We start from the raw sequence: 136,159 nt of genomic DNA, 5'->3' as shown, positions 1-136,159 counted from the left end.
AGAGCCAATAATTTCAATAAGAAGTTTGGGTTCTGGTCACACCCCAGAGCAGAGGAGGAAGGGAAGCCTCGTCAGGAGTTCGGGGGTTCGAACAATACAAGCTCTGGCCCCTTCGTGACTTGAGAAAGAGCGAACACGAGCAGGAGGAACCTCTAGAGGGGTCAGGGCTGGGGTCGAGGACTGCAGACCGTCACGGGGTAGCTAACCAGAGGCACACACGGTGCTTCTCAAGAGCCCGCAAAGAATAACGGGGCTGGTGCGGGTGGATCGCTACATGGACCCGGTTCCGCGCCCCCACCGCCCGCGCCCGAGGGTGGCTCCTCCCGCCGGGGGCGGGGCCTAGCTCCACGCCCCTTGAAGCAGGGCTGGTCTCGTGACCTGCGTTGGCCAATCAGAGGCGCGGACGTGCCAGAGCCGGTCTGCGTGCGGACCTCGAGGGACGCTGTGTCCGGGGCGTCTGCGGGCGTCGCTGCTGTCGCGTGACCAGTGCCCGTGCGGAGGGAGGGACGAGGACCGGAGAGAGCCCTGTCGTCCCCCCGGGCCACCCCAGACCCGCCCGCAGCCAGCCGCGCCCCACACCTGGGGAACAGGCGTGCCCCCCAGCCCGCCGCTGACCGCAGGCTCGTGAATGAGCCGCGGCCGGAGCTGCCCCGCGGCCCCGCAGACCGCGGAGCGTGGTCACCGCTGCGTGTCTGAGCCCCTGGACTGGGGGTTGTTTGTTATGCAGCGTAGTGGGCAAGAGGTGACTGACACGGGTCACCTGTGCATGGGGCACAGCTGGCGCTCCCTATGGAAGAACTGGGCTGAATCCTGGGGGCACAGAGTTGACTCCCGTCTCCCTCCCGCGCTCGTGAATTCTTCCCGTTCCTCCATTTCCTGCTAGCGCTCTGATGGCTCCCCTGCACTCCCTCCCTCCCGCCCTTCTGTCCAGCCGCACCAGCCCCCCGGCTGATCCTCACACTCTCCAAGCTTGTCCCCGCTCGGGCCTTTGCACCTGCTGTTCCCCCTGCCTGGAACCCTCTTCCCCCAGATCTCCACGGCGGGTCCCTCCCTCCCTCCTCAGGGCTCTGCTCAGTGTCCACTCCTCCGAGAGGCCCTCCCTAGCTCTGACAGGTGTGCCGCCCTCCAGAACCTCACTAACCCCTGCCTTTAATGTTTACTGTTCCTCACGGTGCTCACCGCTACCGGAAATCGTCTCCTTCTCCGTGCCCCTCCCGGTGCTTCCTGGGGTCACCTCCCAAATAAACTACTTGCCCTCAAACCTTTGTCTCAGGGTCAGCCTCTGCAAGAACCCGACCTAAGACACCTAGAGAAGATTCTAGATCTGGGGCAAGGACACCCAGTGGTGCTGGGTACCGTGGCTCCCACCAGGAGCCACGTCACGTCCAGCTAGGCCACACTGAGGGATGCTCAGGGCCCCCAGGGCCTCCTGTGGGGACAAGCATCCCCCACGGAGGCGCTCCTCTGCCCGTTCCCTGACGACTTCACCAGCCGAGGACGCTCCATCACCAGCTGCAAGACAGCGCTGTTCCCAGCCTCGCACTGCATCTTCCCACTTATGCATCTGTCTTCTCCAGCAGGCTGGGGACCTCATGATGCCGGGGACAGAGCCGGCGGGTACTGGAAACGTCTGCTAAAAGAATTCGAATTCAGGAGATGGAGTCCATTGGAAAAAATCAAACAGGTATTTGTTGTTCAGGGCAAAGAAACGTGGCCCCGCTCCTCCCGCTTCTGGATCAAAGGCTGCCCAGCTCAGCCTCCTGTGGACCTCAGGCTTCGCCGGGAGTCCCGGGCCGCGGCTGGCCCTCATCCCATGGCCCCCGGGATCGATGGTGGCTTCGGGGAGAAGAAAGATCGTCTGTCTATAGGTATCAACATCGCTTTCCTTTTTAAAAAATTTTTTATTCAAACCTCCCCACAATTCAAACGTTTCTCTTATTATCTTCTGCCGAGGGAAAAAATTAATAACACGGCGCAATATAAAATACTAAATTAAAGTCATCTTGGAACCAGCAATTATTTCATAAGCTTCTCTTTTATTGCCGCGCTAATGTGCCTAATTGCTGTCTTAATGAGGACATTAATTTCTAGCTAATGTGATGTTATTATAGAAATTGCAGTCAATCTCTTAAAAAGGGGAAAGTGCTGGAAAGCTGTCCCACAAGGCAGGGGTTCTGGTCACCCTGGGGCTGAGGGGCAAACGAGAGGGGAGGAGAAGGCGCTGGAGCCCGGGCTGGGGGCAGGGGCGGCCCAGAGCCCGGGAGGGGCAAGGCGGGAAGTCCGCGGTGGTGGGCAGCCTGCGGAGGCCCCGGTCAGAGAGCCAGCTGTTGCCTCCTGGGGACCTAGGAGCTGACACCAGGCAGGAGAAGTGCTAGGAGCAGTGGTGAAATCTAACATCAGTGGCAGGCCCTGTTGGAGCATCTTATGTCTTAATCCTTGCAATCGCCCCATGAGACAGAAAGCATCATCATTTCCATTTTATGGATGGGGCAACAGGGGCACAGAGAGGTGGAGTAACTTACCTCAGGCCACACAGCCAGTAAGTGGTGGAGATGGGGTTTGAACCCAGCCCGTCTGGCTTCACCACTGAGCTGTGCTGTTCCGGGCCAGGGCTCCCCCCCTCAGTGCCCCCCCCACCATCATCTCAAACATTTGTGGAGTTTATTCTGCACCAGCACCGCGTCACTCCCCTCACACGTCATCTTCAAGTGGGCTCCTCTTAGAAGAAGAGCAGGCAGTCAAGCCAACCCGAGCACTCCTTGATGCAACGAGGAGGACAAACCGAGGCTCAAGGCTGGGGCTGCACCGCCACCGCCACCCCCACCGCCACCACCGTGGGAACAGGACATGCACCGCGGGGAGACCTCAGCGCGGGGAGGGGAGGCATCTTTGCTCTGAGGTGTACCGTCCGCAGGTCGCTATGGGGGGCAGAGCAGGCTCTGAGGGCAGCTGGTCTGGGGTAGAAGTCTGGCCTTCTCATTCCTGTGTGACCTCGGGTGTGTGCTGACCCTCTCTGTCCTCGGTTTCTCGTCTGTACACCGGGGATGATGATGGAACCCACCGCAGAGGACTGTTGTGAGGATTAAGCACGTCCATATATGATATTAGCGAGAGGAGGTGCATCTGGCGGCTGTCACAAATGCCCCCACGTCCCAGAGATTAAACACACTGCAGGCTTAGTTCTCGTTCACACGTGGGCGGCCTGCTCCACGCGCGAACCCGGCCTGGCTCCGCGCTGGGCCGCCTCCTCCCAGGACCGGGCGCCCCCGCGAGCCTCTCTGCCCGCCCGCAGGTGAGAGGCCGAAGGAGCCAGCAGAGAGAGGAGGGTGGGCGTGCCGGAGGCCTGACCGGAGCGTTAGAGACCCCTTCCACCCGCGCGCCGGGGGCAGATGGGGATGAAGAATGGGCGGGAGGGCGGAGCAGCCAGCCGGCACCCCAGTGCCCCCGAGTTCGGTTACTCGCCTCCATCCTCTGCACGCCACCTTGTCAAGCTCACAGCAGGCACGGCCCGACGGATTCGCCCCAAAAAAACACAACGAGACCCCCCACTTCTTTTTTTTAGCTTAGAGCAAACTTTTTTTATTTAATTATTTTGTTGGGGTAATATTGGTGTATAACATTGTGCAGTTTCAGGTGTGCATGATGACACATCAGTTTCTGTGTAGACTGCATTGTGCTCACCCCAGTAGTCTAGTTTCCATCCCTCACTGTACAGGTGACCTTACCCCTTCACCCTCCCCCACCTTCCCCTCTGGTCACCGCTAATCTGGTCTCCTCATCCACCAACAAGCCACTTTTAAATCCCGACAGTTCGTTACTTTCACGAACAGCGAAAGGCGGAGAAGCCCCCACCCCGCCACGCGGCCCTTATCCCACACTCCAAAAAAAAGACAGCAATGAAACAAAAGGGCCAGATTCTGTTCAAGCCTTTGGCGAGGCAGCTTGTGGGGACAGCTGCAGAGTCGCCCGGGCACCACGGTGGCTACGCTCCCCTTCACTATTTTTTACTCTCTTTACAAAATTGACTTTACTTAAACCAATTCACTCACGAAGGGAACTTTCTCTCAGGGCCAGGAATGGAAAACACCATGAGTGGCCACAAATAAGAAATAAGTGTAAAATAAACAATAAAAAACTGAAGAGTGTTGTCAAGCTCTCCCTCGGGACTGGAAGCATCCCGGGCCTCCAGGGGCCCTGGGCACTCGTTCCCCAATCTGGGCCTCAGTTTGATCATCCGTAAAATGGGGGCGAGGGATAGATGCAGACTAGAGAGACAAGTTATAAAGTTCCGCTGTGTTAGTCAGGGTTCCCCAGAGAAACAGAACCAACAGGAGAGAGCGAGCGAGCGAGAGTTAAGGAATTGGCTCAGGCGCTGGTGGAGCGGGCAAGTCCCGTATCTGCAGAGTAGGCCGGCAGGCTGGGGACCCAGGGAAGAGTTCACGTCTGACGGCAGTCTGCCCGCGGAACTCCTTCTTGCTCATGGAATATCAGTCTTTGTTCTCTTAAGCCTTCAACTGATTGGATGAGGCCCACCCACATTATGGAGAGTAATCTGCTTTCCTCATAGTCCGCTGATTTAAATGTTACTTTCCTCCAAAAAACACCTTCACAGAAACATCCCAATAATGTTTGACCAAATGTCTGAGCACCATGGCCCAGCCAAGTTGACACATAAAATCAACCATCACATCTGCTCTGCTCCAAACTCTGTTTTCTAGTATGGTGTAGCCATTGTGTTTGGTGCTAGTTCTGCATCTCTGTGGCCCATACACCCCTGGGTCTCCCTGCCTGAGGCTTTTATGCAAGCCCGTGGGGCCTGCAGGCAGGAAGAGCTGGGATCTCCCATTCTCAGGAGTGGCCGTCATCGTCAAGAGACAGAATTCTAGAGGATAAATACCCCAGCTCCCTCCCAGGAAGTGGGATGACTCTGAAGTCTGTGCTCTCTGCTGCCTCCCGGAGGTCCCCGGTAGAACCGCACCCCAGTGGCCACAGTGGAAACCTGCTCAATAACAACCGGGTGCTGGCTGGCTTCCCTTCCCTGCCTCACTCCCCTCTCCCCTACCCGTGTTTCTTGGAATCACCTGGGAGATTAAACTTCTTGCACTTAAATCCCTGTCTCAGGGTGTTTGGGAGACCCCAACCTAAGACCCATGGGAGTCCCACTTTAACCTCCTTCCCACCCCTATAGCTACAAAGTACGCGGAGGTGGGAATGAGAATGTCTTTTCTCAGAAAAGCAATACACACTTCTGATAAAATGAAAGGAATTCGAACCCTGTGGAAGGGGGGCGTGTTGAGCTGAGCCTCCCTCTCTGCCCCTCCCTTCCCCATGATGTACCCCGCTCAGACCTGCCCGGTGCATCCACCGGGACGTGTGTGTTCGCACACCAGCGTCTGCATGAACAGCCTCTCTCTTCCTTCCACCAACGCGGATGGGAGCGGAGGCACTGCTGCACACTTGCCTTTTCTCCAATTAATTCTACACCTCGGACACCCTCCTCAAACGGGCACAGCAGACCGGCCTCACGGCTGCTTAATGACTGCAGAGCTTTGCGAGTCATGCTTCAGGAGAAAGAGGACACGCCTGGAATGTTCCGCCGGGGAGTCTAGAGCCTGGGCTGAGACGGAAGGCAGCACCCCAATTCCTCCCCCATCTCTCCCGGCTCCTCCGCGTCTGGGAGCCACCTGGACCTAGTCTCCGGCCAGCCGCATCTGGGCGGGGCAGACAGGCGGGTCCGGGGCAGAGTGGAGGGTCTCGGGGTCCCGCTGCCGCCATCAGCAGCGCTGCGGAGGAGCCCAACAAGCCCCCGCAGCCACGCGCCAGCTCTGCGCCGGGCACCTGGCGTCTCTTCCGGGCCTTGCCCGCCAGAATCTAGCAGTGCAGCCAATCCGTTCCATCGTGAGTGGTCATGTGCTCAGAGGGTGGGCCCTGATTGGTCCACATGCTCCTGGCCGTCCCTCCCCCTGCCTGGTGATTGGCTCACGCACGGCATCTGCGGCTGCGGGCGCCCTGCTGTATCCAATCAGCACCCGCTGTTTCAGCAGGGCGGGCAGTGTGGGCCACCTGTCTTTGTAAATAAAGTTTTATTGGCACACAGCTGGGCTCCTTTGTTTGCATCCCGGCGCTGGCCGCTTTTGCGCTGCGACAGCAGAGGTGAATGGTTGCAACAGAGGCTGTCCAGCGTGAAAAGCCAAAACTATTTACATCTGGACCTTCACCGAGTTCGCTGACCCCCGCGCACGTGCGTGCCGACAGCATCTCGATGACCTGCACCTGCCCCCCGGGGCTTTCTCTGGCCCGCACGTGGGGCCCAGGAGCACCCTCGGCTGATGCCGGACGGGGCCCGGAGGGCGCGGCCCCAGCTCCTCTCCGCGTGCGGCCGTCCCCGAGGCCGTGTCCACCGGCCCCGCCCCCCTCGGCAGCGCCTGCTTACTGCTTGGTCCGATGCCTGCCTTTCCTAACTCGCTTCCCCCCGGCAGTGTTCCCTGGAATCACTGCCCAGGTCACCTGCTTGCGTCGGATCCCACCTCCCAGTCAGGGAGAAGCAGGAGCAGGTTCCTTCCTCTTGAAAAGACACACGTGTGGGATGGTCTCTCCTGCCCCTAGAATCTGCTGTTTCCGCATGCGACGCCCGGAGTTATGGGCGCTGTGTTGGGACCACGAGGAGAGCCAGCCTTGGGGTAAAGCCGAGATGCGGGGAAGGCAGACAGCTGAGGCGGTGAGGTTAGCGGGCCACTGGATTAACCACGCAGGAGCTGCCCCACCTGGAACCTCCTGGTCTGTAAGACGGTGACCATTACTACTGTTTGGGTTAGCGTGAGGGGCGGTTTTCGTCTTCCCTTCTGACAGAGGGGGAGACCTGGGGCGGGAGGGGTTGATCGGTCTAATGGAGTAAACACGGGGCATCGCCCTCCGGTTGGGAGAGGGCAGAGGCGAAGTCTCCGCAGCAGCCGGAACATTTTTGGTCTGAGCTCACTGAGATTGGGAGGGAGGTCAGGACAAGGCGTCCTCAATGCATGGCATCTGAGCTGAGTTGAGGGGACACAGTTAGCTGGTGAAGAATGGAGGGCATAGCCGTCCAGGGAGCAGGAACAGTGAGTGGAAGGCCCAAGACGGGCAAATGTGTGGCGCGTTCAAGGAATGTGGTCTGAAGGCCCCAAGAGGGTGAGCGGTAGGGAGCGGGGTCGGGGTTGGGGGGGTGGGGTGCAGCAGAGGCCAAAGGGCACGTGAGTTAGTTTGGACTTGATTCTAAAAGCCACAGGCAGTCGTTAAAAGCTTTTGGTCTGATTTACATTTTAAGAAGATGGCTTTGCCACCAAAATCCCACACACTGGCAGAGGGAGGGGATATGATAAACCACTTCGAAAAACTGTTCCATTGCATCTACAAAAGCTGAATATTTGCTCCTCCATGACTGAGCAGTTCCACTCCTGGGTCAATAGCCCCAATCAGAAAGTACCCAAGTGCCCATGAGAGTAGAAGGGACAGATTAATTGTGGTAGAGGCAGATCACGAAATACTATGCAGCAATGAAAAAGAGAAAACCATTGCTACCTGCAGCAACGTGGATGCATCTTGCAAACTTAATATTGGAGAAAAGAAGCAAATACAGAAGAAGATGTATTGTCTGATTCCATTTATATGAAGTCATAGAACAGGCAAAACTATTCTGTGATGATAGAAATTGTGATAATGGTTATCCTTGGGCAAGGGGTTAGTGGCTGGAAGGGAACATGGAGGGGGTCTCTGGGGGCTGGGAATGTTCTGTTCTTGATCTGGTGCTGGTAACAGGAGTATTCATTTCATGAAAATTCGTGGAGCTGTCTGCTTATGATATGCACGCTTTGTGGTATGTTTGTTATGCTCCAACAGAAAAGAATTTTAAAAGTTAAAAAACCAAAGATGGCTCTGGCCACTCTGAAGAGAAAGGATGCAGAGGGGCTTCTATTTTCTCACGGAAGCATGAGAGGAAGCTACGGCCAGGTGGGAGGTGGAGACACAGGTAGTGCTGTGCTGGGGTCGGCTCACACCGCACACGTCTCACCCAGCTCTGTGTTCATGACATCACGCTGGGAGATTGAAGTCAGCTGTGGAGCGTTTACACCAGGGAAATTGGCAGATGCTACGAATCAGGCTCTTTTTGATTTTTAATTAAGAGCCACTTTACACACCACTCACTACACCACTGGATGTCGATAACAGGATGGGTGTGGCAAGGGCACGATTTCAACCACTTCTAGTTGTGCTCTGTCGGGCCAGCCCCTGGACTGGAACCTGAGGACACAGAGCTGCACAAGACTCACAGAGCTGGTCCCCACGGAGCTCACAGACTGTGGGGAAGAGGCAGATAAATCTACTCAACAAGAGAAGAAAATGCCCAGTAGGAGTTCCAGGGGAGTTCTGCTTTGAGTAATTTCCGAGTAGAGTTTTGAATAGGAGTTTTCTAGAAGAGTGGGATGGTAGACCAGGCAGATGGAAAAGCACGTGCAAAGGCTTGGAGTCTTTAAAGGAGATGTCAGGTTCTTGGAACTGTATCTTGCTTGATAAGGGTAGTGCAGAGCCTGAGTACCGGTCAAAACCAGCCCACAGGTGTGCTTTGTTTTGAGAAATATTTGGACTGATCACCGAGATTTAAATAGTGAGTGATTTTGTATAAAAATCCAGACTTCTGGCCTTTCAAGAAAACCCAGAGAATCTGGTAACCCTGGGCCTGCGTTCCCACGAGGCAGTAATTGACCAGAGCATAATGGAAACGTGCTCTCCAGTTCTCCGCAGTCCCTGCCACTCCCTATCGTCTCCCAACACTGTGGCCGAGGGCCCGTGACCATTTCACCATCTTGCTCACAGTGTCTGCTGCTTTCTTTATGATACAGCAAGATCTAGCCATACTCATACCTCTATTTGAAAAGGAGGCCCAGGAGGGCTGCACGTTTCTCATCCTCTACCGGCTTTGCCCTTTGTCCTTCCTGCCCGGTGGCCTCTGTGCATGTTTGAGCTTGTCATCCCTGATGTAGCATTGGGACATAAAGCTGGGTCCCAGTGGTTTTGTGTGCTAGCTCAGAAGTGTGGCTTTTGTCCTCTGGGCTATGGGGAACTATTGAAACATTTTTATTCAATTATTCAACTAATAGTTTGTAGCGGAAGCTGCGGATGCCCAGTTCCTGTCCCTCCAGCCTCCCCGTTGCAGCAGGCTCCCTCTGAAGAGCTGTCTGCGGTGGCTCTTGGCCGGGGGGCTTTCTCCCAAGCTGTCGAGGCTGCTCCGCCCGAGCACGGCAGGCCACAAGTCCCCGCAGCCATCCCCGACCCCAGGAGCGGCGTCAGCCTGCCAGGAGCTGGGGGACTGATGGGCCGCCCGCCTCGCCTCCCAGAGGCTCCAGCATGACGGAGCCTGAGTTGCCCACAGTGTAACTGGCTCGATGACACGGCCATCACCAGCTGCCCTCCCGTCCCTGTCTCCCTTCTCTGCTCCCCTGTGGCGTTTCCGGGGGGCACCTCCTGGGTAAACGACTGGCCTTCAATCCTTCCCTCAGGCTCCGCTTCTGAGAAACCCAATCTAAACGCAGTCGTGAAGCAGCCGCCCTGTGCGGGGAACAAAGAAGACGCATCCTGCTCTCAGGGACCTTCCATCCCAGCAGGAGAGGAGAGCCACAGAGGAGGAAACGAGTGACACACATGACATCAGGTGCCACAGGAGAAGAGAAGACAAACACGGGGGGGGGGGGGCTTAAAATACGTCCACCCCACCGTTTCCCCCGGGTGAGGGGTCGGGAGGTACAGACTTGCGGTTGTGAGAGAAACGAGTCCTCGGATGCACTGTCCGGCTCGGTGGCTGGAGTCAACAATACCGTGTCCTGTATTTGAAAGTCGCTAAGAAGAGTAGATCTTAAAAGTTCTCATCACAGGAAAAAATTTGTAACTATATGTGGTGAGGGATGTTAACTAAACTTACTGTAGTGATCATTTATACACATACATAGGGAGAGAGAGATTTATGTACGTAATCATGTTGTACACCTAAAACTAATACGTTATATGTCAATTATATTGCAATAAATATTTTTTAAATAAATATGTCCACAGATTCTTTGATACTCTTCCTTTCAAGAGGTGGAGCCCCATTCACCGCCTCTGGAGCGTGGGCTGGGCTGAGTGACCATCTTCTGAAGGACAGGGTGACACGAGTGACAGACTGGCAGAGCTTCAGCCTCTCAGGTCACTCGCTCTGGGGAGAGCCGGCCGCCGTGTTGTGAGGACACTCAGGCAGCCCTTTGGAGAGGCCCACGAGGTAAGGACTGAGGCCTCCCGCCAACCGTCAGGTGAGGGTGCCATCTTGGAAGAGGCTTCTCCACCCTAGTCCAGGCTTCAGGTGACTGTGCCCCCCCAACATCCTGATGGCAACCTCAGAGAAAGGCTGAGCAGAACCACTCAGCTGAGCCACTCTCGGAGTCCTGGTCCTCAGAAACTGTGGGATAATAAATGTTTGTTGGGGCCGTCCCCGTGGCTTAGCGGTTAAGTGCTCGCGCTCCGCTGCTGGCGGCCCGGGTTCGGATCCCGGGCGCGCACCGACACACCACTTCTCCGGCTATGCTGAGGCCGTGTCCCACATACAGCAACTAGAAGGATGTGCAGCTGTGACATACAACTATCTACTGGGGCTTTGGGGGGAAAAAATAAATAAATAAAATCTTTAAAAAAAATAAATAAATGTTTGTTGTTTTCAGCACTAAGTTTTGGAGTAATTTGTCACAGTAGCAATAGATAATGATGAGTGAGGGAGAGTTTATTTAAATGCATGGTCAATGAAGCCCTCTCTCAAGTGGTGACATCTGAGCAAAGATCAGAAAGAAGTGACCCATGTGAGTGCCTAAGGAAGAGAGTTCCAAGGAGCGGGAATGGCCTGTGCAAAGGCCCTGAGGTAGGAGCATGCCTGGGGTGTTCAAAGAACAGGGGAGGTGGGGTCAGAGAGAGGTTGGAAGGGGCTACAGTAGTTCTCAAGGAGTGGCAATACCCCCCTGGGGTGGGGGTTTGGAAATGTGCCAGAGTTTGGTGGTGTCACACGCCTGGGGTGCCCCCATTTGGATATGGGGGCGGGGACACATAACACCTGTACTGTGACAACCAGTCACACATTATGAAGAACTGCTCCACCCAAGATGCCAAGATCAAGGCTCAGGAGAATTTTGAGCAGGGGAGGCCCATGATCCTACTTATTCTTTCAAAAGATTTCCCTGTCTAGAATAGAATGTAGAAAGTCTGCTACTTTTGCTGTAAAAAGGGAGCAGGAAAAATAGAAAAATATATTGATATTTGCCTGTATTTGCATAAGACACTGCAGAAAGAGACATCTGACTTCTCTTTTGAGGGTTTACGAACCGGGCCAGTGGGGGCCTGGGGCAAGAAGGGAGACCTTTCCAGGAACACCTCTTTGTATATTAAACATTTTTTGAACATGCGAATATATTCCTGATCAGACAAATAATTAGAAATCAGAAAGGGTCATCTTGGCCGTAGAGGGCAAGGGGGAATTCAGAGATGGGAGGAGGGGGAACAGGAGTGTGATGTGATTGGAACCAGGAGCTGGAATGGGGGGTGGAGGGAGGTTGGTCTGGAGCTTGTGGGGGTGGGATTCCGTTCTCAGGGCTGCACTGGAGCTGGTGTGTGAGTGGCTGTCTTTGCACACTGTGACGGTGACCCTCTTAGGAGGACAGGTTCCCACCCTCTTCGTCAGCACGGGCCGCTGGAACAAAACACCCCAGATGTTGATTTCTCACAGTTCTGGGGGCTGCAGGTCCAAGATCGAGGGCCTGGGGATTCAGTCATGGTGAGGACTCTCCTTCCGGCTTGTGGACGGCCGCCTCCTCGCTGTCTCCCCACATGATGGAGAGAGCGAGTTCTGGGCTCCTCCTCTTCCTATAAGGGCACTAATCCCAGCATGGAGCCCATCCTCATGACCTCCTGTGCCCTAATCACTCCCAAAGGTGCCACCTCTTCATACCGTCACGTGTGAGGGCTTCCACGTGTGAATTTGGAGGAGGGACACAGGCTTCAGTACAGCGTGTCTATAGAAGCAGAACCTAGGTGGGGACTCGGGTGCTTGTGAGTATTGAGGGGACTCTCAGGAGAGGGAGTGAGGGGCAGGATGGGGCAGAGGAGGGGGTGTGGAGGACTGTCAGGAGAGAGGGAGTGAGGGGCAGGATGGGGCAGAGGAGGGGGTGTGGAGGACTGTCAGGAGAGAGGGAACGAGGGCAGGATGGGGCACAGGAGGGGGTGTGGGAGGACTGTCGGGAGAGGATGGGGAGTTCTGCCGCACGTGGGTTCAGCTGGGTCCAGCCCAGACTGACCCCGCGGGAGCCCTGGAGTGTGAATTGGGTCACACAGGTGCTCCACCGTGAGGCCAGGGGGCTGGCCTTTAGCACCCCCTATCAGACAGCCGCTGGCTGTGGGCTGCACCTTGGGGGAGGGCGCAGCCCCCCCACCTGCCGCATCTCCAGAGAAGGGGGCTGCCCCGAGCACCTTCTCCAGAGAAGGGGCAGGTGCCGGGCACTGGCAGCCAACACCCGAAGCAGGCAGAAATGGGCACTGGCCCAGAAAGGGATCTCGTCCGGGCGGGGCCATCAGCCGTGTACAGCTGGGGGCCTAGCCCCGTCCTTCTCTTCTTGTTACGTATCCAACACTTACCACCGTCATCAGCGCGCGGCCCTGCTCTAAGAGCCGTCCACACTGAAATCCTCACAGCAACGCATCAAACCTCTAAAACGGACTGCAGTCTCAGGAAGCCTCCCCCTCACCCCCGCACCCCGCCCCGTGAGTCCCCCGCCCCTGCCAGTCACCCCCATCCATCTTGCGGCCCAGCGCCCCCAGCTCTCGCCGCCTCCGCCTGGCAAATCCTTCTTCCCGCTCCTAATTGATTCTTAATCTGCAGCCTTGGGGCAGCGCTGCTGAGAAGGCAGGTGGAAATCGTTTCCTCCAGCGCCAGCCGGCTCGGCCTCGGCCTCAGAGGGGGGCCCCTCCCCCGTTTCTTGCAGTGCTGGGCCCGCAGCCCCACCCGCCCCGTCCCGCATCCCCTCTGCTGCCTCACTTCCTCTCCTGCCCCCGAGGCTTTGGGGAGAAAGTGGCAAAAAGAAAGCCCCCCTCCAAGGGCTCTCTGGGGGCCCCCTCCGAGGCCCACTTGTCCCCCCAGCCCAGAGGTTCTCACGGGGCGACTCTGCCCCGGGGCAATTTGGCGATGTCTGGAGACGTATTTGGCTGTCACAACTCCGGTGCGGGTGCTACCGGCATCTGGTGGGCGGAGGCTAGGGATGCTGCCCCGCACCCTACAGTGCCCAGGACGCCCCACAGAGAAGGACCCGGCCCCAAACGCCCCCGGTGCGGAGGCTGGGAACCCTGCTCTGGGCTCTGCCCGGGACCCTGTGCTTCCAGCTGCTGCCAGCTGGGGGTGCCGCCAGGCTGGGTGGGGCGCGCCCACGTGATTCTAGTGTGCAGCCCGGCTGGGAACCACCGCGGCCCAGGGCCGGTGTTCAGTCCCCTCCCCTCCTCCGGGGGCGTCTGTCAGCACCATACAGCCTGTGGGCACACACACACTCACACCACACAGTCAATGGGCACACACACACCATACAGTCAGTGGGCACACACACTCATGCACACACACACCATACAGTCAATGGGCACACACACTCATACACCACACACATGTTCTCACACACACTCACATGCATTCTCATATCCACACCCCACCCCCCCAGATTCGCACAGTCACACATTCTCACAGCTACACACTCACACACTGTCACACATTCTCACACAATCACAAACTCTGTTACACACTCTCACACAGTCATCCTCAGATTCTCACACAATCACATCCTCTCACACTCACGCAATCACACACTCTCACACCCTCACACTTATCGTGACTTCACACACACACCCAGGGTGGAACGCCGGGAGGCACTCATCAAACATGCAAACCCCACACATCTCAAACTCTCACAATCACACTCTCACACATTCTCACAGTTACACATCCGCACACTCACACATAGTCACAGTGGTCTCTCACTCGCACATGCATGCACGCACACAGGATCTGCAAACACTCGCGGTTCCCCTGCCGGCGCTCCCTCCCTTGCAAAGCTGCCCTAAGACTCTGTAAATGTCACAGCGCTCTGGCCCAGGCAGGGGGTGGGAGGATGCAGGGCGGGGTGTGGGGGGCAGAGGCTGGGCCCTGGACTCCCCGCCCCCCACAGCCTGAAGACGCTGGACTCCTCTGCTTTAGGGCTGGGAGGATTTAGACACAGGGCCACCCTGCTGAGACCAGAGCCCCCAATCTCAGCACCCCACGGCCCCCAGGGGTGAGGGCAGCTGGCCGGGCCGGAGGCAGGACGCGCCCCAGGCCTGGAGTGATGAGGGCGACTGGTTCCTTCGTGCACTGCCTCCCGTGGGTCCTGCCCTGCTCCGGGCACAGGGGTGAACGAGAGAAAACTCCCTGCCCACGTGGGGCTGAGTCCTGGACAGACAGACACTACACAAACGCGTGCATGTGTCTGTGCGCGCACGCGAGCGTGTGGTTGCAATGAGGGATGTAAAGAAAAGTACAGCCAGGATGGAGAGTGATGGGGGTAGGCCTGGTCTGCAGGCTGAGGCTCCCCCGACAAGCCGGGAAGAGCTGCAGCCGCGTGGAACAGCACAGGCAAAGGCCGGGAGGTGGCTGTTCAACTGGCGGCGGGCAACCGTGGGTCTGGAGCGGGAAGCCAGCGGGAGAGGTGTGGGGAGGAGGCCAAGGGGAGGCAGAGCCGCAGCCAGGAGTCAGCATTGCATTCCAGGAGAGCCGTCCTCGTCCTCGGGGGTGGAGGGCATTAGAGGCAGGGCTTCCTGTGGCTGCTGTAACAAACCCCACAACGGGGTGGCGGGGGGGCTTAAAACAATGGAAATGTGTCCTCTCCCAGTCCTGGAGGCCAGAGGTCAGAGACCAAGGTGTGGGCAGGGCCACGCTCCCTCCGAGGGTCCTTCCCGGCCTCTTCCAGCTCCTGGTGGCACCACCGCAATCTCTGCCTCCGTCCCCACATGGCTCTCTGTGCGTCTGTGTCCAGACTCCCTTTGCTCCTGTAAAGACCCCAATCCTTGGATTAAGGGCCCACCACTCAGAGCATCTCATCCTGAGATCCTTAACTGATTTCATCTGGAAGGACCCTAGCTCCAAATAAGGTCACATTCTGAGGCTTTTGGTGGACAGGAATTTTGGGGTGTAGGGGGACACTATTCAACCTGCTACACTGGGGTTTAAATAGTGGGGTCCGTCAGCCTCTCAGGCTGTGTGCACCCCTGGGGGTCTCCCTCTCTGATAGTCTCCTTGCCTTTTGAGCCCAGTCCTCCCCGCCTGGGGAACGTGTCCCCTGAGTCCCCACCCCTGGCTGCATCAGGCCTGGCGGGATCCAGCCCTCGGCTCCTCTCTTCAGCCCGGGCTGCCTTCTGAGTGGGCTGTGCCCATCCTGCAGCCCCCTCTGGAGAGGACCGTGGGCATTTCAATCTGTTCACCACCCCAGAGACTTTGCTGGAAAACAGCTAATTACATGCCCTCCAAGCCAGTCCGGTGGGGTTTGGGTGGCTTTGGGTGGGCGTGCCCTGCGTTCACAGCCAGCGGCGCGCGTCGACACTCGGAGATTTCTATATATTTTTAATTCCACAGCAATACTTTGATTAGAGAGCCGATGTGTTGTGGACGACCTCGGGGACCTCATTATTTCTCTAACTCAAATAAATACAGCGTTTGGAAGGCAGGGAGGGGCGGAGGGGGTGGAGGAAAGGAAAGACATGGAAAACCTCATCTATAAAAAGAATTCAGACCTTAATGAGCTTTTAAAACTTGCCAACCCCCCGCCCCTGCTAATCTGTAAACAGAAGACCTCCGGCTTCAACTCTGGGATTTGGGGGGGTGGGCACAGTAAGGGAGGGGGCTCAGCTGGGTGTCTAAGATTTTGGGGTGTTCTCAGCCACTGGGGCCCAGCTTGACTCAAGTGTTGGTCTGAGAAAGATCTAGAATTTCCTGATCCCCCAGGCCCACTCGTGCTGGGCCCACTCAGGCGTGAGGGAGAACTGGCCTCATCTCATTCCTGTGTGTCTGGAAATTCTTCCCCGGAGTCTCCTCCGGGAGAGTGTGGGGTGAGCAGATGGGGAAACTGAGGCAGGGCAGAGTGAGGGTGTGTGCTTGGTGCCCTCTCCAGCCCGCTCTCATGCTGGGGCTTGGGTCTGCCCCGTGGCTGGGGTGGGGTGCTGCCACCAGCCTGAGGAGCCCCCTTAGTGGCTGTGAGGTTGGGGTGGCTGTGGACCGAGGGAGGTGGTCACTGTGGAGCCCTCGAAAGGCAGGGTGACCTCCACGTCCCCGCCCAGGAGCATCCACTGGGACAGGAGCACAGAGGCTCAGCGGAGCAGGCGGCAAGGCCCGTTTTGGGGGAAAGATGAGGTCAGTGGGCAGAAACAAGCACGGACTGAAAGATTTCTACACGACAAACATTCCGGGGAGCAGGGCAGACCCAGGGCAGCTGGGTAAGGACCTTAAGAAGGACTCCGGGGGGTGGGAAGGGAGGCAAGGGGTGAGAAAAAGGATTCATGGCACCAAAGACGTGGCGGGTACTCAAGTGGCTGATGGGGGAGGGGCGGGGGCAGGAAGGGGGGCTGTAGTTTTCTTCATGACACTTCTCTTGTCACCCTCCGACGTGGTTTGTCATCTGCCTCCTCCACCAGACTGGCCTCCTGCCTTGCGCCACCTGAGGGCAAGGGGTATCTCGGTCTTCAAATGCGGGCGGGAAGAAGTGGAGGGGCTGCCCTCAGGGTGTCAGCAATGGTGTGCTGGTAAATCAGCCGGAATTGGCAGTGTTTGCCAATTTCCATGGTGTCAGTTCCCCAACCTGGGCTGTGAACGTGGTGTCTCTGAGCCCCGGGCAGGAAGAGATGCGCATAACCCTCTCCTATGGGCCAGTGTGGTCCACCTCATACACCCCAGGGGTCATCTCCCAGCCTGGAGCTGACTTTTCCAATTGTGTCAGGAAAAAGGGGGAGAAGGAGAGTGAGGCAGGCCTCCCGCCTTCCTTCCACTCCAGGGCATTGCACCGGCTGTTCCCTTGGCCTCACGCTCTTCCCCCAGATGACAACCGAGTCTTCCCCACCCCTCCCTCCTGCTGGCCCTGCCTGGGTCTCCCTGTCCACCTGTAGACAAGGGCAGGAGGGTGGAGTGGGGCCTGCGGGGCCCACCGCGGCTGATCCATCTGTGGACAGGGAATGGGGGGACGGCCGTTGGAGGCCCCTCCAAAGTGTGGCTCATGCAGGACCGTGTCCTCAGAGCTGATGGCCCCCAGAATGGGTTCCCAGACCCTCTGCCCATTGAGGCCGCCCAGAGGCAGCTGCAGGAGGGATGAGGGAGCCCCGGTGGACGGGCCCATGCCCAGTGCTCCAGCTCTCCTAGTCCACGCTCCGTAGACACAGGTGAGGGCTTCTTGGTTCCATATCTGGGCAGGAAGGGGTTTCTTGTCCCTGAAAACTTCCTGAGATGCTAAGAAGATGTGAAAGGCCTGCAGATCTGACGGGGCGGGGGCAGGAATGGTATGCAGACAGCTCGGCTCAACAGCGGGAGGGGGGACACCCCAGACCCCTACTCACGACCTCTGACTGCAAACTCTGAAGCTGGAAGCCAGGCCCCACCCCTGGGGGACAGGATCACACAGTAAGTGTATCTTTTTTTCCTTTTTTTTTTACCCCAAAGCCCCAGTGCATAGTTGTATATTCTAGTTGCAAGCCCTTGTCGTTCTTCTATGTGAGCCGCCGCCACAGCATGGCTACTGACAGATGGGTGCTGTGGTTCTGCAACTGGGAACCGAACCCAGGCTACAGAAGCAGAGCACGCCAAACTTTAACCACTAGGCCACAGGCCGGCCCCCACATATCTAGTTTCTGAGGGGAGAAAGAACCGTAGGGGAGGCAGGGCATGTTCAAGGCAGAGGTGACTGCAGTGGTCCAGGCTACAAGCCACCAACGTGGCCAACATTAGAAGCTGACAATACCAGGTGTCGGCAAGACCTGGAGGAGCTGGGACTCTCACGCCCTGCTGGTGTGCACACAATAGTTTGCCAGTTTTTAAATTTATTTATCGTCACACATCTGCTACAGCAATTCCATTAGGCATTTACCCAAGAGAAATGAAAATATATGTCTGCGCAAACCTCTCTTGGCAAATGTTCACAGCAGCTTTATTCCTTATCTCCAAAAGTCCGGAAACGACCCACGTGTCCACCGACAAGGGAGCAGACCAACAGACGGAGGTCCGTTCATAGCGCGGATTCTCCCCGCAACAAACACGGACGAGCCCACCCCCGGCCTGGAGCCGGCGGTGACTCTCAGGACCCCGACGCCGGGCAGAGGGGTCGCCTCCGCGGTCCTGTGCGCGCAAGTCCCCAAAGGCGGGGCCAGCCGCGTGATGGGAATCCGAACAGCCGCGGGGGATGCGGGGGGCGCCTTCTGGGTGGAAAGGCTCCTCCTCGGTGGGGGCACAGGACCACAGCGGATGTAAACGCCCTCAGAGCTCCGGGAACGTGGTCCCAGCCCGGCCTAACCACAGGGGACAACCGGAGTGGGGGCCCAGACCCGCCCGAGGGCGGGATGTGGGGGGACAGGAGCCCCGCGGCCCCCCCGGTAGGGGAGCGGCGCCCGACAGTCCCCCCGGGGGCGCGCCGGCGGGCCTGAGCGCTTCCCCGCGCGCCCGCGGTCGATGGCAGACACCCCGGCTCCGGCCCTTCCCGCCAGCCCGGCCCCGGGAGGGAGGGACGGGTGGAGCCTGCCCCCAGCCCAGGCCCGGCCCTGGGCCCCTCCCCGTGCGCCCCTCCTGCTCCGTCTCCGGAAATCCCAGCCACTGAGACCCGACCTGGAGGGCCCCGGGCACCTGCGACCTGCGCCGGGACCGCCTGTCTGCGCCCGCCTTCTCCCGTTCCAGGGCCCGGGAGCCCCGAGGGCTCCGCGAAAGGCGGCAGCTGAGGTCTTCACGCCGGAGCCGCGAATGAATCTTGACTTAGAGCCGCCTCTTCGGTGCCATGCAGGCTTGGGTTCATTCATTCATTCATTCATTCGTTCAACAAACATTTATTGAGCGTCTAAGACCCCCAAAGAGCAAACCAAACCCCGCCTCCTGGAGCAACGTCCTAGACCATGACTGGCCAACGGAAATATGACAGAGCCCCAATGCGGGCACATGTGCGATTTTAAATTTTCCAAGCCAGGTTTTAAAAAGTCGAGAAGTTGTGGCCGGCCCGCGGCATAGAGGTTAAGTGCGCGCGCTCCGCTGCTGGCGGCCCAGGCCCGGATCCCGGGCGCTGACCGATGCACCACTTGTCAGGCCATGCTGTGGCGGCGTCCCACATAAACTGGAGGAAGATGGGCACAGATGTTAGCCCAGGGCCAGTCTTCCTCAGCAAAAAGAGGAGCATTGGCATGGATGTTAGCTCAGGGCTGGTCTTCCTCACAAAAAAATAAATAAATGAAAAATAAAAAGTAGAAAAGACATAGATGCAATCAATTATAATCATATATTTTATTTAACCCAATATAGCCAAAATATTATCCTTTCAACCTGTCATCAATATAAAAAATGGTTAATGAGATATTTTACACCCCATCAGCACTAAGTCTTCGAAATCCAGTGTGTTGTCACTTGGAGCATATCTCAGTTGACACTGGTCACTTTCAAGGGCTCGGTGGGCACACGGGACCAGTGGTGACGGTGTGGGCCAACATAGGACAGGAGGGTGGTGGGGACAGGTGAGAGGGCTCAAGGGGTGTGGGGGCGCAGTGAGGCCTCTGTGGTCCCTCCAGTGGGACAGGGATGGGGGAGGTTTGGAGCAGAGCAGGGGCCTCGTCTGACCGTGAAGAGACCCTTTGGGCTGCTGTGTAAAGTAAATGGGGAGGAGACAGGGACACACCTTGAAATGGACAAAAAAAGAGGTGGCCGTCTTTCAGCAGGAGTGCCGCCGCCAGACAACGGGGCGGTCTTCAGCGCCGGACGGAAATGGGCTCTGGAGCCATGAACAGATGTAGAGGAGCCTTAAATGCATGTTCCTCAGTGAAAGATGCCAATCTGAGAAGACGACGGCCTGTGTGATGGCAACTGGATGACACTCTGGAAAAGGCAGAACTACAGAGACAATAAAAAGATGAGGTGTTGGGGGGGAGAGATGAATGGATGGGGCACAGAGGACTTGAGGGCAGTGGAAGTACCCGGTGTGACACTGTAATGGTGGATACGTGACATCATACATTTGTCCAAACCCAGAGTGCACAGCACCCAGAGCGAGCCCTCATGTCAGCCACGGACTGTGGGTGATAATGACGTCACTGCAGGCTCATCCACTGTAACAAATGCCCCACTCTGGGGGGGATGCTGATAGTGGGGGAGGCTGTGCATGGGGGTGGGGGGTATATGGGCAATCTCTGCACCTTCCGCTCAGTTTGGCTGTGAACCTAAAACTGCTCTTAGAAAATAAAGTTTTAATTTAAAAGAAATTGTTGAATGAGGTGGGTGGACAGATGGACAGAAGGGCAGACCACGGGGAATAGAGCCATGTCGGCTGTCGGCTCCAGGTGGTGGGCAGACATGGGGTATTCACTGGAAATTTCTTTCCATTCTTCTGTACATTTGACAACACTGATGCTAAAATGTACAATAGACTGTGTCTGTTTCCTGTGGCTGCTGGGACAAATGACCACAGACTGGGTGACCTGAAGCAGCAGGAACTTGTTCCCTCACAGGCTGGAGGCCGGAAGTCTGAAGTCAAGGAGCCACAGGGCCGAGCTCCCCCCAGGCTCCTGGGGCACATCCTTCCTGCCTCTCCCAGCTTCTGGGGGCTCCAGGCATCCTCGGCTAGTGGCCGCGTCACCCCCACCTCTGCCTCCATCTCCACACGGCCTCTTTCTCCTCTTGTGTCCTCTCCTCTTCTGGCTCTTATGAGAACACTTGTCAATGGACTGGGGCCACCTGTATGATCCAGGATGCTCTCATCTTGAGATCCTTAACTTTGTCACATCTGCAAAGACCCTGTTTCCAAATAAAGCCACACTCACACGTTCCAGGGGTTAGGATTTGGACGTATTTTTGGGGGGTGCACACAATTCAACCCACAACCTGGGCCACGTCTCACGTATTAGCTGTGGAACGCAAGCACAGGGCATAGCCCCTCTGAGCCCCTCGCAGAGGCACACAGTCGGTGCCCAATGGACCAACGCTATGGCTTCCATCATCCCCGGGCCTCTCAGGGTGGCTGGTCCCCTTGCAAGAGGACTAGGGACCCAGATGACACAGCGGAGCCTCAGGCCCAGGGCCTGAGGGGGAGAGGGCAGCGTGCTGGGTGGTGGCACACACGCTGGCATCAGAAAAACAAGGGTTCAAGTCCTGGTTGGACCACCTGAAAACACAGTGACCTTGGGCAGTGACTTTGAACCTCTGAGCTTCAATTTCCTCATTCTTTAATGGGACAGGGATGTCATTCATTTATTCAGGAAATATTTATTTCGTACCTACTGTGTGCCAGGCGCTGAGTGCACGGGGTGGTGAGTAAGAGAGGTGAGGTCAGCCCTCAGCGGGGAGGTGAGCGATAAAAACAAGAAATGTGCTATTTAGAGAATTAAACTGGGCTGGCGGTTGGCGTAAACAGGACAGTAGAGAGGGCTTCCTGGAGGAGGGGACGTTAACTGGAGTCTGAATGACGAGAAGGAGCCGAACCTGTGAGGACCATGGGGAAGGGCGTTCCAGGCAGAGGGAAAAGCAAAGGCCGAGCCAGAGGTCCTGGCTCCCAGGGTCGGATGATCTCGTCATTCACTTACTCATTCACTCATTCAGCAAACATCTGTTCAGCCCCGTGTCCCTGCCACAGATACAGCCATGAACAAACAGACAAGAGAAGTTGAAAACATCCGGCACAGTCCTGGCCCGCGGTGAGGTGCTCAATGAGCGTCAGCCATTACTGATGGTCGGTAAATTTGGGGGGTCTCTCTGATTCCCTCCGTCTTGGCGGGCTTCCCCGAGGGAGGCACCAGTGCCCTGCTTTCCGTAGTGAAAACGGTGTTCTTGTTTTTATTCTGGTCGTAGACGACACATGGGGGGAGGGGAACCCAGGCAAGTATGGAGAGGAAAATACCTGAATTCTCACCTCCTGGAAGGAAGGACGGTCAACACTCGGAGGGCGTCTTTCTGAACGTTTCTCCGTGCGTGCAGGCGTGCCCATGCACACAGGTCTGCACACCTGCATGCACACGTGCCTACAAATGCCAATGTGTGCACACGTGCTTGCACTCATGCATGCACCACGCACACACCGCACGCACAGCGCACAGAAGCACACAAACGTGTGTGTTCACACCCACGGGCACCTACGGATGCATGCATGCGTGCCTGCAAACACACGTGCAAACACACACCTGGACACAGGACCAGGATAAGGGTGAGGGGAAGGAGGTGGAGGCTTAAATCAGGGTCAGATCCTCCCTGTATTCAAAACTTCCGTGCTTTGTTCATATGGATTTTTCCATCATTTTTATTTTTTAAATATTGCATTAAAATATTTATCTTGACAACTAAGGTTTTTGACACTCCCTTAAACTTTCCCCCACAAGGCAGCTGCCTCCCCCACCTCCCTGTCCTCCCAGCCTGGCACGTACACGCACACACACACACATGCACACACACATGAGCACGTGTACACGTGAGTTCACACGCACACACTGAAACCCACTAATGGGGGCGAAATCGAACTGGTGGACTGAAACCACTGCTTTCCTCTGTCCCCTCCCACCACCCTTTCTCTTAGTCGCTGGGGGTCCGGGTGACATCAGCCTGAACCTTGAAAAGAAAAATACCATTCCTGTGAAAACGGCCTGCCTTCCAAAATGGAAGAGAAGAGAGTAGAAAATACCAGCACCCACGGCACAGAGAAAGGATAAAGACACCGCATGAAACCCGTGTTTCTGTTCTGCACCTGGGTAGACTCCATCGCAATGGGAAAATTAATGCTTTGATTCATGATCAAAATGCTTGAAACGTGGCTATTTGTGATGTTTGAAATCTGTTTTCTTTTCGTCTGTCAATTAACGTATGGCAGAGGCCTCACGGGGTCAATGGACGCAGCTGACTGCTTTCATTTCTCTACGATGCGTGTAGCTCCCCCTGGGCCAGACTCTTCCAGAGTTTCCAGCTTTCCTTAAAGATTTTCACAGCGAGCATCACCACAGCCAGCCCCTGTGATGTGCCTGGCGGAGGCTGCCTGAGCCTTTCACACCTAGCGCCTCATGGAGTCCTCGAGACACGCCCATTGCACGGGGGAGAAAATGGAGGCTCCGTGACATCCGGTCACGTGCCCATGTCACAGCTCAGGTGGTGGAGCCAGGATTTGAACCACGGCTGTCTGACTCCGGGGCTCTTAACCACCCCACCTTACTCTCTTCGCATATTCATGGAGGTGGACTTGCTGGGTCACAGGGTTCACACACTTAAATGTTCGATATAAATACCTACATTGCCCTCCAGGAAGGTTGGATCAGTTTACACTCCCATGACAGTGCATGAATATGTGTCCCCAAAACTTCACACACGGATAACCCTGACAAGTAAAAGCGATTCTTTAGCTGATGAATGGTCAGATTGGGCATTTTTGCAGAGGTTTGTTGACTTTTTATCATTCTTTTGTGAGACCGCAGTCATGCCCTGTGCCAATTTCACCCTTGGGATGGTTCTTTTTCTTATTGACTTATCAGTGCTCTTTGTATATTAAGGCTCTTAATGCTTTGTCTGCCATACATGTGGCAAACAATCTAATCTCTCTCGATCTGGGACCACTTTGAAAGGCCAGACAGGTCTGCTTTTATGGCCCACCTGGCCCCAATGAATGTTTCTGTTCTGACAAGTCCTCACAGCAGGCTGTATTTTATTGGTGGTACCTTCAGAAGTAAAAGTAGAGACTCTGAGATCTTATAAACCTCAGTCTTACCCAGACCAACACTGGAAGAACCCCTCAGCTTTCCACAGCAAGAAAGCTCAGGCCTGGGAGTCAGGGGCCCCAGCTTTGTGTTCCAGTTCTGCAGCCCCGTCAATGTCTCAGCTTCTGCTCCCTCGGGGTTCAGAGGTGCTGATGAATCCAGCCACGCCCACCTCCCATCAAGCCACACCCCTCTGCCCTAAAGCCACACCATCTCCATGTCCAGCCACGCCCACCTCCCATCTAGCCACACCCCCTCTGCCCCAAAGCCACGCCCACCTCCCTATCCAGCCACACCCGCCTCCCATCCAGCCACACCCCCTCTGCCCTAAAGCCACGCCCACCTCCCTATCCAGCCACACCCGCCTCCCATCCAGCCACACCCCCTCTGCCCTAAAGCCACGCTGTCTCCCTGTCCAGCCACGTCCACCTCCTCCGGGAGAGCAGAAGGAGCAGATAGAGAGGAGGGTTGCACCTCATGCACAGGCCGGGAAACCGGGATGGGGAGGCAGGCAGGAGGGATCCCCTGGCCTCCATGGCTGGCGACCCCTTGGTGCTGCCAGCACCCACCTAGCTAAGGAAAGGAGGAGGCCCCTGGCCGCTTGAGCCTACCTCTGTTTAGTACATCCCTATCACGGCCCACGGTTTCTCTGTCCTCACTTTGGCCGCCTGTAAAATGGGGATGATTTTAAGGATCCCGCGAGTTAGCGCTGTAAAGGAGTTGGAATGGCGCCTGGCACACAGTGCGTGCTCAGTAAACAATATCCCTGTTTCGGTTCCCCTGTTTGCTGTGTTGTCACTGAGGACAAGGTGTGGGTGGAAAGGCAGGGCCCCGGCACCTGGAAGCAGCCCGAGGGCGGGTGGGGCTCTGCACCGCATCTTTACTCTGTGCCATCCGGGAGGACCCTCTGGGGGGGAAACTGAGGCTCGACAATGCCCCTCCCCAGGCCCCCAGTCCTCCCCACCCACGCCCCTGTCCCAGCCCCTCAGAGACTCAGAAGGGGCCCCCTGGGAAAGGGGCACTGTGGGGACGGCGCTGCCCGGCACAATTACCGTTTTCATCCTCATTAAACCACACTTCCATTCTAATTAGAGTTTTGCCGCCTCCCAGAGAGAAGGACCGACTACTCGTCAGCATCATTAGCAGCCTCTCCCTCCCTCCCGCCCCTGCCGCCCCTCCCGGTGCCTAGTCCACACGGGCTCTCTGCGCACGCGCGGGTCTCTCCCGGGACTGGAGAGGAGCACGATCGTTTATTAGCCGCCCCCCGGGTGCCGGGCTCGGTGTTGGGGGCCTTCACCCACAGCGTCGCTGTCGCCTCGCCTTTGCCCCGCTCTCATTGTCCTTCTCCTCCAACACGCGCCCTTCCGAACACGCTCTGACTGACTCGTTGTTTGTTGTGTGTTTCGCTTCCGCAGAAAGTCCTCGCCCACGCATATCCCCCGGGCACTCCCGGGCACGCCGACCCCTCGGCTTCCAGCGACCACCCCTGGCTGCTGGGCCAGCCTGGGGGCGGGCAGAAAGTGCTGGAGAGCAAACCCCCGGCTGCAGCAGCCCTTGCCCAGTGACTGCTGGGGGAGGTGGATCAATACCCCAGCTCCCGCGCCCCTGGGGGAAAACGCTGAGGGGTGTGTTCTACACATTCCCCGGGGGCTGAGCCCCAGGTGCCCGCAGTGCAGTCTCGCTCATGAACACACCTTCATCAGCCACCCTCCCTTCCCTTCCTCACTCCCCCTCCCCTCCCCGTGCTTCCTGAGGTCACCTCCCAGATCAATCACATCCTAGATCTCCCAGCTCCCTCTGGGTTCAGGGAAAACTGATCCCAAAGAGAGTCACTTCAGTGATTCACCACCCAAGGGATGGGTTAAGACAGCTTCTGCAGCTCTCTCTGGAACAGAAGTACCGTTTCAACTAGAATGCAGCATCACTGGGCAGCTCTGACTCACCTTTGAAATAAACTCTTGGGGCCCTCCCGTTCCGGGAAGGGGTAAACTGCCCAGCACTTTTGGGGAGCAGCTTGGCAGTATGTGTTGAAGTGTGGAGTGCACAAACCCTCCACCATCAGTTCACTTTATGGGTGGCCGGCCCCAGGAACGACTGCTCTCGGGCATGTAGGCGGGAACCAGGAAGACATCGGCAGGCCTGTTTGTGACCATGCGAAACAGGAAACAACACATGTGTCCTTCAGTAAGGGATGGGGAGATGAGCTATGCAACCTGAAACAGTGGAATACTATGCAACCCGGAAAAGGGGGAGATGCCAGCATTAGTTTCCTAGCTGACAAAACAAAGTGCCACAAACTGGGTGGCTGAAAACAACAGGAATTTACTCTCCTACAGTTCTGGAGGCCAGAAGTCTGAAACCAAGGTGCGGGCAGGGTTGGCTCCTTCTGGAGGCTCTGAGGGAGAGTCTGTCCCAGGCCTCTCTCCCGGCTCCTGGGGGCTGCCGGCCATCCTCGGGGCTCCTTGGCTTGTAGCTGCGGCACTCCCATCCCTGCCTCTGTCTTCAGGTGGTCTGTTTGTGTCTTCGTGCTTTATCTTTGCTTCTAACAAGGACACCAGTCACAGTGGTTTAGGCCCACCCTGATCCAGGACGACCTCACTGTAACTGAACTAATTGCATCTATTAATAAAGACCCTATTTCCAAACAAGGTCACACCCGCAGGTACCAGGGGTGAGGATGGGAACATATCTCTCGAGGGGTCACAGTTAGGCCCACAGCAATGCCCAAGAGACCCATCCTGAGTACGTGTGATCCTTCATGTGATAAAAGCTACCCTTTCTTGGGCGACGTTCTCCTGCCTCGACCCCCACACCTCCGAGCTTCAGCCCCATCACAGCTCTGTCTTCTCTCCTTTGATTGAGTCGATTTTCATCACACACTCCTAACACGTTCTGGATCGTCCTAGGCACTTTAGGGGCATTATTTTATGTAATTTTTGCAACAATCCCAGGAAGCTCCATTTTACAGATGGGAAAACTGATACCCAGGTACACTGAATCCCTATTTTCAGGTCACGCAGCTGGTAACCGGCAGAGCTGGCCCCAGTGGCCCTTTGTCACAACCGTGGCTCCTGGTTACTGACTTCCATGGTGACAGTGTACCTGCCGTGAAATACATATGGTCGTTTATTTCTTCCAACAGCCTTGCAAGGCGGAAATTACCCTTAGGTCTAGAGGAGGAAACAGTCAAGGAGAGGGTAAGCAACTTGCCTAAGGTCACACAGCAGGTGCCAGAGTGGGGATGTGACCCCAGCATGTGACGTTTGGGAGGACCACAAACTTCATCTCCCAAATGCGGCTCTGCAGCCCCAGGAAGACACAGGGCCCGGGACTTGCCCTCCCGCTGGGCCAGGGAGTGGCCCCACCTGGTTAAGGCCAGCCATGCTTGTGGTGCATGCCGGGACCCAGCAGCCCTTGCCCACCCTGGTCCCAGACCACCACACACCAGGGACCCAGGTCAGCCTCTAGCTGTTCAGGGCTTGGGGATCCACAGGCACCACCATCACCCTGCAGGGGGTTATTAATTGATGCTAATTAATATCTGTGTTCACAGAGCCAGCCAGGCCCCTGGGCCAGAGCATCCAGGAAGGAAAGTATGAGAGAGCTGGCACCCTGCCAGGCAACATGGATCATTCTGACTGCCACGGGCTGGCTAGCAAGGAAGGGCTCCCAGTGACCAGAGGGGAAACTGAGGCACAGATGAGGTACAGGCAGCCCTGGAAAGCTTCAAAAGTGGTTGCGATTCAAAGAACAAGGAGACGAGCCTTGGAGACCTGAGCACCTCGGGTCTTACAGGACCTCTGGGTCCCCCCCAGCCTCAGTTTCCTCATCTGTAAATGGGCACCATAATTCCTCTTCTTACACGTGCGAGGGGATTCATCAAGCTTTTATGAATGTAAAACGCTTTGCACAGAAAACTCCCTTTCCCTGGCTGCCAACCAGGAGGCCTCCTGCAGCCACGTGCCTCAGTTTCCCTCTTGGGCACACAAGGAGCGGGTGGGGCACCTCCAGCGACCTCAGGGAAGGCTCCAAAGATCATTTCCAACCGGCCTGATTAATAACGCTGTCGCTAATGTGGCGACGAGATGGTTCCCCGGCCCCTGATTAAAAACAGAAATTTCTCCCACTTCTCGGAACGTAGCAGAAGGGAAAACAAAGACGCGGACACCCGCGCCACATAAATACAGACGCAAACACATGCGCGCAGATAAACACACGCTGGCACACCAGTACACACACGGCCCGCGGCGGAGATCGGGGCGGGCCGGCGCAGACAGCCAGACCCCCCAGCAGCGCCACAAGGAGGGTAGGGGACCCCCAGATGCTGCCGCGCCCACCACACCACCCCTGACCGCGCAGTGCACGCGGCCCGGAGCCAGAGCGCAGGGATGAACGGCCTAGGAGGGAAGGGGCTTGGTGGACAAATACCCCTGCTCCCTTTCTGGGCTGGTGCGTGCTCCACGGGGTCTCCCAGAGGCCCCCAAAGGGACCGAGCCCTGTCTCCCCTTCCTCTCCACTGCCCCCCCCCCCCCCCCCCCGATCGTCTCCTGTCTTAGTGTGTTCCGGCTGCCATGATAGGTGGCTCATAAACAACAGACATCTATTTCCCACAGTTCTGGAGGCTGGAGTCCAAGACCATGGTGGGGTTCTGGGGAGGAATCTCCTCCGGGTTCATAGACGGCATCTTCTCGCTGTGTCCTCACACGGCGGAAGGAGGGCAAGGGAGCTCTCCGGGGTCCCCTTTATAAGGGCACTGATCCCACGCGCCGGGCTCCACCCTCGTGACCTCATCACCTCCCAAGCCCCCTTCTCCTAACACCATCACACTGGGGGCAGGCCTCAGCATATGACCTTTAGGGGACACACATTCCGTTGCATCTCCCGAATAAACTCCGTGTCCTGCATCCTGGCGTCAGGGTCGGCCTCTGGGGGAAGCCAAGCCCAGGCGCCCACAGAGAAGCAGGAACGCAGGCGCACACAGCGACCAGTGGGTGTACCCACCAGCGGGTATAGCGGTGGCTCTCAAAGGGGGCGATTCTGCCCCCAGGGGACATTTGGCAACGTCCGCAAACATTTTTGTTGTCACACTTGAGGATGGGGAGAGCTATAGGCATCCAGTGGGGGAGGCCGGGGACGTGGCTCAATGCCCCACAGTGCCCAGGACACGCCACACAGAGGATGGTCGGCCCCAACGTCGAGAGGGCCGAGGGTGAGAAGCCCCGGCCTACAGAAACCAGCTGCCTGGCGCCCCCAGCACAGCCGCTGACCCCGGGGGACAGCTAGGCGCTGGCATCACACACTGACACTCAGGAGTCACCGGCAGCCTGCCACCACAGAGATGCGCTGTGCCCCATGTCCTCGTACCAAGGAAAGAGCAGGCACACTGAAGCTGGGTGTTTTCCACCGGGACGTGTAGACCACCAGAGGGGACCCGCGCCAGGCTCTGCTCCAAGAGTTCTCATGGAAGTAACTCATTCAATCCTCACAGCCACCGGGGAGATGGGACAATGACCATTAAGGCCATTGTACAGACGAGGAGACTGAGGCCCAGAGGGGGAAGCTCCCCCCCAGGTATGTATAGACACATGTGTGGGGGCAGAGAAAGCAGGCTGGAGGGGCTCTTCCCACCAAAGTACCCCCGCCCCACTAAAGTAGTTACCGTTAGAGTAACGAAGTCCATTTAAAAATGTTTTTTAAACCGGCTGACCCTGGAGTTGGACACACCTGGGGCTCGAACCACTTTCTGGCTCTCTGACCCTGGGCAGGATGCTGCCTCCCTGAGCCTCGGTTTCCCCATCTGTGAAATGGCGATTCGTCCATTCATCATCCCACAGGTGTGCTCCGAGGCCCCACTAAGGCACTGTGCCCGGTTCTGGGCTGTCTAGGGTTAAAGCAGGCATGCGCACAGTAAGCGCTCCCCCACCCCCACGCCGGTCCCCCTGCCCCGGGCACCCGGCTGCTCAGCTAGTTCAGCCCGAGCAGGAGCCTGCGAGGGGCGGGCCCTCAGCTCGCCGCCCTCAGCCCCCGGTGCCCACGCCTCTCAGACCGCCGGGAGCGGGGATCCGAGGCAGGGCCGCGGGGCTTGGCGTCCCAGTTCGGGCCCGGGGCTGCCCCAGGAGGCGGCCAGAGGCAGGCTCAGTCTGCAGGTGCCTCCCCCACCGAACGCGCGGGTTTTCCCTCCGCCGCTTGCGCGGGGAGCGCGCGCCACCTGTGGGCCGCCGGGGGAGGCGCGCGACTCCGGGAAAGTGGGTCGCCCCTCCCGTTTCCCCCCTCCCAGGGCCCCGGAGCCCCCAGCAGTACCGGATACAGCCGCACCTGCGAAATTCTCCTCCACGGTCCCAGCGCTGTCCCAGGCGCTGTTTCCACGCTAACCTTGTCCGTCTATTCACCACCACCACCATTTATTGAGCGCCCACTGTGTACCGGGCTCTGTTCTGGGTTCAGAGGACACAGGACAGGTAAACCTCCCTGCCTTCTGGGGCTTAGGGTCTGGAGGAGGACAGACGAGGAAGGGGTCAACAGCCCACGAGATCATTGCTGGTTGAGAAAAGTGTTCTGAAGGAGGAAGGAATCAGAGGGTGTCACAGGAGGGGAGCCTGCTCTGGGCAAGGTGAGTGGGGAGGGCTCTCCAAGGACTGAAGCCGGAGAGGGATAAGGCCCAGCCATGGCCAGACTGAGGCAAGGCGGTCCAGTGGAGGGCAAGCCAGTGCAAAGGCCCTGGGGCCGAAAGAAGCTCAGGTGTCAGACAAGAAGAAAGGTCAGGGCGGCCAGAGCAGAGAGGGAGGGAGAGGCGGGGTGGGATGTCAGGGCCCCTTTTGGAGACAAATCCGACCCCACACTCCCGGGAGGGAAGAGTAAACCTCCCTCTGAGTGGAAGCGCTCCATCACCGCCCAGCCCCACGCAGGTGCCCTTCTACTCACACCCTCCCCTGCCACGCAGACGCGGGGCCCGGCATGCCCATAGAGAGATCCCCAGCCCTGCGCCCTGTCTCACCCTCCCGGGCCTTTGCCCCTGACGAGATTGACTCCCATTAAGCAGCCAAGGGGCACATGCAGTGGAGAGGAAACGGCCTGGTGACAGTGGGGGCGTAGGGCTGGGGGACCCGGAGCTGGCTGCAAATGGCCTCTCAGGGATTGCTGGGTGCTGGGTACACGGGGCAGGGGCAGAGCAGGGGTCTGTGTGGGCCTGTCCCAGGGTTCCTTGTGTGCCAGGCATGCAGTGGGCACTGGGGCGGGGGGCTCTGCTGGCAAAGCCCTCTCCCTGCCCCCGGCCCCTCCCTGGGCCCACACAGCCAGTCTGGCTCCTGGGACCAATGCCTCTTGGCTGTGATGAACGCCCCACCAGAGGGCACCCTTGTCCTCTCTGAGCCCCCTCAGACTGCCCCCATCCTCCTGTGTCCCTGGTGTCCTCACCCCCTTGTGAGGCTGGGGTCTCTGCTTCAGCTCCCCTCCGCCAGAGAGACGAGCCCTCAAGGGCTGTCACCAGCCCTACACCCCAGCCCCTGCGCAGCCCCATCCGCCTTCCTTCACGGCCCCCAAGAGCAAAGTCCCCTTGTGTGGCCTCACAACCCCCACAGGGACGGTGCAGGGACACACTCGGGATCCGGGCGTGCTGTTCCGCAGTCCATGCCTGGCGGCCACGAGGAACACTGGGGTCTCAGCCCGGGAGGGGGACGGGGAACAAGCCCTGTCCCCAGTCACCACTGGCCTCGGCTTTGGGGACTGCCTGGCTCTTGGGGAGGGGGCGGAGCCTCCGAGAGCTTCTAATCACGGTTTCAGAAGCACAGACTTAATTACTGCCTTACGAAGGGTTAATTACCCCTAATCGGTTGGGAATCAGGCAATTCTCTTGCCTTCTGAGAACCAAAATATTTTCCCTCCCAGAAGGCCCCCCTCCCCAGCTCTTCCCAACTTCCCTGCACAGAGGTGTGTGGTGAGGCGAAGACCCCAAAACCACCAGACTGCCCCAAGAGAACCCACTTTCTGGGCCTGACACAGGCAAGGGCTGAATGCCGAGGAGGGAGGGCCCCAGCTGGAGAAAGCCAGGAGGACTTCCCAGGAGAGGTGGCAGAGGGCTGGTTTTGAGGACCCCAAGTCCCCACCTCCGTGGGCCCAGGACTCCTAAGATCCTGTCCCAGCTGGGGGGCAGCAGGGCCTAGAGAAGCTGGGCTGATGGTTTCGGGGCTGGGGGGCCGGTTTGGAGCCTCGATTTCCTCCTCTGTTAAATGGGGGCAAAGCTGCAGGGGCCCAGGCACTGAGAGGGAGCAGATGAAGTGGACCAGGAGTGGCTGCCCTGGTAGAGAGGAAACCCCAGTGGGCGCCAAGTTGACAGCCTCAACAAGAGCCCACCCAGCCCCTCGGGCCACCCCATCCCTCCTGGCACCCTCTGCCTCCTCTTGTAGCAGCGTGAGTATTAGGCCCGCCCACCGCCCTGCTTTCCTCCAGCCCCTTTGCGGGGCCCTAAACACACCACACTGGTTCCCACCTTGGGCCCTTTGCCCTTGTGGGTCCCCCTGCCTCACTTAGTCCCCCCTGATGGTGCTGTGTCTGGGAAGCTCTGGCCCTAAAATGCCATCTCCTCCAAGGAGCCCTCCTTGACCACTCCCTTCTGGAGATTCTCCCATCATGCTTTTACCTTCTGAGAAGTTGCCTTGTTTATACCCTTTCTCCATGACCCGGGGCTCAGTTTCACCCCCAGAGAACCCACTTTCTGGGCCTGACACAGGCAAGGGGGTGGTGTGAGCAGTCCCCTCAGAGTCCTGGGTCCTGACTGTGGTGGCCCCAGGGGCTAGGGCGAGTTGAGACCGTCTTCTGCAGGTCTCGGGATGGACTCACAGGATTCTGAGCAGAGCCCAAGGATGGTGAGTCAGAGCAGGGCAGGCAAGAGTGCAGCTCAGGTAACCAGACGTTCAGAAGAGGCCAGAGAGGAGGCAGGCCTGGGAACAGTGGTCAGCCTGTCATGCCCCCATTTTACAGATGGGGAAACTGGGGCCTAGAGAGGTGAAGTCACTGACTGAGGGCACACAGCCCTCTAGTGGGAGAGCCGGGATTCACGCCCACATTTAGCAGAGTCCTACAGGCTCGGGAGGGGGGTGGGCAGGCCTAGGGAGGCAGCGATGGCAGGAGGGTTGGAGGGTTGTTTGGAGGGAAGGTGAAGAGTACAGTTTTGACTCCACTGTGTGTGTGTGTGGGAGGGGGTGATTTAGGCCAGGATGGGGTAAGGATTAAATTAGAGATAGAAGGAAAGAAGGGAGGGAGGGAAGGAGGAGAGATGGAGGGGGGGAGAGAGAGAGAGAGAGAAAGGGAAGGAGGGAGGAAGGAAGAGAATGAGGAAGCGAGGAAGAAATGAGGAAAGGAAAGAAAAAAAAAAAGGAAGGAAGGAGGGAGGGTAGGAAGGAAGAATTGGTTGGGACTATTTCAGTTGCAAGTAAAAATCCAAACCCAAACTGACTTAAGAACAACAAAAAGAATTTATTGGTTCATGTAACTGAAAAGTATGTTGGCTTCAGACACAGCTGGATCTGGGGGCTCACACAAAGTAATCTCCCCCTCTCAACTAAGCTTTCCTCTGTGGAGCTTCACTCTCAGGTAGCCATTTCCCACAGAGATAAAGTGGCCTCAGCAATCCCTGGCTTATGTGTTATCAGCCTAGAACCTCCAGAGAAAAATGAGAAAGCCACCTTGCCAATGGCTCTAGCAAAAATCCCAAGGCTATCTCTCATTGGGCAGACTGGGGTCACATGTCATTTAGGAACAAATCACCATGGCCAAAAATGATGGAATGCGCCCACTGGCTGGGCCTGGGTCATGTGACCACTCCTGGTGATAGGGCTGGGGCTGGCCCCACCAGACCTAAGTGGACAAAAGGGGAAAGAGGAGAAAATTCATTCCACAAACATTTATTGAGCACCTACTGTGTGCCTGGCCGTGTGCTAGGCGCTGGGGATACAGCAATGACCAAGACAGAAAGCCCCCTGCCCTCGGGGGTCCACACTCTAGGTAAAGACGTGAATTACAGTGACATCAGCAGACGACTGAGCTACAGAGAAAATTAAAGCTGGGAAAAGGATATAGGCGGCTGGGAGAGGGAGTGGAGGTTTTTAAGTAAGAGGTGGTACCTGAGCAAAGACTTGAGGCGGAAGGAGGGAAAATACGGGAGAAAGGGCCTTCCAGGCAGAGGGAACAGCCCGTGCAAAGGCCCTGAGGCTGGAGCGGGGCTGGTGCGTTGGGGGCGCGCGAGGAGGCCTGTGAGGCTGGAGGGAGCGAGGGAGGAAAGAGTGGGAGGTGAGGCGGGGAGGTGACGGGACACGTGCAGGGCCTTGCGAGCCTCGGGCGGACTTTGGATTTCAACCCGGATGAGGTGGGAGGCACGGAGGGCTCTGAGCAGAGGAGGGACGGGTCCTGACCTGACTCAGGTGCGCCCAGGAGCACTAGATGGTCAGGCCAACAGAGAGAGAGGTCGTATAACCGAGCGGATTTGGCCCCCCGGGCTGGGCCCCCATCCCCCAGGGACTCCGCAGGTGTGCCCGCTGCCGTCCTCCCCCCGCGCCCCGCTGCGGTTGGTTTGTTGCCTTTTCCCACCACCCGTGGGGCGAGCACAGCTGGCGCGGGCTGGGAGGACGGGCCGCCCCGGGGTTCCCCTCGGCGCGGCGAGGAGCCCCCGCCCGCCCCATCCAGGGCCCCCCGGGCGGGGTGCTCGGAACGTTTGCTTGTCGCTGGGGGCACAGGGAGGCTCGACTGGCTTGGGGGGGGGGAGGCAAGCTGGGTCACCCGGAGGCCGCACCGGGGCGCGCTGCTCACAGGGGCTGCCTCCGCCCGGAAGGCGCAGCGGCCGGGGGGGCTCGCGGGCACCTGCTCCGCTGGGTATGGAAGCCCCTGCCCCAGCCGACGGCGCAGGAGTGGGCAGGGGGGTCGGGGGCCTGTGGTCGGCTCGCTCAGCTGTCTATGGAAGGGCGCTAAGGACCCGTGGGGTTGGGTTTCAGCCCCGAGAGGGTTGGACAACATCCTGTTTGGGCAGGCTCTTACGGCTTCTCTCCTGCCCCCGCCCCCGCCCTGCTGGGGGAATTACAGGGGGGCAGGAGCCAGCTGCTAACCGCCAGAAACACACACAACCCCCTTCAGAGCTTCCTAGGAATAGGATATACACGCGCAAAAGCAAACAAAGAATGGTTTGCATCCACTTCACATCCTACAGAAAAAATAACTCTAAATGGGTTGCAGACCTCAGGGTAAAACCTAAAACTATAAAACTCCTAGGAGAAAATATACGAGGAAATCTTTGTGAGCTCAGCTTAGGCAAAGGTTTCTTAGATATGTCTCCAAAAGCGTGATCCATAAAAGAAAACATTAATAAACTGACTTCAGCAAAATGAAAACTTGTGCTCTTCGAAGGACATCAGGAAAATGAAAACACCAGCCACAGGCTAGGGGAAAATATGTGCAATTATATATCTGATAAAGGACTTGTATCCAGCATATATAAAAAGCTCTCAAAATTCAATAATAAGACTCAATATCCATTCGTGTTTAAAACTTTAAGCAAGGTAGAAATAGAAGGGAACGTCTCAGCTCGGATACAAGGCAGCTACAAAAAAAACCCACAGCAAATATCAAACTAAATTGTGAAATAGTGGAAGATTCCCCCTGAGAGTAGACCATAAAACAACAGCCCCTATCCTGCTTCTCTTCAACATTGCACTAGAGGACCTAGCCAGGGCCACAAAGAAAGAAAATAGCAGATTTAAAGACTGAAATGCAATAAATAAAACCTTCACCATTTGTGAATAACACAATTATGTACTTGGCAGATATAATAAAATCTACCAATACAATAATAGATCTGAGTGAATTTAGCAAAGTCCCTGGATACGAGGTCAATATATAAAAATAAATTCTGTTCCTATCTAGAGGCATCAAGTAGTTGAAAAATAATTTTTTTTCTTTTTTTGTGAGGAAGACTGGCCCTGAACTAACATCCATGCCAATCCTCCTCTTTTTGCTGAGGAAGACTGTCCCTGAGCTGACATCCGTGCCCATCTTCCTCTACTCTATATGGGACACCGCCACAGCATGGCTCGACAAGCGGTGCATCAGTGTGCACCCGGGATCCAAACCTGTGAACCCCGGGCCGCTGAAGCGAAGTGCACGCACTTAACCACTACACCACCGGTCCGGCCGCCCAAAAATAATTTTTTAAAAAATTGAATAATAAGAAAATTAAAGACAGGCAAAGGATTTGAACAGACACTTCAGCAAAGAGGATGTCTGGATGGCAAATAAGGAGAAAAAGATACTCTATGTCATCAGCGGTTAGAGAAATGCAAGTCAAAACCACAACGAGGGAGCATGGCACACCCTCCAGAAGAGCTGAAATTACACAGACCGACAGCGAGGATCTGGAGGGGCTGCAATGCTCAGCCACGCCTGGCGGGGTGTAAGGGCAGCCTGGCAGTTTCTTAAAAAATTAAATGGATAATTACCATGTGATCCAGAAATGAGAGCATACACCCCCACAAAAACTTGTCCCTGAGTGTTCACAGCAGCATTATTCACAATAGCCAAAAGGTGACGACAACTCAAATATCCACCAACAGGTGACTGGATACACAGAATGTGGTACAGCCATACAGGGGAATACTACTCACCAGTGAAAAAGAACAAACATTGATAAACACAGCAATGTGGATGAACCTCAAAAATATTATACTCAATATTCAGAAACTGAAATATAATAACAGACACCTGAAATTTACACAATGTTATAAGCCAATATGACCTCAGTAAAATAATTTTTAAAAAAGAAAAAAAATATATTATACTGAATAAAAGAAGCCAGACACAAAATACTATACTTTGTATGATTTCATTTTTGTGAAATGTCTACAAAAGGCAAAGCTATAAAGACGAAAAGCAAAGCAGTGTTGCCTGGGCGGGACAGGAGAGCAAGATGGCGGAGAACAAAGGAGAACACGAGAGCTCTGGGGGTGGGGAAAGTCTTCTCGAACACCGGCTGGCGGTGATGCTTGCACAACTTGGTAAATTTACTAAAAATCGTCTAACTGCACGCACACAAGAGGCAAATTACATGCCCTGTAAATTACGCCTCAATAAAGCTATTGAAAAAGTGGTCCCCACAATCCACAGATGGGCTTATCACCATTCAGTGGATTAAATCAGCAAGTGCTGCGGTGGCAGCTCCTGCTCTGAGCCCTGGGCCCACAGCAGGGAGCCTAGCAGAGACGAAGCCCTGCCCTCGTGGGGCCGACATTCTCACGGGGAGACAGGCAGGCAGCAAGACCAAGAAGGAAAATCGACAGAGCATCGATGGTGATGTGTTATGAAACATTAAGTAGGCACGGGGAGAGTGCAATTTTAAGTCGGAGGTCAGAGGTGACATTTGAGTAAAGACCTGAAGGAGGCGAGGAGGGCGCCGTGTAGAGATCGAGGGGAGGAGGGTACCAGGCAGAGGGAACTGTAAGTGCAAAGGCCCTGGTGTAGGAGCTTGCCAGGAACAGTGAGGAGGCCAGTGGGGCTGGAGGGAATAACGCGGGGGAGAGCAGGAGGAGGTGAGGGCAGGGAGGGGACGGGGCAGAGCGTGCAGAGCCTTGTGGGTCACAGGGAGGACTTTGGCTTTTGCTCTGAGTGAGATGGGAGCCACGGAGGGTTCTTGAGCCGAGGAGGGTTGGGACCTGACTCACGGGTTCAAGGGCCCCTCTGGCCGCTGTTGGGGGCCAGCCTGTAGGGGGGCGAGAGCGGGAGCAGGAAGACCAGAGTAGAGGTGACTGCACTAGTCCCAGTGGGAGGCGACAGAGCTGGTCCAGGGTGGGGCCATGGAGGAAGTGAAAAGTGAGTGGATTCTGGTAAGATGTTGAAAGTAGTGCCCTCAGGGTTTGCTGACTCGGGGAGGGGACTCGGAGGACAGAGACAGAGAGAGACATGGACGACTCCAAGTATTTTGACCCGAGTGTCGGGGCCACTAGGAATGAAACAGAGGCCCAGAGCGGTGGAGGGAGGTGCCCGGTTGCAAGGCGTCCGCAGTGGCCCTCACCGCCGAGCATGGCCCTGACTTGAGAGCTCTGGCGGTGGGCGCCGCTGGGGCCGAGGCTGCGCGGAGCCAGGCACTCCTCCCGCGGCCCCCTCTGGCTCTGTTCCCTTCCTTTCAGCCTCGATTCCAACACATCTCCTCCCTGGGGAAGCCAGCCCCTGTGCCTCTGAGTCCTTTGTCCTGAGCTCACATAGCATGAGCACCCCGAAAGCCTTGTGTGGGAAAGCCTAGAGGCCGGGGGTGGGGAGGGGAGCACATTCCCCCCGGGGGGAGCAGGGCTGTGTCCCAGCGGCCTCTGCAGGCATCCTCCAGCCGGGCCAGACCGGCTGCCGCCTGCCCCCTCACAGCCCCGGCTCCCTGCGCTGACCCCAGGCCGCCCACACATTTCCTCCTAGGAGCCCTGACCGCAGGATCTGGCCTCCCCCGCCCTCGCCCTCCCTGCCTGGCTCTGCCCCTCCAGACCTCCTCCCTGGTAGCCACTGTGGGCTGGCTCCTAAAGAGCCCCGGCAGGGCCTGTGTGTGACCAGAGCCACACGGCCCTCCCTGGGCCCCCTCTCGTCCTCTGACCTCTGTGCTCCCTCCTTCTCCCGCCGTCTGGGCGTCGCTGGTCCCCTCCTGCCTCTCCGTGTCAAAGGCTACAGAGGAGTCTCCTTAATTCAACTGCTCTTCGCTGACCACTGGCCCTCCAGACCCTGCTCTAGCTCCGGGGGCGACAGTGACCGAGGTGAACTCGCAGAGGCCTTTCTGGGCATTAGTAAATCAGCCCTCCCTCTCCCCACGGCCCCGTGAAAGGGGAACGGGCGCTCCCGTTCCCGTCTTACAGACGGGGGACTGGCCACAGCGAGGGGTGCTGCTGCTCAGGCCCACACCGGCAGAAAGTGGCAGAGCCGGGGCCGGACCCCTGACCACTCTGCTCTCCGGCCTCTCATGAGAACGACAGACGAGTCCTGGCCTTCGGAGCCCTCCATCAGCAGAGAGACAGGAAATAGGAAACAGCAAATGAGCAAGAACATACCATTCAGCAACAAGGGCGATGAAGATCTTAAAGAGGGTGGCTGGGGGGTGGGGCTTGGGCTGGGGGTCCCCAAGACCACCCTCGGGGTGGAGGATTCACCAGGACTCACGGGACTCAGAAAAGCTGTTATACTCACGGTCACAGTTTATTACGGGGAAGGATACAGATTAAAGTCAGTGAAGAACAGAGCAGGACCAGAAGGGACCCGGCGCCAGCTCCCAGCGTCCCCTCCCAGTGGAGTCATCGGACAGCTTTTAGTTCTCCACACAGAGCACCGCCAACCAGGGAAACCCACCTGAGCCTGGGCGCCCAGGGCTTCCACTGGGAGCCGGTCACACAGGCTCCGCGGACCACCCGTGTGGCTGACCTCAGGCTCCAGCCCCTCCAGAGGTCAGGCCCCAGGCCCCCACCCTAAATCTCACTGTGAGCACAGGCCGTCTGGCCTGGTGGAGGTCCTAGGTATACAGACACTCACAGGCGGACACTCCAGGGGTTAAAGACGACCTCCCAGGAGCAGGCCTTTCTTTGGAATGTGCAGGATCGGAGACCCCAGGCCCCCTGAGCTAACTCTGCTGTGCAGGGCTAAATGTCGTGGTGGACCGGGCATGCATCTTTAAGGAGCTCATGTTGAAGCTAAGGCTAGAAGGAAGTGTTTCCTTCCCTGATGGAGCCTTTTGATGAGACTGCAGCCCCAGCTGATGCCTGGGGGGAGACCCTGAAGGAGGGGCCGTGTGGATATCTGGGGGCAGAGAATTCCAGGCAGAGGGACTGGCAGGTGCAAAGGCCCTAAGGTGGGACTGGGCTTCCAAGAAGAGAAGGAAAGCCAACAGGGCCAGCCCAGGATGAGAGACAGAGGTGAGATCAGAAGGGCCATCTGGAGCCAGCATAGAGGGCCTCATGGACAGGACGGCAGACAGAGGGTCCAGGAGGGCACCCCCTTCTGGGGCCTGAACCACTGAGCTGGTGGTGGGGCCATACACTACGAGGGGGAAAATCAGTGGACAAACTCCAAGACAGCCCCTGGGGTCCCTAGCTCCTGGGGTCCACACCCTGTATCCACCCCTTCTCCTTGAGTGTGGGCGGGACCTCGGGGCTCGCTCCTAAGAAGAGAACAAGACAAGGCTGATGGCACCTCACTTCCTAGATTAGGCCATAAAAGACTGGAGCATCCACCTTGCTCCCGCCGTCTCTCTCTCTGGCTCTGATGAAGCTGCCGTCCCGGGAGCTGCCGCAGGCAGAGGCCCGCTCGGCAAGGAGCTGAGGGCCACCTCCTCAATAGCCATCAGGGAACCGGGTCCTGCCAGCAGCACGGGCGCGAGCTTGGGAGTGGATCCTTCCCTTCCCTTGTCCAGCCTTCCGAGGACACGGCAGCCCCGGCCGACAGCTGCACCTAGCCCGTGAGAGACCCTGATGCAGAGAGCCCAGTGAAGCCCCACCACTTCCTGTTCCCCAGACACGGTCATAACTGTTCGCTGTTTTAAGCCCCTCCGTTTGGGGTAATTTGTTACACACAGTAGATCACTAAGGCAGTGGGTCTGGTCAGAGGTGAGGAGGGGAAGGAGGAGCTACAGCGTTTGCCATGTTGAAAACAATCATAGTAGACATGTGCCGTGGGCGGTCTTCCTCCACCTGCGGAGCCTGAGACAAGGATTTGGGGGCAGGTACTTCGTTACAAGAGGATTCTAGAAAGCATTTGTGGTGAAGACGGGAAGCGAGCTGCACACGGGTGGGCAGCAAACATAGAGTTCGCAGGAGCGCATCCCTGCTGCGGGCACGGGGCTCGCACGGCAGACCCCCGCCCTGCACCCCCGGAACAGGTGCAGCACCCGGAGCACCAGCGCGCTGCAGAAGTGACATGTGGGGCCTCGCCCCCGGCGGCCAGCGGGTCACGTGGCAGCGATGGGCGGGGGGGGGGGGGGGGGCGGTGACCGGCGGCGACATGGGGGGGCGGCCCGGGGAGGCTTTGGGGGATAAGCGGCAGACCCCCTGGAGCGTGCGTCTCGGGTTCCTGCGCCCTGGGCCGGCGTCCGGCGCGGTCCTGTCTCCACGCCCCGCCCCGGGGTTTTTTTGTTTTAAATGTGGTGAAATGCACACATCATAAAATTCACCATCTTAACCATTTTCGGGTGTGCGGTTCAGTGGCATTAAGTACATTCCCATGGTTGTGCAACCTTCCCCACCACCCCTCTCCAGAACTTTCTCCGCTTCCCACACTGACGTCTGTCCCCCGAAGGCTGCCTGCGTCCCCTCCCCCGGCCGTGGGAGCCGCGCGCCCCTCTCTGTGGGGGGCCCGCGCGTGGACTCAGCAGCATTAGGCCTTCCTGGCTGGCTTGTCCGCTCAGCATCGTGTCCTCGGGGTTCATCCACGTTGTAGCAGGTGTAGCAGAATATCCCTCCTTTTTTAAAAAAAAATTTAAGTGGTAAACAACGTGTAACAAAATTTACCGTCTGAACCATGTTGAAGTGCACAGTTCAGTAGTGTTCAGTGTATTTACGTTGTTGCGCAACCAACTCCAGGACGTTTTCATCTTGCAAAACTGAAACTGCCCACGAAACTACAGCTCCCCTCCCCCCAGACCCTGGCAAGGCCCGTCGTACTTTCTGTTTCCACAGATGAGACTGCTGCATTACCTCACTTGAGTGGGGTCACGCAGCACTCGCCCTTTGGGGACTGGCTGATTTCACCAGGCACAATGTCGCCAAGGTTCATCCACATTGCAGCAGGTGTCAGAATTTCCTTCCTTTTTAAGGCTGAGTAATATTCCACTGTGTGGATGGACCACATTTTGTCTATTCATTCGTCTGTCAATGGAAACTTGAGTCGCTTCTACTTTTTGGTGGCTGTGGACATGGGTGTACAGATATCTCTTTGAGACTCTGCTGTCCTTCTTTTGGGGATACACCCAGAAGTGGGACTGCTGGGTCATGTGGTAATTCTGTGTGTAATCTTACAAGGAACTGCCATGCTGGTTTCCACGGTGGCTGCGCCGTTTTACGTTCCCGCCAGCAGTGCACAAGGGTTCCGATTTCTCCACGTGCCCGCCAACACGTTATTGTCCGTTGTCTTCTTTTTATAGCAGCCATGCTGGTAAACGTGAGGTGGTGTCTCATTGGCTTGTGATTTGCGTTTCCCTGATGATTAGTGATGTTGAGCATCTCATGCGCTTATTGACCGTCTGTCTGGGGATCTTAATGACTGTTTTGAAGAAAGCTCAGGGCGTGGATGCCAGCCTCCTTGCCAACGCCAGGGCCGCCTGGCCTCCTGTGAGGTCCCCAGGGCTGGCTCCTCGAGCCAGGCAGAAGCTGGGGGCGAGAGGCAGGCGTGGTGGCGGCAGATCCCGTATCCGCGAAGGGGCTGCCACTGCGCTTCGTCACTCAGCACCAAGACCCACGCCAGGGGCCCAGGAAAACCCCGGTGACGCCCTCGCCCCCAGATGTGGGGGCACCGACAGGAAATGCTCTCAAAGTCCTTCTTCAGAGCACTCAGAAAAGACGGAGCTGCCTGCCCAGAGGCGCCCCTGGCCCCTAGCGGCATCACTGGAGGACACTGGGCCCAGGCAGCGTGGCGCCTGCACCCGGGACCCAGGGCGCCACCCCGCCTCGCCTCCTCCAGCGCGGAGCTGGCGGGCGGCTCACAAACGCCACCCACCCCTCTCTCCTCCGCCCGCAGATTCTTCCTTCAACCGACTTGCTTTTCCTTTTTAAAATTCTTAGATGAATTTGTTTTGAAAGGAACCTTTATGCCACTGCCACAAGAGGAAGCCAGGGCCATTTCCACCAGTGGAGGCAGCAGACACAGCACCCCGCTGGCGGGGGCGGGGGCGGGGAAGGTCGGCTGGGTTAATGCGGCCGCCTGCGGAAGGCTCAGGGTGGGCGAGGAGAGTGAGGCACGAGGAGCAGAGGGTACAGGGGGGCACCCCTCAGCCCTGCGCCCGCTCTCCCGGGACCCCCAGAGCCCGGCCGCACCCTCGAGTCCAGCCGCAGAGCAAAGAGACTGCTCTTTTCGTTAAAAAAGAAAGAAAAAAAGGGAAAGAGGAAAACAGATAAAAACGGAAAGAGATTACCGAGGTGTTTAAAGGTGTTAAAAGACACAGCCGCAATAACCTCCCACTCTGACATTCCCGTAGGCAGCGCTTATGGAGCACCGGCTGTGTGCCAGGCACCACTGGAAGTGCGGGGTCACAGCCGTGCCCGCGGCAGGCGCGCCCGGGGGAGGCGGGGGCCAACAGTGGAAATGGCACTGACTTGGAAGGAGGTCAGTGCTTGGGAAAAAAGGAAAACACAGCAGGTAACAGGGACGGAGGATGCTTGCGATTTTAAAGAGGGGGACAGAGAAGGTCTCAGTGAGGAGGTGACGTTTGAGCAAAGACCTGAAGGAGGTGAGAGGGGCATTGTGTGAGTGTCTAGGGGAGGAAGGGTGATGCACGCAGAGGGAACAGCCTGTGCAAAGGCCCTGAGGCGGGAATGTGCCTGGAGTGTTTGAGGAGCACCAAGGAGGCCTATGTGGCTGGAGGGGGTCGAGTGAGAGGAGAGTGGGAGGTGAGGGCCGGGAGGGGACAGGGCAGAGCGAGCAGGGCCTGTGGGCCGCGGGGAGGAGTTGAGACTTTTGCTCTGAGCAAGGTGGGAGCCATGGAGCGTTCTGAGCAGAGGAGGGGCAGGGCCTGACTTGGTGCTCACAGGTGCCCTCTGGCTGCTGTGGGGGGAACAGATTGTGGAGGGCGAGGCTGAGTGCCAGGGGACCAGGACAGAGGTGACTGCACTGGGCTAGTGAGTGATGGCGGAGGCTGGACCCCGGGAGTCACCCAGAGTCCTCGTCCCCGCCCAGTGTCGTTGAGAGAGCCAGGCCCCCAGCTCTGCCTGTATTCCTGTGACCCTGGGTGATCTCTCCCTCCTCCAGCCTCGGTCCCCACCTGCAACATGACACTTGGGCCTTCCCGGTCCCTGGTTCTGAGCATCCGGCTTCAGGCTCCATCGATGCAGCGAGGTCTCTCCGCCCCTGGTTGGGGGAGCTGCTGGGGAGGGTCTGGGCCCAGTCGCTCCTGGAGGCTGTCGGATATGAGGGGACAGGAGGAAGCCACATGGGCTGAGGATACCGTTCTAGCTCTCTGGCTTTCACGCCTCACTGGGTGTTAAACATTGTGAATATCACCTCTGACTTCCTCGCTTGCTGCACACAGTCTCGCCGTTATCTCTGTGGCCTTGCCTCCCCCTGCTCACCCCTCGCTCACTTGGCTGCAGCCACACGAGCCTCCTTGCTGTCCACACCAGGCGCGCTCCAGCCTCAGGGCCTTTGCATAGGCTGTTCCCTCAGGCTGGAATGCTCTTCCTCAGATATCTTCGTGACTCCTCCCTCCTCACCTCCTCAGGTCTTTCCTCAAATGTCACCTTCTAAGTGAGGCCTTCCCCCTCCACCCTATTTAGTTCAGCAACCTCCCAGTACCCCCCTCCTCCTTCGTCAACCTGCTTAATCTTCCCATCCTAACGTCCTCCTTCAGGTTCTCATTTATCACGTTCATGGTCGTCTCCCAGCGGGAAGTCAACCTCGCTGGGCACACGGTTTGGTCTGGCTTGTTCACACCTGCACCCCCGTGCCTAGAGCAGCACCCGGCATGCAGTGTTTGCTAAGTGAATGCGTGGCGATCAGGTCTGGAAAAGGAGGAGAGTAATGTCCACATCATCTCAGGGCAGTGGAAAGATTAACTGAGAGGTGGCCTACGAGCCACAGAGGACAGGCTGTGATGGGACAGACACCCAGGGCGGGGTGGGGCACGCTGCCAGGACTGCTGAGGGTTTCTTAAAATTGGAGTGCGATTCACATGACATAAATCAACCATTTGAAAGGGAACAATCCAGTGGCATTTAGCACATTCACAGGGCTGTGCAACCACCACTCCATCCACCTTGTGGCCTGTGTCAGAGCTTCATTCCTTTCTGGGCTGAATAATACTCCACTGATGGACGGACCACGTTTTGTGCATCCATCCGTCCGTTGATGGATGCTTGGGCTGTGTCCACGTTTTGGCTGTTGTGAGTCACGCTGCTGTGAACGTGGGTGCACAAGTATTTGTTGAGTCCCTGCTTTCAATTCTTCTGGGTCCCCACCTAAAAGTGGAACTGCTTGGTCGTGGGGTAACACTGTAACTTTCTGAGGAACCCCCAAACTGGGGGTTTTTCCAGAGCTGATGAAGGGAGGCCCTGCTCTGACAGAGAGCCGGGGGTGCGTGTATTCTCACCGAAGCCCCTGGAATTCGTCACTTCTTTCTGGGACTGGTCATGATCAGCAGCAGGGCCCGGGACCCCAGAAACCAGTGACGTGGGGCCCAGGTGGAGAAACTGAGGCACGGGGAGAGGTTGACCTGGCGCCCAGCCTAAACTCCACTCCTTCCCCAGGACCCCCTGGCAGGGCCTGGAGGCGTGAGCCCACCCTCACTGGGCATTGTCAGCCCCCCGCCAGCCCGCCGCTCCCAGAAGCCCTTGCAGAATGGGGAAGAGGCTGAGAGCTGAATGTCGTGGCGTTCCCAGCCCAGGACTGCACTGCTTCCTGTGGCGCTGCCACCCCGCCGCCCCGTCCCCAACTGGGCCTCCCCCGCCATCAGCCAGCACTCTTTCCACCTCTTTCCTTTGCTTCCTCTAACTGCTTCTCCCTAGAGCCTTGAAACGTTTTTAAACTTCAAAAAAAGTCTTACAGGCCCTCGGGTTCGCAGAATCGATTAAACACAATTCTCACGACCGCCAGTCTATCTACGACCCGCTGTAATTGACTTGATTCCTTCATCCTGTAAAATTCCGTACGGCCCCCACCGGGCTCTGGGGCGTGACCCCACTCCCTCCCTCCAGCGCCCCGCATTCTGCCGCTTACTCCCGTGCTCACTGATCTTTTTAAAGTTCTCTTGCATCTGTTTGTATCCCAAAACCTTATCTAGTTTCCTTTTCTCTGTGTCTGAGTTTTATGAGGAGGCGGCCTTTCTATGGGGTTTGGGGACGTCTTTTTTGTTTCCAGATTTTACTACCATCAAATCATCATGTCATACGCTTTAAATATATTACAATTTTATTCTTCAATTATATCTCAGTGAAGCTAGGAAATAAAATTCTACTACGAGATTTTTCAAGCAAATTAAGATTTTTGCACTTCACTCACTTTTTAAAATGAAGAAAGGAGTGTGTTGCTAACACCCAGCCGTCTCGTTGCATGCCCATGGGGTTCTTTTTTTTTTTTAATTTTTTCCCCCAAAGCCCCAGTAGATAGTTGTATGTCATAGCTGCACATCCTTCTAGTTGCTGTATGTGGGACGCGGCCTCAGCATGGCTGGAGAAGCGGTGCGTTGGTGCGCGCCCGAGATCTGAACCCGGGCCGCCCGCAGCGGAGCGCGCGCACTCAACCGCTAAGCCACGGGGCCGGCCCTCCACTAGAGTCTTAACAGCCATCTTGTCAATGTGCTGCCTTAAGGAATGATTGGCGTTGCTCCCTTTAAGGAACTGGCCCCTCTGTTCCCTCGACACCCCCAAGTCTTGGGGATCGCTGGGAGGAGGTGAAGCTGGGGACACTTTGGGTTCCAGCTGCCCGTGAGGAGCTCTCTGCTCCGGGGCCACCCCCTGCCCAGCTGTCCTCACAGCTGCTTATAAACTGGCTATTTATAGCCCCACCCCACCCCCGCCCGCGTCACCTGCCCCCGCCCAAGGGCCACCAGCAACCTCAGTGCTGGTGGGGAAGGGGAAGTGGGTTGCTAGGAGCTGGGTTGTTTAGGGTTCGGAGTTGCCCCTGCTGCTTCCTGAAGATCTTCATTTCCTAGAAGCTGAGAACACCGGGGTGACAGTTCAACCCCCTTTTCCCACCGCAGTTAGTCATGGGGTGAAGGAGATGGAGGAACGGAGTGCTGGGGCCCTGGGGCACAAACTCGTACCCTGCTCCTCCTCCCCGGCGTAGAACGTGCCCTCTGAGGCATGCCCCTCTTGCTTTGCCTCTCGCCAGCTTCGGGCTCCTCCTCCACATCTGTTTTCTGTACCCCCTTCAAGCAGACATACTGCCCCCAAGACCCCCCCAGCCCCAGCCCCAGCCCCAGGAAACGGAGAGGCCCGGGCAGTCTTGAGGGCCCAGGCCAGAGAGGCACACGTATGTCCCCTCCCTACTCTGCCCCCGGGCTGAGGCCCCAAATAGCTCGATTCTATATTTAGGACTTTGCTCAGCAATGCCAGGGAACTATAAATACGGCCCAGCTCAGCGCTGCTCCCAACTCCCCAGCTGGGCTGGCGGGAGGCAGGGCTGGAGGATGCCAGCCAGGGCTGGCCGGGTGGGACCAGGAGCCGGGGTCCCAGCCTGAGGGGAAACCAGGTGTTCAGCCTGCAGGAGGAGACAAAGGGCCCATTGTGGGGCCTGCCCTGGGGTTGGGAGTCAGGGCGGCCAGGCCTCCCCCCTCTCCTGGGGCTTCCTGGCGGGGACAGCTGTCTGGACTCACAATAGCCGGCCGCCCTCCTGGAGCCTGCAGCTGGGCTCATCCGCGTGGGGCAGCCCGGCCCCTTCCTCTGCCATTGTCTCCCAGGCAGGGGCCTTCCTGTTCTGCCCCCTCCACTGGAGACCCCAGCTGACCCCCACCTCAGCTGGGGCTTGTGCAGGTTCTGGGCACGGGGTGGGGGCACAGGGAGTGGGGGGCAGGACGTGGGGGCCCCTCACATGTCCTCTGTGAGCTGCGCCCCTGCAGTTCATCACCCCATGATCTCACCTGCACTCGCCAGATGGGGACACTGAGGCCCAGAGGGGTCACATCACCCGCCCGAGACCACACGGTCCAGAAGGGGAAAGACCGGGTTTGCCCAGGCCTCTGATATGAGATGGGAGCACCCTGTGACTCTGTGCGAGTCGTTTCATGGTGCTGTGCCTCAGTTTCCCCATCTGTCAAATGGAAATCACAGCGCCTTCCTCTGAGGGCTGCTGGGAAGATGAGTTCAGTCCTGTGAGGTGCTTAGAAGAGGCCCAGGCATACAGTAGGCGCCCAATGAGCAATACCATCCATTGGGATGATGTGTTACTGTTGCAGCTACAGTAATAACGATCATCCTGTGATATAATAAATAATACTGTTACTATTATTGGGTAGTAATCCTGGCTCAGCCACTTCCTAGCTGAGGAATCTCGGGCCTGTGGCCCCGCCGCCCAGGTGCCAGTTTCCCGTCTGGCAAGTAGGGACCCATGTCCCTGCCTCACCTTGTGGGGCAGAGGTCACGAGGTCGTCCAGGACCGCCAAAGCGGTCAGTGGGGCTGGAACTTCAGGGCCAAGGGGGGGAGGAGGAGCAGTGACACCCCAGCCTGGCCGGCTCAGGAAGGGGGTTCCTGCAGCGGGGGCAGCGACAGGGGTCGGGGTGAGGGGTGTAGTACTAACTGCAGGAGCCCTACCGGGTGAGGCTTGGTGCCAGGAACACAAACAGACCGAAGTCCTGCCCTCTGGATGACGGTCTAGTGGGGTGGGGGGCAGACAGTGGGCAAGGAAGTAGGTGAATTCCATGAGGCTACCGGGAATCGAGAAGGTAGGGAGCAGTTGGGGTGCTGAGGATGGGAGAGGATTACATTGTGGATGTGGAGGGTAGGTCAGGGAATGTTTGAGCCAAAACATGAAGGAGGGGAGGGAGGGAACCAGGGGGTTATCTGGGGAGAGTGCTCCAGGCAGAGGCCACAGCCCGTGCAAAGGCCCTGAGATCAGACCATGCCTGCTGTTTTCCAGAGGAAAGCTGTAGCCAAGTGACCAAGGGGGAGAGAGGAAGGAGGTAAGGGCAGGGCGGTGACAGGGCAGAACGTGCGGGGCCTTATGCACCGGAGGAGGACTTGGAGTTTTCCTCTGAGTGTGGTGGGAGCCACGGAGGGTTCTTGAGCAGAGGAGGGATGGGACCTGACTCAGACTTTCCCAGGAGCCCTTGGGCCACTATGAGGGGAACAGAGTGTGGGTGCCGGAGAGGGTGGGGTCAGACCAGGGTGGGCACGAATGAGGAGAAGTGGGAGGATCCTGGGTCTATCTGAAGGCAGAGCCACAGGACTTGCTGACAGGCCTGATTATGGTGGCGGTGGGGGTGGGGACGTCCCTCTTCATGCCTCCCCCAAGCTCGCAGTGGACATCTTGAAGCCTTATCTCCCGGGTTATCCTGTTCCTTCCTCCCCCTGTTCTGCAAGGCCACTGGGCAGGGGTTTTAATCCCACTCACCAGACAGAAAAACTGAGTCCAGGGGAGTTAGACTGGCTCCAGGGGCCCCATCACATCCCCAGGGAGGAGGAGGAGGCAAAAGAACTGATGATCGCGAGGACGAGGCCTCCCCAGGCTGGAACCCCCGCCCCCAGCTTCCCCAGGCACCGGTTCCTGACCTGTGGGCCTGTGGGGAGGGGACCTCCAGCCCTGGGGTTTCCAGCTTTCTGGGAAAAAAGTCAAAATCCACTGGGGATCTGGTCTGGCCCGCTGCCCTCCCAGCCTCCCCCGTGTCCACTCCCCTCCCCAGGCCCTCGGGTGCCCTGGTGGGACCCCTTCCCATGTCCTGTCCCGCGCAAGGGGACGGCAGTGGGCAGGAAGGGGTTAATTCCTGGAGTGGGCGGGCTCACCATCCCTGGGATAATGCTGCTCTGCCTTCAGCCACTGGTGACCTTTTTTTTCCATGACCACAATCTTTCCCCTTCGAACTATTATGTACCTAATTTTTTTTTTTAATTTTCTACACTTATGCATCCTTGAATCCATTCATTTAAAAGGAAAGCTTTACATTGATGTCCTAACTGGAAAACCCTTCTCGTTGCCCCAAATAGTCTGTAAACTTAAAAATAATTAATAACACAGAGAACACAAAACTATGGATTTTAGCTGGATAAACCTGGGGCCACCAAGGTGTTAAAGACACATTAGCTCCCTGTAGAGATGTTCTCCAGACCCCAGGCTCTCGCAGGCCTGGGGACGGGGCTGGGTGCCTGGGGACGTCTGCTCAGCCGCTGGTTAGCTGTGCCTCACTTTCCCCCTCTGTAAGGTGCCTGCCTGGCGGGGGATTTGCAGAGTAAATGGGTTAAAATAGATAAATAGATAATTCTAGAAGAATCGGGCCTGGCTCAGATTAAGCACTGCATAAATACCAGTGTTTTCGAAAATTATTCGATGGCCAGTCATGTGACTTCTTTGAAAAGGAAACAGCTCTGCTCTCATATGATTCTCCGTTGATTTATGAAGTGTCCACGGGCTCCTGAAATATGTTTCCCACCCAGGGAACGCGGGACCAGAGGGACCAGCTCTGGGGCACAGCGGCCGCGGCCCTGCGGTCTCTCCCCGGCGCCGGGGCGGCGTCCATGAAGGGCCCCGCTCTCCCTCGGCTCCTGTTTGGACTCTGGCCTCTCTGTGCCTCAGTTTCCTCGTCTGAACGAGGAACGGGGGCGGGGAGGTACCGTCAGCTCACGAGCTGGCGCTGGAGACGGGCATGCCAGGCAGAGAGCGCAGGGTGGTCCCCAACGTGGGAGCCCTGGGCTGTTTCTGACTGACGCGGTCCCCCCATCTAAACACCCCCACAGAAGAGCCAAGCGGGCCCTGGGCAAGACTCCCCCAGCCGGCCGTCACGGCCCCACCTTCCCCTGGACACGCCCCTGCGCCCAGGGCCAGACGGATTTTCAGACGCGCAAACGGTGGGACCGCGCGCAGAGGATTTGAGAGCAGGTTGCACTTTGGTGCTGCGTGTGTGTGCGCGTGTGCGCGCAGCGCCCCTGGGTCTGTGTTTTTATTGCACTTTCCTGTTGGCTCCCAGCTGCCCCGCCAGTTCCGGGGAGGGCCCTGGGCCGCGCCTGTCCCCCCTCCCTCCATAAAGGCCCGCGGCCTCGGGGCGCCGCACAGCCGCCCAGCCGGGAGACGGGACGCCCTGCCCAGCCTCCGCTGCCCCGCCCGCCGCTCCGGCCATGGCGCGCCCGCGCCGCGGCGCCCTGCGCGTCCCGCACGGTGAGAACTCTGGGGGCCCCCGGGCAGCAGCCCTCGGCACGGCTGCCCCTCTTCGCTGGAGAAACGGGAGGTCGGCTGGCGGCTCCGGGGCGCGGTGGGGGAGGCACATGGCCGGGCGGGCCCCCCACGCCCCGGCGCGCACCCCGGGCGCTCTAAGAGCCTGCGCTCCCTCCCAGAGGGTCCCTGAGCTCCCCACTGGAGGGCTGCTCCGAAAGAGGGGAAACTGAGGCACGGGGAGGCGGGGGGCAAAAGTGAGCGCCCGTCCCGCAGGCAGCTGCTCTTCACCTGGACGCGGTGCCGGGACCCTCCCGCGGGGCGCACCCCGCGCGGCCGCCGGCTCGCCGGCAGGGGCGGCCCCCAGACCCAGCGGGGCCTCGGCCCTGCGCTGAAGGGACTCACGGCCTCGCCCTTGAACCTGACTTTTGCCGACTTCCCCGGGCCTCCTCCCCGCCCCGCCCAGGGCGGCCCTAACGGTTCTCGGGCGCCTGTTGCTGGAGCAACCGGGCAACAAAGAGTGAAGAAATGACGTTTGGGGAGCTTCCCCGGCCACGGGCACGGGTCCCTGTGCCGCCCCGGTGGGGCCCGAGCCCAGCGCCCCCCAACCCTACCCCAGGGGGCGAGAGACGGGAGGAGGCCGGTGGGGCACACCTGATGGGGGGGCGTGTCCCGGGCCAGGCCTCTGGGCCTCTGAGCCTCACCTTCCACACCTGCGAAATGGGGCCAGACCCACTTTCTAGGATGGTGTTAACGGTTGAGTGAGTTTGTACACAAACCATTTCTGGTTCACAGTAAGAATTAAGTGAACAGCGTTGTTGTTATTATTATTCTTTCCCTGGCGGGTCTGAGGGATGGGCTGGGGGGTCCTTAGCAGGAGGAGGAAGGAGAACGTGGCCGCCCCGCCCTGCCGCAGGGTCCCTCACTGCCCAGGCTTGGCTGGAGGATGTGACCAGATGGACCCGGAGCGCAGAGCAGCAGCTCCCTGCCAGCTCCTGTTTGGCCTACTTCCTGGCCCTGGATGAGAAGGCCCGGCCCGCGGCCGCGGCCGGGGGGGAAAGGAGTGCCCAGCCCAGGCGGAGGGGACAGGGTGCAAAGGAGGCCCCTCCCGTGCGGGGTCTGGGGACCGGTCAGCCCAGGCCCATCCTGCCAGGGAAGGTCATTCTGTGGTCTGTCCCACAAAGAGGAAGTGGGTCTTGGCCAAGGGGGGAACTGGCCAAGCCCTGCGGCCGGAGAGGAGGAAGAGAGGACTCCTCAGATGAGGGAGGGCCAGGGCATTCCAGCCTCAGTTTACCAGTGGGGAGGGCCTCTGGGAGGGAGGGGCTCTCTGCCCTCCAGCAGCCTGTGGGATGTCAAGTTTGGACATAGGCGCCGAGAGGTCAGGGCACCCTCCAGTCTGCACCCCCACAGCCCCTCGGGCCAGGCTCACAATGACCGCCGACCTCAGAATTCCCCTGGGAGTCCCTCCAGGGGCGGCGGGCCTGAGTCATCCTCCCCTGGCCCAGGAAGTGACTCCTGCCCGCTGCCCACGGCCCCTGTTTGGGTCTCCCCGGATTCTTAGGGTCTGCGCTGCCTCCCCAGATGCCCAGATGGGCAGGGACTGACGGGACGCCTCCCTAAGCCCTCCCCACAGCCGGCCCCCACCTGCTGCCGAAGCCCCTCCCTCCGCCCTCCCCCTCTGTCTCCATCCACCCTTCTGTCTGTTTCTCTCTCATCTCCCTCTCTGTCTCTCTGTCCCCTCTCTGCCGTCTGGCTCCCTCTCTCTATGGGTTCCCTATGTCTCTGCCCATCTCTCTCTCTCGCTGTCTTAGCTTCTCTCTCTCTCTGTCTCTCTCTCCATCTCTCTGTGGTTCTGTCTCTCATGTCTCTTTGTTCTCTCTCCACCTCTGTCTCCTTCTCTGTCTCTCTCTGGTGAGCGGCAGGAAGACCTCTAAAGCCCCTGGGACTTGAGGAGGACCCCCAGACATGCCCGGGAGTGGGGTGCCCCAGAGTGGCAGGAACAGCAGGGGAGGAGGGCCCGTTCGGCATCACCCCAAGAGCCCACAGTGTCTTCCTGTGCGGGGAGCCCGGAGTGAAGTGTCACCGCTGGGCCCCAGGCCAGTCGTCGGGGCTGACACGTGGGTGCGGTGTGCATGCACCTGTGTCCCCCAGGCAGGGTTTGGGGCTGGAATGTCGTAGCTTCACGGGGATCCGGGAGAAGCCCTGGTCCCAGCCCTCCGTCTGTACGCAGAGATGACGATGGAGGTGCACACCGCCACGCCCGGGCGTATCTGCTTGCTTCGCTCACACTCAGCTCTAGGAGGTGGTTTCCTCCACTCTCCAGAAGGGGAAAGTGAGGCCCTGCGGGGTGGGGTGACCTGACCAAGGCCGGGGTTGACCGGGCCGCCACACTCCAGTCCGTTTACCGAGCTGCTGCCCGCAGGCCAGCAGGAGCCCAGGCCCCCGCCGGCCGGGCCCCTTCCCCATCCTCAGTTCCTGAAACTGGCCCCCAGGCGATGGGGGCTGACCCTCTGGCCGTGGGCGTCAGAGCCCAGGAAGGTACCCCCTGCTCACTCTCTCCCTGAGCAACGGACAGAGCCCAAGCCTGGGAGGGGTCAGCAGCCCCCTTCCCTCAGAGCGTCGCCCTCAGGCCTCCGACAACCTGTCCCTGCTCTGGGGTCCACCCTGACCCTCCGTCTCTGTTCCAGTGCTGTGTGTCTTGCTGACTCTGTGGGAAGCTGGATTCCAGACCTGCACAGGTAAGTCTGCTGGGACCAACTGAGTCCACAGCCAGAGCCTGGGGAAGGGGCCCTGAACCCCCACCCGCACCCCTCAGCCCAGGCAGGAGAGAGGCCTGTTGCAGGGGGACGCTCAGGGCCGCCCCTCCCCAGCACCCCTCCCCCGGAGATGACCCTGCCCCGCTCCCCAGCGCCTGGCTCAGCCCTCACCCTCTGACCGTGGTCTCCGTGCCCACAGCCTCTGCCCCCACAGCCTGTGCTCGCTGGTGCCCTCGGAACTCCACGTGCGTCAGTGCCACCACCTGTCGCTGCGATCCGGGATTCAGTTCCTTGTCTGGGGAGATCATCACCAGCCCCGCGGAGAGCTGCGACGGTACAGAGGGTGGGGGTGGAGGGGGCACGTGCAGATTGTCGGGCACAGCCCAGTGCCCGTGGGGGACGTGGCTGGGGGCCGGGGCCTCAGCCTTTGTCCTGGGGACCATCGTCAAGGGCAGAGAAGAGAAAGGGAAAGAGATGAGGGTGAAAAGAAGATGTGGGTCAACATGGCTTCCTGGAGAGAGGAGGCGCCCCACGTGCCCTTCCAGACCGGGGTGGGGGGCAGACCTTCCGCCGCCCCCCACGCCCGCACTTCCCACTCTGTCCAAATCCGGGGACTCCCCAGCCCAACAAGCAACCTGCGGGGCACCAGCTGGGTGTCGCACGATTCAACTTAGTTCTGACACCGTCTACGTGGAGAGAGCGTCCGATCCCACAGGTGGAGGTTCGGTCCTACGAGACCTCCCCCCAGCGTCAGCCAGGTTGTCACCTGGACTGCTGACCGGCTGGCTATAGATCAGAGGTTCCCAAGACCCCTCCTCGGGTTCCATTAATCTGCTAGAGTGGCTCACAGAACTCGGAGAAACATTTTGCTCACCAGATGCCCGGTCTGTTGTGAAAGGATAGAAGTCAGGCACAGCGAGACGGCAGAGATGCGGAGGGCAAGGTGTGGGGAACAGACGAGGAGCTCCCGTGTCCTCTCCCGGCGCGCCGCTCTCCGGCACCCCCACGTGTTCACCAGCCTGGAGACTCTCTGGTCACCATCCTTTAGGGTTTTTATGGGGGCTTCACGACATAGGCATGATTGATTAAATCATTGGCCATTGGCAATTGATTCAACCTCAGCCCCTCTCCCTCCCTCGAGATGCGTGTGGAGGGTCTGAAAGTTCCAACCCTCTAATCTCGTTGCTCCACTGGCAACCAGCCCCCATCCTTAGGTGCTTTCCAGAAGTTACCTCATTAACATAACAGAAGTCAATGTTATCACTCTCAACACTTAGGAAATTCCAAGGGTTTTGGGAACTGTGAGCCAGGAACTGTGGATGAACACCAAATATATATAAGAAATATATTTTGGTCTTCTGAATGACCAAATACATATTTCTTATAAATCACAATATCGCAGTGGGCTTCAGGAATGGTTTGCTCCAGCCATGGCCCAGCCTCAGCAGTGTTGCCTGAGAGTCTAATGTTTTCCAAAAAGACACTGATTAAGCATCAGGCCCCACGCTGGGGAGTCAGGTAGGGGACCAGGGTCTCTGCCCTGAGGGAACTCACACCTTTTGGAGGTGACCCTTTTTCCTGTTGTGTTCCAGACATCAACGAGTGTGGACCACCCTCGGCAGTGTCCTGTGGGAAATTCGCAGACTGCCAGAACACGGAAGGGAGCTACTACTGCACATGCAGCCCAGGATACGAGCTTGTTTCTGGAGGAAGAATGTTCAGGAACGAGAGTGAGAACACGTGTCAAGGTAAGAACCACCCCTCGTGTTCCAAGTCCTCGTGCATGAGGCTTGGGGCCCCCTGAGCCTCTCCTGCAGCGTCCGGGGCAGCCCGGGGTACAGGTGCAGCCCAGGTCTGAGTGGGGACAGGTGTCCCTGCGCCTGCCCCACCCGCACAGAGAGGCAGTGCAGCATGAGACCCAAGGGCCTGGGTCCTGGCTTTGCCACCCCACAGCTGAGGGGACACTCGCCAGGTGCTTATTCAGAAATCACTGTTGACGTGTGAGATGTGATAATCTTATTGTGATTTTGTGTTTTCTTAAAAAAAAAGAGCTCCTGTCTTTCACAGATAAAAGTCGCTCTGCCTTTTGTTAACTGTGTGCCTTGGGCACGTCACCTCGCCCCTCTGTGCCTCAGTCTACCCACCTGTAAACGGGAGGGCACAGTGGTGGGGACCTCGTGGAAGTGCTGGGAAGGTCTGTGAGGTCGCACAGCACTCAACAGCGATGGTTGCTGGGTTTACAATTATAGTCATCATGATCTGACGCCCCCTCTCCAGGATGGGGATCCAGGGCCGTGCCCCGGGGGGCGCTCGGAGAGCAGCTGCCCCGTCCAGCCCCCACTGCAGTCACGTCCCACCGCTCAGGCCCATGAGGGGCCGCGCCTCCACGCATCACCAGCTCTGCTCCTATTCTGGGGGAAGGGGCCTCGGGCATCCACAGGGGCGGGTGGGGCCCGCAGTGGGGGGCGGGAGCCGGGACCCATCCAGAGAGAGGGGATTAGAGCAGAACCAGAGAGTGGGGAGGGGGGGGAGTGAAGGTGGGAGGTGAGGAGGAGGCAAGGGCTCTGAGGAGGGTCCAGAGGCCCGCCCTGCTGCGGAGAGAAGGGAGCCCACGGCCTCGTCCTAGTCCCTTCCCTCCTGCCCTGTGTGCCCTGTGCAGGCAGAGGGCAGAGAGCCTCCCCGGTGGGAGGGAAGGGGGACCTGCACCTTCGTGCAGCCCAGCAGCCCACGGCGCTGTGGGTCCAGAGAGGCCCCCTTGTGGGTGGATGTTGTGCCCCATCCATGTAGCCTGGCCAGCGGACAGTCTTCACATGAATTGGAAAAAGGCCCCTTGTCTCCAGGTGAACGCAGTGTGCTTGGGAAACAGAAAGAGAGCTGGTTTTCAGCCCCCACTTACCCCCTGGCCAGATATCCTTGTGCAGTGAGCAACCTGCACAACTGCACATGGTGGTCATGGATCCCACTCACTGTGCCTGGGCTGGGGGTGCCGCCCGCCCACTATGTTGAGCCCTCAGCACAGGCAGCGGTGGTTGTGGTTATTGAGGTGCTGTGTTGTGTGTTAGAAACAGGCCAGGGCTGAGAGAAGAGGACTCTGCCGCTGGGCAGAGACATGGATGGACAGGCGTAAGGACAGACCTCACGGTGGGCGACAGGGAGAGAGCAACCTGCTGGTTTGGACCAGGGCCGGCCACCTGCAGACGCGGCTCTGTGACGGGCTCAGCTGGGCAGTCTATGCACCCCCACCTCATTCCAGCCTTTCCCGCACCCAGGACACATCCACCTGCGTCAGGGCAGCGAGTCCGCTACAGGCAGGAGCCCCCGGCCGCTCCCTGGCCCCTCGCCCCACTTTCTCCAGGCACCTGAGGCTGCTCTAGGCACCCACTGGTCTCCCGACCCTCTGATCCCTCCAGAGGTCGCCTCCAGATCTTTGGATGGTCCCCTGCCCACCTGGCATCTTATTTGCATAAGACAAGGAGGGGTGGCATTCAGATACCAGCTCAGCGGGTGTGTGCAGTCAATACCATCCTCTCCACCATCGTCAGTTACCACCGAGCTGAGACCTGCCCCCAGCGGGCCCACATGGGCGAGGCCACCCCCGGAGCCCTCTCACACCCTCAAGCCACGATGGACCCAGGGACCCCATCCAGAAACTTGAGAGGGGGAGACTCGAGGGCGGGCCCACCTTCCCCGGCCAGCCTGTCCCTGGTCAACAACCACACCTGGTGTAGACGCCTCCGGGCCGTGAGTTGGCTTCTTGGCTGCTCAACCTCCATGTAATCTCTGAACAAATCTCTGCCCTGACCCTCCACAATAATTTCAGTTCGTGGGCCTGTGGACAACTCGGATGACCGGGACCCGGGAGGAAGCTGTGTTGACAGGGGTTGACAGGGTGACATGGACCCCATGCACTCACACTCAGAGAGGCAGGGGAACAGAAGAGGCTCCCGTCTGGACCAAATGGCAAGAGAAGGCGCCATCAGGAACCATTGCCCGAGGCCGACCCTCTCCTGAGGAGGTCAACCCGGGCCCCATGTGGATCTGTACCCCTTGTCGAGAGAAAATGGAGGCTGGGCCCCACTCCACGGGGCCCACAGGTCTGCGTCCCTGGTGGCAGGCCAAGGGCTGAGAAAATGAAACATCTGCCACCCCTCGCCCATCAGCAGCTGCTCCCCTCTCTGGCCACCCAGCCCTCGCCCACCACGGGCCTTGCTCAGATGTGATTCTCTCCGCTTCCTGCCAGTCCAGAGGGTGTCTTCATGGGGATCAGAAAAAGGCACCTTCACCACCCCAAGGCCACCTGGCTGGACCTCAGCCTCCACTGGCCACGCAGCCTGGTGCCCTCTCTCTGGGTGGCCCTGGACGTCAAGCATCATCTTCATTCTCCCTTCTGCTGCCGAAAGCCTCCTTCTTGAGAGGCCATTCAGGGGTGGGTCTTGGTCCGCCTCTATGGAGTTGGATTCTCAGAGTTAGTGTGGATGGGACAGCACTGTCCCGTCAGAACAACCGAGATTCTGAGGAGAACTCAGCGGGCGAGCAGCCATCCTGGGAAATGAGGACAAAGGCCATCCCTGGGAGCCAAGCTGGTCCTGCTCGGGGAATGCAGCATTTCCCCTGCACTCAGGCCCCAGGAAGGCCCAGCCTGGCTGTTGTCCAAATGCGCAGGCTGGGACACAGGTGGCCATGATGTGCCCACCCCAGCTGGGAGCTGCCCAGGGAGGCTGAGGGAGCCGGAGCTGGCAGACAGGGAAGACTCAGGCCGTTTCCAGCCACATCTGGACAACAGAGCGTCTAGGCCACCACATGCACCCACAGGCCTCCATGTGAATAAGAAAAGGCACCCACTCACCCGGGAAGAGACAGTGGCCCCTTCCAGATGCTTCTCTGCTAGGAAACATGCCAGACTCTCAGCCCCGAAGGCTGCCCGCAGCTGCAGGCGTCCGTCACCCTCTCTTCCCCTTGCAGACGTGGACGAATGTCAGCAGAAACCCAGAATCTGTAAAGGCCGCAGCATCTGCATCAACACCCAGGGCAGCTACACCTGCAGGTGCCCGCCCGGCTTGGAGCTCAACCTGACGGATCCGAAGCTGTGCACAGGTAGAGGCCCCGGGAAGACACAGCCTGGACCGGAGCCAAGGCTGGTCCTGCAGCCCGAGGAGGAGGGAGAGGATCCTCAGGTTCCTGGAACAGCAAGGGCCTGCCGAGACCCTGCCCAGGGCTCGCCTCCCAGAAAGGTCCCACCACAGAGCAGGGAGGTGGCAGGGCCTCTGGGCCTGGGGATCCCTTGTGGTGGCCCTCCCCCTGTGAGCAGCCCCCAGACCTCGCCCTTTCCTCATCTGTCACGTGGGAGCAGAGGGAGGTGTAACTTCCACTTTCCAGAAGGGGAACCTGGACCGTGGCCGGGGAGGGAGCAGGCAAGAGTCCACAGTCAGGAAGTCCAGCCCCCATGACTCAGTTTCTCTCGTGGTTTTGTCTCCTGTAAACTGGGACCATGGTCCTGGCCACACCGATGCTGTGGGGAGGCCACCATAAAGTGCTTTGAGGGTGCAGCTGAAGGTCGCCAGGTGGTGGCACGTGTAATACCGTGTGGTCCTTAGTGCCGGGCAGCGAGAGGAGGGCAGAGGAGGGGCAGGGAGAGGAGGGCAGCGAGAGGAGGGCAGCGAGAGAGAGGGGGGCAGCGAGAGGAGGGGCAGCGACAGGAGGGCAGAGGAGGGGCAGTGAGAGGAGGGGCAGCGAGAGGAGGGCAGAGGAGGGGCAGCGAAAGGAGGGGCAGCGAGGGGGCAGCGAGGGGGCAGCGAGAGGAGGGCAGAGGAGGGGCAGCGAGAGGAGGGGCAGCGAGAGGAGGGCAGAGGAGGGGCAGCGAGAGGAGGGGCAGCGAGAGGAGGGCAGAAGTGGGGCAGCGAGAGGGGGCAGCGAGAGGAGGGGCAGCGAGAGAGAGGGGGACAGCGAGAGAGAGGAGGACAGTGAGAGGAGGGGCTGTGAGAGGAGGGGCAGCGAGAGGAGGGCAGCGAGAGGGGGGGCAGCGAGGGGGGGGCAGCGAGAGGGGGACAGCGAGAGGGGGGCAGCGAGAGGCGGGCAGAGCTGACCCTCCAGCTTTGTCCTCAGACGTGAATGAATGTACCTCGGGGCACAGTCCATGCCACAATTCCACCCACTGCCTCAACGTCGTGGGTGGCTACGAGTGCCGCTGCCGCCCTGGCTGGAAGCCGGTTCCTGGGTCCCCTGATGGCCCCAACACCACCGTCTGTGAAGGTCCGGAGCTCAGACGCTGCCCTCCTGGAGACCCACACTCAGAGCATCTGATCACATCAGTGGCACCCACACAAACCTAGCAGACTGAGCAGGGGGGTGCCCTGCTGTGCCAGGCGTTAAGCCTTTGGAGACTAGATGTGAACAGATCTGGGGGTCCCGGGGAAGGAGCTGGGGTACCAAGGGGAAGGCTCCCGGGGCCCCCAGGCAGCATTAATCACTGAGTGGGGTGAAGGTGTCTCACTGTTTCACAACCTGTACGTCTGACCCGGCTCACCTGCTGCTGCGTCACCTCTGCACCTCCCATAACCTCAGGTCCCCCACTCAGGGGTGTGCCCTCACCAGGTGGCATCACCTCCCGCCAAGGGGGCGAGGGGACACAAACACGGAGAAAGGGGTGGGGCGTGGAGAGGAGAGGGGCCTGATCCAGGCTGTGACCTGGCCTGACCCCATCTTCATGTCCCCAGATGAGGACGAGTGCAGCTCCAGGCGGCATCAGTGTCACAACTCCACTGTCTGCATCAACACCGTGGGCTCCTACGGGTGCCACTGCCGCCCTGGGTGGACACCGGTTCCTGGGTCCCCCAATGGCACCAACAACACCGTCTGCCAAGGTACCTGTCCTGACCCGACCCCAGACTCTACCCCCAGCACACACAGACACGCTCACACCTAGTGACCCGCTGTTCTGTCCCCTGCAGAGATCTTCCCCCCCTGGACTCCACCCTCTGGAATCGAGAGCCAGGTGAGTGGCCCCAGCAGGGACCAGGGGCAGGAATCCCTCTGTGCAGCCCACTCTGCCCCCCCCTTTTCCCCAAACTCCCCACCCACCCTCGAGCTTCCCTGACCCTCTCATCTCCCCTCTCCTCAGCGTCTCTCCCGCTTCTTTGCGAGAGTCGAGGATCTGCGCAGAGACTTCATGTCTCTTCAAGCCTCAGCCCAGGACACCATCCAGGTGAGGGCAGGACCTGGGGCCCCAGGACAGTCCCCTGGGAGGTGTGGGGGATGCTGCAGTGTGAGTGGAGACAGCCCGAGCAGGGGCCTCTGCTCAGGGAAACACGTGTCCGTCTGCACAATATACACACACCGTACCTACAGCCATTCCTCAACACAGACGTAAACACGCACCGTAAACACGCACCCGAAACGCGCATGCACGTGCACACACACGAGGGACAGAAGGGAGCACGTAAGAATTTTGCGTCTGGAGCCGGGCCACAAGCGTTCAGATCCCCCCCACCACACCCCACTCACTGCCACTTCCCGCTGCGTGACTTCAGGCAGGTGACGCCCCCTTTCTGGGCCTCAGTGTCCTCCCTTCATAAATGGCGCCTGCTCCATACAGACGGGGTGGAGATTTAAGTGAACTAACAGAAGCCAGGCTCAAAGATCAGTGCCCAGCACACCGTGCCCGTTAGACCTAAGTTCCAGTACACGCGCTTCGCCGGCAGAAGTACGTGCGCCCCTTACGTCACTTTAAATTTTCCAGTAGCTATGTTAAAAAAAGTAAAAGTAAACAAGTGAAATTAATGTGAAAGTGGCCTTTAACCCAATAGATCCAAAGTGACACCATTTCAACACAGCATCGTAAAACCATCACTGAGATAGTCCACATTCTTCTCACCTACGTGTTTGAAATCCGGCGTGTATTGCACGCTGCGAGCACAGCTTGATGCGGAGCAGCTGCACTCCAGGGGCCCGGTGGCCACGCGGCCTGCGGCGCCTGTTCTGGACGTGCAGACTCAGAGCAGAGCCCGGCAGACGTTAGCGCCATTGTTGCAGTCCCTGCCCACAGGCGAACGCTCCAGCCTCCCATGTCCTCCGGCTACTGTGGCGTCTCGAACATTCCCGTGTGCTCCTCAGCAGCTGGGGGGTTCTCCTGTGTTCCCTGCAGGGGGTGACATCAGGGTCAGGCAGCCTCTGTGCTGCCATGACCCAGCAACTGTCACCCATTGCCCCCAGAACCTCATCCAGTCAGTGGACAAGCTGGTCACCCCCAGGGACCTGGAGACCCTGGCCCTGTGTGACCGCCACCACACGGTCACCCACCTGCTCTCGGGCCTTGAAGACGTCCTGAGGACCCTGGCCAAGGCCATGCCTGCGGGCTCCTTCACCTACTGTTCCCCTGATGGCACCGGTGAGGCCTCGCCCTGCCCCACCCCAGCCCCAGGCCCATCCGGGAGCCCCCAGTCACCGCCCATCTCCCCTCAGAGCTGTCCCTGGTCATCGGGGACCAGGGGAATGGAAACGTCACCATAGGCCAGAGCCACGCAAGGATGCTGCTGAACTGGGCCGTGACCGCTGGACCTGAGGAGTCGGGTAAAGGCAGGGGTGCAGAGGGGGCGCCCCTGGGAGAGGGAGCGGGGCTGGGACGTGTCTAGGGGTGGGGTTCAGAGTATGTGACACCTGGAAACCGATCCCTTGCGAGGGCCTCCAGGCATCAGAGTGGACAGGCGAGCCTGCATTAGACCTCTCAGGGAGGACGGAGGGCAGACGGCAGCCAGTGTGTCTGTCCCCCCAGGCCCCACCATGGCGGGCCTCCTCTCCAACCCGAACATGCAGAAACTGCTGGCCGATGCCTCCCTGGAGCTGGACCCCGAGAAGAAAGCTGAGCTGGAAGAGACCTATGAACGTCCGGTCAAGGGCGCCCAGCTCAGGCTCCTCTCGGCCGTGAACTCAGCCTTTCTGAGCAACACCAACACGACGGCACTCGACACCCCCGTCACCTTTGCCTTCTCCCACCCTGTGAGTCCTTGGGTGGGGAGGGGATCAGCCCCACTGCTCATCCCGTAGCCAACGCCACGGTGGTCCCTCTGCAGCCACCTCTGCCCACTGTGCTCCTTACTCAAACCTCAGGGCCTTTGCACTTGCTATGCCCTCTGCCTGGGACACCTTTCCCTCACGTGACTCAGTCCTTTACCAGTTTCCAATCTATTCAAATGTCACCTTCTCTTTTAGGCCTCCCCGGAGCTCCTTATTTAAGATCACAACCTGTAACCATGCCTCTCCTTTCCCCTGCGCTGTTTCTCTATTTTTTTTTTTAATAGCGCTTAACACCTTCTAACGCACTATCTAGTTTGCTGATTTATTAAGTCTATCATTTACCCTCTGTCTCCCCCGCGAGCATGTCAGCCCCACAAGGGCAGGGACTGGTCACTGCTGTGTCCCCCGGCCCGGCACGCACAGTAGGTGCTGAGTAGGTAATTGGCTAATGAAGAGCAGCTCTCCTCAGGCTCAGCCCGAGCCCAGGACCCAAGGGTGGGCTCCAGGCTAACCTGTGCGACCACCCCCACCTGCCCACAGCAGGAGACGCCCGGGCCACAGGAGGAGCTGATCTGTGCCTTCTGGAAGCGTGCTGCCAACAGGAGCGGGCACTGGGCCACCACGGGCTGCCGGACGCTGGGCAGCGGGAACAACAGCACCACCTGCCAGTGCAGCCACCTGAGCAGCTTTGCCATCCTCATGGCCCACTACGACGTGCAGGTGAGGGCCCGGGCCCCCCTGAAGGGCCACGGGGGCAGGGCTGCGGAGGCGACACAGGTGTGCGGCCCGACTGGTTCTGGGTGGTTGTACCAGGCAGGTGGCCCATGCCTCACAGCGCAGCCCCTCCCCCGGGACCCCCACACCCTGCCATGACCAGCACCTGAAGAGTGAGGCTGGCACTGCCAGCGCAGTATCGCCAAATGCTCCCGGGGGAGCACAGCTTTCTGTGTGTGGCCTCGGGGGAGCCGTAGATGCGCCAGGCCATGTGGCTACCTGGACCTGGCCAGGCAGAGGGGGGAGGCTGGTGGTCCCCGCCAAAGGCCTAGGAAGTACCCAAGTGTGGGATTTGGTGAGCTGATAGGTGTGGGAGGGGCGGGAGACCAAGTCAGAGGGTAGTGTTGGAGAAGAGGGATGTGGCCCTGGAGGCTTCACTGGGGACGTTCTGGGGAGGGCAGTCTGGGTGTGTCGTGGGGAGGCGGGTCAGGCGGCGGCCAGGGAGCCATGAGAGCACCGGGATCCCTGCTGCGCCCCCCGGGGGTGAGTCAGAATGAGACTCAGCAGGCTTGCTCACAGGTTGCAGGCAGAGGAGGTGGGGCGGCCAGGTTCCCGGTGAGTCTGGGCGGTGGGGCCCACAAGGAGGGCAGGAAGGAAGGCCTCAGCGCGCTGACGGAGCCCGCCCGCCCTGCATCTAGGACCGGCCGCTGGCCCTGATCACCCAGGTGGGGCTGTCGCTGTCGCTGGTCTGCCTGCTGCTGTGCATTCTCACCTTCCTGCTGGTGCGGCCCATCCAGGGCTCGCGCACCACCCTGCACCTGCACCTCTGCATCTGCCTCTTCGTGGGCTCCGCCATCTTCCTGGCGGGCATCGACAACGAAGGCCGCGAGGTGAGGCCCGGCCCGTGGACGGTCCCACCCTCCCCCGCGCGCTGGGCAGCGAGGCCCCGCCGGGGTAGCCCCGCCCACCCCGGGCTCCGGCGGCGCGGCCCCGCCCCGCGCTGACTGGCCACGCCGACCCCGGGCTCCGGCGGCCCGGCCCGCCCCGCGCTGACTGGCCACGCCCACCCCGGGCTCCGGCGGCCCGGCCCCGCCCCGCGCTGACTGGCCACGCCCACCCGGGCTCCGGCGGCCCGGCCCGCCCCGCGCTGACTGGCCACGCCCACCCCGGGCTCCGGCGGCCCGGCCCCGCCCCGCCCCGCCCCGCGCTGACTGGCCACGCCCACCCCGGGCTCCGGCGGCCCGGCCCGCCCCGCGCTGACTGGCCACGCCCACCCCGGGCTCCGGCGGCCCGGCCCGCCCCGCGCTGACGTGGCCCGCCCCGCCCCGCAGGTGGGGCTGCGCTGCCGCCTGGTGGCCGGGCTGCTGCACTACTTCTTCCTGGCCGCCTTCTGCTGGATGAGCCTCGAGGGCCTGGAGCTCTACCTCCTGGTGGTGCGCGTGTTCCAGGGCCAGGGCCTGCGCAAGCGCTGGCTCTGCCTCATCGGCTACGGCGTGCCCCTGCTCATCGTGGGCGTCTCGGCGGCCGTCAAGACCCAGAGCTACGGCTACCGCCTCTAGTGAGTGCGCGGGGGGGTCGCGGGGGGGCGGGGGCCGCGGTGCCCCACCCCCGCCCTTCCGGGCCGAGGGCGCTGACCAGAGCCCCCCCTCTCGCCCAGCTGCTGGCTGGACCGGGCCGACGGCTTCCTCTGGAGCTTCCTGGGACCCGTGATCTTCATCGTCCTGGTAACCGCCCCACCCCCCACGCCCGCAGCCTGAGCCCCACGAGGCCAGCTCTCTGCCTGCGGGCCCAAGGACCCCCTAATCTCAATTCTGTGCCCCGCCCAGTGCAATGCTGTCATCTTTGTGATTACTGTCTGGAAGCTCGCGCGCAAGTTTTCTGAGATCAACCCAGACGTGAAGAAACTCAAGAAGGCCAGGTGAGTGCAGGGCCGGGAGGGGGCGGGGAGACGGGTGTGAGGGGCCCCGCTGCCACTGCCCTCCTCCCCCAGGGTGCTGACCATCACGGCCATCGCGCAGCTCTTGGTGCTGGGCTGCACCTGGGTCTCCGGCCTGTTCCTCTTCGACCCGCAGCACCGGCTGCTCACCTACGCCTTCTCCATCCTCAACTGCCTGCAGGGCCTCTTCCTCTTCGTGCTGTACTGCCTGCTCAACAGGAAGGTGGGTGCGCCCCTGCCCCCCCCACCTCCCCCACCCCCGCCCTCCCTTCCTGACACGTCCTGCCCACAGGTGAGGGAGGAGTACCGCAAGTGGGCCTGTATGGTCGCCAGGAACAAGTACTCGGAGTTCACCTCCACATCCGGCTCCAGCCACAATCAGACTCGGGTAAGGGCCCAGCCTGGGCCAGGGGGCGGGCCAGAAGCCGCTGGGCCGGGCTCCAGCCTCATGCGGCTCCTCTCTCTCCAGGCCCTCAGGCCCTCAGAGTCCGGCATGTGACAGGGTGCAGGACACAGCGCTTCAAGCCAGGCCAGCAGCTGTGGCGTCCGCAGCTTTTGCACATGCTGAAGACTGTTTCCTCCTCTCCCACCACTCTGCTCTCCACTCTCCCGCCTCGGCCCCCGTGTGCCCCACCGAGGAGGTCAACAGTTGCCGTCAGGACTGAACCCCACATCGCTCAGCCAGGGTGCAGAGTCAGACCCCCTGGGCTGCTTCTGGCTGCCTCTCTGCTCCACCCTGACCGGCCTGGACTCGGGGTGGGCTGGGAGCTGGCCCAGGGCTGCAGCCCCCGCCCTGGGTCACAAGGCCCCAACAGACCACGGGCTCCTATGCCCGGCCTGGCCCTTGCCCTCATCTGTCTTTGCTACAGAACAAGAGGCCAGGGTGCCGGGGCTCCACTTCTCTCTTAAGCTAAGACTGGGGTCAGGGGTGGGAGGAGGGCAGGGTCCCTCCCAGCCCCACTGCCTGAGGCTCACGGTACAGAGGCCCGTCTGCTCCGGGGCGGCGGGTTCTCCCTGTTTTGAAGGCTGTGGATGTTGTGTGATCTTTTTTATCTGTATAGACCTTTCAATGTTGACACAAAATTAAACATCACTGATACACAGGTGGCACTGCTCTCTGGCTGGGGTCTCACTGGCCAGGCCCACTGAGAAAAGGACAAGACAGGGCAGGAGCCAGGCTTCCATAATAAAAGTTTATTCTTACACAAATCTACAGCGTTGAAACGGTAAAGGAAAGGCCCACTGTCACCTAGAAAGAGGACTTGCAGCAGCTCGGGGGAAAGGGGTGGGTCTGGCCGTCGGGCGCCAGGTTACCGGCTCTGCTCGACTGTAAGACACACACGGGGGAGGCCAGTGAGGGGGGTGAGAGGGGCCCGGCCCCCGCCCCAGCCCGCCCGAGCCACTTACTGTACGTGGAGATGTCGATTTCTTCCGGAAGCTCCGCCACGTTCACTTCAAACCGGTCCTGGACGTCATTGAGGATTCTGGCATCGTTCTCGTCAGACACGAAAGTGATGGCCAGGCCTTTGGTGCCAAAGCGACCCGCACGGGCCACCTGCAGGGGCATGGAGTGGGGGTCAGGCCGAGACCTGGTGGGTGGACAAGCAGGGCCAGGTGCTCAGGCCCTCGCCCTGGGAGGGGCCATCAGGAGGTGACACCCCGGGGGGGCCACTCACCCGGTGGAGATAGGTGTCGGAGTCCTCGGGCATGTCGTAGTTGAAGACGATGTTAACGCGCTCGATGTCCATCCCTCGGCCAAACAGGTTGGTAGCCACCAGGATCCGCCGCTGGAAGTCCTTGAACTGCTGGTAGCGTGAGAGGCTGGGTGCAGGAGGAACGAGGAGGCCATCAAGACGGGGCCCTGGGGTGCGCCCCACGCGGGGCCCGGCCCGGCCGTCGGGGCAGGCACTCACCGCTCCTCCTGGGCCATACCCCTGTGGATGGCGATGGCCGGGAAGTTCTGCTCCACGAGGAGCTGGGCCAGGGCCATGCAGCGCTGCACGGACTTCACAAAGATCACCACCTGCCGGGGGCGGGGGGGGGGGGCAGTCAGGGCCACAGTCCCCTGGCACTGGCCGCCCGCAGGCCCAGAGGCGGCCCGAGCGCCCGGCACCTGGTTAAACTCCAGCACGTCCAGGAGGTCGAAGAGCTTGCGGTTCTTCTCGCTGTCCTTGAGCTTCACGTAGTACTGCTGCAGGCCGTGCAGCGTGAGCTTCGTCTCGTCGTCCACAAACACCTCCATGGGCTGTGCGGGGAGGGCGGGGAGGGGCGGCAGGGCTTACTCCTGGGCAGCCCGCCTGCCCAGCTCCTTCCGGCGAGCGGCTCCTTTGCTGCGATGCTGCCCAGAGGGCCTGCTGACCCCCAGGAAACACTTCTCTCCCAACAGCCGGATCTAGGCTCTGTCTGGTCTGGCTCAGGCAGAGACCAGGCTCAGCTCCCAGTGTGCCCAGACCGAGGGGAGGGAGGGAGGGCGCTCCTGTGCCAGGAGGGCAGCGCGGGTGTCGTGGAGCAGCGACAGCTCAGGCCCGGGCGCAGGCAGGCCGGAGCTGCTGCACGAGGTCCTGGCCACCGCCTTGCCCTACTCACGTCTTGCATGAACTTCCTGCAGACGGGCCGGATCTCCTTGCTCAGGGTGGCGCTGAACATCATGCACTGCTTCTCGTGGGGCGTCAGGCGGAAGATCTCCTGCACGTCCCGCCGCATGTCTGGGGGCACAAGAAACGGGGGGCGGGGCCTGAGTGCCTGCCAGCCCAAGACCCCTCCCGAGACCAGACCCGGCCCCTCCCAACCTGTGCCAGGGAGCCGTGGGCACCATGACGAGGGTGCTGCAGCCGAGGAGGGAGGGAGGGCGAGTCCCAGGTGCCTGAGGGGCTGGGCTCGGCGCACAGAGGAGCTGCCATCACTTACACGCTGCCGGCGGGAGCAGCCGTGCCAGCGCGCCTCGAGCCACGCTTCGGGAGGGAGCCTGAGGCAGAGACAGCGAGCGGTGAGAGCTGCTGCTGCCCCGGACACAGCCCCATCTCCCCCCGGCCCTGGCGGGGCCCGGGATTAACCACCAGGTGGCAAGGCCACAGTGCTCCTAGGGATAATGTGTACGTGCGCCCAGACAGCGGCTCGTGGGGGCCCTGTGGGCCCACTCGGCTTGGCCTCAGAAGCAGCAGGTCACTCTCTCCCAACGCTAGAACTTCCCCCAAATTTGTTTACAGGAGACCCATGTGCCGGCCACCCACATGACCCCACTCAGGGGAAACCTTGGGCCTGCCCTGTGAGGGCCCAGCTGGCTCCGAGGTCGGGGGCTGCGAGGACAGGGCGGGTGTGGCAGCCCTGGAGCCTGCGAGGACGCTCACCCAGCTGCTCCAGCATCTTGTCACACTCGTCCAGCACGAAGTGCTTCACGTTCCTCAGGTTGAGGCTCCTGTTGCGCACAAGCGCCAGGATCCGGCCTGGTGTCCCCACTACCACGTGGGGACAGCTCTTCTTCAACACGTCTTCGTCCTTCTTGATGGAGAGGCCCCCGAAGAACACGGACACCTGCGTGGTGGAAGGTGCTGTCAACCGTCTGGGGGCTGCAGACCTCCACCCCACCCCACGCTGACAGCCACCTCGCCCGCTGTCCTGCCACCACAGGCCCCAGCGGCACCTATCGCCGCAGGCCTGGTGCCTGGGAACAGGAGAGGCCCCAGTGACGGAGGCCAGCCTGAGGGCCTGGCTGCACTCCGTGAGAGGCAGCCCCAGGGCTGAGATGGCGCAGGCCTCCGGGGACCATGCATAATTCACCAGGCTTTTAAGGAGCATAAACCACCACAGCCTCAAAGGCAGCGGCTGCAGCCAAGCCTGGTAAACGCAAGCTGGGCCCGAGCGAGGCCACGAGGCTGCAGGACGCCGGGAGCCCGGCCGGCCCAGGGGCTCACCTTGACGCTGGGCATGTACTTGGAGAAGCGCTCGTACTCCTTGCTGATCTGGAAGGCCAGCTCCCGAGTGTGGCACATGACGAGGACCGTCACCTGGGGGGCAGGGCAGACACTCACTGCAGTGTCCTGACTCCACCCCTCAAGAGCCCACCAGTGCTCTTCCCAGGGCGTCCACAGCCAGCGGGTCCCCACCCCTCGGGCCATCGTCAGGTCCAGTCCAAATGCCTCGGCCTCCTCACAGCCCCTCACCAGCCGCTCCCTCCCCACATGCTCCACAGCTGCTGGGCCTCAGTCCCCGCAGTGAGGCCTGGCCAACAGTCCGACCCAGCTGAGCGGGAATACACCCCGTGCCGGCGGCCTCCTGAGTCTGCGCTCTGGTCGGCCCTCGCCCACCGAGGGAGGCTGCCCTCGCCTTCCAGCCCCAGCGCGAAGCACTGCGACCACACCACGGCCCCACTAAAGCCCCTCCGCCACCACCCACCCTAAGGAAACAAGGGCTGCAGCACCCACGCGCAGCCTGAGGTGCGCCCCAGCACGACAAGATTTCATCACAACTAAGCACTGCCCTGAGTTTCAAAAGCCCAGACAGGCACTGGGCACAGGGAGTTTTCATGAGAGGAGCCGTGGCTCCTGCTGCCTCGGGGAGCTTGGCCCGGGGCACACCCACCTGTCCGTTGACGGGCTCAATCTGCTGCAGGGTGGCCAGCACGAAGACCGCCGTCTTACCCATCCCAGACTTGGCCTGGCACAGGACGTCCATGCCCAGGATCGCTTGGGGAATGCACTCGTGCTGGACTGAGAGAGAGCGCGCGTGAGCCTCGGGCACTGGGTGCTCCCTCTGGGCGGCCCTCGCCTGCTGGCCGAGGGGAGCACGGTGAGGGCAGGCAGAGGAAGGCCTGGGCGCGGCAGACCAGGGAGGCATACCCTCAGACGGATGCTCAAAGCCACAGTCCACTATGGCCCGCAGCAGCTCCGGCTTCAGCAGAAAGTCCCGGAAGCCAGAACTGTGGATGGAAACGTAGGAACCCTTGACGTCTTTCTTGGGGGGAGCTGGTGAGCTCTCGGGAGGAGCCTGGGGCTCTTCATCTTCCTCGTAATCCAGAAGCTCGTTCTCCACGTCCTGTTCGGCCATGGTGCTGAGAACAGAGAAGGGAGAAGGCCGAGAGAAGCAGCCGAGGTGACTGGAACGCAGGCAGGAGCACGCACAGCGGCCGGGGTGGGGTGGGGCGCTGCACAGCGGCTGCGGGCTGCTGACACAGCTCCGAGAGGGCGGGGCTCGGGGCAGGTCTGGAGCCAGCACAGAAGCACCCAGCTGAGGAGGCCAAGACTGGACACCATCCTCTGACCCCTCTTCCCCATGCACCCCATGCGTGACTCCTGCAGCAGGTCCCCTCAGCTCACCCGCGTGGCGCCTCCCGGCTTCAGCCTGTGGTGGCCACATCTCCACCTGCTGCCACACCACCTCACCTCTCCCTGCGCCCTGCCAGCCACACCCACCCGTGCACACAAACCCTCCCCCCTCCGGGGAAAGCCCAATCCCTCCCCACCGCCTGCACAGCCCTCCTCACCTGCCCCTGCCCACCTGGTTCCACACGGCCCCTTTCAAACACCCCTGCCTTGCTTGGCTGCTCAGACTCATCAAGCCTCCCCCCAGCCTTCTGCAGCCCACCACCACCACCACCACCACCGGGGACGCACTGCTCCCGCGTCTCTGCAGCAATGCTTCCTCCTCAGCACTAAGGCCTCAGCTCTGGGGAACGGCCTCAGACCACCCAGCCTAAAGCTCCCTCCCCATCACTCTGCAAGAACCCCACACAGCCTGCAAGGTGCAGGACCCCAAGATCTAGAAATACGGCTGCCAGGACTGGAGAGGCCTAAGTTTGTGGAAGAGCAGTGTCTGCCCAGCCCTGACTCCTCCCGCTAGTTGTGGCCTGCAAAGGGGAATAATTAAATGCTCTCATGAAAATGCCTCCCACTGAGCCCAGACCAACAAAAACAGCCAAGAAAGTAAATGAAATTAGTACAAAGCTCACTCATCTCTTGGCTTTATTTATTTAACCCAATACAGACAAGGCACCTACCGGGTGCCAGCTACAAGGGACCCAAACGTGTGAACGGAGTCTTTTGTCCCCGCTGCCCCAGCCCGGCCTCCAGCCCCGGGGGTGGAAGTGCTCAAGTGGTCCTCCTCCTTTCTGAGCTGGATGCCCAGTCTCCGGCCCTCCTATCACTGGTTCTGGGACTCCCTCCTGCCCCAGGGCTCTAACCCTGTGCAGAGGCCTCTGGACCCGCGTCTCCATCAGCGGCCTCTCCCCGCGGCTCCACGCTCAGTTACCTGCTGCCTCTCCCACATCTCGCCTCGGAAGTGGAACTCCGAGCTCCGTTTCTCCTGCAGGCCTGCTCTTGCCATCCCAGGAAAGCCAGGCCCCTCTCTTGACGGCTCTCTCTTCTCTCTCTTGCCCTCCCTGTCCCATCAGCCGAGAAATCCGCCAGGACCAGCAGGCCCCTTCTCACCCCTGCGACCTCGAGGCTCCCAAGCCCCCACCTCCCCTTTTGTACCCTCAGCGCCGCTTTACTGCGAAAGTCACGTGCTACACGAGGCGCCCCTGGAAACGGTGCTGAGCTTGAAGAGCTCAGTGGTGTTCAGCAACGACAGCGACGGGCGCCACCATTACACCGCCAGCTTCAGGTCGTCTCCTCGCCTCCAGAGACTGTGCCCTTCAGCTGTCGTCCTACCCCCACCCCCTTGGCAACCACTACTGTACTTTCTCTTCTAGGAATTTGCCTATTGCGGCATTTCATACAACGGAAGCATACAACATGTGATGTTTGTGCCTGGCTTCTGCCACTTGGCATAACGTCTGCGAGGTTCATCCATGTTGTAGCATGTGTCAGAACTTCACCCCTTTTCATGGCTGAGTAATATTCCATTGTGTGGGAGCACCACAGTTAGCGTATCCACTGTCAGTTGACGGGCACCTGGACACCATCTCTAGCCTGCATTATGCCAAAAGCCACCTCACTGGTCTCCCTGTTTCCCACCCCCCACCCCTCTCCATCCACTCTCCCCACAGCAGCCAGAAGAGTCTACCTAAGAGAGTCAGAGAATGTCCCTCCTCTCCTCAAAACCCTCCCCAGGCTCCCGCTGTGCCCAGAATAAGTCAAGGGCTCTCAGTATGGCCGTGCAGGCCCTGAGCCCTCGGTGCTCAGACGCCATCTCCTCATCGCCCCACTCACTGGCCTTACTCCTGCACCTCAAACACACCTCAGCACCTCTGCACTTGCTGCTCCTGCTGCCTGGAGCGGCCACGAATCCCCCCACTCCTTTCAGGCCACTGTTGCTGCCGAAGGGCATTTCCTGCTGGCCCCCACCTAAAAGCACCCCCTCCAGTCATGCCAGCCCCTAGAACAGGGCCCGGCATACATCAGGTAAGCTCTCAATAACAGTGATGAATGAATGGAACTAGAATCAAGTCTCAAGGCAGAGTTTGGAGGCTAAAGTAAGTGTGCATCCTTATCCCGATTGCTGAAAGAGGTGATCTGATACCAGCCCCAAGGGGTCGGACTGGCCGAGAGAGGAGGGGTCACTTCCCAGGCAGCAAGAACAGGAGGCAGGAGAGGTCGCCCCAGAAGCAGCCGCAGACCCTTGTGGGGAACGGCATAGGGCTGGCTGGCTGCAGCACAGCAGAAGACAGAGCTGAAGAGCTGGGCAGGGCCAGGACATTCCTGCTCAACGTGCTCAACAGGGAATGGCTGGTTAGGCGTCCGAGCTCAGTGACTCAACCAGGATTTGCCCAGGAACAACTGACTCCGGAGCAGAGGACGAGTGGGGATGAGACCGGCGGCAGGGAACACCAGTCACCGAGGAAAGAGGATGAACAAGAGTGCGGGCGTGAAGTGGGGAGGAAGAGGGCGGCACCGCCCCTGGGGGAGCCGCGGGCAGAGGAGAGCCGGAGTGCTCCACGCTGGCCTTCAGAGCCGGGCGATCCAGAGCAGAGGGCGTTCTTCAAAGGAATGAGGAGGCCAAACCAAGTCGTTTCATTTTTACGGGGAGACAGATCGGGGGCAGACTGTCTGAGGCACATTTTCCAGCACGTTAACGAGACAGGATCTAAAACTCGCAACAACCCGAACCAGGAGAGGCGGCGGGGTCTGCCCGCCCAGAGAGGGCGGCCGGGCCCGCGAGGCCCGCGGCGATGGCCCCGGGAGGCGACAGCAGGTGAGGGGCAGCCGCACGCGAGCCCCTTCACCCGCGAGTGCCCCAGCGAGGATTTCCAGCTCGGAGCTTGCTCCCTCCTAGAGCAGCTTTTTACCCTAAACCTCCGGAACCCCGAATCCGCTAAACGCAGCGCAGTAACGGGGCAGAGCGCGCGGGCGCCCCTCGGACTCGGAGAAGCCCATCACGTCTCCGAGCTCCGGTTCTCCCCCTGCGGCCCCAGCCCCCGGCGTCGCCCGCCGAGCCCTCCCCACACGGCCCCGGGCCGGACAGACAGGCCCTCCCGCAGCTCGCGCTCGGCCCGCGGCGGCCATGACAGCCCTCCCGGAAGCGGGCCCCGCGCCCCGCGCGCCAACGGCCGATCCACCCCCTGCGCATGCGCCCCGGGCCCCAACGGCCGCGGCCGCGCGCGCCGGCCGCCCCAACTGCCCCGCCCCCCTTGTCTCGCGCCCTCTCCGCCTCCTCCCCCCTCAAGCCCCGGCGTCTCCCCTCGCCCGCCCAGCCACAGGCCCGACGGCTCCGCACCGCGGCCCCGCGCCCCGGGCCCGCCGCTCACCTGGTTCCCCGTTCGCCTCCGCGTGCTGCGAGGACAGCCGCCGGCTCCAGTTACCGGTCGCGCGCTTCGACCCAAGCTGCCGCGCTTCCGGCCCTGGCGTCCGACTGCGGCTCCGCTCACTGGACCGCTGGCTTTTCATTCAAGAGAGGCGGAAGCGCTGATTGGATCTTGCGGGAGGCATCGGGAGGCTATTGGTGGAGAGAGGAAAGAGGGCGTGTCTCATGACGCAGCTTCATTGGTCAATCTAAAAGTAGGCGCTCGAGTGGGCTGCCCGAGGCCCGCGTCGACACGCGCTGTCACGTCACCGGGGGGTTGCCCTCAGTGAGTGTCGCCATATTTAGTACTGGCGATCGAAGCCAGCTGACTGGCCCGTAGCAAGTGTCTCACCCTTATGAAATGTGGCCTCTGCGCCGGGCGCGGAGCTCAGGGCTTTCGGGGTGGGCACCGGCCCGCGGCCTCCTGGTCCTCCGGGGTGGAGGCTCTGAAGGGCTCTGAGAAGGGCTGGGAGCTCGGAGCGACTCCAGCGTGGAGGGGACGTTTCGCGCCCGCGTGGGAAGGGGCCCCTGAGGGCGTGGGTGTGAGAGCAGCGGTCCTGAGCAGTAGCTCCCGTTTGCCCGCAGACGCGTCCCGGCTCAGGCACCGTGCTAGCCGCCCTGCAGGTCCGGGCACAAAGCCAGAACCAGGATGTTTCGCCATCAAACTTTTTGTTTTTTTAATTTCACTTTTTCTTTGTATTAAATTATTTTTCCCCCACTATATTTCTGCGGTAGTTATTGTAAAAGGAGCAGGTCCATGAATTTTGACGGTTGCCACCCGAGTGACAATTGCCCGGTCACTGGAGTGACAATTGCCAGGCAAAGACAGAACATTTCCATCACCCCCGGAAAGTTCTGTTGTGCCCCTCTCAAGTCAACCACACCCCTCCTCTCCCACCCCTACCAGGCAACCACTGTGTGGGTTTCCATCACTAGAGTTTTTCTCTTCTTGAATTGCATATAAATGGAATCATGTACTGCATTTGGCTTCTTTTGCTCAACAAAATGTTTTGAGATTTGGGGCCAGCCCGGTGGCGTGGCGGTTAAGTGTGCGCGCTCCACTGCTGGCGGCCCGGTTCGGATCCCAGGCGCGCACTGACGCACCGCTGGTCAGGCCATGCTGTGGCAGCCTCCCATATACAGTGGAGGGTGTTAGCTCAGGGCCAGTCTTCCTCAGCAAAAAGAGGAGGATTCGCATGGATTTTTAGCTCAGGGCTGATCTTCCTCACGCACAAAAAAAATGTTTTGAGATGTGTCCACATTGCTGCACATGTCAATACCTCATGCTTTTTGATTGCTGGGTAGTATTCCACTGTGTGGCTATACCACGATATAGCCAATATAGTTTCTCCATTTTCTGATGGACATTTATTTATTTCCAGTGATTGGCCATTGTTAATAAAGGACGTACAAGTATTTTTGCAAACCTAAGTTCCCTTCTCGAATACCCCTCAAATACCTAGGAGGGGAATGGTGGGCTGTAGGTCGTGTGTATGTTCGGCTTTAGTAGCTCCTGACAGTTCCCCTAAGTGGCTGTTCCACTTTACGCTCCTACCAGCACCCTGTGAAAGTTCTGGTTACTCGCAATCCTTGCCCACACCTGGTATTGTCAATCTTTTCTCAGCTACGTTTTGATTTGGGGATTTGGGAGGGGGAGGGGAGGTAAGTAGGCTGAACAGGATCAGCCTGCTCCAGTCTCCCTAAGCTCTGACTCGGTTCAACCTTCCTCCACAGTTTTCCAGGAAGGTTCTAGCATTTCAATCTCATTTAGTGTAGGCTCTCTTGGGGTCCATGTTCTAGACAACAGATTCAGAGCTGAAGTCACTGGAGGAATAACTTCAGCCAAAAAGCCTAATGAAGAGAAACCAGTCATTCCGGGCCAGAGGGAGGCTTCATATGGTAGAAGGTAGACATGGTACGTAATAATGACACCATAACACTTACAGAGCACCCTCTTTGTGCCCAGCAGGGCCAGGATGAGGGGAAGGCATGCAAAACTCAGCCATGAAGAGAAATCATATTTGAACGCACTATTTTTTTTTTAATTTTATTTTATTTATTTTTTTCCCCCCAAAGCCCCAGTAGATAGTTGTATGTCATAGTTGCACATCCTTCTAGTTGCTGCATGTGGGACGCAGCCTCAGCATGGCAGGAGAAGCGGTGCCTTGGTGGGCGCCTGGGATCCGAACCCAGGCCGCCAGCAGCGGAGCGCGCACACTTAACCGCTAAGCCACGGGGCCGGCCCTGAACGCACTATTTTAAAATCAAAACTAATTTTAAAAATCCATATTTTGATAAAAATATCAAAATTCTAAATAAAGACAGATCAGTTAACAGTGCCAGTAGAGCTGAGCCCTTCTGGTGCCTGAAGCAGAAGGAAAAGATCAGGATTGCCAGTCCTGGCTTTATTTGGATTTTTTGCATTAATTTTTATTTTTAAAAAAAATATTGTATTAAAACATTGTATCTTGTGGTTTTTTGGCACTCCCTTAAATATTGTGCCTGAGGCCAGTACTTCCCTTCTCATCCTAGTCCCCACCCTGGTGTTCTGCTTGGTTCTGAGAAATCTAAATATATCAACAGATCGAATCCCCACCCGGAGCGGGTGAGGCCTGTGGAGCAGGTGAGGCCTGTGCGTTAGCATCTCCATTGCCGGTGGGTGACCTGATGTCCACAGGGGTCAGTCCCAGGCCCAAGGGGGCAGGATTCCAGCCCAGGCCATCTCCCTCCACTAGACTGGGCCACATCCCCTGCAGGTGGAGATAGAGGCCAAAGCCAGGGAACTTGGAAGCCTGCAGAGAACCAGTCCCCAGGGAGAGGGTGGGCGCCCCAGGAAGGCAGGTGGGGGTGCACTCGGATGAATTAGATCATCTGAGTGAGTTATGGAGGAGACCGCAAAGCCAGTTGAGTCCAGTTGAGAAGTCTGGGAAAACAGGAAAACACCCCAGCACACCCACCATCTGTGTGGCCAGGGGGCGCTTCTACTATTTAAAAAAATATATATATATACCAATTTTAAATCCAGAACAGATCAGAGCCTCCTAAAGTACATCCACCACCCAAGATGAACACATGTTAACATTTGTCATACTGGCTTGATTCACTTCAGAATTATTTTAAGCTATAAATGACTTTAAACACATCCACCCAAATGCCTAAAAAGAAAAAGACTGACGGCACCAAGGACTAAGCAGGCCGTGGAGCAACCAGATCTCTCCTCCTCTGCTGGCAGGCATGTAACAGGAGGAATCACTTTGGAATATGATTTGGTGGTTTGCAATAAGGTGAACCCGGGTTTTGCAACCTCGGCACTGCTGCCGTGTGGGCCGCTCGTTCTCTGGGGTGGGGCTGTCCTGTGCATTGTAGGATGCTGAGCAGCATGCCTGGCCTCGAGACACCAGCAGCACCCACCCCCCTCCTACCAGTCATGACAACAAAAAATGTCTCCAGACACTGCTAGTCTCCCTCCTGCGGGAGGGGACAAAATTGCCCTCGATGAGACCCATTGGGTTAAAGGCACCTGCGTCATGACTAAGCAACCCTCCTAGGTAGAGATCTAATAGTTGATGAAACACATTTTGCCCACAAAAAGATACAAGCAATGAACATTCTTTATGCATAAAAGCCCCAAACCAGAAACAACCCAAATGTACATCAACAAGTGAATGGGTAAAGAAACTATGATCCATCCGCACCGTGGAACACCACTAGAAAGGAAAAGCAATAAAAGATTGATGCACACAACATGACAGATGGATCTCAAAAACATCGTGTTCTTTGTGAAGATACTAAAAATCACTGGACTGCACCCTTACAAAAAAGAGTGAGGGGCTGGCCGGTTGGCGTAGCAGTTAAGTTCGAGCTCTCCGCTTTGGCAGCCTGGGGTTCGAAGGTTTGGATCCTGGGCGTGGACATACACACCGCTCATCAAGCCATGCTGTGGCGGTGCCCCACATACAAAATAGAGGAAGATGGGCACGGATGTTAGCTTAGGGACAACCTTCCTCAGCAGAAAAAGAAAAAAAAAAGAAAAGTGAATTTTATGGTATGTGAATTTCAATAGAAAACAAAACATGTTGAGTGAAAGAATCCGGACATAAAAGAATCATAAAATGATTCCACATGGTATGAAGTTCAAGAACAAACAAAATTAATCTATGATGATAGAATCTGCAGAAGGAGGTTGCAGAGGGCACAACACTTATGCATGGGGGAGTGGACTGGGTGCTGGCTGCAGGGGTGTATACATATATAAAAGTTCATGGAGCACACCCCAAAAGATCTGCGTACTTCACCATGTGTAAGTTACATCTCCATCAAAATAATAATTAAAAATAAAAGACATAACACTTTACAAAGTGGGAGTCACCTGTGTTCACCTCCCCAACCCCATTCCCCTCCCCCACTACAGAAACAACATCCTAAATAAAAATAATGCTACCAAACAATTACTGCTCCCCTATTCTATGCTTTACAAGAATTAATTCATTTAAGCTCCCAGCAACTCTATGAGGTAGGCACCACTACTATCACCCTGTTTTACAGATGAAGAAACTGAGGCACAGGGCAGTGAAGTGACTCGCGCAGGGTATCCCTGTTAGTGTGCCTGGGCATCAGGATGGGAACCCAGGTGGCCTGCCCCCTCATCCGGGGTGCCAGGCACACTACCAGCCCACTGCTCCAGACCGGTGTGCTAACTAGATACATAGTTTCACTTTCTGTTTTTTAGTAATTGCTCTAAACTGTATGAAACTGTAACATTTTTTCTACTTGCTGTTTTATCCCCCTTCAACATAATGTTTTGGAGATTAGCCTTGTTGATACATTCAGCTCTTCTGGTGTCAGAGAAATCTACTTCCAGCTCTTTCTCTGGCCCCTACTGGGGGAGACTTGGTTTGCAAAGAGCCTTCCTTATCTTTTGAGAAGCACAATCCTCATTCAGTCCCTCCCCTGCCAAGAATCTGTCAGCAGCTCCACAGTCCTCAGGGTCACGCCTGAACTCCAGGAGGGGCCCGGCCCCTCCAGCCCCACCACCCACAGCCTCTGGAGCCTGCCCCCACTCCAGGCGATCAGCAGTAAGAACGCCAGCAAGTTCCTTCATCCAGCAGCTCTCTATTGAGCACCTTCTTTTTTTTTTTTTTGGTGAGAAGGATCAGCCCTGAGCTAACATCCATGCTAATCCTCCTCTTTTTGCTGAGGAAGACCGGCTCTGAGCTAACATCTATTGCCAATCCTCCTCCTTTTTTCCCCCAAAGCCCCAGTAGATAGTTGTATGTCCTGGTTGCACATCCTTCTAGTTGCTGTATGTGGGACGCGGCCTCAGCATGGCCGGAGAAGTGGTGGTTGGTGCGCGCCCGGGATCCGAACCCGGGCCGCCAGCAGTGGAGCGCGCGCACTCAACCGCTGAGCCACGGGGCCGGCCCTTGAGCACCTTCTATATGCTAGATCCTGTTCTAGGAGCCGGGGACCCAGCAGTGAACAAGACAGTGATCCCTGCCCTCAGGGAGCTGACATCCTTCTGGTGGAATCAGACAAGAAAGAAAAATAGTAGAGTCAAATTTATTAAAATTTGCAAGAAAGAAAAATCAAACTATGTGAGGGGTAGAGCTTGGGAGGGAGGGGTGGGTGCTTGTTTGAGGTGGAGATGTAGTCAAGGAAGACTTCTCTAAGAAGGTGACATCTGAGCAAAGATGGAAATGAAGTAAGGAAGAGAGAATGCCAAGATGAGAAGGAGAAGCCTTGCAAGCAGAGGGAACAGCCCGTGCAAAGGCCTTGAGGTGGGAATGGCATCGGCACATTTGAGGAGCGGCGAGGAGGGCGCGTGGCCCGAGTGGAGTGAGCGAGCGCAGTGGGGTGGGAGAGGAGAGCAGAGGCATCAGGACATGCCGGCTTCTCCCTCAGCCACCTGCAGGCCTTTGCTTCTGCTGTTCCTTCTACGAGACACCCTTTCTGTCTTTATCCACTTTGCAAATTCCTAATTTGTCCTTCACAACTCAACCTCAGTGCCAGCCCTTCTGCCTCCTCCACAGGGGCGCGGCTGCCTCCTCAAGGCCTCCATGGGTCTGGGATACCTTTCTCCTCACACCTCAAACTGTGTTCACTCATTCATTCTACAAAGATGGAGCGAGCACAGGCCAGACACTGGGCAATTTCAGAGAGAAGTGACATTTAAAATAAAAAAACAGGGCCATGGGCCAGATACAACACAACATAGGGATTCCCTGGGAAAGTCTCTCAGAGGACATGACATTTAAACAGAGACCTAGGGCCGGCCCTGTGGCTTGGTGGTTAAGTGCGCGCGCTGCGATGCTGGTGGCCCGGGTTCGGATCCCGGGTGCGCATCGAGGCACCACTTCTCCGTTCATCCTGAGGCCGAGTCCCACATACAGCAACTAGAAGGATGTGCAGCTATGACATACAACTATCCACTGTGGCTTTGGGGGGAAAAAATAAAATAAATAAAATCTTTAAAAAAAAAAAAATAAAATAAAATAAACAGAGACCTAAATGATCAGAAGAGGCCAGCTTTGGAGAGATGTGATGGAGGGGCATTCCAGACCAAGGAATAGCCAGTGCAAAGGCCCTGTGGTTGGAAGTAAGGTGAGAACACTTGAGGAACAGAGGGAAGGCCAGCGTTGCTGGATGGGGAAGAAGGGAGCAGAGGGAAATGCAGCTGGACAGGTGGGCAGAGACCTGACAGGACCAGCTTGTGAGGGGTGGGAAGTCTTTCCTAAGAGCTCCAGAGAGCCAGGGTCAGGTCTTCCAGCAGGTAGAGGCAGGGGGTGGGCTGTGCTTTAGGGTTTCCAAGGCCCCAGAATGGATTGGAGAGGGGCCAGCACAGCTGCAGGGAGGTGCTGGGGCAGTTATCATATTTGATTGAAATCGGACAATTGTACAATTAGTCCTTGGTCTCCAAGTTTCAAACTCGACTCTGTTTCCAGTGCCACCAAAGTCCCCAGTGGGCCTCGATAAATATTCACTGAGTAAACGGATGCGGGAAGGTTGGAGTGAGAATTTGGCAGGGTTCCCCAGCTCCATCCGGGGAGGCAGCCTGGAGCCTGGCAGACAGCAGAGGGCCCATCTCTGGACAAGGTGGCCCAGGCCCTGGGCCACCTGGGAGCCTTCCTCTGCCACATCCTCCCATCCGTAAAATGGGTGGGCTGGAGAATTAGAGGAAGGTACCATGTTCCTCCGGGCAAGGGCCATTAACATCCCGGCTCCATAATTGGGGTGAGGGGCTTCTCTCTGAACCCCAGGAAAAGGCTCAAAAATCGGGAGCGAGAGAATTAGCTCAAAGGGTTATTTAATTCAGTGGATAAATATTCGAGGAACAGCCAGGAGGCTGATGTGGCTGGAGGGAGTGAGCAAGGGCGAGGGGGGAGGTGGGGAGACAGGGCAGGTGAAGGAGAAAGATCGTGCAGCGCCTTGTGGGCTGTGGGGAGGACTTTTACTCTGAGGAAGGTGGGAGCCATGGGGCATCTGAGCAGAGGAGGGGCGTGACCTGACTCAGGCGTTCACAGGCGCCCTTGGGCTGTTGTGAGGCAGACAGACTGCGAGATCGAGGGAGGAGCCGAAAGACCTAGGAGGAGGCGCCTGCACGGGTCCAGGCGAGCGACGGTGGAGAGTGGTCCCGGCGGAGGCCGCGGAAGGCGTGGGAAGAGGGTGGACTCTGCATCGGCGTAATTTCTCCTCCCCTTCTTCTCTCTCTTTCTCTGCTAACCGCCCCCCCCCCAAGAGTCGCCCAAAGGAAGAGGGGAAAGAGAGAACGTCGCGCCCTGGTCTCTGGGACGACGCAAAGGGCGCAGGGCCGCAGGTAACCAAGGTGCCTCAGCCCTGCGCGCGCGGCCGGGTCCCTGGAGGGCGCCAGTGCGCAGGCGCCGCCGCCAGGGCGCGCTCCCCGCCCCGCGCCCCGGGACCGCGGTTTGGCTCAGTCCCCGCGTTTCTAAGGGATCGGGGTCGGCCACGAGCCAGCTGCGCGCCCCGGAGACCGTGGAGAAGCTCCTCGGAGGCCTCCACCCTCCGCCTCCGCGTGGGCACGAGTCTGCATTTATGGAGCGCCGCCTGCATGCAGCAGCCTCGAAGAAGAGGCTGCTCCCCATCTTACAGCGGGGAGAACTGCGGCTCAGCCACAGGGCCCACCGCGAGTCAGCGACGCAGCTGGGATGCGAACCCCCTTTCATAACGACAATAACGTTAGAAAGGACAGCAGCTGACGTCTCTCGAGCGCTTACCGTGTTCTCAGCACTTGCGTGCAGTCTCATTTACTTTCATCCACACCCGAGGGGTAGGCGGGAAAAGCCTCCCTGTTTCCCAGATGAGGCGCTCGTAGGGTTTGGGGCTCCCCCAAGGCATGGGGCGCTGGCATTTGAACCCCGATCTGCCCAGAGCTTGTCTCCAGGCAGTGGGGAAGCTCCCGTGCCGTGAATGCGTCCTTCCCAGGACGCCTGAGCTGGCAAACGCGGGGGGTGAATCGTTTTTGCTTTTTGAGGGGTCCCGGGAGGCCCCAAAGCCTCCGCCGCTCCCCGCCTTAACGTGGCTCACTCCTCTCTCGGGGTTCCCGCGCGCTCACACAGGGGACCCCCGCGGATGCAGGAAGAGGCCCGGGCCGGGGCCCCTGCAGGCGGGACCCCGCAGCCCCGGGGGCCGCCGGGAGCCGCGCCCCCTCGCCCCGCCCCCTCCCCGGGCGCCGACCTCGCGGTCACGTGACCGGGCCCGGCGGCCGCTGGGGCCGGAGGGCGCGGCGCGCGGACGCGGCGGCCAGGCCAGGCGGGGCCGGAGGCGAGCAGGCCGGAGCGGGCCGCGCGGGGGCTCGAGCCGCGCCCGCCCTCCCGCCGCGCGCGGCGCACGCGCGCTCCTGCGCCCTCCCTCCGCGCGGGGACCCCTGGCGGGCGGCGCGAGGACATGGCCAGCGACGCCGTGCAGGTAGGCGCACCTGCGGCCGCCCGCGCCGGGCCCCCCGCCCGCGCGCTGCCGGGACCCCGGGCCCGGGCGGGGTCTCCCGAGCGCCCGGCGCCCCCTCCCTGGGCGGGGCCCACTGCGCGGCAGGTGGAGGTCCGCACGGGAGGGAGCGGGAGGTCCCGCCGCACCCCAAACTCCGCCCCTCCCCGGGAATTAGAGGGGGCGCGCGGAGGCTCGACTTGGGGTGTCTGCGGCTGGCTGTGCGTCGGTGCCTGTCGCCCCGCCACTCGCCCCCTTCCCCGGCGTCCAGGTCCTGGTTCCCGGCAGGTGCCGCTGCACCTGGGGCAGGTGCCTGGCGCGGGGCCCCGGGAGGGGAGAAGGCCGCCGGCCTGTGCCCCTCCCCCGCACAACAGAGCTCCAGCGCCCCCACCTCCGGACTGAGCTTTACGGTGGTCCCGACGCCACCAGATTGGCACCTGTTGGCGGAAGTGCCCGAGTCACCTCATTAGGTCGGGGGACGAGGACCCACACGGCCATCCTCCGGGCTGCCAGGTGGAACCTTGTCCCAGGTGGGGAGTGTCCAGGTCAACAGACTGGGGATTTTCTGCTACCTGGCATCCTACCTGGGCATGGGTGACAGGACTGGGTCACCCCCACACACACACAGAGGCGCAGGTGACTGTCACCGACCTGCCGCCCAGCCAGGCTCTCCCTGTGCCACCTTGTGGACATCACGGCCCTGGACTCACCTTCCCCATCTGTGACAAGCAGGGCCAGGGTGACTTCTGACCTTCTGTGGTTCAGTGCCCCAGTCTGAGACGTGTCCTGTGCCTGTAGTGCCCCTGATAGTGCCTCACTGTCCCTCCGTCGTGTGGTTGCCATGTAACTGGGTTCTCGTCTCCTTCTGCACCTGCCTCCACCCCCTCTGTGTCTCCCCCGTGACCCCCTGTCCCCCGCCCCAGTCCTGCTGATGGCCTGCCAGCCTTGCCGAGGAGCTGGGCGTATCTGGTGTTGCCGATCACGCAAGGTCAGACCTTGGGGCTGGTGAGGGCCGGGGTCCCTGCGTCTACCTCGGCCCTGGGGGGTGCTGTGCAGGATTCCCCCGGCACATGCATGCACTTGGTGGGTACGAGACATGACCTGGACCGAGGCTGTGATTCCTGGAGCCGGGCTGGACGCGCACCCTGGCCCCCTTTCCCATCTCTGGCTTGCTCTCTTCTCCCCTCCTGATCATCTTTTTCTCGTGCCTGCTTGGGCCTGCTACCCTGTCCCTCTGTCTGTCCCGACGTGTGCCTGTCTGTTCTGTGTCCAGCAAACGGATGTCCTGTCCAGATTCCGGAAACGCCCAAAGCATTGAAATCTCCGGACGTGGGGGTCTAGGTCCCTGGCCGCTCTGGGAAGAGGGGGATTCTGGGAGGTGGGCCCTCTGGACCTGGGGTCTCCTGCTTCGTGGTGGGAGAGGAGGAGCAGGGATCCTCCAAGGCTGGGCTAGGCCCCTGATTCATGGGTTCGCCTTGCTGGCCCTCAGGTGACCCCTGCCCTCTGGGCAGGAGTGAGTCACCCAAGGGAAGAGAACACAGGAGGCTGGGCCTCCCTCTCTCCCTCCCTGCTCTGTGTATTTTCAGGCCTCCCCTCTCAGAGGTGGGGCGGGGGAGCCTGCTCCTGCTCTCCGCCTGGGCTTCCCCTGTTTGGGCTGGCCCTGCTAATGGCTGTACCCCTGCTCTGCCTGCTGGGGCCTGGTGGGGCTGGGCAGTGGGTGGGGCCTGGTTGGGAGGGGGTCGTATTCTGTGAACCTGGGTTTACATTCCAGCACTGCCCCTTCCTCGCTGTGTGTCTTGGGCCCAGTGCCTTTGCCTCTCTGAGCCTCAGTTCTGCCCTCAGAAAAATGAGGCTACGCAAGTGTTCACGGGAGAGAGAGACCGAGATGCAGACAGCGCTCTGCCGGTGGCGGTGCTGTGAACTCCTGACTAGTGGTCCTGGTCCGCAGCCCAGGGGGTGATCTGTGTCCTTTAATCCAGGGTTTCCCAGCCTCGCGCTGTTGACATCTGGGGCTGAATCATTGAGGTGGGGCGTCCTGTGCACTGTAGGATGTTGAACAGCATCTGTGGACTCAACCCTGTAGATGCCAGTAGCATCTCCCCACCCCCAGTTGTGACACCCCAAAATGTCTCTGAATGTTGCCAGATGCCCCCAGAGGTGGGGGGCAAAATCCCCGCCTTGGGAACCGCTGTTGTCACTTCTGAGCCTGTTTCCTCATTGTAAAGTGGGGGAGAATCCTGGCAGCTGCTTGGGGTTGATGGGGGGTCGGCAGGCTCGTGGGAGTGCAGCTCTCGGCCTGCAGTAGCCCCCCCGGGGCAGCTCTCCCAGGGTTGGTAGGGAGCCAGGGCAGACTCTCCTAGTCCCGGACGTGGGTTCACAGCGGAGGGCAGTGACGTGGGGCACTCAGCCGGCACTCACATGCTGGGCCCTCCTGTCGTAAATCGCAGCCCTTCCTGCTGGCCGTGGGACCTCGGGGCCAGGACGTCACCGTGCCAGGCCTCAGTTTATAGCGAGAGCCTGCACCTCATGGGCTTGCGCTATCGCCCTGGGTGCAGCTTGTAACTGCTACTCTTATTGGCAGCCGTCCTTGAGCTTCAGTGGGCCGCCGCTCTGGGGGCGCCCTTGCCCCAGCCCTCCAGCGCTGTCCCCTCGTGACGCGGGCCCCCTAGGCCTCCAAGCTGTGGTCAGCAGCCTCGGGTGACCCGACTGAGAGGAAAGCGGAAGTGGGGACGGCTTGCATCTGCGGGAAGGGGGTTGACCCGTTAAGCGCTCGTGGGTGTGTGCATATCAGTGTATACGGGGTAGGTGTGGGCTCTGCAGACACTCACCAGCCTGTGTCCCGTGGACATGCCTGTAGGTCTGTGGGAGTGTGTGCACTCCGAGTCAGCCCTGGGCCTGTGGACACTCGGGGAGCTGCTCTCCACGTCCAGATTGCTGGGCATGAGTGTGTGTGTGCCGTGGGCACCTCGGGCATCCCTGGGTTGCCTCTGGGGAAGCAGTAAGCAGTTCGGCCCTGGAGTGGTGCTGAGAAGAAGGCCCCTTAGATGCCCCAGAGCTGGCCCCGCGCAGTGGGTGCTGGGAGCTGGCAGGAAAGAGGAAGTGGCGGGTGGGGGGCCCTGGCAGGCCAAGGCTCAGGAAGAGGGCGGGGCCCTCCGCGGGACCCAGGATGGCGGAGGCTGGTCCCGCTTCAGACCCGGAGCTGGAGGTGGGCGCTGGGTCCTGTGGGGGGCGGGCCGAGGGGGACCCCCAGTGGCACGGGCGTGACGCCTTGCCCTCAGTACCTCTCGGTCCTGGAGCTAGGGGAGGAGACAGGGCTCTGGCCTTGGAGTTCTCTGTTTGGATGATGAAACTGTTTGGGGCCATTCGGGACCCGCGGGTGAGGGAGATGGAGGAGGAAGGAGACAGGGCTCTGCTCTTTAGGGTCCCAGTTGTAGAGGATGAGAGGAGGGGAGACAGGGCCTGTTCCTGGGACCTCCTAGTTTGGTGGTACAGCAGAGAGGAGAAGGGGCCTGCTCTTGGGACCCAACCCATGGTTTGGGGGGGCAGCAGAGGCCTGCCCTCGATACTTCCTTGTTTGGGGAGCAGCAAGGGGAAGATGGGGTCTGCCCTGGGACCTCCTAATTTAGGGGACAGTGGAGGGTAGATGGGCCCTACCCTTGGGGCCTTCTACTTTGGGGCAGCAGAGGGGATAACGTCTGCCCTCGGGACCTCGTCATTTGGGGGGGCAATGGAAGGGAGACAAGGCCTGTCCCCAGGGACCCCTACTTTGGGGGGCACAGTGGTGGGACCATGGGGCCCGTCCTCCATAAGGAACGGATGAAGGGAGACAGGCCGGTGCCTATGGGGTCCCCTAGTCTGAGGAGACAGGGAGGGAAGAGGGCCCTCGCAGGTTGGGGGAGTCGGGGTCAGAGACGGGGACTGGTCTCCCCTCCCCGTTTTGGGGGTGAGGACGTGGAGCAGGCCTTGTCTGGGGAGTCGGGGAGACCGGGTTGGCCGAGTGCGGTCTGCACCCCGTGCCGGCCCCTGACGCCGCCTCGTCCCCGCAGAGCGAGCCTCGCAGCTGGTCCCTGCTGGAGCAGCTGGGGCTGGCGGGCGCGGACCTGGCGGCCCCCGCGGCACAGCAGCAGCTGGAGCGGGAGCGGGAGCGGCTGCGGCGCGAAATCCGCAAGGAGCTGAAGCTGAAGGAGGGCGCCGAGAACCTGCGCCGGGCCACCACCGACCTGGGCCGCAGCCTGGGCCCCGTGGAGCTGCTGCTGCGCGGCTCTGCGCGCCGCCTGGACCTGTTGCACCAGCAGCTGCAGGAGCTTCACGCGCACGTGGTGCTGCCCGAGCCCGCGGCGCGCGGTGAGCAGGGCTTGGGGGCGGGCGGGCTCCTCTGCCGCGGGCTCGCCTCAGTCCCGAGGACACACTCGGGCACCACGGCGTGGAGCCTCCACACAGCCTCAGAGCCAACCCCAAGCCACCCCCGGAGACAGGCGCACACGGTGACGTCAACACCAGACGACCCCCAGAGACTCTTGCGTGTGGTCACACCAGCCCAGCCCCCAGAGATTCACACACACAGCTGCCCGACCCTTACAGATGTACACTGTCCCGTCTACAGCCAGGGACTTACACGCACAATCAGACAAGGCCTGGACGCAACACCACTTGCACCAACACCCTACACCACCTAGGTGTGTCGACAGCCGACACCAGCACTGTCGCGTCAGCCCTCGGAGACAGAGAGAGAGTGCAGCCACCACCCAGAATCCCACACAGTCACATCTGCACCCAGGGACTCACACAGAGCCGTGCCACCATGCGGAGACACGCTGTGCCGACGCCTGACGCTCACACAGTCACACCAGCGCCTAGAGATCTGAATGCACACTTGTGCCGACAGGCAGAAACACATGCATAGGGTCACCCCGGCACCCAGAATCTCACAGTCATTCTAACATAGGTGTCTCGAGTAGTGACATGAGCACCCAGGGAAACACATGCTTGCTCAGTCAGGCCAACGCTCTGCGGGGCACAGACATAACCGCACTCACACCTACGACTCCCACGCAGCTGTGTGAGAAGTGGGGGGCTTCTGTACACAGACACCAACACCAAGGGCTCACGCTCGCCTGGACACTGCCCGCTCACTCATGCAGGTCCTGTCCCAGCCCCGAGGGGTGTCCCCGGGAGGGGTGGTGGTTGGAACCCCTGGGCCCTGGCCCCCGGCTCCTTCCCCCACCCCAGGGCAGAAGCCAGGCCGGGCAGAGGGCAGATCGTCTCAGCTCGGCAGAGCCTCCCAGGCAGATGGAGGTGAGGGCCGCGGTGACTCTGTCCCACTCGCCTGCCAGATGTCCCCCAGCCCCCCGGGACGGGCGGCTCGGCCTGCTCGGCCGCCAGCCTGAGCCGCGTGGCCGGCCTGGAGAAGCAGCTGGCCATCGAGCTGAAGGTGAAGCAAGGGGCGGAGAACATGATCCAGACGTACAGCAACGGCAGCACCAAGGTGGGCCGGCATCCCTCCACGCGCACATCCCGGCAGGGCGGGCACAGAGCGCCGCCCACGGCTGCCCCATGGGAGGCCGGGGACAGAGCGGCTGGGTGACTGAGAGGCAGGACCGGGGTGCGGGCGGCTCGTGGGGGCGTGTGGGCAACAGCGTGACTGTGGGTGATATCAGACACACTGCAGAGACTGTCCCCTGACAGTCACTCAGTCGCCCCCAGGCTCGAGGGTGTCCATGCTCAGGGCAGCAGGAGGCCTCTCCCCGCTAGGGGCGTCTGACCCGTGCACAGGGTCGGGTCACCACCTACATGCACACATGCCGTCATCCTCGAATCTGGAGACACCCCCGCGAGTCGTGTCAACACCTAGACACACGGACCATTACATTCACACCAGCCACTGGAGTGGCCACACGGACGCCACACGCCCCGGTCACCCACACCAGGACACACGGGTCTACACCGACCCAGAGCTGCTCACGGACAGGCACGGTCAGACCCGCTGTGGGGAGGGCGCCCCTGCTCGAGTGCGCACAAACGGGGATGTTGTGCGGAGGGCGGACCCTGCCGATGACTTTATAATCTTCCATTGAGGCGCACTGTGCGGATGTAAAGTGCTGGAAACTTCTTTGTGCAGCCTGGTGAATTTGACCTGCTGCATGCCACCCACGTTAGAATAGAGACCGTTCCAGTCCCCCAGCAAACTCCCCCCGCCCCTCAGTCCGTCAAAGCTTCTGTCACCACAGATGAGCTGTGCCTGGTTTTGAGACACAGCACGAAGGGGATGGAAAAGCCACAACCCATTTCCGGCATCTGTGACATGCGGGGTCCCGGGCTATGCCTGTCACCTCCGCACTGTGAGCTGCACACCCATGTCTGGACCCTGCCTACCGCAGACCGACTCACACACATGGCTGCAGGGCCACACCCACCACGGGCACACTCACCCACATGTACACCAGGCTGGCAGCTGACACATACAGGGCCTGCTGGCGCCAGGTGCGGCCTGAGCACTACACACAGATTAGCTCCCTCAGTCCCCAGCCCGATGGGGAGCGGCGCCGCTAGTGCTGCCGTTCCTGCAGATGAGGAAACAGGCCCAGAGAGGTTGAGGGGCTTGCCCGAAGGCACACAGCTGTTACGTGGCAGAGCCAAGATCTAAACACTATGGGCTACATCTCCCCTCTACACCCGGGAACACGTGGATGCACGTGCTGTTGCGCCCACACGCGAACACGGCCACACAGGCGCCCGGGGCCTGCACGGTGTGGTCAGACCCCAGCCGCCCCACCTTCCCCTCATGGCCCGTCTGTGCCTCCAGGACCGGAAGCTGCTGCTGACAGCCCAGCAGATGCTGCAGGACAGCAAGACCAAGATCGACATCATCCGCATGCAGCTGCGCCGGGCGCTGCAGGCCGGCCAACTGGAGAGCCAGGCCGCCCCAGACGAGGCCCAAGGTGAGCCCTCGCCCTGAGACAGCCCAGCGTGCACTCCACCTTGCAGAGCCGGCTCCCAGGCCTGTGTGGGGTCCCTTTCTGAGGCAGGGAGGTGGGTGCTGCGACTCCCTGTGTGACTGGAACCCATTCCTGAGCCTCTCTGGGCCTCACTTTCCTATTTTGCCCCATTTGAGGTTTGTACCAGATCAGGTATCGGCAAACTACAGCCCACGGGCTGACTCCAGCACTGCTCTTTTTGTTTTGGTAAGTGAGTTTATTGGTGCGCGGCCACGCGCATTCACTATCACCTAAGGCTCCTTTTGTGCTGCAGCAGCAGCGCTGAGCGGTGGCAACAGTGCCCGTGTATTCTGAAAGGCCAAAACTATTTTCTCTGGCTCTTCCTGAAAAAGATTGCAGACCCCCGGACTAGGTGCTTGCCTTGTCACGTTGGCCCCCGCTGTGTGGAACTGTGGGTGTCCACAGCGTGTGTGTCTCTGTGAATGAAGGCCTGGGCGGGTCTTAACCTGATTGTCAGCCTGCGTTCGTGACGGGGTCTTGGTGTATCGTGTGCCGGGGTGACTGTGTCTGTGTGCCAGTGTCGTGTGACCTTGCCTGGGGCCCAGGAATGGCGTGTGTGCCCTGGCGACCAGGGTCGTTGATGTGTCACCGTGAGAGAGAGCAGTGTCGGCTGTGGGTGGGTGTCAGTGTGTTGCCACTGCTCTAACAGAGGCACGGGCTGGGGGCTCATAAACAACAGACGTTTATTTCTCACACTCTGGAGGCTAAAAGTCCAAGATGTAGGCGCTGACAGATCCCGTGTCTGGTTCACAGACGCCGTCTTCACACTGTGTCCTCACGTGGTGGAAGGGATAGGCGAGCTCTCTGGGGTCCCTTTTATAAGGGCACTGATCCCATTCACGAGGGTTCTCCCCTTGTGACCTCGTCACCTCCCAGAGGCCCCTTCTCCTAACACCAGCACATTGGGGGTTAGGCTTCAAAATATGAATTTGGGGAGGACGCAAACATTCAGATCATAGCAGTGGGGCTTGTAACTCAGATGACAACATGTGCGTCTTTGTGGGGGAGATAGCAGTGTGACCCTCCATGTGATTGCACAAGTGTGACGTGAACACCCATGCGGGCTTCTCAGTGACAGTGTGTGGTGGTCTGATCACGTCCCTGTGCCTCTGGGCGACATTGTAACCTTGGGTGACAGTGTGACTGTCTGTGACTGAGTGCCAGGGTCTGAGGCTCGGTCATTATACAGGACGGTGAGACCGTCCCTGGAACCTACAGCCATGGATAAGTGTGACCATGACCTTGTGCCTCTGGGTGATAGTATGTCCTTGTACATGTCCCTGTGTCACTGGGTGACTGTGACCTTGTGCCATTGGGTGACTGGCCATGTCTTGTGTTGGGCCCTGGCTGTGACCCTGTGACTCAACACTGGATGTGACAGCCAGTCTGTTTCCCTGACACATTGGGTCTCCTGCCTGTGTGACAGTGTGATGGCATTTCTTTGCCTGTCCCCATGCCTTATATGTGTGGCAGTGTGATTATGTTCCTGTGATTCTTCCTGGGCTGGACTTAGAGCCCTGGGAGTTTTGCCAGTGTGACTGTGTCCCATAGGGTGTTCATGTCGTGTGACCATGTCCCTCTGCTCCTGTGACAGTATCCCTTTGCCTAGGGGGGTGACAAGGCATGTGTCTGTGTAATATCCACCTCACCCTTGTGACAATGTCCCTGTGTGGCAGTGTGACTGCATCTTTGTGAGAGTGTGTGTTCCTCTGCCTGTGAGTGACAGCGTGCCTATACTGGTGACAAAGTGACAATGCTGCTGTCACCCTGTGACAGTGTGACGATGTCCCCATTCCCTCAACTGCATTGTATTTCATTGCGTGGATGGTCACCATTCATTTACCCAGACCACTACTGGAGGAAATTCGGTCGTTTCTAATCTTTTGCTCTTAAAAAGAAGGCTGCAGTGGATAACGGGGTCCACATGTGGATGGCAGAGGTGTCTCTAGGGGATAAAGCCCCTGCACTGGGATTGCTGAATCAAAGGGTGAATGCATCTGCGACTGGATAGAGAGGGCCAAACCACCTCCACTGGAAGGCAGCTTGTGTTCCCATCAGCAATAAATAAAGGTTACTGTGAAGGTTTTTTTGTGTGTGTGTGTGTGTGTGTGTGTGTGTGTGTGTGCGCGCGCGCGAGGAAGATCAGCCCTGAGCTAACGTCCATGCCAATCCTCCTCTTTTTGCTGAGGAAGACTGGCCCTGGGCTAACATCTGTGCCCATCTTCCTCCACTTTATATGAGACGCCACCACAGCATGGCCTGACAAGTGGTGTGGCCATGTGCGCCCGAGATCAGAACCTGGGCTGCCGCAGCAGAACACATGCACTTAACCACTACGCCATGGGGCCAGCCCCTGTAAATGTTTTTTAAAGTGCCCCTGTGTTTGACTGTATCCTTGTGGCTGTCCCGTTGCCTATAGTGTCCCGGTGACAGTCCCTGGGGATGACGTGGGACCCTGACAAAGTATCTGTCCCTAAGCCTGTGTTCACAGTGTGCCTATATATACGACTGTTCCTCTGTGACAGCCTAACTATGTCCCTGGGACCATCCTGTGGGTGACAGTGTTTGGATAAGAGTGACTGCGTCTGGGTGGAAGTGTCTGCCTGCCGGTGACAGTGCGACTGGGAGACACGTGATGCATGGCGGTGGCGGTATGTCTGTGGCCGGTGCCTGTTCCTGCAGGTGGCTGCGTGTCTGGGGCCCGGCTGGTTGGACCTGTGCCCCAGGCTGGCCTCACTGCCTCGCGTCCCACACCCACAGGGAGTCCGGACCTGGGGGCCGTGGAGCTGCGCATTGAGGAGCTGCGGCACCACTTCCGAGTCGAGCACGCGGTGGCCGAGGGCGCCAAGAACGTGCTGCGCCTGCTCAGTGCCGCCAAGGCCCCGGACCGCAAGGCGGTCAGCGAGGTGAGGGGCGGGGCCTCGGGGCAGGGGCGGGGCCCAGCGCTGGGGGCGGGGCCTCGGGGCGGGGGCGGGGCCCCGGAGGCGGGGGCGGGGCTTCGACCCAGGAGGGCCTTGGTGAAGGGTCTGGGGGCTCCGGCCTTCAGGGAGAAGGAGCCCCAGGTAGGACTTAGCCGGTCCAGGGGAGGAGCCTGGATCTGCCCTTGTGGGGGGCGCCCCGGCCCCGCCCCCGCCCACCCCAGCCCGCCCCGCCCCCGCCGCAGGCCCAGGAGAAGCTGACCGAGTCCAACCAGAAGCTGGGGCTGCTCCGGGAGGCCCTGGAGCGGAGGCTCGGGGAGCTGCCCGCCGACCACCCCAAGGGGCGGCTGCTGCGCGAGGAGCTCGCGGCGGCCTCGTCCGCAGCCTTCAGTGCCCGCCTGGCCGGGCCCTTCCCCGCCACGCACTACAGCACCCTGTGCAAGCCCGCGCCGCTCACAGGTGGGTCCCGGCCTCCCGCAGCTCTGGACTCCCGACCCCTCCGCGTCCCCCGGCCCCGAGACCCCGACCCGGATCTCCACTCTCCCCCACCCTGCACTCCCACCCTTCTTTCCCTCCCTTCCCCGTTCACCCCAGTCCTCCTAGCCCTGGGCCTCATTCCCCAGGCCAGACAGCCCACGCCCCCTGGACTTCCCGCCCCACCTTGACCTCTGATTCTGGACTCTTGCTCTCATCGCCCCATCCTCGCTTCCCCCACTTCTCCCCAACTGGCCCTGTGTTTCTCCTCCAGCAGTGGTCCCCCAGCCCAGCCCCTCACTCTCAGAACCCTCAGCCCTGAACCTCTGACCCCGCCCCCTAGGCCAGCCAGCCCCACTCTCCTTACTCCTCCGCCACTGCCTCACCAGACCAGCCCTACCCTAGACCCCAGTGCCCCTAGATCTCAGATCAGCTCTCTGAATCCTACTCTGGACCCCCAGTCCTGCTCTGCCCCCTCCTGCCTGGACCTCCGGCCTCCACCTGAACTTCTCTTTTGTCCCTATATCCCGGCATGCAGAGCTCTTCCTCGCCTGGCCCACCCTAGCCTCGCCCATCCCCCTTGTCCCCTATTTCTCACATCCGGGCACAGCCATCCCTGCTTCGGACCCCTGCGCCACCCTGCCTGTCCCTCGCCGACCCCCACGTGCGTGCTGGCCGCTCCTGGAAGAGCCCGCTTCACCTGTGTACCCTCCCCTCAGCCTGCCCCAGATGTGGCCCCCTGAGCCTGCCCCTCCCTCAGGGACCCTGGAGGTGCGCGTGGTGGGCTGCAGGGACCTTCCAGAGACCATCCCGTGGAACCCCTCACCCTCGGTGGGGGGATCTGGGACCCCCGACAGCCGCACCCCCTTCCTGAGCCGTCCAGCCAAGGGCCTTTACAGCCGGAGTGGAAGCCTCAGTGGCCGGAGCAGCCTCAAAGCGGAAGCTGAGAATACGAGTGAGTGGGCGTCCAGGGCCTGGAAGGACGAGGGGGGTGGGGCTCCTGGGATGCCCACGTTTGTAACACTTTAAAAACAGGTACATCACACCTGTTAGGATGGATACTGTGAAAAAATAAACAAAGCAAAAGAACAAGTCTTAGGGAGAATGTGGAGAAAGTGGAACCCTTGTGCACTGCTGGTGGGAATGTAAACTGGTGCAGCTGCAGTGGAAGCCAGTATGCGGTCCTCAAACATTGAACGTGGAATCACCACCTGAGCCAGCAACCCCACTTTCGGGTGTGTACCCGGGAGAGATGAAAGCAGGGTCTCGAAGAGAGATGTGTACACCACGTTCATAGCAGCGTTGCTCACAATGGCCAAAGGGTGGACGCATCCAAGTGCCTATTGATAAACAGTTTATCTAGAGACAAACAGAAGGTGGCAATCCATGCAATGAAGTAGTATTGCGCCTTGAAAAGGAAGGACATTCTCACACATTCTACGGCATGGGTGAGCCTTGAGGACGTATGCCAAGTGAAATGAGCCAGTCACAAAAAGACAAATATGATTCCACTGATATGTGGTATCTGGAGTAAATTCTTATAGATGTGAAGAAGGGCGGTTCCCAGGGGCTGGGGGAGGGAGATGGAGAGTTAATGTTTAACAGGGACAGAGTTTCAGTTTAGGCAGATGAAAAGAGTTCTGGAGAGGGATGGTGGTGACGGCTGCACAACAGTGGGAATGTACATAGTGCCACTGAACTGAACACTTAAAAATGGTTACGATGGTAAATTTTATGTAAATTTTACTACAATTAAAAACCAAATACATATGTGCAAAAAAGTATGTATAAAGGAAGAATAACAATAGAGCAGACAGCCATGTTACCATCACCCAGGTCAAGAAATAGAACTCTCTGGAAGCCTCCTCCTCAATTCCAGCCCCTTCCTCTGTCCTAGGGATAGCTACTCTCCTGATTTCTATGGTTATCATTTCATTGCTTTTCTTTGTAGTTTTAGCCCCCATGTATGCATCTCAGACAATATGGTTTAATTTAGCCTGGTGTTTGAACTTTGTAGACATGGAATCATCCAGAACATATTCCACGGCAATGGCGTCTTTCATTCAACAGCATTGGGAGACTTATCCATATTGTTACATGAAACTATAATTCATCCGTTTGTTTTTATTCCTGTTTAATGGTTCATTGTCTTAGACTGAGCCATATCAAATTGCTGTCTTTTTTTTTTGTAGGTAAAAAATAGTTGAATATCAGCAATTTCATGGTTCAGCTAATAAGACTACATTACAGTTTATATGTTAATTTTCCTGTTAACGGAGAGCGAGATGTTGCTAGTTTGAGGCCATTATATAAGCGTTATATCTGTGCATCTCCTGATGTGCACCTGCTGCATTTTTCCTAGGGTAAACACTTAGGGGTATATTGCTGGAACTTGCATGTAGAATAAATGGATCCCTACCTCACACCGTACACAGAAATCAACTGCAAGTCTATTAAAGGCCTTAAGTGGTAGGCAGAACCTTAGAGCTTTGTCAAGATAGCAAAGCAGAGTGTACCGGGGGGAGGGGAGGATTTCTCTAATAAGATACGAGAGATGACCCCCTGCAGCGTTTCCTGACCCCAGCCCTGCCCCGCTCCAGGCGAGGTCTGCACCGTGCTCAAGCTGGACAACACAGTGGTGGGGCAGACGTCCTGGAAGCCATGTGGCCTCAGCGCCTGGGACCAGTGCTTCACCCTGGAGCTGGAGCGGGTGAGCGAGGTTGGGGTGACAGGGCTTGGGGGAGGAGGGGTCCTGGACCTCGGGCACCCCAGGTGACGGCCTCTTCCTCCCCTTCAAGGCCCGGGAACTGGAGCTGGCCGTGTTCTGGCGGGACCAGCGGGGCCTGTGCGCCCTCAAATTCCTGAAATTGGAGGATTTCCTGGACAACGAGAGGCACGAGGTGCAGCTGGACATGGAACCCCAGGGCTGCCTGGTGGCCGAGGTACCGCCCCACCCCTGGCCCTGAGAAATGCTTCCTGCATCTCCTCCTAGTTTTCTAGAGGGGGAGGATAAGTGTTTACTCGATAAGTGCTTGCTTATGCTTACTTTGATAGAAAAATGAGTATAATTAGTCACATCAGTGACATGACTTAACCTGGGATGGGTTTCGTTCTGAGGCAAGATATTAAAAAAAAAGAAGTAACAAAATTTTGTCAATCCAGAAAGAAAAGCAAAACCTGGTGACATGTCCTGGATTGCTACCAGAGCCACAGCTGAGGCGAGAGATTGCGTCCGCAGTGGTGCTGGGGTCCACATCGGGGTCCTCAGCACTAGGCACATGGGGCCTGACCCTGCACAGTCGGCCGCTGAGCAGCAGCCCTGGTTTCCACCCACAGGAAGCCAGTAGCGCCCCCCCCCCATTTGTGACAATCCAAAAGGTGTCCAGACGTTGCCCGTGCCCCTGCTGAGAGCCCGCGCTCTACGTAGCCTCCCGAGGTGGCCCCCCGAAGGCTGAGCCCAGCTCTGTCCTCGCTGCTTTGCTGGCATTACCTCTTTCATCGTCACAGCAGCCCCATGCGAGAGGGACTGTCATTAGTCACCTCGGACTCAGGAAGAAACTGGGCTCAGAGGAAGACCATCACTGGCCCCTCCTTGAGCCAAAATCGTCCTCAACAATTCTTTAAACTTGCCCTGCACACACACGCGCCCTGCTGTATGTATATATCTATCTCCCCACGTCCACTCCCCGTGAGCGAGTTCTCCCGCGGGCTGTCATCAGGACCATGGACGGGAAGGGGCAGGGGGCAGGGATGGGTTCTGTGCAGGGTGGTGACTGATCGGCTGTCAGGAAGACAGTCCAGATGGGGGAGGTGAGGGGGGCGGCCAGGGCTCCTTCACAGCGCTCCTGCTTGCCGTCAAGAATTTCTTGTAATGGTCTCTTCTGTTCTTGGGCCTCTCCCAAGGCCCCATCCAGTAGAACCTTCCGCAGTTCTGTTGTGGATGAGCCTACAATACTCGCGTTCTGTTGTGGGTGGAAATGCACTACATCCACCCCGTCCAATATCGCAGCCACTTGAAGTGTGGCCCTTGTGACTGGGGAACTGGAATTTTAATTTTACTTAAATAGCCCCATGTTGGAGTCAGGCCAGTTCAGCTAGAGCAGTGGTGCCCCCATGGGTGGGCCCCAGCGTCACCTCGTGGGCTTGCCGAGTACAGGCCGCTGGGAGCCACCCCCAGGGGTCCAGGTGGGGGCCCGACCTGTGTTTCCAGCAAGTCCCCAGGTGATGTGGACGCTGCTGGGCTGGGACTGCACGTGGGGAATCAGGACACTTGATGACATGGCTGTTGGCTGGAGATGTGTGTCCATCTGGTTGGGTCAGACTCCTCCCCACCCCAGACGGAGGCCTGGTCACCAGCTTCTCGCCTTTCCAAGGTGGCCCTTCAGGAGGCGGCTGGTTTTATAACCCTTCACACGTTGCACAGTACTCTGTGTGTGGATGTGATGCCACAGTGATCGGAACACCGACACTTAGGGGTGTGCACGTCTGTGCCCCCAAGGGCCCCCACCACACTGCCTGGAGGTGGGCGAGGGTCCTCACCCGGTGGCCTCCCCCCAGGTCACCTTCCACAACCCTGTCATTGAGAGGATACCCCGGCTCCGGAGGCAGAAGAAGATCTTCTCCAAGCAGCAAGGTCAGGGGCTGGGCTGGGGGCGAGAGAGAGGCTGGGGGTCCCGGAGCGTCACGGAGGGTGACGCCTGCCCCTGTCCCCAGGGAAAGCGTTCCAGCACGCCAGGCAGATGAACATCGACGTGGCCACCTGGGTGCGGCTGCTTCGAAGGCTCATCCCCAATGCCACGGCCACGGGCACCTTCAGCCCCGGGGCTTCTCCTGGACCCGAGGCCCGGCCCACGGGGTAAGCGGGAGGGCCCTGGGGTCTCGGCTGCCCCTGTTACTTCCCAGGGTGCTGGGTCCCAGACACACCCTCGTCCCTTGTCCTGCAGCGACATATCCGTGGAGAAGCTGAGTCTGGGGGCTGACTGGGACAGCTCACCCCAGAGGAGCCCTCGGGGTCCTCCTTCCAGCCCGTCGAGTCTGGTGAGTCTCCCCCTTTCCCCTAGGCCTGGCCGCCCGGCTCAAGGCCCAGAGACCTCCAGGAACTTCCCTGGGTCACACAGCACATCTCTGCCAGAACTGGGGCCCAGTTCTCTGTCTGGGACAAAAGCGTGGGCTCGAGAGCCAGGCTCCCATGTCCCCATCCCCGCTCTGCCGCCGGCTAGCTGTGTGGCCCCGGCACGCGGCTTCGCCTCTCTGTGCTCAGTGCGCTGCCCTGTAAAACAAGCACGTTCACCGTTCATGTCGAGGACAGAAGTCAAGGTAGTGGTCTTCTCTGGGGGGCATTGATTGGAGGGGACACACGGGACCCTGCGGGGAGGTGGGAATGCTCTGCGTCTTGCTCTGGGTCAGAGATCAGTGGACTTTTTCCTAAAGGGCCGTAGAGTCAATATTTTCAGCTTTGTGAGCCGGAGGTCACAGGCGCAACTACTCCCCGCTGCTGCGGTGCAGTTGCACGGCGCTGGCGCCTGCGAACGGCGTGCTGGTCCCTGGGGGGCCTCGCTGAGCGGCGCGGAAGCTCGAGTGTCACATCACTTTCACGGGTCACAAAATGTTATTCTCCTGTTGACTTTTTCCCACCCACTCGCAGACCACATACAACACGCAGTGTTTGGAAACCTGGTCTCGGCCGTGGGTGCCCGGGTGCACGCGTGTGTAAGAGCTGGTCCCTCTCCCACCTCGCCGAGTGCTTTTCATACCTCATTTCTTAAAAATGAAAATAAGAATAATATATGCTTCGTGGCATCAAGTGAGATGAGATTAGATGAGTTTGGCAAAGAAATCCAAAAGTTTAATAACACCCCATGCTGAAGAGGACGAAGGGAAGCATGCAGTTGGGAGACGTGAAGTGCCGTGTCTTTTTGGGAGGGCGTAGCTGGCTGAGGTACAGGTGGACGCAGCCTTGCCCCAGCAGCTCCACTCCTGGATGTCTGTCTCGACGTTCCCGCGCACGCACAGCCAGGATGTTCACCACAGCAGCTTTGTGTGGGCAAGAGTGGAAACGACCGCAGGGTCCATCTAGGAACCCTTGCTAACTAAATGACGACATGGAATAGTACGCAGTGGTGAAAAAGGAGGCTGGTCTCTGTGCTGGCCTAGAATGGTTTCCCAGACAGCTTGTCTAGTGGGAGATACAAGATTGGAATATTGTCAGTAGTGGGCACAAGAAAAGCAGAGCCCGTACTGGCGCTTTTGCTTGTATGGGTCTGGAATATATGTAGAAAGGTACCTAGGAAATCATAAACGGCTGCTGGTTCTGGGGGCGCAGCTGGGGCAGGAGAGGACGATGTTTCCCATCATACCCCTGTTTGCACTGATGGAATTTTTAGAACTGTGTCTATAGTGGAGGATGATGGACCAGTAGGTAATTTTCTTTTTCCATTTAAATATTGATTTTGATTCTTCTCATGGTTGTATATGCATGTGGTGTAAAGAATTAAGAGGCTCCACAGGGCTCATACCAATAAAGGGAATAAGTAGATAAGTGATAAAATATGTTTACAGCGTGAAATGTGCTGAGGAGAAACATGAAGCAGTGGGGGGGGATGGGGACTTCTGGGGGGTTCTGTTAGTTACCAGCTGACCACCTGGGAAGGCGACATTTGAATAAGGCCTGAAGGAGGTGACGGAGGGGCCGTGCAGGTGTCGGGAAAAGAGCATTCCTGCTGCAGGGACCAGCCTGTGCAAAGGTCCTGGGGTGGAAACATGCCTGGTGTGTTCAGGGCACAGTGAGAGGAACAGTGTGGCAGGAGGGGAATGAGCGGGGAGGCAAGTGGGGTGACAGGTGAGGTGAGAGGGGGCCTTGGTGGCTGTCGTGGTTATGGGGTTCCTCTGCCTTCCCTCACTCTGACCCCTTCTCTCCAATGCAGAGGTCCCCGATCCAGGAAATGACCGCCACTCCCGACCGCCCTCCTTCAGAGGCCCAGGAGACCCCAGGCCCCACCCTGTGCAGGTGACAGCCTCCTCCACCCACCGCTGTCCCCCCACCCCCTGCCCCCCTCCCACCAATGTACTCTCTCCACAGCCCTCTGCGGAAGTCGCCCCTGACCCTCGAGGACTTCAAGTTCCTGGCGGTGCTGGGCCGAGGGCACTTTGGGAAGGTGAGGGGCGAGGGGTGGGCTGGAGACACCGATCCCAGGCCCTGTGCTGGCCGCTGGAGCCCCCCCTGTGGTTCCAGGTGCTGCTCTCCGAACTCCAGCCCAGCGGGGAGCTGTTCGCCATCAAGGCTTTGAAGAAAGGGGACATTGTGGCGCGGGACGAGGTGGAGAGGTGGGACCTCGCGCAGGCCCTCTGAGAACCTCGGTCTTTCCTTTGGGGAGTGGGAGACAGCAGCCCCTCCTTGGAGCCGCTCTGAGGGGGACTGGTAACAGTCACTCGCACTGGTTAAGCTAGTACTTAAGATAATAACAACTCTTAGAAAGCACCCACTATGTGCTTTATAGTCAGCAACTCTTGTGTCCCCACAACAGCTCCAGGAGGTAAATACTGTTGCTGTCCCCATTCTGCTGATGGCACAGAGAGGTTAAGCAAGTTGCCCAAGGTCGCACAGCCAGTCAGCAGCAGATCCAGGATTCAAACGGAAGGACTTGAGTCTGGAGCCCGTGCTGTTAATCGTGACTGTGCACTGCTCCTGCTTTGGGGTCAGGGCCCTGGGCTCAAATCCTTCCTCTGCCACAGATGTGCTCAAACACCTTGGGGAAGTCACGATGCCCTACTGAACCTTGGCCTCCCCATCCAGAAAAGGGGAGTAATAATGCCTTTCTTGCACGGCCACTGGGTGGATTAACTGAGAGGAGCACCTAGAGCGTTTTTGCACAGTGCCTGGCCACCTGTAAATGCCCAGGAGAGGCACTGAGATGGTCCCCAATCTTCCTGACACCCTTTTATTAATCAGGAACCCAACTTAGACAGCCTTAAGCACATAGAGGAATTTATTGCTCTGGATCAGAAAAGTCCAGGGCTGTTCTGCCTTCAGGCATGGCTGTATCCAGGTGCTCAGGTGATGTCTCTCAGTTCTGCTTTCCTCTGTATGGTCTTTGCTTGCAGGCCCCTCCTGGAGACAGAGATTTCTTCCACCCCAGCAGTTTAAGGACCATTCACCAGCTTTAGCCCTTCATTCTTAATAATTCCAGCAGAAATCTAGACATTGGCTTGGCTTCCCCATTCCTGAACCCATTCCTGGCCAGAGAGATGGGGTGCTCCAGTCGGCCCACCCCTGGTTCCCCAAAGGGAGGTTGGGGGACTGTTACTAGGACATTGGATGGATTCTAGGTGCCCGTTCAGCAGATGGGGCTGCTGAGGTTCGGAGATATTAAGCAGTTTGCCCAAGGTTGCACAGCCACTGGAGGTCCTCAACAAATCTGATGACTGAGGACTGCGGGAGGTGGAGGGGGGGGCAGGGGAGTGAGAGCTGGGGGAAGGGAGCGACTGGTCTCTGACCCCGCCCCCACCCACCCAGCCTGATGTGTGAGAAGCGGATCCTGGCAGCGGTGACCAGCGCGGGCCACCCCTTCCTGGTGAACCTGTTCGGCTGTTTCCAGACGCCAGAGCACGTGTGCTTCGTGATGGAGTACTCGGCCGGCGGGGACCTGATGCTGCACATCCACAGCGACGTGTTCTCGGAGCCCCGCGCCGTGTGAGCCCCCCCGCCCCGCACCCGCCCAGCTCCTGGAGTTCTGGGGTGGGGGCTGCTGCGGGTGCGGAAGCCGGGTTCACTGCCCTCGCTGCCCTGCGGGCCGCCCCTCACACCAGCCTCCCTTGCAGCTTTTACTCGGCCTGTGTGGTGCTGGGGCTGCAGTTTCTGCACGAACACAAGATCGTCTACAGGTGCGTGCGCGCCCTGCCCTCAGGGCTCAGGCCTCGGGAGGGCCCGGTGCCCACTCGGCCCTCCTTACCCCCAACCGCTCACAGGGACCTGAAGTTGGACAACTTGCTCCTGGACACGGAGGGCTACGTCAAGATCGCAGACTTCGGCCTCTGCAAGGAGGGTGAGGGGTGGACGGGGCTGGGGGGCGTGCTGGCCCTTGGGGATTGGGGGTGTGTGGGAATGGAAGCCTACCGTGCCCGAGTCGCCCCCGACCCTGGCCCTGGGACAGGGCTGGCCGGCCCACCCGGTGCTGGGCTGGGCTCGAGCCCCCTCCCCATGTCCCCCCGTGCCCTCTGCCCCCAGGCATGGGCTACGGCGACCGGACCAGCACGTTCTGCGGGACTCCCGAGTTCCTGGCGCCCGAGGTGCTGACGGACACGTCGTACACGCGCGCGGTGGACTGGTGGGGCCTGGGCGTGCTGCTCTACGAGATGCTGGTCGGGGAGGTGAGGCCCCAGGCTGCCCGCTGGGCCTGGCTCCGGGGGGTCCTGGAGCCTGTGCGCGCCCGGCAGTGGGGTCGGAAGCTGCCTGCACCACACGCTCTGATCGGGGCCGTGGCTTTGCCCCCGTGGCTTCAGTTTCCACGTCTGTAAAGCGGGGCACTCACCCTCCCACGGGAGCCCGTGGGCAGAGGGCTGGGCGGGCCGGGCGTGGCGGTGCCTGACCCCGCCCTCCCCGTGCGCAGTCCCCCTTCCCAGGGGACGACGAGGAGGAGGTGTTCGACAGCATTGTCAACGACGAGGTGCGCTACCCGCGCTTCCTGTCGGCCGAGGCCGTGGGCATCATGCGCAGGGTGAGGACCCCGCCCCCCCCCCCCCCCGGGCGGGCCTGGGAGGGCTCGGGCGGGAGGGCACCGACACAGCGCTCCCCCCAGCTGCTGCGGAGGAACCCGGAGCGGAGGTTGGGGTCCAGCGAGAGGGACGCAGAGGACGTGAAGAAACAGCCCTTCTTCAGGGTGAGGCCGCCCTCGGGGCGAGGGCTTCACCCCCAACACCGTCCCGAGACCCCGTTCCTTGCCCCCACACCCCGCTCCTCCCCGCTGGCCTGGTGGGGGCACTGCCCTGTGTAGGAGCCCAGGCCGCCCCCGACCAGCAGGCCCCGCACTCGCTGTCATCCGCCCTGAGCCCCCAGGACCCCACTTTCCCCCCGTCTTTGACGCCGCACCCCGATCCCCGCAGACCCTGGGCTGGGCGGGCGCGGGGCCAGCCCCTCGCGCGCCCCAGCCTCGCGCTGACCGCCCTCCGCCCGCAGACCCTGGGCTGGGACGCCCTGCTGGCCCGGCGCCTGCCGCCGCCCTTCGTGCCCACGCTGTCCGGCCGCACCGACGTGAGCAACTTCGACGAGGAGTTCACGGGCGAGGCGCCCACGCTGAGCCCGCCCCGCGACGCGCGGCCGCTCTCGGCCAAGGAGCAGGCCGCCTTCCGGGACTTCGACTTCGTGGCGGGGGGCTGCTAGCCCACCCCGCCCAGCCACCCGCCCAGCCACCCACCCAGCTGTTCGTAGTTTTTGAAAAGGCCTTTGGGGTTTGCCCCATCCATGCATCCTCGGCTCCTTTTGCGCGCAGTAACGGGGTAGGGGGGGGCTACGTTAATGGTGGCGGGGTGGTAATCGTGGGGGGCTACGGTAATGGTGGTGGGGGCCGTGCTTGGAGGTGGGGAGGGTTGGGGGGACGGATCCGATGGGTGGCCGGATGCATGGTGAGTGACAGGCAGACGCTCTGGGTTACGTGGGGGTCATCTGAAGAGGGTCAGGGGAGGGGTGCCGGGGACTGTTACTGGGGTGGGGAGCGTGGGCAGGCCGCGGTGGGAGGGGGCTCGCGGCTGTGATGGAATGTGGTTTAGGGGTAGGGCCTTGGGGCTGTGTCGGGGGAGCCCAGGGCCGTTATGAGCGAATGGTTGCGAGAGTCAGTGCCGGCGGCGCCAGGGGCAAGAAGCGCCCCTCGAAGCCCCCACTCTGCTCCGGCGGAGCCCCAGCCCGGGGCCGCGGCGTTGTGCGCATGCTCGCGCAGCTGGGCTCCGGTCTGTGCGCCCCCGCGTGGCGAGTCCCGGAACTGCGCTCCGCAGAGGCGCCGCGCGGCCGCCAGGGTGCTGCAGCCCCGACGGCGCACACCGCCCTGGGCGTGTCCACAAAACGGCCTTATTCCCTGAAGGCTCCGCGCTGCGGACCCGGGCCGGCCCGGGGTGGTGGGCTTAGCCGCTGGGGCTCCGGGCGCCTAGAAGTGGCTGAGACTGCTGTGTCGGGAGCTGCGCAGCGAGCTGGCGTCCCAGGCGCTCCTGGTTGGGCCAGGCCCCGCGGGGCCGCCCTTGGTGCCAGCCCTCAGGGGCAGGAGGCGGAGCAGCTGGCGCAGCACGGCCTGGCGCAGCAGGATGTACACCCAGGGGTCCAGGATCTGGTTCCATGAGGCGAGGCGCACGGCCAAAAACAGCGGCCGCTGCAGGGAGCCGGGGCCCCAGCCCCCGACAGCCAGCACCACCAGCACCTGCGGGAGAAGCCGGCGTGAGCGCCGGGCGGCTGTCGGGGAGGGCTGGGCGAATGGGAGGGGGCGGGGGCTGTGGGGAGCGGCGGGGCGTCACACGGCGGGTAAATGGGGGTCTTCGTGGGGAGGAGCTGTGTATGGAAAGAGGGGCGAGGAAGCGGGACCTTAGCGTGCCAGAAACTAAAGCCTTCAGCAGACGTGGGCTCGGGCAAGAAAGGAGGGAAGTCCCAGGTATCCCGAAGGACAGGGGACTGGAGGAGAGAAGAGAAACGGGGGAGGTGGTGGTGGAAGGGGACTAGAGAATGAAGCGGCAGGGCCTAGAGGGACGTGGCTGGAGAGGAGGCTCGCATGGGTGGGGTGAACTACGAAGACCCCAGGGAGGAGGGGTGGGACGTCACGGGGAGAGAGCAAAGGGCGGGCTCTTGACAGGCGGGGCCTCAAGGGGGCGGGGCCCTGGTTGGGGAAGGGACGGAAGACCCAGATATGTTAGGAGGAAAAAGGGTGGGCAGGGTCAGGGAGGGAAGGAGCATGGTTGGAGGGGCGCGCCCCTCACCAGCAGCGGGCTCCAGCAGATGCACGACACCACCATGATGCCCACGAGCTGGCCCACCATTTCCACGTCGTGGGCGCGGGCTCTGCGCGCTGAGCCGCGGCCCGGGGAGCCGCCGGAGGCCGAAGCGACGGACGAGGCCGACGAGGCGGAGGCCGAGCGGGGTCCGCGCGCCCCCCAGTGACGGCGGCTGTCGGGGCTGGAGGCCGAGGGGCGCCGTCGAGAGCGGCGGCGCCAGCGAGCGCGCAGGAGGGCCAGGCCGCTGAGCGTGTTGCACACGAGCGCGGCGAGCAGCGCGGCCAAGCCGAGGCCGGCGAAGAGGCCGGCGAGCAGCGCCTGGCGCCAGCCCCCCGCCGGGCCCAGGCCGATGAAGCACCACGTGCCCGGGTACTGCAGCTCGTAGCGGCCCAAGCGCGCCAGCGGCAGCAGCGCCACGGCCAAGGCCACGCCGGCCAGCCCGGCCACCGCCAGGCGCGCGCGGGCCGCCGAGACGCGCGCCGCGTGCAGCAGCGGCCGCGTGACGCCCACGCAGCGCTCCACGGCCATGCCGCAGCCCAGCAGCAGCGGGCACAGGCCGAAGAAGACCATGCAGCCGCCCAGGAAGTGGCAGGCGCCGCCGGCCGGCGAGCGCCCCGCCGTGTACAGGCGCAGCACCAGCGCGCCCGGGATCACGTGGCCCGCCAGGTCGGTGGCCAGCAGGCTGGCGACGAACAGCAGGAAGGTGGCGGCCGAGCGGCGGCGCCGCAGGCGGCCCGAGGCCTGCGCCAGCAGCGCCAGCGCCAGCACGTTGGACACGGCGCCCAGCGTCATGGAGAAGATGGGCAGCGCCGGCGACGCGCCCGCCAGGCCCGACGGCGGCCCGGCCGAGGCGTTGGGGGCCCCGGGCCCCGCACACGTGGTCGCCTCTCCCGCCAGGCTCAGGTTGAGGGGCCCGCAAGGGCTCATGTCAGGCGCAGGGCTGGGGAGAGGAGAGGAGGGCGAGGTGAGGCTGCCCAGGGCACAGCGCCTGCCGTCCGTCGGGCTGGGACCAGCCGTGGCCCCTTCTTGGCTCATCAGGACCGGGTTGACCCCATGGCGTTCTTCGGTGGACCCTCTGCCCATGGCAATGCCAAATGACCCTGGCTGCCCGTTCCTGATCGCTCCTCCTCCTCTGCCTCTCGCCTCCACATCTCTTGCTCCCCGCCTCAGTCTGCCCTCACTGCCCCGTTCTCTGTCCACCAGGCTCCCCAGCTCCAGCCCTCCCTGTCTCTGTCGCACCTCTGGGCCTCTCGGACCCACCTCTGACACCCACCTCCCATGTTTACACCGCAGCAAATTTCCTGGCCCCTGGCGCCATCTGCTACCCCCTGACCCATTTCTGATCCCAGGTTCCCACCTGACCCCACTGCCCCATCTCTGCCCATTGCCGTGTCACCTTCAGCCCCATCCTTCATGTTCACAGCCCCACCTCTGCCACCTTGGGCACATGTCTCCCTACCGCACTTGTTTTAGCCCATGGCCACATCTCTGTCCCCACAGCCCTGTCCCTATCCTTGTCCCACACACTCCCATCTCTGAGCTCCATTGCAGTCTCTCACCGGGCCCTACCCCTGACCACAGCTGCCTCATCCAGGGTCCCCATAGTTCCACTCCCGCCAGCTCCGCATCCCTGCCCCGAAGCCTCAAGGCCGACCCAAGACCACCCACCCTTGATGCCCTGGTGGTGAGGGCTGAGAAGGCAGAACTCTGCTGGGTCAGATGGTTAGGAAGGATGGGCAGATGGTAAGACTGGCAGGGACAGACGGATGGCATTAAGAGGGAAAACAGGACAGACTGAGGTAGCCACGGCCCCATCTTTCTGTGCCCTTCTTCCCCACTGGAGACCCTCGCCCCAGCCTTCTTACCCGGCGCTGCCTGGGACCCGGGGTCCCCATCGCCTGCCGCTGGACCCCTGCTGCCCGCTGCGCCCACGCCTGCTGCGCCCGAGCTCTCCGGCAGGCCGCGCCCTCCCTCCCTCCCTCCCGGGGCGGCTCCTCTGCTCCCAGCCTCCTCCGCCCGCTCCGGCCTCCAGGGGCTGCTCCACCCAGCACGCCCGCAGGGGGCCTGAGGTGGCCAGACTCCCTCTCTGTGCTCCTGGCAGTGGGCAGGGGTCCCTCTGGGCCCCAGCTCTCCTGACTGGGGAGTTGGCCTGGCGCCCGTGACCCCTCCCCCCTGGCGAGGCGGGAGCAGCCCCCTTCCCCCCAGGCGCAGGCCTCTCGCCTGCCTCATTAATAAAGCGGATAAAATCTAAACACTGGAAAATGTGAGCGTCACCCCGGGCAAGCGGGGGCGGCTGCAGGGGGTTCGGCTGCCCCCACAGGGGCTGCGAGGTTGGGGGCCTAGCCCTGCAGGGTAGGGGGCAGCGCCCCCTTGCCCTGCCAGAGCCTTGGTGGATGTCAGGTGGGTGGCGGTGGGCAGTGCTGTGGATGGACCAGCTCCGGGCAGGCGCAGCCTGGCCAGGAGATCCGCCCACTATTTACACAGGGGCTTAAAGCCCAGGCCAGGCCAAGAGTCATACCCGCCTCGAGAGGGGAGGGGGGGCCCGAGGGGGCAGGGGAGGCAGAAGGCTGGGTCCAAGGGATCTTGCTTTAGGATGTGGAGAGCAACATCTGTGACACACACGCCCCAAGCCACAGAGACAGCCACACCTGTGGACACACAGCGCAGCCGCTCCTCTTGCTCTGAGAAGCAGAGTCATACCCTGAGGAGCGCGCACACAGTGTCACGCCCGAAGACACACAATCCTATCCCTTAACACTCTGAGACCAGCCACCATCACACCCTGTCCCCAGCGCGGTGGCAGCCACGTTCCTCCAAGCCTGGCGTCAGCCACCGTCACACCTCTGAACTGAGACAGTCACCTCCAACACCCGACATGCCCACAGTTCCCAATTCTTAACACTGCCGCTTCTCTCAACACCCGGCGATGCAGCCCCGAGAAAGCCACCGTCACACCCTCGGCGCTGGGAAAGACAGCCTCACCTGGCACCCCGAGACAATCCTTGCCGCTGGGACAGCCCCCAGCCACACTCCATATCACCAGGAGACACCCCCCAATCGTCCAAGACAGGCCCCACAGGTACCCTGCATCTACCTGAGAAACAGGAGTGGCACCCTCCTGACACCCCGAGATCTAGCTGGTCACGTCACTCCCCTAGACACAGGAACACCCAGAGACACGCTCACGGCCCTGGGCACCGAGACCCTCACACAGCTACACCCCACACAGGGCACTGCCAGTGGCACCCACAGACACCTTGGACCACAAAGACGGCCATCACATCCCGTTCCCTCGACACACACAGGTTACAGCCCTCCACACGGCCACCAACCCCCAACACACTGACACAGTCCTACCCACTCGGCACCGCCACACCCCTGTGCAACCCCGCTGTCCATGAGCACAGACACAGCGCCCACAGGTGCCCAGGGTGCCAGCGGGGCCCTGACAGCGGCTGCCCTGCCCCGCCCCGCGAACACCCCGAAGGCCTCTCGCACCCCCTGCCTAGCTGTCCTCCCCCTCCCCGGGGCCCATCGCCCGCCCGGGGGAGATGGGGAGCAGGCCGGGCTCCGTCTCCGCTCTCGGCTCACCCCGAACATTCCTGTAGGGACCTCTGGCCTGGCTTCCCTCGCTCCAATCCTCGCTCTTCCCTCCAGGTCTGGCCAGGGTCCTGCGCCCCTCCCCGATTCCCCCTCAATCTTCAAGGATGAAGTGCGTTGTCAAAACAAGCATGCTGGGTTTATATCCAGCCACGGCCGCCCACAGACCCCGCACGTCCACAGGCAGCTGGGGCGGGGGCCGCCTGGAGATGCTCCCCCAGCCTCGGGGTGGGGCTCCTCCCCGGCAGCACTCACCCCGCAGGGCAGGGCGGAGGCCCCCCGTCTGTCTTTCTCCCTGCCTCCCAGCCCTGGGTTGTCCTCGTGCCCACTGTTCACACCAGGCTGGGGTGGAGGAGGCCTTGCTCTAGAAGCAACACTCGGGCCCTCAGGACGCCAACAAGCTCCGGCCTTGCCTGGAAGACGGGTGGCCCGCGGCCAGGAGCCGCATCAGGCGGAACGGGTGGGAGGGGGCAGGCGGCCGGGCCGGCTCCTAATTCAATTTGGAGCCAGGGAGGATGGATTTCAGCTGCTACAGTCCTTCCCAGCGCCGGCCCACCCCCTCTCCCACACCCCAAAGCCACCACACAGGTCCAAGAGCAGAGAGATTCTTTATGTTCCAGACAAGAAATTCAGATACAAAAGCCCACCGCCATCGTCCCTCCCGCCCCGTCCCGCCGGGCCGGGCTGAGGGAGCCAAGGTGCGGGGAGGTCGGGCTGTTCACAGCGGACTCGTGTTCCAAACGTGGAGCTAACAGACTCCACGGCGGGGGGCTCCTCTCGGCGGGGAGGGTATTATTGCATTTGTTGAGGGGGACACCCCCCTTCTGCATTCCCTGCATCAGGAAACTAGGGAGGTCACAACCCCCAAACAGAACCCGAGGCCCCAGGGAGACAGAGGGACCAGTTTGGCAGCCGATGCGGAAAGTGTTGGGGGCGGGGGCGGCCGCCCAATCTGGCCGGTCCCTCCCCGAGCCTGACCCAGCTGAGGTAGGTGGGGAACAGAGCAGGGGGGCTGGGGACCGGGGAGGGGGTGGTACCGATTGGAGTGGGGCAGGGGCCCGGCCCCACCTCCACTCCGCACCGTCCTCCGGCTGCTGAGCCAGGCCCAAGACAGCTGCTGTGGTGTCCCCCTGGGGGCTCCCACCAGGCCGGGCCCAGGTCATCGTGAGGTCCGTGGGAGGCCTAGTAGCGGCCGACCTTGGCATCCCCAATGGCCCCCCAGACGTCAAAGACGAACTCGTCAGGAAAGGCGAAGTCCCCAAGCCGTTCGTCCAGGGCCTCAGCCAGCTCGTCCGGGTTCCTTTTGTCCTTTCCAAGCTCTACCATTGTAGCCGCTGGCGAGAAGCAGAGTGGAGGCACAAATAGCAGGGGTGCTCAGCGCAGACTCAGCCCTACAGGACCTAGAAACCCCTCCCCCAGACCCCCACCTATCCTCAAACCCCAGCACCCCCTACTCACCCAACTCCGTGTCTCTGATGCCCATGTAACTCTCCAGCAGATCATCTACCTTCTCTATCGCCTTCTCCTCAAAGGCTGAAGGCTGAAGGAGGAGACAGCGACATCACGCTAATGTGAACATAACTGTGATTCTGCTCACTCAGCGCCAGGGGCAACTCTGACCATGTTACTTATGTTAACCTGTGCTTCATCCTCACAACAACTCTGAAGGTGTCAGTATTATTATCCCCGTTTTACAGACGAGGAAACTGAGGCCCGCTTGCCCAAGAGAGGTTCCAGAGCTGGGAGGGGGCAGAGGCAGATCTGAGTCCAGCGCCCAGAGCCCCTCAGCTAACGGGTGACACTGCCACCTCTGAAGGCGCAGGGAGTGGGGCTGTGGCCTGGCGGGAACACTCACCAGATCCTCTACAGTGGCAGGGCCCCGGGACCGGAGCCGGAGGGTCCCTCGGCCAGTGCCCAGCTGGGGGCCGGCGCCAGGGCGGCCACCCCCGGAGCGGGCGCTGATCATGTCTGTGGGGGGCAGGTCAGGGAAGCACAGTTCCAGCACACTCTGGGCAGCAACCCAGGCATCCCAGCCTCAGACACCCCCCACCTTCTCCAAGCTTCTGCAAACTCCGGGGAAGCTGTGGGCTGAGGTGACCCCAGGAGGGCAGCAGTCCTGACTCGGGGTTGGCACAGGTGTGGGAGGGGCAGCCAGGGGCTGGGAATGGAAAAGGCTGGAGGGAAGGCTGGAGAGACCACTTCTGCTCCCAGCTCCTGAAGGATGGGTGTGGGGCCTGGGTCTCTGCTGTTCTCCCCATGGCCAAGGGGGTACAGCTGCTGGGCCGTGGACCGGCCCCACCTGCCTGGGGAAGTGTTTAAGTCCTCCACCCCCACCCAGGGGCCTCAGGCCCATTCCTGAGGGTTAGTGAAGCCAGAAGGAAAAGTCGGGGTGCTGGCACAGGGCAGCCAAGCCTGGCTTCTCAGGGCTGGGGGGGCGAGCCAGGGTTGGGGGCACTTGGCTGAGCTAATGTCTCCTGGAAGCTGGGTGTGGGGGCAACTTCCTCCTTGCCCCCGTCCTCCTCCCAGCTGGGCGGGCAGCCAGCACCGCCTCCGCAGGGCAGGGCGGGGCTGCCCCCCCTTTCCACTGCGGCCGGCTGGGCTTGGGCGCCACCTGCTGGTGGCCCCTGGCACTGCAGCCTGGACCCAAGTGAGCAGAGCGATCATGGCGGTCCAGGGGGCAGCCCCTCACCAAAGGCCTTGCGGGGCTCCGTGAGCTTCAGCGTGAAGGTGCGGCCCCGGGGCAGCTCCTTGAGGAGCCGGGCCACCTCGTAGTGCCGGCAGCCCAACAGGCTCTGCCCGTTGATGGCCTCGATCATGTCGCCCACGCTGATGAGCTGGATGTGGTCAATCACGCTGCCCTCCTTAATGCGCTGCGCGAGAGGAGCTGTCAGCCCCCGGGACTCCGCGCTTGGGTCCCCCCTCAGGACTCCGAGTGCCCCGTCCACCCCAGGCACCTTGATGAAGGCGTAGCCGGCCCCGTTGTCCGTGATGGTGAGCCCCAGCGCCTCCTCCGACTTGAACACCTCCACCTCCTTGCGCTGCCCCTTCACGTGGGCGAAGATGAAGTCCTCCAGCCCGATCTGGCCCCCCAGGAGCTTGTCCATGTCCACTTTGTGGGTGTTGAGGGTGCAGAACATCACCTGCAGCGGTGGGAGGCACTCAACCCTCACCTCCCTCCTTGAAGTTGGGGAGGTCTGGGGATCTCCACCCCCGGGGCCTGGGCAGGGCCCCCAGTAGGATGTCCGCTCTGCTAGTACTGGGATTTCTGTCTTAGCAACAACTGCCTGCTGTCTCTAGAGCACAGAGCTGGCACATGTGGGCGCTCGATAAATGCTGCGGGATAAATGAAGGGGTGCAGACATCCATCCGCCTGCTGAGACCCCTGCATCTACTTCCTGCTCAATCCCACAGCCGCCCTCCTCGCCTCCCTTCCTTCAGCCCCCAAAGTCCTCAGGGTCAGGCCTCTCGACGCATCATGGAGAAGTGAATTTTACATCTGATCTCCAGCCCCCACAATCCCCCGGGGTGCAGGCCTCCCAATTCCTCATGGGAACTCAGGCCCCAGCCCTGGCCGCCAGCCCCCACAATCCACTGGGGCGCAGGCCTCCCAATGCCCGATGGGAATTCTGCCCCCAGCCCTGGCCGCCAGCCCGCACAACCCACTGGGGCACAGGCCTCCCAAAGCCCGACAGGAGCTCAGCCCCCAGCTCCCACAATCCCGCGGGCGCAGTCCTCCCAATGCCTGCCCACAATCCACTGGCGCGCAGGCCTGGCAATGCCCGATGGGACCTCAGCCGCCAGCCCTGGCCGCCAGCCCCCACAATCCACTGGGGCGCAGGCCTCACAATGCCCGATGGGAGCTCAGCCCCAGCGTGGCCGCCAGCCCCCACAATCCACTGCGGCGCAGGCCTCGCGATGCCCGATGGGAGCTCAGCCCCAGCCGGGCCGCCAGCACCCACCATCCCGCGGGCGCAGGCTCGGCACCTGCAGCGCCCCGAGCCGCAGCCCCCCACCAGCACCCCGGCGCGCGGCTCCCGCGGTACCTCGGCGGCCGGCAGCCGGAAGGCCTCGGCGATCTTGCCGTAGAGCTCCTTGACGTTGCTGAAGCCCTCGATGCGGCCGGTGGGACTGCCGTGGGCCAGCTGCGTGTGGAACACGAGGCGGGGCCGCAGGGCCGCGGGCGGGGGCGGCAAGCCCATGTGGGGCCCCCGTGCCCCGCCTCCGCCCAGGGGCCCCGGCTCCCCCACGCCCAGGCCGCCACGGCCGGGCTCGGCTTCCTCATTCTCCACCAGAGGCGGCGCCTTTTTCCGCCGCCCCAGTCCCAGCGGCATGAGCGGCGAGCGGAGGATGCGCCCGAGATCTGCAGGGCGGGAGGGGGGTCAGGCCGGCGCTCCCGCCGCAGCACCCTGCAGGCCCGCGGAGCGCTCCGCGCAGAGCGGCTCGTGCAGACCCGGCCACACTCACACAGCGGTACAGGAGGTGCAGCGCCCGCTCCGTGCCCTCCCGTAGTGCGCACACCCCGTGGCGATGTGGGGCCGCGTGGTGCCATGATTATGCCCATTTCACAGATGAGAACATGGAGGCCGGGGGCGCTGACGTTTGTCTTTATTTTTCTGTCGGTCATAGTCAGTAGTGCTATGCATAAAAAATTTCTGACTGTGCCCCTTCAAAGCATGTGGGCAGATGGACTCAGTGACCTTGTGACTGACAGGCGTCTGACCAGTTCTGGCCAGTGAGTTGTGAGAAGAGGGGACACGTGACATTTCTAGGCTGAAGTACTTAATTACTGGAGAGAGAGCCTCCAGAGGGCTATTTCTCCCTGGCAGGTGGACCAGCTACGTTTGATATGCTGGCGGCTCCAGCAGGCCAGGCCCTGAGTGACTGCAATGAATGCAACCTCCGCTGAGCTGCAGCAGACACGGAGCAGGAACAAAAAAGAAACCTGCATTGAGTTCAACCACTAAAGCCTTTTGGGGTTGTTACTGCAGCAAAAGCTGTCCTGTCTGATACACTGCAGTCTTTCCTCTCCCCCACTCTCTCTCAGTCTCTTTCTCTCCTTCTCCCTCTCTCCCTTCAAACAAATGTGTTTTGGGTGCTTACTATATTCCATGCACCATTTTTGGTACTGCCTTCAATAAGTTAAGCCAGGTCCCTGACTGGGGCCACCATGTGCAGTTACGGAGGTTGTTCACTATGCAAAAGCACCACCCCCTGGTGTGGTGATGTGTCTGCTTGAAGAAAGGGCTGCCTTTTTCTAAGTCACTTCTAGGTGCTATCGAGGCTAGCTGGGTCTCTGTGCATGCTGTCCAGAAGCATGCAGTCCACAGCGGAAGACGCACAGTGAGCAAGCAAACGTGTAAATGTCTAATGTAATTTCTAATAATGTGATGGAGACAATAAAACAAGACGAGTTCTACAGATGCGGTCAGGGAGGGCCTCTCTGAGCAGGTGAAGCCGAACCTGAGACCTGCACGTCAGGAAGACGTATCCATATGAGGATGTGAGGCAAGAACGTTCCAGGCAGAGGGAGCAGCCAGCACAAAGGCCTTGAGGTGGGGATGTGCTTGGCATGTTGGACGAACAGCAAGGAGGCCTATGCGGTTGGAACAGAGTGAGTCAGGGGGGCAGCAGCAGGAGGCGGGGCAGGGAGGGGCGGGGCAGAGCGAGCAGGGCCTTGTGGGAGGAGGAAGGACTTGGCTTCTGCTCTGAGTGAGGTGGAAGCCATGGAGGTTCTGAGCAGACTCACAGATGAGCGAGAGAGCAGGGCGCCAGAGGGGAGTGAGCAAGGGAGAGCGTCAGGAGGGAAGGGAACAGCAGCGACGGGCCTTCTCAACTGGAAAGAGTTCAGATGTCACTTTTAAGTCACAGGTCCAAAGTCACAGAGACAGGCTGCACCCTCAAGTATGTCTGACTCCTAAGTCCAAGGCCGTAACCACAAAGCCGTCCCCTAAGCGCCTGGGCCTCAGGTGCCTGGTCTGCAAATGGGGACATTCCACCCACCCAGCTAGGCTGTGAGGAGGATCAAACTAGGCCAAATTCTATTTTTCTGTGTCTAGGGGACTTCCTGCTCCTTCCCTTCAGATCACCTCTTCCAAGGGGCCATCCTGGATTCAGTCCAGCCCAGTGGGCTGCATCCATCCTCATGCCTCCATTCATTCATTCATTCATTCATCCACCTGCTCTCCAACATCTCCGGTAACATCACCTGGTCCGGCCCCACGGTCACTCACCTAGACTAGTGCAGGCGCCTCCTCTGGGTCTCCCAGCTCCTGCCCTTGCCCCTACCGTCTCTTGTCAACACAGCAGCCAGAGGGAGCCTGTAAAACATAAGTCACGTCACATCTGTACTGTGCCCTCACTCCTCCCAAGGCTCCTACCTCACTCGGAGTAAAAGTCAATGTCCTCCCCTCAGCCCACAGGCCCCAGAAGATCTGGGCCCATCTCCTGCCTGCCCTCGTCTCCTCCCACTCTCCCCATCGCTCGCTCCCTCCAGCCACATGGGCCTCGTCCCCGTTCCTCCAACACACTAGGTCAAGTCCAGCCTCAGGGCCTTTGCACTGGCTGTGCCCCCCGGTATCCACACAACTCCGTCTCTTACCTCTTTCAGGTGGAATATATATTTCATTCATTTATCTCATTCATTGTCTGTTTTCCGAAAGGGCAGGGAACCTTGTCTGTCTTATTCATCCCTATATTTTCGGTGCAGAGAGCAGTGCCTGGCACACAGCGGGTGCTCGATAAATATTTCTTGAATGAATGAATGGATGAATGACTGATCCTAATGTTCACCAGCCCACCAGTCCCTGTGCCTGGCTCTGGGGAGTTAAGGGGCACAGGCTGTAGTCACTGCCCTCAAGAGGGTCCTGTCTCCCCAGCAACAGCATAAGCCCTACCTCTGGGGTCCCCCATCCTTTGCCTCCCAGCATCATTCCGTGCACAGGGAAGGTGCCTCCTGTAGCCAGGAAGACAGGGAGCGTCTCTGTCCTCTTTCATTGTGGTTTTGTTTTTCATTCCCCTCATAATCAATGATGCTGAACAACTTTTAACACATTTATTAACCGTTTGGATTTGCCCTTTTGTGAACTGCCTGTTTAAGTCTTTGCCCATTTTTAAAAAGTGCATGGTCTGTCTGTTTTTAATTGCACTGCCCATCTTTTTTTCTTATTGATTTGTGGGAACTCTTTACATGTACTGGATACTAGTGTTTCATTGGTTACCTCATCTCTCTATCCATAACACCCAACACTGGATCTAGCACACAGTAGGCACACACCGAATATTTGACAACATTTGAATTCTGAATGAATAAACCAGTACTGCTCCCTCAAGTTATTTCATTACATTCAATGATGCTAAAAAAAAACCCTCACCATCACCTCCTCTGGTTCCCCTCCCCCCATCCCCCATATATCTTAGCAAGATGCTAAGAACATGAGTCTGGAACCTGACTTCTCCACTTACTAGCTGTGTGACCTTGGGCAAGTGTCTTAACCTCTCTGAGCTCCAAGGAAATCATGCATGGGCCTGGAACAGTTCCTGGCACACAATAAGGGTTCATAAATATTGGTGATTATTACTACTATTTCCATCTGTACCATCTTTCAATCAGCTGCCAAAATTCAAACTTCCTCTTTTTCCCAGGGCCCACACATTCTGATCACCAAGTCCCAACCTCCATATTCTGCATCTACTTGCTGCCTGCTTCAGGCTGGCTTCTGTGTCCCCACTTGTGAGGGGGCATAACGGTGGTAAGAAAAGTGGATGATTAATGAATTTGCCCTCCAGGCCACAAGAGGCAGGGTGGCCTGGGTTGAGACCCCACCCCACTTACCAGCTGCGTGGCTGTGGGCAAGTCACTTCACTTGATGGGGCCTCAGTTTCCTCATCTGAAAAATGGGCAGAATTCCTGTCTCTCAGGGTGCATATGGGAATCCAAAAAGATTATGCATTCAACTGGATTAGCTCTTTGCTTGATATTCAGTTTAAGGAAGCTGTTATCATTATTGTCATTATTATTATTGCCTCCTCTCCTGCCCTGCCCAGGAACATCCCAGTCCTCTCTGCCTGAGAAGCCCTACTCCAGGCCACCTCCTCCAGGCAGCCTCCCTGGCTTGCCCCAGCCTGTTGGAACCGCCCCTGTGGTCCCGATGGCTTAGGCCCATGAACTTAATTACACGTTGCCCGGGCAGGACTCTTGTCTTCCAGTCTTAGGCTGTTATTTAACTTCATGTCTCTATTTTAAAACATAAACCAGATCGCGTCCCTCCCCAGCCTCAAATCTTACAATGGTTTCCCACCTGACGGAGGAAAAGCTCTGGACTCCTTGTGACCCAGAGACTTCGGCTGCATCTCCCACCCCAGGCACGCTACTCCAAGCTGGGTCCGGCCACAGAGCCTGCGCCCCAGCTGTGCCCCTGCCTGACCTGTGCAGGGCTGGCTTCTTTTTGTCATTCAGACCTCGGCCCCAAAGTCACCTCCTCTGAGAGCCCCCTTGCCCACACATTCTCCCAAGGCCCCCTCATATTTTATTCAGAGCGCTCAGCACTGTCTGCGGGTACCTTTCTTATTTACTGGTTAACTGCTGTCACCTGTCCCCCCCTTCCACTACAATGGCAGCTTCCAGAGAGCAGGGATTTTTGTCCCGTTCACTGCTGTATCCTATGTGCCAAGAACAGTGCCTGGCCCATTGTAGGTGCTTAATCAACATTGTAGAAAGAATGAACGTCCTATGTCCTCATTCTGACTCCTCCCCAAACTCCTCTATCCTCAGCACACAGCAGCCTGGAGCTGCTAACCACCACGCCCTCCCATGCTCCCAGCCTCCTCTCAACCCCGCAAGCAGGGATGGAGAAAGGAGCTGCAGGCCGGCGGAGCTGGTCGCTGGAATTCCAGCACCCCCACCCTCTCTTCCCCGGAGGGGCTGGACACTTAGTAACCCCACAGCCACAGTGAGGGCAGCAGGAGGAGGGGAGGGGGTTCCTGGGAGGTCACAGAAGCCGGAGGAGGGGGACACCATGCCCAGGCCCCCCTTTCCAGTTGGGTACTGCTTTGGAGGGGAGGGCGGGAGGCCTCTGATTCACTCTTGAAAAACCGGCTCCTGGGTGTTTCCAGGGAGAATGCCTACTGTCTGGCCTTGGCCCAGGCTTCCCAGGGGCCCAAGAGGCACAGGACCCCAGCGTCCTGGCCCCCTGCCTATCTCCCCTGAAGCTGTCACTCTCTTCTCAGGACCTTCTCGGCCTTGCCTCTTCGGCTCAGGGGAGAAGGGACATGGGAGCAGCTTCCTGTTTGAGCGGCTGGTATCTGGTCACCTCTGGGGGAGGGAATCAAAGACCAGAAGGTGTGGCCCAGATGGTGTGTGTGGTTGTGTGGGGGGAGCTGGCCAGGAACACCTGAGCCAGGGAGCCACGGGGCATCCGCTCTAGTGGTTGAGACTCCAGTTCTGGACTCTGAGGCACGGGTTCGAGTCCCAGAGCTGCCACTTACTAGCTGTGTGCCCTTGCGCCAGCCACGCCAGCTCTCTGGGTCTGCTGCCTCACCTCTGGAAGAAGTAACAGCACCTTCCACGAGGTGTTTAGATTCAGCGGCAGGCACGGTAAATACGTGACACGGAAATGTTGAATAAATGCTAGCCGGGCGGCTGTTTCGCTATTATTATCGGGACCTCAGTCCTGCCCAGGCCCCCTCAGGCCCTGGGGCACTGGGACGCGGCCAGCTCCGGGGAGGCACCCGGGAGGGCTCCGAAACGCCGACGCCGCGCCTGTCCCCGCCGGGACGGGGACTGTCCAGAGGGACGCGGGCGGCAGGGGTGCGGCCGGAGACCGCATCCCGGCGGCGGGGGGCGTTTGCCCGCTGCCCCCAGCGGGAACGGAGGCGCCCCGCCGGAGGAGGCCTCGGGCATCCCCGCGCCCGGCCTCGACCTCCCGCCGCGTGCAAGGGCCGGCCCCACCCGCGCGACCGGCCGGCCCCCCGCGGTGCGACCCCGCGGTCCGCGCGGGGGGCCCCGAGCCGCCGCGCCGCGCCCCGCCCGCCGGACACTCACCTGCGCCGCCGCCCTGCGCGCCCCGCTCGGCCCTCCGCAAACTCCGGCCGGGCCTCTCCCGCAGCCGCGGGGGGGCGGGGCCGGCGCCCGCGCCCGGCCAATCAGGAGCGGCCGCCCGAGCTCGCGGCCAATCGGCGCCGCGCCGCGCCTCCCCGCCCGGGTGGGCCCGACGGAAGCATTCCAGAGGGATCCGCGCCCGCGCGGCCCTGCCCGCCCCCCGCGCGGCGCAGTGGACCTTCCCGCCCCGCCTAGGCCGCGGCGGGCCGTACCACCGCGCGGCGGAGGGGGAGCTGCGCCGGGCCGGCCCATCGCGGGGAGCGAAGGAGAGTACGACCAGTGGGAAGCTGGGGCCCCTGACCTCGTGCTGCCGGCTGAGCGTCCGTCTGGGGTGACTGGGGGGTGAGGGGCGAGGGACTGGCCGTGGGAGCCAGGTGACCCAGGCTGAGCCCCGGGGAGGGGATGCGAACTCCGGAAGTCCGGAAAAGCGGACCCTTTAGGAGACCAGCCCCTAATCCGGTCCTCTGCCGGGCCTGCCCCTGCCCCAGCCTGGCCATCCTGGGAGCGGACAAAAGGAGGCATTCATTCCAGGCGGGCGGGCCGGGGACGAAATGAATAGGGAGGGTCCCGAGTGTCCCAGCTTCCTGGGGTGTACAATGGACAAGGGCATTCATTCATTCATTCATTCACTCATCAAATATTTAATGTGCCTCTGCTCCGTGCCAGGCTTTGTCCTGTCTCTAGGGACACTTCAGCGAGTAAGCTGAAGATGCTCCTGGTAGAGGGAACAGTGCCTGCAAAGGCCTGGAGGCCGGATGGGGAGATCCAGCGTGCTTTAGGGTGGTGCAATATCGGAGGAGCTACCAAAGAAAGGGTGCAATGGAATGGGGGACAAGGGCGAGATGGCCTGCTCGCTTGTTGGTTAGACCAGCAAATACTTACCGAGCACATGCTATGTGCTAGATTGCAAAGGGTACCCAGCTAACCCTAGCCTCCGCCCTCAGGGAGGGGACCCTTCATAAGTCTGTCTCCTCCATCCGAGTGTTCCCCCCGCCCTGGTCCAGAGACTGGCCCAGAGCCGGGTCTCAGCACACGTGTGGATGAAAGGACCAGGTAATACCACCTCTAGGTTTGGCTTGCAACTGGGATTTCTCAGGCAGGAACACGTCCAAGAAACAAAGACACAAATGCACCTCGCCCAGGCCAGGACTCTCAGTTCCCAGGACAGGTGAGATTTCCTTGTTCTGGTTCAAAGCCAGCCACTTGGGCAGCTGGGGCTGGACCTGGAGTTCGCTGTGTGTTCTGGGATTTGTAGTTCCTGGAGGCCTCTAATTGCTGAGAACCTGCTCAAGCCTCATTGAAGGACTGGGTCTTTGTTGTCCCCAGAGTGAGCTGCTGTGCACCCCAGCCGCGCCAGGGCCTGCAGGAGTGCCACGTGAGGTGGGAAAGTGGGCCTTGGGCTGAGCTGCTGAGGGCTGCCTGGCTGGCCCCACCCAGCTGGCAAACACGGTGCCTGCCATGGCAACAGGCACAGCCATTGTCCTTCTCTTCCTGTTCTGCTGCCCTCTGCCTCCTCACTGAGCAGTCAGGTGCCTGGGCTGGGCCAGAGCCCTGTGTGGGACTGCCATTGCCCTGCTTGCCCCTGCTATCTGAGCTGCTTCTGCACACCTGGAGAGGGCAGCATGGGAGGCTTCAGGGCAGCAGAATCTTGAGCCTGAATCCACCTTGACTGATGAGGAAGTGCCGAGGGAGGGGTGAGGGGGTTGCCCAAGGGCACAGAGCAGTGCCAGGCACTTCCTACTCGATTTCATAGCTCAAGAGGCTGCCTAGGGGCCGGCCCGGTGGTGTAGCTGTTAAGTTCAGGCACTCCGCTTCGGCTGCCCGGGTTTCCCTGGTTCGGATCCTGGGCACAGACCTATGCACCACTCATCAGGCCATGCTGAGGCACCATCCCACATAGAAGAACTAGAAGGATGTACAACCGTGACATACAACTATCTACTGGGACTTTGGGGAGATAAAAGGGAAAAAGGAGGAAGATTGGCAACAGATGTTAGCTGAAGGCCAATCTTCCTCACACACACACACACACACACACACACACACACACACACACGAGGCATGCCTGAAAACAATGGGGAAAAGGTACCTTGGAAAAGGTACCTTGGAAAAGGCAGAGTGGATGAACCTGGAAGTCAGAGAACCTTAACCAGAGAATTAAAGTTGCCATCACCAGTGATGGGACAGGCTGTCCTCACGTGCCCCCGCTGTGTGTGATGTACTGAGGAGGACACAACGTCCTGCCAGAAGTGTTTAACCTGAGGAGACAACCAGACACGTCCTGACTGAGGGACGTTCTGCAAAAAAAACTGACCTGGACTCTTGAAACAGATCTGTGTCGTGAAAGGCAAAATCTAGCCATTAATTTAATGAATGAATGGATAAAAGGCTGGGGAACAGTTCTAGATTGAAGGAGACAAAAGAGAGATGACAACCAAAGTCAATGTATGATCCTTTTTTTTTTTTCTTTTTTTTGCGAGGAGGATCAGCCCTGAGCTAACATCCATGACAATCCTCCTCTTTTTTTGCTGAGGAAGATTGGTCCTGCGCTAACATCCATGCCCATCTTCCTCCACTGTATATGGGACGCCGCCACAGCATGGCCTGACAAGCGGCGCATCGTACGCGCCCGGGATCTGAACCCGAGAACCCGGGCCGCCAGCATTGGAGTGCGCGCACTTAACCACTAGGCTACGAGGCCTGCCCCAATGTATGATCCTTAGTTGGATCCTTGATAAAAATTTCAAAAAAAGATGAAACACTACGGAAGGATATTCTTGGGATAATTGGGGACATTTGAATGTTGAGTGGATATTAGATAATAATATATCTATGTTAAATTTCCTGAGTGTGAGGACTGTGCTGTGGTTAGATAAGAGAGTGTTCTCATTCTTACGAGATACACAATGCGTTGTTTAGAGGTAAGTTCGTGATGCCGGCAACTGTCAAATGGTTCAGAAAAAGAAATATGTATGTATGCAACATTTTATATACAATATGATAATATGGTATACCTTAGTATTAAGATATAGGGAGATAGGGCCGGCCCCGTGGCTTAGCGGTTAGGTGCGCGCGCTCCGCTGCTGGCGGCCCGGGTTCAGATCCCGGACGTGCACCGACGCACCGCTTCTCCTGCCATGCTGAGGCCGCGTCCCACGTACAGCAACTAGAAGGATGTGCAGCTATGACATACAACTATCTACTGGGGCTTTGGGGTGGAAAAATAAATAAATAAAATCTTTAAAAAAAAAAAGATATAGGGAGATAGAAAGAGAGAGAGAGAGAAAAAAATGAATGTGGCAAAATAGTAACAATTGCCGCTGAATCCAGGAGGGTGGTATATGGGTATTCATTTCAGTATTCTTGTAAGTTTCCTATAGCTTTGAAAATTTCAAAATAAACATTGGAAAGAAGTACCCCCATTTCCCTCCCATCCCCAGAGGCTGCCATCCAGTGGCTTTAATATGCACTGTTTTGTTTGTGTCTTTCCTTGAAAATGTGCATGTTCTATTATATTTGGCTTCTTACTTTTTTTCCACTCAGTACTGTATTGCTTGTTTAGTTGTTTGCTTGTTTTCCACTAGGCCTTGAAGATCCCTCTGTATTGCTAATCTCTTGAATCTGTTTTCTTCTAACTGTGGCTTGGTGCTCCATGGAACTCCATGGAATGCATCCCTCACATCTTAGTCCTCTGTCCTCCAGGGATAGACACCAGGCAGCCTCCAGCTCCCCACGCCACAGTGAACAGCCATGGACCTGCCCCCTCAGGGACCTGGTGAGAATCTCCACAGGAGAGAGACCTGGATGCAGAGATGCTGGGGCACAGGGCACAGACCATTGCTCTGTGGTCCCCCAAGCTAGCTGCCCTTGTCACACCCACTGGCAGTGCAGGAGGGTGCCATGTCCCCACATCTCTGCCAGCCATTCTAAATTTTGCCACTCTGACTCACTGTCAAGTGATGTCCCCATTGCTTTATTTTACATTTCTCTGATTTCTGATCACTTGGAGCATCTCCTCATTTCCTTGACGGCCTTTGGATTCTCCTCTTCTGTAAATTGCCCGTTCATACTCTATCCATTTTGCAGTGGGGGTAGCTGTGTTTTTCTTGTTGATGTGCACGTGTTCCTCACAGAGTCTAGATCTTATTGTCCAGTCTGATCTAACACAAACTCTCCCCTCTCCACACGTGGTTACGGAGCACTTGAAATGGGGCTAATACAAACTGAGATGTGCCGTAAGTGTAGAGTACACACTGGATTCTAAGGCTTATTAGAAAGAAGAGGACGTAAAATATCACATCTCATTAATTCTTTTTTATACTGATTATATATCGTAATAATGATAATGTGGATGTATTGGGCTAAAGTGTATTATTCAAATTAATTTCACTTGTTTCTTTTTACTATTTGAATGTGCTCCTAGAAAACTTACAACTTGGTACGAGCTTGCATATTCTACTGGATAGCGCCGGGATATTGGGCCCTGCCCAGTTTCAATAATGACAGAGCTTCCCACGAGCCAGACGCTGTTGTAAGAAATTTATATTTACTAAACCGTTTAACTCTCCTAATGACCCTGTGAGGTGGGCACAGTATTAGACATTGCAAACATATTCTCCCACCGTTATGTGACGATTTGCTTCACCTGTGATATCCTTCAATGGGAGGAAATTCTTAACTTCAATATAATTGAACTTATCCATTTTGTCATTTGCACCCATGACATTTCATTAAGGAGGCCTTTTCCACCCTTAGATCACAACGTTTTTCTTCTATTCATTCCCTGGTTTTACTTTTCCTGCATCCTCATTCCCTCCCTAGGCCCCCTCGGGGTGTGGGGTAGGACGGTCACATCTCTCCGTAACCTGTGCTGCTCACAGCCCCGTGACCCTGGGCCCCCGTGTGCCTTAATCTCCTCATATATAAAGCGGTGATCAGAATGGGACCCCCCTCCTAAAGTGATTATGATTGTCAAACGCCTACAGTGGTGCTGGGCAGATAGTGAGTGCTCAGTGAACAACAGCTGGTATTATTAAACTGTGCTGAGGGCACAGAGATGAATAAACACAGTCTTTCCAAATAGAAACATTATAAAAATAGACCCCTTTATTAAGCCCTTACTGTTCCAGGCCCTGTGCTGGCTGCTCTTTAGGATTAATCCCACTGGCTATCGCCCCCATTCTAGAGAGGAGGAGACAGGCTCAGAGAAGGGGAGCCACTGCCTCAAAGTTGCACAGCAACTCATGGGTGTGGCACTTGAGCTCCAACCCCAGCACACGTGACGTCCCTCTGGAGGTATGGGTTGCACTGTCCTTAACTTGAGGCCTGGCCCTGAGATGTGGGGGACAGGGCGGATCGAGGAGGGAAAGTGCCAAGGGACATCATCTGGGCCACAGTGATCTTGGAGTTTGATTGCCTGGCTTTTTGTGGTCGGGCTGCTTGTATTAGCCTGGCAGGACTGCACTCTGCGGGGCGGGCCTGGAGGGGATGCAGGGCAGGTGGCCCTGACGGGGCTGGCTCCTGTGGCCCCAGGTTTCTGCCCCAGTGCGGGCGCCCTCTGAGGCTGAATTTTAGGAAGTCATGATAAAACCCTGCAGCAGTGCTGTTTTCTGGAGGGCCGACGGGCGGCTCTCCTTTCCAAGTACATCTCCAATCATCTCCCTCCACTTCCTCGGCCCCCACCTGGTCCAGCCCCAGCATCTCCTTCAGGACTTCTCCCTGATGCCTGGCTCCATCCTTGCTCCCTGCCCAGGTCTGCTCCCCCCACGGCGGCCAGAGGGCGCCTGGGAGCCCCCAGTCAGCTCTTGGCCTTCTCTGCAGACGACCCCCACCCAGGGGCCGTGTGGCCTCCAAACCCCCTTCGCTGAAGTGTTTCATCTGGAGTCAGGCCTGGCCACGCTGGGGTCCAGCATCAGCTTCCCAAGGAAAGTCAGGCGCCTGTTGAGACAAGCCACCCGGGTTCCAGCTCCAACTTCCAGGCAAAAGCACATCAGGCCGCATCCCTCCTGACTCAACTCTCCCAGCTGGCTTCTCCCGCGCCTGGGGCACTGGGCCTGCCTCGGCAGGGCCCTGACACCTGGCCTGTCTCACCGTGGGCACACCCCACCCTCCTCTCTCCCGCTCTCTCTCTTCCGCCACGCCAGGCCTTGGGGCCTCACGCTCCCCAGGTCGGCCCTGCTCGCTCCACACCCATCCTCTGCCCAGGAGCCCCATCCCCAGGGCCTCAGCTGCAACGGCTCCTCTCTGAGCCCTGACAAGCTCGTGTCTCCCGGCCTGCATGCCGGGCCTGCCAGGCCTCCTCTCTCCAGGCTCTCTGGTCATGGGAACTGCCTTGACCCCTGTAGTGGGTTGAATGGAGGCCCCCAAAGGACATGTCCCTGTCCCTGAACCTGTGAACGTGAACTTCTTTGGAATAAGGGTCTTTGCAGAAGAAATTAAGGATCTTGAGATGAGATCATCCTGGAGTAGGGTGGGCCCTGAATCCAATGACAAGCGTTCTTATAAGAAACAAGAGGAGACAGAGACAGGCAGAGGGGAGGGCCACCTGAAGACAGAGGCAGGGATGGGAGTGCTGCAGCTACAAGCCAAGGAGCCCTGGGGATGGCCAGCAGCCCCCAGAAGCCAGGAGAGAGGCCTGGGACAGACTCTCCCTCAGAGCCTCCAGAAGGAGCCAACCCTGCCTGCACCTTGGTTTTGGACCTCTGGCCTCCAGAACTGGGAGGGAATAAATTCCCATTGTTTCAAGCCCCCTAGTTTGTGGTGCTCTGTCACGGCTGCCCCAGGACGCTAAAACCTCTGTTAGGTCTGCGTTTCTCGGAGGACCGTGGGCTTCAGGAGGCACTCCCAGAGCGCTGTGTTTCCTGTTCACGGGCTCCTGGGGCTGGTGTTGAGCTGGGCCTCAGGAACTGTGCCTGACTAACACACGAGTCGTGAAGAAGGAACAGGACCCAGGGAGGAGAGCTCTCCTGAGCCAGAGTGAATAGACACTCTCCCAGGTGGAAGCTGGAAGAAGTGGGGTGTGGGGACCCCTTCCCAGGGGAGCCAGCAGCAGACCCCGGGGCTGGGCTGCCCGTCCTCTACACGCTCCCTGACATGAGGGTCACCAGGCACTTGTTGCAGGTCCTCTGGTCTGATCACTCGAATACTTGTTCAGTAAACACTCGTGGGGCAGTTCTGGGCCAAGTGTCCCTCTAGGCACTGGCGATGCAAAGATCATTAGGGTATGCATGGTGACCTCAAGGAAACTCTGATCGCTCTGGAGAGGGACCTTCTGGAGTGTTCCCGAGGTTGTCTCTCCTCCCCTCATGACAAAGAGGGAAGACATCTGACTGAATGACCATAGAGCCTGAGAACTCAGAAGAAATCAGACCCCCCGCCCCCCAGGCACGCGTGGAACCAGCAGACATGTAGGTGTTCTCGGCCTGTGGGGGGGACATGAGCACAGGCACTTTAAGGATGAGATTTTAACAGAAAACAATAGTTATTGTTTGTGTTATGTTATTTTGAGATGGAAGGTTGGTGCACTGAAATTTCAGAAGACCGATGACAGACCTCAGAGGCCTGAAGCTATCATACCATCAAATCACACTCTCCCCGCCTCTCCAGCAAAGGGAAATTAAGACAAAACAGAACCCATAACCCTTGCAAGCTTCCACCTCATTCAGGGGAAAAACCGAAGTTCTCCCAGTGGCCCCCAGGCCACCATCTGCCTCCTTGTCACCCACACCCTCCCCCCCCTCCTCCTCCCATCTCCCCTCGTTCATTCTGCTCCAGCCTCACAGGGCTCCTGGCCGTCTTTCAACAACTCGGCATGCTCCTGCCTCAGGGCCTTTGCACAGGCTGCTCAGGCTGCCTGGACCACCCTTCCTCAGTATCCAGCTGGCTCCCTCCTTACTTCCTTCAAGTGTTTGCTCACGTTACCTTCTCCGTGAGGCATTTGCTGACCGTGTTACTTCAAATTGCACCTAACACTCTCTACCCACTTGTTTTACATTTCTCCATCACTCTCATTACTATCTAGCATATTAGATGTTTTATTTATTCTTAATTATTTTCTTTCTCCTCCTACCCCCACTTGACCATCAGCTCTGCAAAAAGGCAGGAATTTCTGCCACCTTTGTTCACTGCTGTGTCCCCAGCATCAAGAACAGGGCTGGGCACATAGTAGGTATTCAATAAATGTTTATTGGATGGACACGTGCTTATTATGCATCAGGCACCATGCTGTGTGCTTCAATAATTAGTAAGTGACGACAATGATTCAGAGGTAAGGAGAGCCGGGGCAGGCTTTCTGCCAAGTGCCTTAGAAACAGCAGCCTGGTGCCGGGCCTGTGCGAGGCCTTCTCAGGGTTAGCCGTGTGAGTCCCAGCTCCCGGGGGGCGAGCAGCGGGAGCTGCTGCACAGGATCAGGCTGAGGCTCTGAGAGGTCTGCTATTTGCTCAGGGGAATGCAGCGAGAACTTGAAGTCGGCACAGCCCCTTCCAGAAGCCATCTTCACACCGTGTCCTCTCTCTCCCCAATGGATCACCTCGTCCAGTTTCCACACCTCTATGATGTCTGTACTTGCAGTTGTCCCATTCCTCAAAGGAGGCCACCGAGACTCAGAGAAGTGAGGGCACTTGCCCAAGGACACCCAGCAGCAGAGCGGCAGACCCAGGACTCACAGCTGGGGCTGCTCAGCCCCCGAGCCCAGTGCTCGGTGCCTGTCAGGCAGGCAGGTGGTCACAGCACGGGAGGGAGCATGCTGTGGGGACAGCGTCCTCGGGCTGGGGGAGGGCCAGGGCTCGAGCTGACGGTCTCATCGGCTCACCCGGGGACTTGACTCCTAGAGCTCAGCCAAGACCTCTGACCTAGAAGCCCTCGGACTCACCTCAGCCTCTGGGTTACCAGCTGGGGGCTGAGAAAGCTTCACATAGGGGTGTAAAGAAGCTACTAACTGTCACACAGCGTGTGTTCTGGGCCAGACCCTGTGTGTGTGTATTCTCATCTGGAAATCCTCACAACCCTTGAAGAGGTCCTGTTATTATGCCTGTTTTACAGCTGAAGAAGCTAGGCACAGAGAGGTGGTCACCTGCCCGAAGTCACACAGCTAGAAAGTGGTCGGGTGAGGGCCTCACCCTGGAAGCAGAAACAGTGGCTAGAAGAGACGTGGGGGCATCAAACACTACCTGGCTCTTCACACCCAGCTGGGTGGGCCTGGAGGATCAGGGTGCAGAGTGACAGGCATGAAGAAGCTCTGTATGTTCACAACATATTATGTGAGGGAGAAAAAATGCAGAGCATACAGTATATACCACTTGTGAAAAAAAGAAAAATGCATTCATGCAGCATGTCAGGAAACACACCCGAGAACCCAGGAACATTCGTCGGAGCTGGACTCGCAGAGCAAGGGGGAGGGAGGACTGTCACTCCGGGTGCCTTTTTGAGTTTGGCACCTTGATTCCACAGCCAAAAATTGAACCTGAAAATTTAGAAAAGATGCTTATGCTTATATAAGCAGAGTCTCTCTTGGAGAAAGCACCATGTTAAGAACAGGAAAGCTCCCTGACACCATTGCTCATCTGTGCTGGCGGGGGTGGGGGGTGGGGTGGGGGGGACTGCAGGCCCAGAGGAGGGCACCCGGCCTCTCACGGCAGGCCCAAAGTGCATGTTGAGTTTTGTCCTTTGTTTACATCGCGTACAAGTGCGACAAGGCTGGATTAAGGTGAGGCGGGGCAGGACGTCCCGACAGACAGTACGGCCCGAGCTCAGAGAGGCAGCGTGGGAACAGGGAAGCACACCGTGAGAGGGCAGCAGGGAGGCGAGGACACAGACGGGTGCCTGCGGACACACCGCACACTCTGGACGCACAATCGGCTCCAGCGTAGGCAAAACAACGTGCGTCCGAGGGGCAAGCTCTCCATACACTCAAGCCTTCTTTTTCACCATGAACACGTTCCCAGAGAACCACACTGCCCCACCCACCACCCTGGGGAGGTTATTTCGGGAAGTTCCCAGAAGTGTGTGGACTCTGAGGCTCTGTGCACTTTTGTGCTGTGGCTACATGATGAAAAAGAAGGAGGGATGGCAGCCTTGGGGGTCTGTGCTCCCAAATGAGGCCAGGGCCAATTCTGCAGTAAATATCACCTTGGCACCTAAGGTAGCACAGTAGACAAATCTTGTGACCAGTCCCTTTTGTCTGTGCCATTCCAGGAGGCACCTCCTGGCACAGACAGCATCTGACATGTTGGGGCTCAACGAGACTGCTGGCTACACTGCACTGTCCACTAGTGGCCACCAGCCACGTGTAGCTGCTGAGCACTTGACACAGGCTGCAATAACCAAACAACTGATTTTTTTTTTTTTTTGTGAAGATCAGCCCTGAGCTAACATCCATGCTAATCCTCGTCTTTTTTTTTTGCTGAGGAAGACTGGCTCTGAGGTAACATCTATTGCCAATCCTCCTCTTTTTTTCCCCAAAGCCCCAGTAGCTAGCTATATGTCATAGTTGCACATCTTTCTAGTTGCTGTATGTGGGACGTGGCCTCAGCATGGCCGGAGAAGTGGTGCATCAGTGCGCGCCCAGGCTGCACCCGAGCCGCCAGTAGCGGAGCGTGCACTTAACCGCTAGGCCACAGAGCTGGCCGGCCACTGAATTTTTAATTTTATTGAATCTGAAAAAATTTCCATTCAAAAAAAACACTCCCATTACTACAAAAAACTCCCTTGGACAGCGATGCCCCTAGCCTATTTTCAGTGGTTAAATGGTTCCAGTGGGAAGGGAAAGCCAGTGGTAGGTTGACTTTAAACATGGTGTTACTCAAGTTTTTAGTTTAAGATTTTTTGTAGCAAAGTAGCAATACGTTGTTTTCAAACTGTGTAATTACTTACCTTATAATAACACCAGTTCCTGAAAAAAAGTTACAAAGTAAAAGCAGTTCCGTGGCCTGTAAGTAAATCCAGCGCAGGAAATGGGCCTTCTCCAGCGCGCAACCGGCCCTGGGATGGAATCCCAGTGGGGTGTGGCCAGGGCCTGCCCGACACCCAGCCTGTTCCAGCAGGAAACAGTGGAGCCGGATTATGAGGGCAGACCAGACCCTGAGAGACTGGAAGAATCTTAAACTCCGGCTTCAACCTTCACGAAAAACACGCTCTGAATCCACTGGCCTCTTCAGAGGCCTGGATCCAGAGTCAGGGTCAACGGACCTTCTCCGCTCCACACACCGCTCAGGAAGGGAGACCGCTGCTTCCGGCCCACCCCCCCAACCCCGACGATGCCTTTGGAGGGAGGCCTGCCCCTGCCCCCCCCAGCAGAGCCCTCAAACAGAGTCACAGGATCACTCCCCCAGGTTTAGCATCAGTCTTTAATGCTGTGGTGCTGCACATTGACAAGTCACACGCTTTGGTCTCACGTTGGCAGTGGCAACTGACAATGAATCTAAAGGTCTGAGCACCAGACTGGCCTGCAGGGAACAGACACTTGTCCCGACTCCCCACTCCCAAGGTGCCTTCTCAACTCCACCATGGCCCCATACAGGCAGCAGCTGCCGAGGACTGGTCTTTCTGGAATGCACACTGTCTTTACACAGAACTATAAAAACGTATTTACAGGCGTTCCACAGTGCTCCTGTAATCAGAAGCAAAGACCCTTTTATCAAAAGGGATTATATCTAGGGCTGTACAAAATACAAAAGGATTAGATCCCTTTGAATGAGTCCTTTGAATGAGTCCAAAGTCTATTACAGAAAAAATTACCAGGATCTCTGGTAAGCCGCAGGTATGCCAAAGGATTGCCTTACACAGCAGAATACCTGGTGAGTGCGCACACTCAGCCTTGGGGCCAGGGGTCGAGAGCACCCCCGACCTTCAGCGGAGAGGTGGCTGCGCCAGTCACTGGCTTGCTCCAGGCCGGCTCCCCTGGTCCTGCTGGAGTGAGAGGTATTGCTTGTGGGCGCCAGCCAGGCAGTTCTGCAAACACAGTCTAGGTTCTCGATTTGAGATGACAAAACAGAAAACTGGATTCTTTAGAGGAAAAGCAAGACATGGAAGACAAATACACAACAGACACGAACCCATCACACAGCAGAAACTGAGGAGTGTACCGGCTCTGCTGAGGAGGACGACAGGTCGACACCACCTCAGCTGCAAGCGAAAGGCCCACAGAGGAATGAGTCCAGCCGTGGGTCTGGCTCTGGCCCTGCAACAGGGCCTGGAGGAGGGCAGCGGCCCCTCCCGGGAGGGCTGCAGGACCCGGGCGCAGACTGCAACGCCTTTTCCTGCCGTGCCCACCACCTCCTGCCCTATCACTGCAAAAACCACTTCAGTCTAGTGCTCGACTTTCAAAGATTGTAATATATTCTCTGCAACACATTCAGCAGTACGGAGCCCTCCCTGGGCCCTCCCGCCCTCTCACTGGGCCACAAGTGGTGGAACGGTCCGGAAAGCCTTCAGCTCTGGAAAAGTCCCTGATCAGTCCTCGGAGACACGGTCAGCTATATCGGAAGAACCTGCTCCAGTACGGTTCTTGACGTCTGGGGGATCCTGTCCGGGAAGAGCACTTCAAACTCAATGATGAGATCCCCACGCTTCTCGGGGGTCTTGGGGAGAGGAAGGCCTTCTCCAGGAACTTTCCGCCGCATGCCAGGCCTGATGACGTCTTTGAACACGACAGGTATGGTCCTGCCGTCCAGAGTGGGGACGTTCACGGTACAGCCACACAGAGCCTCGGGAAAAAAGACACAGGGTTAGATGGAATACGCTCCTGCCTTCCCGGCTTTCCTGGCCGTTCCACCACTTCTGGCCCCGTGAGAGGGCGGGAGAAAGAGAGACTGCTCAGCTAGGTAAAGAGCTACCAGGCCTCCGCAACTGAGACCCTGCCGCCACATCTCCCCAGATCACCAGCACGGACGCCCCAGAAAGCCGAGCCCTGTCCGTCCGTTCCTGGTGCCTCCCCAGCCTGTCCCACACCAAGTGCTCAGAAACGCCTGCCAACCCAATACTGCACAGTTTCACCGGCAGCCCCTCCCCGCACCGACCCGCCGCCCAGAGCCCTACCTCCCGGAGGCTGATCCGGGCCGGGTAGATGACGTCGGAACCGTCCCTCTTGAAGACGTTGTGGGGCTTGTCCCTTAGAACAAAGACGATGTCGGCCGGAATGTTGGTGGAGGTCTGGTCGCCTTCCTTGGGGAAGGTGATCTTGGTCCCTTCCTTCCACCCGCGCTTCACTTCGATGGTCAGGATTTTGTCTTCGTTGCGAACGCTCTTTCCATCGGGGTTCAGCCGCTTGTGGGAGATTTTCATCTTCTTGGTACAGCCGCTATAGATCTCTTCGAGTGACACCCTCAGGTCGTGGGTGACGGGGGGATCTTGCTTCTTCCGGCTGGGCTCCTGGGCAGGGCGGGAGCGGCCCAAGTTCACGTTGGTGAAGGCGCCCATGCCCATGGGGAAGCCGGAGAAAGGGTCGTCGATATCCATGCCTTCCTCCCCGTTGCGCTGCCCGAAAAAGGTGTCAAACGGATTCCGGCCACCGAAGAACTGTGCGAACATGGCATGAGGATCTCCATGGAACGTGTAGCTGAAAGAGGTGCCGTCAGCACCCCCGCTGCTGCCGCCGCTGGGGCCGCCGCCCTTGAGGCCTGAAACGCAAAACGAGAAGCGGTCAGACGGCCGGCCCGGAGCTGCCCCCTCCCGAAGCGCCCCGGAGGAGAGAGCTCGTGAGCCGCGGGGGTTGTCTCAGCTCGGGAGGGCCGAGCAGACAGACGCCGCAAGGCCCCGCCCGCCCCGCAGCGGCGCCGCCCGCCCCGCCCCGCCCCGCCCCGCCCCGCCGGGCTCAAGGTCCGAGACGGCCACCTCCGGGCTCCCGGCCCGCCCGCTGCGCGCCCGCGCGCCCCCGCGACAACACGGCATCTCACGGACGGGCCGCCGCGCCGCGCACGCAGAGGCGGCGGGAGCCCTGGAGGGGCCGCGCGGGGCGGCGCAGCACGGCGCCCCGGCCCTCCGTCCCCGCGGCCAGCCTGAGCCGCCCAGGACGGGCGGACCACCCGCGGGCGTCCCTGCCCCCCGGAGACGCCCCCCGCCAAGGGAGCCGGGCCGGCCGCCGACGGGCGGGCGGAGGCGCGGGGAGGGCGGCCCGGACGTGCTGGAAGCTTCTGGGCGAGCCGCGCGGCCAAGCTCCCCCCGCCCCCGCCCCCGCCCACCGCGGAGCGGACGGCAGGGACCGGGGGTCGGGGCCGCGCCCCCGCCCCGCGCCCGGCGAACGGCGGCCCGGCACGCACCTTCCTCGCCCAGGCGGTCGAAGATGTCGCGCTTGCGCGGGTCACTGAGCACGTCGTAGGCCTCGGCGATCTCCTTGAACTTCTCCTCGGCGCCCGGCTCCTTGTTCTTGTCGGGGTGGTAGCGCAGCGCCTGGCGCCGGTAGGCGCGCTTGATCTCCTCGTCCGACGCGCCGCGGGCCAGGCCCAGCGTCTGGTAGTAGTCCTTGCCCATGACCCGCGGCCGCCACCCGCCCGGCTCCGCCGCCCCCGCCGCCCGGCCCGCACTCTATATACCCGTCCGGCGGAAGCTTCCAGAGCCCGCCAGCCCCCTCCAGACCCTTCTGCCCCGCCCCCGCGCCGCGCCCACCAATCGCCGCCGCCCTGGCCGCGACGCGCGACATCCGGGGCGGGGCCGCGCCGCCAACGGCCGCCCGCGCGCGGCCACGCCCCTCCCCTCGCCGGCAACGCCTCCCCGCGGCGCGCGCACCCGGCGGCGGAGGCCCCGCCCACCCTTTGCGGGGAGCCAATGGCGGCCTTGTTTCCCGCCCGTTTCCCGCCCCCTGCCCGGGTCCGTGGGTTACGGCGCACGGCTCCGGGAAGGGGCGGGGGCGGCCACGCCCCTTCCCCGGGAGACCTTACGCCCGCCGCGCCCGGCCCTCCCGGTGACTGCGGGGGTGCCTCACCTCGCCCTGCCCCGGGTTCCGCTTCCGGGAACAGGCGCGCCCACCCGCCCGCTCCTCGCGGCGGCGGGGAGAACGCACCCGGGGCCGGGACTGTCCCTGTGCTGCCCACGCAGGCCCCCGCAGGGCGGCTGCCTCCCCGACCGCCCCCCGCGCCCTTCCTTTTGTCGCGCCTCGAGACCGGCTGCCGCTGGAAGCGCGATTGTCGTGTTCCTCGGTGTTCCCGCCGGGTGTCGCCTCCCCCCCGCCCGCGTCCCGGCGGCGCTCCGCCCCGTGCCTGCAGCGGCGCCCGTCCCGGGACGCGCCAGGGGTCCGGCCGTTCCTAGCGCACTCGCCGCTCTTCTCTCCCCGCCACCTTGATGATTTGGGGGACGTGGGGCGCCACACGCCCCCCTGGGTCTCTCTCGCCTCGCCTGTGGGCCACGGGAGAGCCCAGGACAGGGCCGAGGGCGGCGAGCGGGCCCGGAGGAAGGGGCGGGGGGCGGGGCCGGGCCCGGGGGGCGGCTCCCGGAAGACCCGCGCGGGAGGTCAGGGCCGGGGACGCTGGCTCCGGAGCCCACAGCGCCTTCCCTCCCGGTTCCCGCGCTTGCTGGCCGCGTCGCCTCGGGCTGTCCCCGGGCCGCGCCGGCCTCAGCTCCCGCCTCTGTGCGGCGAGGGTAGCAGCTGTAAGCGCTCGCAGGGCTGGGAAGCCGACCTGAGTCAACGTCCCTCCAGTGCCCAGGGCAGGCCTGGCCCAGAGGGAGCGCTGTCACAGGCTGACCAGCCGCCACGAGTGGGGGCCGCTGAGCCACGCCCCCCACTCCCCCCCGGGCAGCACCGCAGCGCCAAAGCTTGCGGTGGTCTCTGCCCTCGTGCGGGCCGCGACTCCCGAGAACGAAGACCGTGGCCTTCGCTGCTGGCCAGCAGGGGATTCCCGCCCTGCCTGGCCACTCACTGACCCCAGGGAAACCCCAGGACTCTGGACTAGGACACACACAGGCCAACCTGGGAGGACGGGTCTGGGCGGGGAGTCCCCGGGCCTGCACAGCGGGGAGAGAATTCGGTTTCTCAACAGGTACATAAACAGCAGGAGAGTCGTCACAGGGAGAAAGCAGAGCTGGGGGGCGTCCTCGCCCTCACGCACTGGTCTGTTGCTATACAGACTTAACGGCGAGTCATGAGTGTGGCGGCCTCGGAGGTCTCCCTCCGCTCTGGGCGTCCTTGTGTTTGTGGGCAACCTTAGGGCCGAGGGGACTCTCCCTTCCCTGAATAAGCCTGGGTCATGTTCAAGAATTTTAAACTGTTTAACCATTCCCTCTTCCCCCCCTAAAAAAAAGCAAAACCCAACACCTCTCCTGATGGCTGTGCTTCCTTGACTGGGACGCTCCCTGGGATCTTCAGGTTGTTACTGGAAAAGGGGCTTCTGCAGGAACCTCAGCAGATCTTGAGCCCTCGGCTCAGAGAAGATGTGATGTTTATTTTATGCATCAACCTGGCTGGGCTGTAATACCCAGTTCAATTAAACTCTAATCTAAGTGCTGCTGTGAAGGTATTTGGTAGATGTGGTTAACACTACAGTCAGTTGACTGTAAGTACGGGAGATGACCCTCCATAATGTGGGTGGGTCTCGTCCAATCAGGTGAAAGGCCTTAAAGGCAAATACTGAGGTTTTCCTGAGGAAGAAACCTCAGCTCCTGGCCATGAGTTTCCAGCCTGCCAGTCTGCCCTATAGGTTCCAGACTTGCCTAGCCAGCCCCCACAGTCGTGCAACCTAGCATCTTGAAATACATCTGTTAACACACACACAAATGTCCTACTGGTTCTGTCTTTGGTGGCACCCTCACTGACACAGGAACTAAGCAGGGCAGTCTGGAGTCAGCCGGCCTCAGCTCAAGTCCCAGACCCACTATTGACTTATTTCCTGTCTGTATGATCTTGCACAACTCGCCTGGTCTCTCAGAGCACCAGGTGTGTCCTGCATAAAATGAGGACCAGAGTAAATCCTACCTCCCAGGGTTCCTATGCATATGAAATCGACAGGGCCCAGGAAAGGAACATTATAACAAGAGCTGACACCGACTCGGCCCTACTATGTGCCCAGCCGTTTCAAAGCGCTCCATGTGTATTAACTCATTTCATCCTCACAAT

The 136,159-nt window shown here is 59.5% G+C and overlaps 6 protein-coding genes across 14 annotated transcripts; 2 read left to right on the top strand and 4 right to left on the bottom strand.

Moving 5' to 3' along the window:
* The first annotated feature begins 50,754 nt into the window (after positions 1–50,754).
* ADGRE5 (adhesion G protein-coupled receptor E5) lies at positions 50,755–66,525 on the top strand. Of its 4 annotated transcripts, none has more exons than XM_087425320.1 (20): positions 50,755–51,013; positions 53,695–53,745; positions 53,963–54,097; positions 55,356–55,511; positions 58,726–58,857; positions 59,866–60,012; positions 60,477–60,623; positions 60,711–60,754; positions 60,881–60,964; positions 61,972–62,146; positions 62,221–62,328; positions 62,531–62,754; positions 63,316–63,492; positions 64,185–64,376; positions 64,818–65,044; positions 65,144–65,210; positions 65,313–65,404; positions 65,477–65,645; positions 65,715–65,810; positions 65,892–66,525. In XM_087425320.1, the coding sequence occupies exons 1-20, from the start codon at positions 50,974–50,976 to the stop codon at positions 65,919–65,921; spliced, it is 2,493 nt and encodes an 830-aa protein (XP_087281446.1). In that variant the 5' UTR covers positions 50,755–50,973; the 3' UTR covers positions 65,922–66,525. The 4 variants fall into 4 exon arrangements, with proteins under 4 accessions (XP_087281446.1, XP_087281445.1, XP_087281447.1 ...); XM_087425319.1 differs by having other exon boundaries at positions 50,757–51,013; positions 63,313–63,492; XM_087425321.1 differs by lacking the exon at positions 59,866–60,012 and having other exon boundaries at positions 50,759–51,013; positions 63,313–63,492.
* A 76-nt stretch (positions 66,526–66,601) lies between these two features.
* Positions 66,602–74,266, bottom strand: DDX39A (DExD-box helicase 39A). Of its 2 annotated transcripts, none has more exons than XM_004442573.3 (11): positions 74,103–74,266; positions 70,258–70,469; positions 70,001–70,128; positions 69,334–69,426; positions 68,770–68,953; positions 68,009–68,127; positions 67,536–67,667; positions 67,336–67,445; positions 67,099–67,243; positions 66,830–66,977; positions 66,602–66,749 (listed from the first exon to the last, which is right to left on the bottom strand). In XM_004442573.3, exons 2-11 carry the CDS (start codon positions 70,463–70,465, stop codon positions 66,733–66,735), a joined length of 1,284 nt encoding a protein of 427 aa, XP_004442630.1. In that variant the 5' UTR covers positions 70,466–70,469; positions 74,103–74,266; the 3' UTR covers positions 66,602–66,732. The 2 variants fall into 2 exon arrangements, with proteins under 2 accessions (XP_004442630.1, XP_087281449.1); XM_087425323.1 differs by lacking the exon at positions 74,103–74,266 and adding an exon at positions 71,666–71,818.
* Positions 74,267–81,764: 7,498 nt separating this feature from the next.
* Positions 81,765–103,922, top strand: PKN1 (protein kinase N1). Of its 4 annotated transcripts, none has more exons than XM_087425317.1 (22): positions 81,765–81,950; positions 87,121–87,418; positions 88,408–88,559; positions 89,877–90,012; positions 92,830–92,975; positions 93,233–93,446; positions 94,222–94,416; positions 96,062–96,171; positions 96,260–96,403; positions 98,019–98,094; positions 98,175–98,316; positions 98,405–98,498; positions 100,385–100,467; positions 100,540–100,615; positions 100,693–100,784; positions 101,974–102,150; positions 102,279–102,341; positions 102,426–102,502; positions 102,685–102,827; positions 103,067–103,174; positions 103,256–103,336; positions 103,633–103,922. In XM_087425317.1, exons 3-22 carry the CDS (start codon positions 88,527–88,529, stop codon positions 103,834–103,836), a joined length of 2,394 nt encoding a protein of 797 aa, XP_087281443.1. In that variant the 5' UTR covers positions 81,765–81,950; positions 87,121–87,418; positions 88,408–88,526; the 3' UTR covers positions 103,837–103,922. The 4 variants fall into 4 exon arrangements, with proteins under 4 accessions (XP_087281443.1, XP_087281442.1, XP_087281444.1 ...); XM_087425316.1 differs by lacking the exon at positions 81,765–81,950 and adding an exon at positions 82,926–83,059; XM_087425318.1 differs by lacking the exon at positions 81,765–81,950 and adding an exon at positions 83,998–84,062.
* Positions 103,923–104,388: 466 nt separating this feature from the next.
* On the bottom strand, positions 104,389–106,817 carry PTGER1 (prostaglandin E receptor 1). Its single transcript, XM_087425315.1, has 2 exons — positions 105,411–106,817; positions 104,389–104,860 (listed from the first exon to the last, which is right to left on the bottom strand). Exons 1-2 carry the CDS (start codon positions 106,506–106,508, stop codon positions 104,594–104,596), a joined length of 1,365 nt encoding a protein of 454 aa, XP_087281441.1. The 5' UTR covers positions 106,509–106,817; the 3' UTR covers positions 104,389–104,593.
* Positions 106,818–109,614: 2,797 nt separating this feature from the next.
* GIPC1 (GIPC PDZ domain containing family member 1) lies at positions 109,615–119,146 on the bottom strand. Of its 2 annotated transcripts, XM_087425314.1 has the most exons (10): positions 119,065–119,128; positions 116,857–116,911; positions 115,624–115,840; positions 115,256–115,342; positions 113,069–113,385; positions 111,980–112,165; positions 111,715–111,895; positions 110,881–110,993; positions 110,484–110,565; positions 109,615–110,359 (listed from the first exon to the last, which is right to left on the bottom strand). In XM_087425314.1, the coding sequence occupies exons 5-10, from the start codon at positions 113,354–113,356 to the stop codon at positions 110,208–110,210; spliced, it is 1,002 nt and encodes a 333-aa protein (XP_087281440.1). In that variant the 5' UTR covers positions 113,357–113,385; positions 115,256–115,342; positions 115,624–115,840; positions 116,857–116,911; positions 119,065–119,128; the 3' UTR covers positions 109,615–110,207. The 2 variants fall into 2 exon arrangements, with proteins under 2 accessions (XP_087281440.1, XP_087281439.1); XM_087425313.1 differs by lacking the exon at positions 115,624–115,840 and having other exon boundaries at positions 119,065–119,146.
* An 11,299-nt stretch (positions 119,147–130,445) lies between these two features.
* Positions 130,446–133,624, bottom strand: DNAJB1 (DnaJ heat shock protein family (Hsp40) member B1). The gene is made up of 3 exons (XM_087425312.1): positions 133,374–133,624; positions 132,154–132,734; positions 130,446–131,822 (listed from the first exon to the last, which is right to left on the bottom strand). Exons 1-3 carry the CDS (start codon positions 133,582–133,584, stop codon positions 131,592–131,594), a joined length of 1,023 nt encoding a protein of 340 aa, XP_087281438.1. The 5' UTR covers positions 133,585–133,624; the 3' UTR covers positions 130,446–131,591.
* Between the last annotated feature and the right edge of the window lie 2,535 nt (positions 133,625–136,159).

The sequence above is a fragment of the Ceratotherium simum genome, chromosome 39, assembly GCF_057802395.1.
Source record: "Ceratotherium simum simum isolate JZ-2026a chromosome 39, ASM5780239v1, whole genome shotgun sequence".
Lineage (NCBI taxonomy): Eukaryota > Metazoa > Chordata > Mammalia > Perissodactyla > Rhinocerotidae > Ceratotherium > Ceratotherium simum.
The sequence above is the reverse complement of the archived record's forward strand: the minus strand, read 5'-3'. Positions and strand labels throughout refer to the sequence as shown.

What these genes read in the sequence shown, in the direction of transcription:
- DNAJB1 (XM_087425312.1), bottom strand. Translation starts at nt 133,584, where the DNA reads ATGGGCAAGGACTACTACCAGACGCTGGGCCTGGCCCGCGGCGCGTCG. An exon ending in CGACCGCCTGGGCGAGGAAG is followed by an intron (nt 132,735 to 133,373) that starts GTGCGTGCCGGG and finishes TTTGCGTTTCAG; the next exon opens with GCCTCAAGGGCGGCGGCCCC. An exon ending in CCCGGATCAGCCTCCGGGAG is followed by an intron (nt 131,823 to 132,153) that starts GTAGGGCTCTGG and finishes TTTTTTCCCGAG; the next exon opens with GCTCTGTGTGGCTGTACCGT.
- PTGER1 (XM_087425315.1), bottom strand. Translation starts at nt 106,508, where the DNA reads ATGGGCAGAGGGTCCACCGAAGAACGCCATGGGGTCAACCCGGTCCTG. An exon ending in TCTGCTGGAGCCCGCTGCTG is followed by an intron (nt 104,861 to 105,410) that starts GTGAGGGGCGCG and finishes CTTCTCCCGCAG; the next exon opens with GTGCTGGTGGTGCTGGCTGT.
- ADGRE5 (XM_087425319.1), top strand. Translation starts at nt 50,974, where the DNA reads ATGGCGCGCCCGCGCCGCGGCGCCCTGCGCGTCCCGCACG. An exon ending in TGGCCCACTACGACGTGCAG is followed by an intron (nt 63,493 to 64,184) that starts GTGAGGGCCCGG and finishes CCCTGCATCTAG; the next exon opens with GACCGGCCGCTGGCCCTGAT. An exon ending in ACTGCCTGCTCAACAGGAAG is followed by an intron (nt 65,646 to 65,714) that starts GTGGGTGCGCCC and finishes TCCTGCCCACAG; the next exon opens with GTGAGGGAGGAGTACCGCAA.
- PKN1 (XM_087425318.1), top strand. Translation starts at nt 84,006, where the DNA reads ATGGCCTGCCAGCCTTGCCGAGGAGCTGGGCGTATCTGGTGTTGCCGA. An exon ending in GGTGTTGCCGATCACGCAAG is followed by an intron (nt 84,063 to 87,120) that starts GTCAGACCTTGG and finishes TCGTCCCCGCAG; the next exon opens with AGCGAGCCTCGCAGCTGGTC. An exon ending in CCCGAGGCCCGGCCCACGGG is followed by an intron (nt 98,317 to 98,404) that starts GTAAGCGGGAGG and finishes CTTGTCCTGCAG; the next exon opens with CGACATATCCGTGGAGAAGC.
- GIPC1 (XM_087425313.1), bottom strand. Translation starts at nt 113,356, where the DNA reads ATGCCGCTGGGACTGGGGCGGCGGAAAAAGGCGCCGCCTCTGGTGGAG. An exon ending in GGAGCCCCGCAAGGCCTTTG is followed by an intron (nt 110,994 to 111,714) that starts GTGAGGGGCTGC and finishes TGCCCCCCACAG; the next exon opens with ACATGATCAGCGCCCGCTCC. An exon ending in CATCAGAGACACGGAGTTGG is followed by an intron (nt 110,360 to 110,483) that starts GTGAGTAGGGGG and finishes GCTTCTCGCCAG; the next exon opens with CGGCTACAATGGTAGAGCTT.
- DDX39A (XM_004442573.3), bottom strand. Translation starts at nt 70,465, where the DNA reads ATGGCCGAACAGGACGTGGAGAACGAGCTTCTGGATTACGAGGAAGAT. An exon ending in GCAGGAAGTTCATGCAAGAC is followed by an intron (nt 67,668 to 68,008) that starts GTGAGTAGGGCA and finishes CTCCCCGCACAG; the next exon opens with CCCATGGAGGTGTTTGTGGA. An exon ending in GGTATGGCCCAGGAGGAGCG is followed by an intron (nt 67,244 to 67,335) that starts GTGAGTGCCTGC and finishes TCCTGCACCCAG; the next exon opens with CCTCTCACGCTACCAGCAGT.